This window comes from Pteronotus mesoamericanus, unplaced genomic scaffold (genome assembly GCF_021234165.1).
Source record: "Pteronotus mesoamericanus isolate MK-2021 breed Mesoamerican mustached bat unplaced genomic scaffold, CSHL_Meso_final contig_182, whole genome shotgun sequence".
Lineage (NCBI taxonomy): Eukaryota > Metazoa > Chordata > Mammalia > Chiroptera > Mormoopidae > Pteronotus > Pteronotus mesoamericanus.
Window position 1 is genome coordinate 30,434,282 of NW_026555078.1, and position 144,179 is coordinate 30,578,460.

At 36.6% G+C, this 144,179-nt stretch overlaps 2 protein-coding genes across 2 annotated transcripts; one reads left to right on the top strand and one right to left on the bottom strand.

The window, feature by feature from the left end:
* Positions 1–17,361: 17,361 nt before the first annotated feature.
* Positions 17,362–38,520, bottom strand: AP5M1 (adaptor related protein complex 5 subunit mu 1). The gene is made up of 8 exons (XM_054567511.1): positions 38,104–38,520; positions 32,985–33,630; positions 29,370–29,597; positions 27,906–28,045; positions 26,882–26,967; positions 26,670–26,788; positions 23,425–23,521; positions 17,362–21,181 (listed from the first exon to the last, which is right to left on the bottom strand). Exons 1-8 carry the CDS (start codon positions 38,175–38,177, stop codon positions 21,099–21,101), a joined length of 1,473 nt encoding a protein of 490 aa, XP_054423486.1. The 5' UTR covers positions 38,178–38,520; the 3' UTR covers positions 17,362–21,098.
* A 70-nt stretch (positions 38,521–38,590) lies between these two features.
* On the top strand, positions 38,591–81,821 carry EXOC5 (exocyst complex component 5). Its single transcript, XM_054567512.1, has 18 exons — positions 38,591–38,856; positions 50,356–50,450; positions 51,065–51,212; positions 53,092–53,286; positions 54,104–54,168; positions 55,119–55,147; positions 56,207–56,316; positions 58,123–58,167; positions 58,277–58,417; positions 59,419–59,501; positions 60,631–60,840; positions 62,113–62,260; positions 65,227–65,335; positions 68,422–68,542; positions 70,030–70,116; positions 73,370–73,478; positions 73,672–73,887; positions 74,522–81,821. The coding sequence occupies exons 1-18, from the start codon at positions 38,830–38,832 to the stop codon at positions 74,708–74,710; spliced, it is 2,127 nt and encodes a 708-aa protein (XP_054423487.1). The 5' UTR covers positions 38,591–38,829; the 3' UTR covers positions 74,711–81,821.
* Positions 81,822–144,179: the final 62,358 nt, after the last annotated feature.

Consider the following 144,179-nt stretch of genomic DNA (forward strand, 5'->3'; position numbering starts at 1 on the left):
AATGGATCTCCTCATTTGTATTTCCCAGGTTCCCAGGGTGACCCACTGTCCCTGGGAAGGGTCCTGCTGGCTCCAAACTGGACTCAGTACAGCCTAGTGGCCCTACCAGAATGGTAGATGCTGGGTTTTGATGTTTGTCTCCTAACTCATTCTACTCCAAGGACTCAAAATGGCCAAACACAGCTCCTCATCACTTTGAAGAAGGTGTGTGGTGGCCTTTGAGGGCCTCCCTAACAGATTCATGAAGCTCAGTTCCTGTATCTCAAGAAAGGGAAAGATTAAGGCTCCACTAATTTTAGTGACAAAAACCAACACCCATGATAGCTGAAGGGGTCAGCCTTTGCAGTAATGAGTTTTGTATTTGGTTGGTATGATGGGCCATCCCTAGTATGTGTTCTTTGTGGTTAATAATAGTCTTTGCTTAGTAGTCACTTCCCTAAGAGGGAGTGCTAATGTAATACTCACTGAGTTTTCTGCTGCTCGCTGGGAATTATCAATAGGTCATAAACTACCACCACATAGGAAAGACAATAAAATTATATATACTCCTACTACCTCCAATTACAATAAGAGCAACAATTAGAAGGTTGTACTCCTACAGCTACCCTAGGGAGAAAATGAGAGGAAAGTGTACCATTAGCTTGATGGAGAGAGCACAGCAGAGCTCCAGTGGAATTTCCTGACTGTTAGTACCGACGGTGCACCCCAGCACAGGGGGGAAGCTTGAGACGCAGGCTAACGATTAAACTTCCTGACAATTAGCCCTGAGCATGTACATTCCCTGAACCTGAAGGAGACATTTCAAAGAAGCACATTTATATTTTCTTCACTTCTTGCCTATGAAATTTGAGTGAGTCCTTTGCTTGTGGTAACGAAATGAGTCAGGACCAAAAGGTTATTTTACACGTAACTCTAAAGGACTGGCGGCAGCCTTGCTGGAGAGCACACATCCACTGATTGGCACCGTGAGCAAAAGGGAGGGCCAAAAAGATGAGAGCGGAGAAATGTTCACACCAACCTAATTAGGGAAAAGATTAATTGGGTTACTGTGAGTGATCTAGGTTTAGCGTACCTGTGCTAGGAAGGAGACCACAAGAGGGGGAAAAAATACCTGTGAAGGCTCTTGTTCCAATTGCCAAAGAATGAGGTTTGCCTCCTGGAAAGCATTGTGTTAGAGGGAGAAGAGATTTCCTCAGACTGGGGGCCCTGTGCTCAGATTCCGGCTCCACCACTTAATCTTGTCAAGCTCCAATGCTTCTCTTCTGCAAAATAGAGATACCAAACTTCCATGGGTTATAGGGAGGCTTAAAGAGAAAATGGCTAGGGATTAATCAATGAAAGGAAAGTGCTTAACAAATGTTAGTTATTATTATCTGCATTCAGAATCACCCTAGAACATTATGAATTTGTATGGTGTAAGAAAATATTGATGTGAAAATGAATACTCTCATAATTTTCATCTGGAGACTTGGATTTAAACTTCACTTAGGTGGTAGACAGTGAAAAGTCACTTGCTTTCATCTTTCTTTGTTTAACAGGTAAAAGATATTTGTGCAATTTGAAGATGTCTGAATTGCTCTACAAATTATCCATAATTATATGGATAAATGTGGGCAAATAATGGGTTCTCCCTCCCCCCTATATTCAGAGCACAAGGGGCTTTTTACCCAATGAAGCAAAATACTACTGATTTTGATCATGCCAGTCCGCTCCTGTGAACCAGTTGGCCCAGCACCACTGGTTTAGGACTGGTTCAGCCAAGAACCCTCTCTGCCCTTCCCTGAAATTCACACCTCCAGGGATTGGGCAACTTCTCAGTTTAAACCCTCAAAACATCCTCAGAGGGTTTTCCTGTATTGCAAATATCCAACCTCTGACTCCTAATACATTACTGATAGCTGAAAAAGAAAAATGACAAGTACAATAGACTGTATCTTATTGAGAAAGAGTATTCCCTAAGATACAGTGTTTCAAATATTAGTATGCTCAGTGTCTGATCCTGCTGGTGTGTCAGAGGTTAGTTGGCAGCTGCAATTAGGCTTTAGATGTTTTGTAGAATTATTGCGGTTGTTTTTGTATCATTTAGTTTGTATCCAGATAAGGAGTTTGAGAAGTAGAAGTACTCAGTTACACCTTCACCAGCTCTTGTGACACTTGCTGTCCTTGTGACAAGCAAGGACCTCTTCTCTTAGCTGAATGGTGTGGATGCGACTCTTCACAGCACCTGGTGCTCTTTTCCTGATCACTAGAAGGTTCAGTCTGGCCCCCGCTATGCCCCCCATTCTGTGACAATTATACGTTCTGTTGTAAATATTGAACCCACTGCCACCCTCCCAAATGCCTCATCCTTATCTTCCTCTTCTTTTTTAAAAAAACTCCTAAGAATTTATCACTACCTGGAAGACTGCATCTTTTACTGTTATGACTTTGTTAAATTAGCATTTGTTAGGTAGAGCCCCAGGATGTCGGATGGTGAGCGGAAGGTCCAACAAAAGACCACAAGGGAAAGTGAAATAGAGAAGTTTATTACTCACAGGTCCTGGAGGAGGTACTCGGAATGACTTGAGGGGCCCCGGGGGTGGGGGACCAGGCAGGGTGCAGGTAGAGCGAGCAGCAGAACCTGGAGCTCATTTTTACTAGGGCCCACGGGTGGGGCACTTTGGGGTTCCTGGGCAAAGATCTGATAGATCGATTGAAATAAAAAAGAGTGGGATTTTGGTAAGCTCCGCAGGGTTGTTGAGGGAGTCATATAAAGAATTAAGATTTACTTGGGACTCTGGGCTGTTACCTAGGGCATGCACGTAAGGGAGGGGCTAGTGTCAGTCAAGTCCTCTGCAGGTTGCTTGGCCACACAAAATGGACGCCTCGGCAGCAATATCATGCAGCAGTTTAGCTAAACACTCAACACTTGTTTACATCTTTATTTTTTCTCTTCCTGTACATAGTGTAAGCTCCATAGGGACAGGGGATTTTGTTATATTCATTGCTGAATTCCCATTCTCCAGAATAATGCCAAACATAGCAGGTGCTTAATCAATGGGTGTTATAAAAGAATCTGTGTGTAGAAAATTTATCAAAATGTGTGTGTGTGTGTATGTGTGTGTGTGTGTGTGTGTGACCCAACCAGGAAAATTTTATAAGGGAAAAATTTTTATACTTCCACAACTTCCTAACCATGAACCCTGAAATCATTCTCACCGCCATCATTTTTTCCTGTTATTAATAGTTTGTCTCCTCTCTTTCCCCAAATTACATGGCAACACATGATAACATTTAGTTTATGTAACATTTGGGTTATAGATACATAATAGAAGCACAGAAGGTGAAAGGGACCTTAGAGATCATCCAAGCATCTTGCCTTGTTCCCACATTTTTCAGCTGAGGAAACTGACAATAAACAAAGTAGTTGTGATTGCATGGCTACCAACACTGCCTGAACTTGTGGAGGGGGGAGAGTGTTTTAGTTTTAGGATAGAAGTCTTGTGACTTTAGAAAAAGATTTGAAAACCTGTCTTCCTCAGGATAGAAGCTCTCATAAGCTCATGAACCCTAATTCCCCGTTTGTAATCATGAGGTGATCATTTGGGCTAAGCCACTTTATCAGGGTGGACCACATGAGTAAGGAGTCCTTGACGTGGTGTAATCTGAGAGGTAGTACAGAAGCCCTGTAACCCAAATACAGAATATTCCCAGTGTCAGAAATTGCATCATCGGCATTTGTGCTGAGCTTTACCCACTCCACAATCCTATTTGAAAAGCAAATCCTCTCAATGGTGAGACACACAGATTCCTAATACTTTGGTGGAGACACAGAAACTTCAAAGTGGCCCAGAAATCTAGGACCACAGGAGCACTGAGATTCTAGGTTTGGGGAGGGAACAGAGTGGAAACTAAGAATGTGCTCAAAGGTGAGGCAAAAAGGCTGAGGGTCAACTGCCCACTAACACTCATCATTTCCTCTCCAGTTAAATGATGTTTTAAAAAAGTCTTGATAGTGTAAATAGCGGGATATAGTGCAGAACTAATGTTGTATAACAGCACTGGGATGCAGTGAGAGGGTTATTTAACAATTGTTAAATTTACTAATAGCACTCTCGGATCTCCTAACTGAATATTGATGAATACATAACTTTGACGAACTTTGAGATTGGTGAGGGACAGCTCTGGATGTTTTCTGTAGTTGAAGCTGGCATAAAACAGAGTGGGTTTTGTGGGAAGAGATGAAATTAGAGTAGGCAGTGCTGTGTTGAGGGCAGGATAGGCAATAAGGGGATGCACTGTCTGTAGAGAAGCTAAACACAGGAATGAAACTGACCAAAAGTAGATCTGCTTTTCATTATTATCATGTACCAACAATTCTAAACAATGTTACTGATGAAAACAATCCTCTTCCAATCTAGCTCTTAGGAGTCTAAATTCTAAGCAATTACTGTGGCTATGGTTAAGTTGAAGTAAAATACATGAAAGTTTCAAATTAGCACATTTTGATAACTTACCCTTTTGTAAACCCTGCATCTTGCACGTCAGTTGCTTTGGGGAATTCCCAGTTGCATGGTTAGCCCCTATACTTGGACTCAGCTGCAACCATCTCTTTTCAGAGTAATTACGATGGCGGACTGTTGAGCTTGCTTGCTTTGAAACAATTTCTATTTCTAAACTTTGTGTACTTCATAATCCTATGTTTAAAGGGTGTATTTGAGGTTAACAGTTTAAGCACAGTGATTTGAAAGATGAAGAAATCAAGCTTGAGTTACTTTGATTTGGTCATTCTGTGCAGTTTTTATTACAATAGGGAAGCAGCATGCTAAGTTTGAGCTGTAATGTTTTTGTTTGAGAGGTGTAAATTTTATTGCAAACCTCAGATCTTTTACTAAACTTGATATTTTATTGTTAATTATTTGTTTTAAACTAAAGAGCCAATTCAGAAGAGGATGGTCAGTGGTATGATTTGTTGTCTAAATTGTACCTTTTGTAGATGTTTTAGTTTTATTAAAGTTTACTTCTCAGTTACTGTAATGTTATTGTAGGCCAATATGTAGGTATAAATTTGTCCCCTTTTAAAAAATACACTCTTGTGATTTGAAAGTATTGGCATATTATTCTTTATTTGTTCTTTAATAAATAATTTTATTTTGCATTTTATATATGTGATTAATATGATACATGAAAGACAATTTTCACTATCAGCACTCCTTTTCTGGATATCATTCTTATTCCTTTCATGCTTATTACTGAAAATAATTTTGTCATGCGGAGGCGATGGGTGTTAAAAATAACCCACTCTGGGTATCAAATAGTTCAGATATGCCACTAATGTCTACAGACACTGAGCTCTTCTCCTGGATCTGTAGTAACTAGTTGCAGCATTGAAAACATACTTGCACTTTGACTGATTTTTCTACTGATTGCAAAGCCAGCAATGAGCTATATAAGGACAATTTGAGTTCCATTTTTAACTCCATCAATAGATAAGAATTCTTATTATTGTAATTACTTTATCTTTGCTGGTTAAATTAACATTCAGCTATTAGGGTTGCTGTGCAATATGTGATATTATTTTACCTACTGTGTGTTCAAAGCAGTCTTGTCACAGTAACAGCATGCTAGCATGAAAAGCCTTATAACAAATAGGTAAATACATGCCTTTTGTGAATTTAAAGGGAGTAATTATATCAGCTTTACTGCATTTGTGGGTGAATAGCTAAAAATAATAAAAGTAAAAATGTCAGGAAATATTCAACATTAAATACAAATAATCACAAGATTGTCATAAGCACAAGAATAAACTATCGAACACAATTTTTGTTTCTTTTGATAGAGTACCCAAATTAAAATATAAAAACACAAGCACAAATACTCTTATTTTCCTTTCATTTTAAGGAGTTCCAAACCTATATACCACAGATACAATTGCTATAATTTTCTTGTCAAAGTAGACCTTTGTTATAAAGGAACCCCAAATTATTATTTTTATTAAAAAATTTATCTTTATGCTTTATATAAAAACACCCCAAGTAAATCCTGATATTGAAAATATTTTGGCTTCTTAGAAACATGTAGGATTATGCTGTAGGAGCTGTGCTTATTATTGAGTCATTTGAAAACAAACACACCGGACCTCACAACTGAGCTTCAAAGTATTCCCTTTGATTAACTACATATTTACTCCATGATTCAGTCATTGTTAATTTTTTCTGAGAATTCCTTTATCTTTGTGAATGAACTTAAAACCATGTGGCATATTCTTTAAAACATCTGATTTCTTAAAATTGAGATGGTTGATTAAGCTCAGTAAACTGATGTTTTTTTTTAAAAAGAAGAGGCGATCATAAGGTTCATTTTTCTCCTGTAGCTTTTAAGTTAGCTTTGAAGGTTTTTGCAAAGGGAAGTCCCCTAAATATTTGCTAGCTCTGATGTGTTCACAAGAATCATCTGTAGAGGGGACCAATTTGAAAGATTTTATCTATTTGAGTACATGAGTTGGTAGAATTGTTAATGATATTAGTACCATTTAAAAAAATAGTCAAATGGTTTCCAGTGGCATTTGATGTAAAGCAATGATAGGTAGCATAGGTAACTTAGCTACGTTTGAGCAAGAATGAAATGCTTAGAGTTAGAAGTCACCAGGGAACTGTCTGCCATAATCAGTTTTAGGATCATACTAAATTTTCTCCAATCTTTGCCTCTTAAATTTTGCTTAGAACATTATCAGTGGTGGACTGGTAACACTATTTTGTATATATAATTATTCTTAACCTTATTCCAAAAATGATTTGAGGAAACTAACAATAAAATATATAATAATATAACATTAATAAAGATCATTATAATAGAATAGTATATAGTACAGTAGAATACAACAGAACAAAAAATAAATAAGTGGAAGCAAAGGGAAAATATAGAATAGTAAAATGAATGCAATACAAATAACCAAAAAGGTATATAAAAATGCTCTGGAAAAGATCAAATAAATTTCAAAATTTCAGTCCTCAGCTTTTAGTTACCAAAGCAGAGAGGCAAATTGCCCATCACAAGTTCATTTTCTCTGTGCGTGTACGTGTGTGGGACTGGTTAGCACAACTAGATACAAATCTAAATCCAGCTTTGCCATTAACACAAACTCTTAATTTCTCTATGTTGCAGTAAATGTGGGAATTTAATATTTCTTTTCCCCATTTCACTAGCACATTACAAAAAAAAAAAAAAAAAAGGACTGTAAATAATTGGGACCTACTACCAGTTCCTGAGTCTTTAAGAAGATGGAGATGGCTGATATCTTATTCAAGGGGGAATCAAAGGAAATGAAGGCGTGTCACCTGTATCCCTCTTATTTTATATGGGCTGTGTCATTTCATTCATACATATCTTATGAAGTAAGATTCCTGTTTTACAAATGAGGATCCTGGACCCAAGGTTTACTTAATCAGATGTAGCATTTGAACTGCGGCTGCCCAACCCAATATCCAGAGTATATTTTCCATTGATGACACTGCTTATTACCTCCAAGAGCTTTACCGAAAAAATGTCTTAGGTAGCACGATGAAGTTATTCCTATTTCACATTCTCTAAGCATCAATCTTTGACTTTCAAAAAGCCCAGAATAACTTTTGTGTGCTTGAGTTTCAACATATCTGTTAGCCATGTGCACCTGAACTATTATTTACTCAATATTTTTATGTGTATTTATTTTTTAACTTAAGAAGGAAACTTTATCACTATTAAAAGTGTACAACCAGTGTGTTTGCTAGAAGTAAAATGAAGTGTAAAGAGAAATAACTATCAATATATGCGAACACCTGTAGCCCTTAGAAAGCCCTCAGGCACCACCAGTTGGGCAGGTGCAGAACTGGGAAGTTAGTAAACTCCTCCTCTCCTTGGGTTTAGGCACCAGGTCTTCAGCAGGAGTTTCCTGAGAGTCAGAGAGGCTTGGTGTTGTGGTAGAGACTCAGCCCTAGAGAAGGTGAAGGAATATGCCCACTGCTCTTAGAAAATTGCAACTGCAGCTTAGACTACTTTATTCAATAAAGATAATTTGGGCAAAAAGCGCTGATAGAATAAGTAAAAATAAGTCTCTATTCTATGAGAACAAATTATGTTCATATCTTTTTAGCATGACTAAGATTTAAGTGTCCTTGTTCTAAAACTTCTGATTTCTAGGAAGGTAAATTTGACAACTCAAATAATGTTTCTTTAAATCAATAAATCAAGCAACCTGACACTTAAAAAATATTGGGTTGGCAAAAAAGTTCCTTTAGTTTTTTCATAGAATAAAAGACACATTTTTCTTTAATTTTTTTAATTTTTAAAAATATATTTTATTGATCATGCTATTAAAATTGTCCCAATTTATGTCCCAATTTATACCCCTCTCCACCTAGTACCCTCATTCCCTCCAGCAATCCCTCCCCCGCACTGATAACCCTCCAAATGATCTCCATATCTATGATTCTGTTCCTGTTCTGCTTGTTTAGTTTGTTATTTAGATTCAGTTAATGATAGTTGTGGACTTACTGTCTTTTTATTGTTCATCATTTTGATCTTCTTTTTCTTATATAATTCCCTTTAGCATTTCATATATTAATAGCTTGGTGATGCTGAACTCCTTTAGCTTTACCTTGCCTGGGAAACACTTTATTTGCCCTTCCATTCTAAACGATAGCTTTACTGGATAGAGTAATCTAGGTTGTAGGTCCTTGCTTTTTATCACTTTGAATACTTCTTGCCAGTCCCTTCTAGCCTGCAAAGTTTCTTTTGAAAAATCAGCTGACAGTCTCATGGGAACTCCTTTGTAGGTAACTCTCTGCTTTTCTCTTGCTGCTTTTAAGATTCTCTCTTTATGTTTTACCTTTGGCATTTTAATTATGATGTGCCTTGATGTGGTCCTCTTTGGGTTCATCTTGTTTGGGAATCTGTGCTTCCTGGGCTTGTACGCCTATTTCCTTCACCAAATAAGGAAGTTTTCATTATTTTTTCAAATAAGTTTTCAATTTCTTGCTCTTCCTCTTCTCCTTCTGGCACCCCTATGATTCAGATGTTGGTACATTTGAAGTTGTCCCAGAGACTCCTTAGCCTATCCTCCTTTTTTGAAATTTTTTTCTTTCTATTGTTCTGATTAGATGCTTGTTTCCTTCCTTGTGTTCCAAATCATTTATTTGATTCTTGGCTTCATCCCCTCCACTGTTGGTTCCCTGTAGATTTTTTTCTTTCTTTTTTTTTTTTTTTAAGATTTTATTTATTTATTTTTAGAGAGGGGAAGGGAGGGAGAAAGAGAAGGAGAGAAAGAGAAGGGTGTGCAAGAGGTACATTGATTGGTTGCCTCTTGCACACCCCCAACTGGGGACCTGGCCTGTAACCAAGGCATATGTCCTGGCTGGGAACTGAACCGGCAACCTTTCAATTCAAAGGCCAGCACTCAATCTACTGTGCCACACCAACCAGGGTGGATTTTTCTTTATTTCATTAAGCTTCATTTCTGCCTGGCTCTTTTTTTATGCTGTTGGAGTACCCAGTGAGTTCCTGAACCATTCTGATAATCAATGTTTTGAACTCTGCATTTGATAGGTTGCTTATCTCCATTTCATTTAATTATTTTTCTGGGGTTTTGTCCTATGCTTTCACTTGGCCCATATGTCTTTGTCTCCTCATTTTGGCAGCCTCTCAATGTTTGTTTCTGTGTATTAGGTAGCGCTGCTTTAACTCCCTGTTAGTAGTGTGACCTATTGTAGAAAAGAGCACCTGTGAGTTGTATGGGGCGGAGGCTTAAGTAATCGCCAAGGCATGGCAACCGTGTCACCACCACTCTGTGGCTCTGTGTCAGGGAGGGCTCAGAGAGGGGACAATGTCATCACCTGGTCTCTGGAGTTTTCGGCACTTGCCTTGTTGCCAGTCACTTCATCTTCTCCCCGTATGCCATTTGGTGCCCTTCCAACTGTTGCCCCGGTGCTGAATCCCAGAGCGGGTGGGTCTGTGTGATCCCTAAGTTGGTTGTGAGCCCTTTAAGAGGAGTCTCTTGAGAACCCCTGTTTCTTCCACCGTCCCAACCCCCACTGGTTTTTACCAGTGGTTTTTAGCCGGGAGTTATGGGGACTTACCTTCTTGGCACTAGAAACGTGGGCTGGGTGGTCTGGTCTGGGCCTGGGATCCCTTGCTCCTGAGGTTTCCCTCCCAACTTTTATCTACTACACGTGGCTGTGGGGCCGCCTGTTTCACATCTCCGTGCCTCTCCACCTCTTCATGCCTCTGCCCCTCCTACTCGTCTGGATGAATGCGGCTCCTTTAAATCCTTAGCTGTAAGGCTTCCATATAGCTTGATATTCTGACAATTATGATTTTTTTTGTAGTCTAGATGTAATTTTTGCTGTAGTTGTGAGGTGATTCGAGGTGTTTTTACCTATGCCTCCATCTTGACTAGAAGTCCAAAAGACATGTTTTTCATTTCACTAATAACTTGATTGGATATTTTGAGTACGTCTGCTATCTCCTGCATGGTTTAACGTTGATTCTTCTAAATTAATATCTCCATTTGACTGCTATCAACTTCAACTGGTCTACTTGACTGTGAACATGGTCCAGTGAGAAATCTCCAGCACAAAACTTTGCAAACCACTTTTGTCACATTTGATCAGTCACAGCACCTTCTCCATACACTGCACAAATCTTTATGTGGTTTCAGTTGTGCTTTTACTGTTCTTGAAATAATAAAGCACAGTATGTCAAAAATGTTGTGCATTTTCTTCTATCTTCAATGACTAAAATGACTACACAAAAATTCACCAATTTTGATTTTTTAAAAATACATGCTGATATGACAGCTGTCATAATACAATCTAACAAAATTGTTTCAAATGAAGTTGAAGACAACTACTGTACTTTGCCATGTATACCATCAGGAAAAAATCTTTCATTTTAATTTTTTAATTCAATTTTTTATGTATGTTTAGAAACAAAACTGATGATCAAAACTCATTATTTTGCATATTGTTATCACTTTTCTAGAGTTACACTTTTAATGCATAAGCATAAATTAAAAACATTTATAAAGATATGGAATTAGCACTACCCATGTATAATGTGCATCCTAAAAAATTTAGGCAAAAAAGTGCACGCTATACACTGTAAAATATGGTAAGTGCTACTGAGCCAACTTACAGAAAAAACCAAAGCATCTTTTTGGCCAACCCAATGTGCTGTCAATTAAATCAATATTTTTGTATCATATTTTGGAAAAAAAATTTCAGGAAAATCCAAGCAGTAAACAGCTGGGACATAAAACATTTCTATTATCTTCCAGGTTGTAAATTCTGGGAAAACAAGCATTTAATCTTTACATTTTTTCCTAGAGCTTGACACAGTATATTACATAATAAATGTGTATGTCAGAATATTCTGAATGTATTCATTTCCTTACCAGACATCAAACTCAGTTTTAATCTGGTCTATTTTGTTGTTTGCTTGTAGCAATTACTTCTGAATGGTACAGGTCATATCTTGGACAATTTAAAGCCTTCCAGAAGTTGAGCTCTATTAACAGTTTGTGGGATATTTACTGCATTTGTTCTATGTTCTGATGAATTTCAGTTTTGTTCAATCCTACTTCTGGCAGAATATGACTATTTTTTCAAACCTCATGTGAATTTTGAACAAATGTCCTTCTGTGAATAATGATTATTAAACTTTAGCAAACTTTTGTAGAACACTCACGCCCACTTACTTCTATGGCTGTTTTAACTCCAAGGACCCATTCAAGCAACAGAACAGGCATTTTTGCAATATAATGTACAGCTGAACATTCAAAATTAAGGTCAAAGGATAATTCATATAATTTTGATACTTTTAGGGCATAACTAATAATAGGCATTAACAGTTGCATGAAAAGGCCATCTTTTTACTTTGATATTAGAAGGGAATGAATATTGATTGAATACCAATGCACTTATAACTTGCTCACATTCAGTGCTCACAATAACCCAATGAAGCTAGGAAGAAAGTGAAGACTACAGAGAATAAGTAGTTTATCCAGGACCACCCAGCTCGTAAATGGCAGAGCTAGGATTTGAAATCAGGTCTGTACAACTTCAAAGATTGCTATTTTCTCTGTACCACTCTGCCTTTATGGTTAATGGAAGCATTCAAAATAATCACAATTCTTGGATACTGGCAACTTTATTTCATCAGCATACAAAAATCACTGGAAAGCTGTGGCTTTATGGGGCGTGAGGAGTCTAACATATCAGGTCATATTATATTAAAATCAGGATTGACTCTGTGAACAGTGGGGAGTTCACAAAGCTGTTGTCCAGTGAGTTCCAGAAGGGAATTTCTAAGATGGGAGTGCAAATGCTTTAAGGTTCACCGAAGCATAACGGCAAAGAATGTGGCCTGTGATGGAGAGCAACTGCAGGCCTCGGCTGCTGCTAGTCTAACAGGTGGAGCCACAGCTCTGCACAGCGTGTCTGAGAGCAGTGTCACAGTTCCATGTTCTCTGAATAGTGCCAGAGGTGGCAGTCGCAGGGCAGAAACCACCTGTGCTTCGTGTGGACTGAACTACTGTTTGCAGAATTGACTTTTTATGCACATGTGCAAAAACAATTATTCAAACATTGATTTCTTTTGAGTGGGAAAACAACCCACTTTATTACATATTTAACATTTTGCTACTTTAAGCTTCTTTATTGAATCAAGATTAAGCTTCTTTAGTTTCTGGTGGCACTGAGAATACAACGATGCACAGGTGAATGTTGTCTTCAAGAAGTTCAAAATATTGGCGTGAAAGGTGGAGGAAAGATTTGTAAATACACACATATTTGCATTTTCCTTGTTTTATACATACACGTATCTGTATCTATATTCAACTGATTCGAGGTTAAGGATGTGTTCCAAGGGAGAAGTTCTAACATATGTGAACTATCCTAAACAAAAATTTAGCTTATTGACTAAGTATAATATATATTAACATATTAACAGATTATGTAATAGTTCACTTGTCATACATAGTTTTCCCATAATTCTATTTATGCATATTTTCTTCACTGGTAACAGAGGCAAATCTCATACTAGGATATGTGGACATGCATTCAAAATTAGGAGCAAAGTGGGAGACAGTGGTGGAGTGTACATTTAGTATATAGGAGTGCCTTCATATTTCTGTGTATATTAGGCTGGAAATTAAATATGGTAATTACTTTCCTTAGAAATTTATATATATTTAAATACCCAAATCTCAAACATTTGGAAGAAAAAAATATTGGATGCTTATTCTTACCATAAAAGATGTTCAGGTTTCTGGGATTCTGCTTGTCAGACCTACGGACATAGGATGTTAGGGTGTTGCCCCTAGGATACCCTTCTTTCCATTGTCTGCCTGGTGAACGTCAACCGTCACTTATTTGGACAATTTCTAATTAATAACGTCTACAATAAGTCTCCCATATTACAATGCTAATAATTTCAGGAGTCAAACCATTTAAAATCAGGTACTATTTTTTTTTTTTGTCTCTGTCTAGTTCTGGAGTGGCATATAATAGGAGCACAATAAAGGTTGAACATTATTTATGAGTTTTTATTAACCAAATTAAGGCTTCCATTTCAGCTAGATTATTCAAGCAGTTTTTAATCCCAAGCCATACCTTATGTTTGTGTTTAGGACTTTAAAATGAAATAAAATGGCATGTGCCATTTTACCATATATAAGGGAAATACATATTATGGGCAGGAAGCCACTGATATTCACAATAATTAAAACAGTTCTCTTGGTACTATTAGTCAATAAGCCATAAGCATCACTAATAACTTCTGGTTACTTAGCAAAAGGAGAGTTAGTGGCTTGCTATTTGCTTTTAGATGCAAAAAAATTTTTTTAGATTATGGACAAAGATTAAAGTTCCTTAAAAAACTGATACACAGAAACTCATAGCTTTTAAATAATTTTTATAAATTCCTTCTAGATTTTAATATGATACTCTGTAAATATATGATAGAAAGGGTAAATAATAAAGTATCTGGCTAAGTTTCTCCTCAAGAACCTATACATAGCATGGGCTAATAATCTTTGCTGTAACAGATCAGATTTTTAGGCTGAAACATGGAAGAGTGACAATTTTACTGTTGGTGAATCAAACAGTTCAAAGTTAGTACTTAAGAAATGAAAGAATATTGAATTGTATTCAATAAACACCTGCTAAGAGACCAAGTAAAATATGGTATTTTAATCCCTGTTAGATTGTCTCTTAATTCTAATATATATGTGAATTAAACTGTTCATCTTAGACAGGTGTAAGCTTAAATTTTTTCTGAATTTTTAATGAACTTCCCCCCTATTTTACTAGTGAATACTTATTTTTAAATGTCAGATTGGCATGCCTGTTTTCAATTGCTGTCTTTTCTATTCTCAATTTAGTTTTTATAAAGCTCAAGATAATTGCTCACAAAAGCTCTCTCAATTCTCAAGCTATTTCTCTAATGAACATATTATATATTCAGTTACATACTTCAGTAATTTCAAAATTGTTTTTATTTTTTGTTTGATTTTCAGCTTATTATTTCTTATGCATTGCCATTTCAGGGAGGAAAGTTACATAAAGCATTTGTTAATAATTGGAATCACTTCTTGGCCTTTTGGCTAAGATCAGGTGTGAAAATAATTGGAAGTTAGATTCAGGCAAATAAGGTGCTTTTTTTGTTTTGTTTTTTTAATGGGATACATTTCCTGGAGACAGAAATCTTGAAAAGAGAAAGTATAAAGTTTGGTACTTAAATATTTTGAAGATAGTTCATGAACACTTAAGTTAAATGTCATTTTTCTAAACATACAAATAACTTTTTATTATTACTCATGCACTATTATAGTAGGTAGAAAGGCAGGTTGAAGATGCAACAAATATTCTTTGAACACTTCAATAAACACAATGTAAACATTCACTTTAATAATGTTTCCTTTGTTAATGCAAAACTGAGTGCATTTTTTTTCTTGCCTCTGGCTGAGCTGGGACTAGCTGAGTAGCAACAGCAGAGTGCTGAAAGAATTTTTCAACAGCAATTTACTTGTTCTAATTTACTTTTCAAGGTTGATGATCAGGATCACTATGTTGCTTGCAAACAGATCTATTTCCATTAATCTGATCCAATCATTCCTCTTGTTCTCATCATATTTAGTTCCCCTGGCAGCTTTGAGTGAATCAGAAATGCCACCAGGGCTCAAGTTCTATAATTTTATATATATAATGAACTCCTCTATCCTTTAGGAATGGATCTGCTGTACCCATTGAGAAAGATGGGTACAGAAATGAGTGACTCCGATGTGAAATCTTCGCCCTTTGTTCTTCAAACAGAAATACTCTTTTGGTCAGTAGACCTATGCAATAATCATGCCAGAGCACTATCGGTTCAATCCTAATTTTTTTAAATAAAGAAATTCTAAGAGGCTTGTTTGTTTTTGGCCTGAACACAATTATCACTCACCAACAAAATCAAAAATAGAACATGCAATTTAAAAATTTTACATGACGCATATTGAAAAAGTAAGGCTTATTTTAAGTGTATTAATATCCTAAAAATATAATGTGGAATAATCAAGTTATTCTCCACAGCTTTAATAAATTTCAAAATAGGTACATTTTCCCAATCTTCTTTCTGTTAGGGACCTTGCATTAGTTCCATTGTATATAGTTTCAACATTCAAAGAGCCCTACCTAAGTGATTTGGAAAATTCAATGGTATTACATTCTTCACATGAAACACAACTCTAAAACAGGCCAGGAAAAGAAACTCTTCCTTCAGTCACTGGAAAATTGACAAAGGTAACAATTTAAATAAAATAGGTCACATTATACTGTTACGCTTCTAAAGGGAAAAATCACAGGGTTTCAAAGTAAATATAGCCATAAATTATCTCTTTATAACCTGCAGAGGGCACTCTAGTCCCTTGAAAGAAAAAGTAAAAATTTTAAGAGGAATAACTACTTTATTTTTATTAAAAGTGTTAAGCCATTTTTTAAACAAAACTATTTAAAATACATTTAAAGGAAACATACACATTGACTTTAAATGTTTAATAGATTATTAAAACACAAATTTTCGCACGTTCTATTGGACAACCAATTCAGCAGGTGGTTTCTATCCCAGAGCATGTCAATCTGCAAATGCTGTGCATCACCTGTTACCACCACATTGCCAACAATTATGCAGGTTAGCCAGGGCCTTAGAGAAATCAACATGGACCTAAGAGTAACCTGCTTGTAAGGCAGTAAACTAGTAATACAGGTAAGGCCTTGCACTGATCCAGGCTATATATGGACAATATTATCATAACCATAAAATGGCTGATGAAAAAAAATTAGAAGCTAGTGGAAAAGCCTTCAGTTTGCAAGAGTTTTAATCAATTTGTGAGAGTGATTTCATGAGTTCTTTGGCCATTTTTATTTTAAAACACTAACATATGTATTACATATATTACATATACATATATGTACTTTTTCATAGATTCTTTGATGGCATAAAAATATATTGCAACATTTTATTAACTAAATATTTACTGCACAGTGAAGTATTAAAAACACTAGTATCTTAGCAACATAGTCAGGGGATCCTGCCTTTCATCTTACTATTTTGATCCTCAATTTCTGTGATTAAGTAACTTACTATCAAAAGATATTTGGAAACAGTTTGGTTACTAAAATGAAACTGGAGGCTGGTACCAAAGTAAGTTAGAAACCTACTTCTTTGAGTAATTGTTTCAATTTAGAAATTGCATCATGAAGACCCTGAGCCAAAAAAATGTGTAAGAAAATTATTTAAATACATATCTTGTATTACAAACTGCTACTAGAATAACGGACAATTATGAAGATTCTAAAATACTTTGTAATAAAATTAATCACTAATAATAATCTAATACGTAAGAATAAATTTTGTTAAAAATCATTGCTTCTTTTTTAAGGGTCTTGAAATACGGAGGAATGGATTCCCAAATTTGGTATCTTGCAAGATATTGACATTGGTATTTTTAAACACGAGTATTTTGAGAAGCCCTAGCATGAGACACATATTAAAATTTTATTCTTAAAATATCGTGCTAAGTTCCATAGAGTATTTCAAAGTTTTAAAGTTATGGAAGAGGTACACAGTTAAAAGGAAGCAGAAAGGTAAACAGTACTGTGGGAAATTGTTATTTTGATAATTCTTAGAAGTATTTCTGTAATGACATCATTTATCTTTATGAACAAAAATTTTCATTCTGAAAATGAATGCAATTATTCTTAAGTTGGCAACATAAATTGTTTTCCTCAAAAAAGAACTAAGTTAACAAATAAAGCTTTGAAATCAGAAGTCTTAAGATAAGTAATCGAGTACTACATGTTTTCCCGAATTGGATTTACCACATAGCATGACATTTTTTAATGGGAGGAGAGTGGGAAGAAATCATGCAGTTTAGTAAAACAGAAGCATTTTTCTCAACCTAAATTGTAGCTGCTTCTTTTATTTTTGGCTTATCTTGGGGCCAATAAGTATACACTCCAGTACATGCAACAAAACCAGAAAATATACTTAAAATGTAGTCTTTGTTTCTTCTTTCTTCAAAGCCTATTTTTCCTAAAATCAGTTAGGCAAAGCAAAAAGAAATGTTTGTTCTATTACGTAAGAAATAAACTTCATTTGGTATTCAATTGACTTTCTAACTTAGCAGACAGGACTTTACATCTTCAAATACTGAAAATAAATTGCATTCTTGGCCCTTGCTTTAAAGGTTAGAGAGAATAAATGCACACCCTGGTAGTGTTCTAGTGATCTCCCTAATCTCAGTTGCACTTTGTCAGAACGAGGTAACTGGTAGTTAAGTGAAATACCCTAGATCAAAGGGGGATTAATCACCAACTGAATCCTTGCTGAATAAACCTGTCATTCAAGAAAATTATTTCCACTGAACTTAGCAGAGGATTGAAGGTATTTGCATAACAGGGACCAACGCACTTCAGCCAGGTTAAAAGGTTCAGAATTCATCCTATGTTTAGCTTTTTGCCTCCTTTTCCTTTCAGCAGCGTGGTACAATGGTTTCTAATCTGATAATACAGCTAACTATCTAAATGATGTCAGAACAGGAAAGTATTGCAAAGTTTGGATGAGGGATGGATCAATTTCACTTTCAGTAACTCCTAAATCTGATTTGTTGGAATTTAAGATGTAATCCTAAAAAAGTCCCTTAAACCTGAGGACTGTTTATTAACATCCCTTTTCTGACCTTTGTCTTAGAAACAACTGTTCGGCCGTGGCAGCGGTCCCTGCAGAGGCTCTGGGTGAAAGCTCAACCTACCTACCTCCCAGGGGTGGTGCAGGAGTCTGTCTACGCATGTCTATGAAGTGGTCTGAAATACTATAATAAAAATACGAGTCGTTGTTAATATGTATAAAATTGTGCTTTCATACAATATATAAGCTCACAATAATTTAACTCATATTTAGTTGGTGTTAAAAAACTTAAATTTTGTCAGACTAATGTTTAATCAAGAAAATATTTTTAAACAAAAAATTCTCTTAAGAACTCCTGACATGGCTATTTACTTCAAACCTGGTATTTTAATCAACTATTTAAAAAAGATGCCCACCATTGTAAAGGTATTGCTGGCTTTAAAGTTTTAAAAATAGTTTAGAAAAGAAGGGTTTTATCACAATCATGAACCATCTTTTCTGCGGCACTTTTTCAGAAATGTAACACATTTTTGTACATTTTGGTCCACTGAAGAATAATTACCTATATGATAGACATATTTCATAATCATATTTTGGCACTAAAAGGGAATTTAGCAATTTTCCATCTAGAGTAGGTGTGACATCATCCAAATCTGTGGAAGTAGGTGCTCATATTTACTGCAAATACAAAGCATCTTTCAAGTTAAAAAATGCAAAGAATAGTTATCAAAGAAAATGAATAAAATCCACAGTGAGATAATTTTTTAGAAAATGATTGAAGTTTCAACCCAAGAAAGGACTCTTAGAGTGTCTTATAGCTTAGAATAAGAGCATGTCAATCACGATTAAGCTTCTGGAATCGGAATCCCTTTGAAATGCAGCTGTTTCTTCTTTAATTGTGGCAGCGGACTCTCAAGAAAAGAAAGGTCCAGCCTTAAAGATGAGTAAGGAATACAAAATAGCTCAGGATTAGTTGTGGAGTTCAAAGGTCACTAATTACACTAAGGAGTTCCCAGACACAGGGAAAACATTAAACAGGTCACCTACCAAACGGGAAACAGACTTTGTCTTTAGAAAACTATCCTGAACTGACAGGTTTCTAGACAAAATCAAAAGCATCGCAATGTGCCCAGCTGATCTTAACAGGATGAAAACATGGGCTGGCTTTAGTTCTGCAATGTAATGTTATGGCGGAATGGCAACAGTTGGCATCGGGTTGCCCATGCCCATACTCCTTTCCATACTCCCTAGATTTTCCTCAGGTTTCTAGAAATGTCAAATCAAAGGTTTTGCTGATTGCTTATAAAGAAAGATTTCCCTAGGGAATTATTATACCAAATCTCTGCCTACTCACTAGATATATGCCTCCATTAATATTAACGTAAGCTAAATGTTAAGCTTTCATTGAGTTTAAGAGAGATCAAATAACTTAAGGGTAATAATTTTTTTATTCTTTCAAAAGAAAGGTTTTTACTACTGATTATCTATGATTAAGCTAGAATAATAAGTTAAAGTCCTGGTCAGGCAGTTATTCTATTTCTTTTGTTACTTGGGATAATTTTGAATGGAGAACATTATGTCATGATAATGCCTTGTAGAAAATAAAAGTTTATAATGAGTAGGATTGACTTTAATTTAAAAATCATATTTCAAATCTTCAATTTATATACAATATTCCTTCAAACTCTCTTTCAAGGTCTTTGGAGCTTTTTCTAAGTTTTTCCATTGGAGGTTCATTGAAAAATAGAAACCAAGATATAATTTAATTGAATACTAATCTGTAATGTATATTTTTTTATTAACATTTCTAATTCTGTTCTGTAAAAATAAACGAGTTTTGAGGATCTTCAGATTTCATCTTTTCTTGAATGGTCACTTAAAGTCCAACTTGACAATGAACTACTTTGGAAAAAGAATAAGACATAATTGTCAAGACAGGTAAAAAGAATAAAGAGTATGACTAGATCCTGAGGAATACAAGAGAATGCTAATAAGAGAGTAAGAATGACAAATTTAAAGAAAATATGCTACATGACTCTTTACCTAAATTCATTCATTAGTGAATTTAATAATAATAAAACATGAAAAAAGCACTATTACACTAAATTTATCTTGAAAAATTGGCCGCTCACATTAAGTGATCACAAAACACTATGTTCATCTTCTGAAGATATACCATCCCTCTTACTACTCTTACTGACACCCTAAGCAAATTGTTACTGTGGCAGATTGATAAGCTTACTTGAAAAGTAACTCTAGAACAGAGATAAATACCTTAAATAGAATTATGCCGATTCTTTATAAGTCAATTAGATAGTTCTGTTTAAGAACAGGTTACTATTTAGACAAATTTCCTTTGTTTTCATTGGCTGTTTTTTCAAGAGATTTACCGTTGTTTCTAATATGGTCTCTGGTATTTTGTACCAACACAATGTACTAGGAGATTAGTATTCAGGTCTGGAAGAGCAAATAATTTTTTTATCTTGCGTATCATCTATAATCCATCAGGAGTAGCTGCCTGCAGCTCTGCACTGAGGAGGAGCCTGAGCCTGAGCCTGTATCTAGAAATCTCAGTGGAGAGAGGGGGCTGTGATTGATTAGCCATGTCTGCCACAGGTGCAGGAAGGAACACGTGGCAGGCTGACCCAGGACCAGTCTAAAATAAGCCTGAGGTGAATCCCTGCTGGTTTATGCTCTGAATCATATTGAGTAAAATCAAAGGGAAACAAAATTGGAGACATTAATCTTTAAAATTTTTTTTCAAACTATGTCAGACTAAAAACATCAAATGAGCATTTTTAATAATTAAATCATTCAATGATTTCTCACAGGTTATATACATATACATTAAAATTAAAGACTATTATTTAATGTAGGCTATGTTACTATTGCATAAATCCCATTTAGGCATAAGATAATTATAGTAATAATGATCCATATGTTATTGGAGCAGGGGCTTTAGAATTCCATATGTAATAGTCAGAAGAAATTAGTTTCCGGTCTGAAAAAATAAAAGAAAGAAATGATAAGACATATTAACAAAAATTGAATAAGAGACTGATATTGTAAAATTGTGGAACACAATTATTTCAAGGAAGGCAATACTTTGAAATATTCATTTGATTTTATCAAGGCATACTTACAACTCATACCACTTTAAAAATATGAGTTCATTAAAATATTTAAATAATCCACTTTTAAGCTTATTTATGACAAATTTATTCCAATATGCCTCATTTGTGCCAAAACTGCCATTTTCCTCCCTCACATTTTCCCTAACTTCTGTTTCTTATGGACCATTACTTCAAGAACTAAAACATTAAAACATTTTTTCATTGGCTTCCTTTTTTTTGTAACCTTTTTACCAAGGTTCTGATTCTGATCTTGCAATTATTCTCTACTCATTCAAAGTTTCAGAGATATAAATAAATACCAACCTTCTAATAATGTTTTAAAAAGACTGCTTCAATGGCTTTTTATTGTTTTGATCTAATTCAAACTTCTTGCTTTAATAGTTTTGTAGCTTTGGACAAATGACAACCCTCTTTGCACTAAAGTTTTCTGATATACAAAATTAAGATAATGCAAATTTGAGCTAGACATATGTAAATTCTTATTATCATATGCATCACTAAATATCCAATTCTGCCTTTTTTTACTTCTCTTTTTCATGCCCTTCTTCATAATGAAAGAATACAGGTAGGATAGCTAGGACATATTACCTTATCTCTGCCACCATTCCCCCCAACCCCCCAAGTTTGGGAACTCAGTAACACTGAGAGTCAACATAGCATATTGGTTAAGCAGCAAGAGTCCAAGCCAGACTACCTGGGTTTGATTCCCAGTTCTGCCATTTACTAATTATGTGACCCTAATCTCTCTGTTCTGTCAGCATCCTCATCTGTAAAATGGAGATAACATTAATAGGATGTTGTAAAGATATACACATATAACACATATAAAATATTTAGAACTATTCCTGGCATACAGTAAACAATAAATGTTAGCCATGATTATTTAAATTAACATTTTGCATTGAGTACCTCAGATATAATCTAAAAAATTGGTGTTTGAATTTAGACAAAACCACTTGTTTATCCAAACTGACATAACTATATTATGTCTTCACACACACACAAAATGCATTATGAAGACTATTCCATATACATGCATGTCTTTAAAAGACAACCAAAAACAATACGGTATAGGAGAGAATAGGAAAAATCTTAGGGAGGTAAAGAATCTATGACGTAGAATTACATAAAATTTATTACTGCCCTTCACAAGTAATTGTTTAGAATATTGTAGGTCTGAGTTCCATAATTCTTTTGAAAATTTAAGAAGTCCTGCCCTATCTTTCCTATTTAAGGACTCTAATCCTTAGCTTAAAGAAACTTACTTAACACAATTGTTTTATTCTCTTTAATATATGAGGCAAACAATTTCTGCTTACATTTAGCTTACTCTACCTCATTCTACCTACTTTTCTGTTTGATGTCACATATGTGTATTTGATCTGAATTAAATAATTTTGAATTCATTTACAAATTACTTTTTGTCTCCCTAAATTTTCATATAGACTATATACATATTTTATTACAACCAAGAAATTCATCAAAGGTAGGAAACCTTCTTTCTATTGCTTTCCTATTTGTAAAATAAAGAAGGTACTAAATAATGTTCACAGACTACATTTGCTAGAAATAGTTAAAATTTTAAATAATCATATGTAGCATTTATTGAATCCATGCTATATGTCAGAAGCATCATGCTAAGTGCCTGGCCAATATAATTTTATTTAAATCTAATGACAATCCTAAATTAAACAATACTATTACTTCCATTTTACAGATGAGGCAACTAAAACTTTAAGTTCATTAACTTGCCTAAAATCACACAGATAACAAACTAAGCTAGACTTAAACCTCTTGTCTGTTCAACACCAAAGCCCCCGTGAGCAACCCCTAAATAAAAGTGTATATTACAAATGGAGCAAAATAAATCCAACTTTATACTAAAGCTCAACTCTATGTCGATCCTTGCTCATCCAGACAATTTTATAAACAGAAGGTGGCAGAGGGAAATGGAAAGTACACCAAGTGTTACATGGAATATAATCAAACCAAAATTTTTATAAATTGGGATTACTCTCTGATCTCTTTCTGTTACATTTTGATTTTACCTTAGGTAATAACTGCATAACACCATTTTAATCCTTCAAGGTAGTATGAATCTACAACTTACATGTACTTATTTTTGGTTTTCCTGATGCAAAAACTTGAACAGAATGCTGATCTGCATAACACCCAGTAAGTGTGTAATCTAAGATCCTAAAACGAAGCTAGAAAAAGAGAAATGTATTCAAAATTAAGGTGATTCTTTGGTAGACATAATGATCACATTTTTTTTTCCCTTCACACAATTTTAGTTTACTTCACACAGTTCACAAACTTAAAATCACAGAATATTAAACCTGATTATTGTGTGTGTGCATGTGTACAAATATACGCACACTGTTTCCCTTTTGTATGAGGGCCATTTCTTTGCAAGGCTGGCATTATGAAGTCCGTCACACATATCAGGCACTACTTCACTAATGTGAACTCTAATCCTGCAAGGTATCCCTATTGTACAGACGAGGGAACTGAAGCTCAGAGCTGGCATTTGAACTCAGACCTGACTGACTACAAAAGCTGGTGCTCCTTCCCCTATGGTGTCTGATGTTCCGTGTATTTTTTTTCTCTCTCTAAAGGCTATGTGGTATATTTGGATCATAATTCTTCTACAGGCAGAAACATATACATATTCTACCAAAACACAAGAACGCAATTACTAAAAGAGAAACACCAGTTTATTCTGGTGTTTAAATGAGATGCTCTACTTAATTTTCCAGAAAACTGAAATTTAACTTTTATATCACTAAGCTTAGAAATAGCTTTTTCTTTTACTTACAAAACCTTTCTAAAATGTAATCCATAGTTCCTAGATTTAATTGATAATGTGGCATCATCAGTATAAATGTCAATTATTATGTTGTTCTATAATAGAAAGGGCCTTAGTACCTTCTCTGAAAGCAGTGCTGGGTGCCTTAGTCACAATGATAGTCACATTAACTATGAAAGTTCTATAACTTACATGGCTCCTGTCTCCTTTTGCTGTGGTTCTCTTTATCTTTGCTGCTAAAAGCACCTGATTTTGCAATATCCTGGTATCTTTTTCTATAGTTTTTTTCTCCCATCTCCTTTCTCTGCAAATTTCTCCTTTTGATTACCAAACTATCACTTGCATAGAATGTAATTTTCAGAACTTTGACATTTTTTCTCAAATCATCTCAATAGTAAAGGGCTTTTTTCTTGCTTGTTTAGTATAATTCTAGATGCTGAAAGTTATGACAAGGTCGATTTCTACAAAATGAGATATTATATAAATCTATTCAGTGAACACAGATACATACATACTTTTATGAACACAGTACATACTTTTGACTAAACTGTAAGTGGTTAGGTGATGGAAATGAATAGAAAAGTCATAATCCCTACCTTTGAAAGACATACAGTTTAGTAACATCCCACATTTTTTTCTGAAAAATATCCGGAAACCAGAATTTTTTAAATAATGCTTGAAGCAAAGCTTGTAGACATAGTTGAAACCAAGACAGAAAAAATATCACAAGCGTACTTCTGACTTCACCATTTCCCCTAATGCTTTTATGTATAGATTTCAATCTCTCTTCTTTGATACCATTCTATTTAGGTTTTTCTGCTACCTTTTTGATCACCTCTTCAGGTTCCTCCTTATTTTATCTTTTTCTAATCTTATTTCTACTGAACCTGACTACAGTATTTCTTATCCACAGACAGCTCCTAAATCCTATATACAGCTGAGCTCTCTTTTGAGAATCAAGTTCCAAGTTTTTAGCTACCTACTAGACTCTTACACTGGGATATGTTGCTATCAACAGCAACATACATGATATGAAACCCATTCCCTCTCAACTTTCTCCGTATCAGTATTATCTTCTAAGTACGTTATTAATCCATTCATCAAGTATTTATGTGGCATGTACTGGACTAGATGTTGGCAGTAAAACAAATGAATGAGACCTGCATGGTCTCTGTTGTCTTGGAGCTTCAAGTCTGGTTTAAGCTACATACTTTTTGTTTGTTTATTTAAAAATGTAGCAAGCATTTTTCTTTTTTTTAAAAAAAGATTTTATTTATTTAATTTTAGAGAGAAGGGGGAGAGGGAGAGAAACAGCAATGTGCGATTGTCTCTCACGTGCCCCCTACTGGGGACCTGGACTGCAACCCAGGCACGTGCCCTAGACTGGGGATCTAACCTGCGGCCCTTTGGTTCACAGACAGGCTCTCAATCCACTCAGCCACACCAGCCAGGGTTAGTTTCATACTTTTTTAAATTTGCAGCCCCAAACCTTTTGGCACCAGGTACCAGTTTTTCCATGGACTGGTACCTGTTACCAGGTGGGAGGGTGGGGGTGCTACTGATTTGCAGCCCAGGGGTTGGGGACCCCTGTTTTAAATAATACCATCTTTGACTTAAAACTATTTATCTCTATACCTAATTAGTGACCAAGGCTTTACCTTTATTACAACTCTTATAGCAGTCTCTTCCTTTTATTCTCTTCCTTTCTCTTTCTGTGACACTATAGGAGCTCAGCATGATAAATTTATTACCTTTCATCAAGAGTACTAATTGAGCTAAAAAAGTTTCTTTGTTTAGTTATTTTTTTCTCTTGCCTTCCTCACACACATTTTGATTAATCTTCATAAAGTATTATGACGTATTAGTTTCTGAAAGAACATTCCCCTCTCAAAAAAATTGTAATATTTTCTAACAAAGGAATGGAAGTCAGATTCAAACCCTCTATAATCCAGATCTAAATCTTATCCAGCCTTATGTGTTACTATTGTTCCTGGCACTGGTTCCTAAGCATGCCTTGCTATACTTCATTCTTGTGATCAAGTTATCTCTTTATACAAATGCTAGTCAGTCTTCATGGTTTCATATTCATGCTTAGCTGGGACTCAGAGTTTTGTTTAAATTCCGTATTTACTGTAATGCTTTCCTTGACCACTTTAGTCAGAACTGCTCGCTCTTTTCTTGAAACACCAAAAGGCAGTTAGCATTGATCAATTATTGACATGGATCATTGAAAAAAAATCCTTACAGGAAAAGGACCACATCTTACATTTTTGGTATACAAATCTCAAAAGTGATAATTATAGCTGGGCAGAACTAGATTGAGTTGAGGTGTTTAGGTCATACCTGTTTCACCTTAAAAGTTTTAAAGTATTAAGTGAAATAGTAGAAATTGACTAATACTAAACAAAAAGAATCTCACAAAAATAAAAAAATACAAGCAGAATTTAAAAAGTGGTGGCTAGAAAACATTAAAAATCAATTAGATATAGGCAATTTAGAAACAAAGGAAAGGTTTCTAATATAGTGAGCCATAAAAATGTATTTACCTTTAAATATGCTGTACCTCCAATGCAAATATGGTCAAACGGCTGCTTCTCGTGGTTCTTGGATCCAAAAGTTACAGTTCCAGAAAGACTAATTTCCATTGATTTTGGGAATTTCTGTCCTAAAAACAAAAATACACTAATCAAATATCCTAAATCAAGTAGAATCTATAGCAAGTGAATGAAAAATAATCAATAAACAAAACTTGACTCACCAATAATCCAGATCAATAAGCTTTTCTCTCGAACTACTTCGAGCTGGCCGAAACTAACTTTGTATTCCACATGTGTGATTGGGCCTCTTTAAAAAAGGAAACAATATTAAAAAAAAGATCCCAGATACAACAATTTTAAGATCTCTAAGTCAAATCTTGCTACTGTTACTTAACACAAGAAAAGATAAAAGCATCTATATATTCAAGTTTGCAGAACAGAGTAGAACAAATATAATACTACATCTCAAAAAACCACCAGAAAGACAATGAACATTTTTGGTGATGATATATACTTCTTTTATTAATTCTAAAAACAACTAAAAAATCATACAGACAATATAAAGTCATATGGACTGACATAACATTAAAACTACGATTTTACTTTACACTAGATACCCTTTGAAAAGAACTATGCTGTAGAACAAGTTTAAGAGTAGAATTATGAGGAAGTACAGTTGATACTCAAACAACACAGGTTTCCTACACAGTTCAACCTGTGTTGTTCAGTCAACCTTTTAAATCCATGGTTGGGATCTGCAGGTATGGAGGGGAAACTGCAGTTAAATTTTTGAAGGTCAAAAGTTATATGTGGAGTTTTCCACTGCACAGGGGTCGGTGGCCCAACACTTGATTGTTCAAGGTTCAACTGTAATCTTATGATACAATTGACTTAATTCACCGGATATCTGATAGTTGGGCTTGACTTGTATGTAGAGTACAGAGAAATTGCTAGAAATAAAACCAGGAGTGAAATAATCTTTGAGAAAGCTAAACTGATGTTAAGTTTACATTTACTAGCAAGTTTAACCAAAAAATAAAGACACATTTAAAGGTAAAGTGATTGTTTTTATGACTTTTGGTCATAAAAATAATCTCTTTACCTTTGTTCAGAATCAGCATTCATTTGAAAGACATAAAGAATCTTAAAAATAAGGTAGAAAAACAAAGACAGGTAATTTATGGTAGGGCAGTGAAAATGTACTAAGGAAGGCAGAAATCATGGCATCATATTATTTATTCCTACCTATTGAAAAATGGTATATGAGCTTCACAGAATTCAAAATTGTTTTTCACACTTTCATGAAGTTTTAAATTAGCTGTTATTTTTAGTTGTATTCCTTCCTCTTTCATTTGATAAAAGCCCAAAATTGGTGGGACAGGAACCTGGCAACAAACACAAACAAACTTTTATATAATTCTAAGGTTAATAGATCTAAAATATCAATGGTGATTTGAGAAAAAAAGTCTTGCAGTAATATACTCATTATATACAGATATGTCTGTAATGACTAATGGGGAGTTGTTTGAATAGATGATGGAGTTACATTTATTGTAAGTGCACAGATGCTCCTATCTCTTTGTTTTCAGAGATGAGAAAGGTGCCTTACTAAGGTGTGCAGTACATTCTTACATTCTTTTTCCTATTCTTGTTCATCTAGGTTCCCTTCTTTCCCTCCTCTGGACTCTGTATGACCTGCAATATAGGACATACACTAACACCCTGCCCATAGTTCCTGCTGCCCCATTTGAATATTGTGATTATCCCCTACTCATCCGCTCAGCAATAGGTTACTAAATTGGTTATCAGTAATTGACTGAAAGGGAGACAATCTGTAGGATGAAATAAGCCAATCACTATTTCTGGTACATATGAAGTAAGAAATAGGTATACTATTTTACAGTATACATCCTAGAGCTGGAGAACATATGCAAGCAGAGAAAGCCAGTTGGAAGAGGAGACTGAGAAGCAGAGATGAGGCAGACAGCATAGACCTTGAGTACACAGTGATTTTAATTCTAATTTTCTGATTCTAGCCCCAGTATGGCCTGGGTCTTCTACTTCTTATCCTTGAATAACAATGAGATTGCCTCTTGTATTCTCAAAATAAATTTACCTCTGCTAGCTTGAGTAGGTTTTTCTAAACTACAGATTCACAATTACAAGAAACAAATGGTATAGAAGAAAAGATGTTGGGTTCAAATCTAAGCTCTGCTACTTATCAGTTATGTGACCTTGTACAAGCTATTTAACTTCTCTGAGACTCTCCTTGTCTGTAAAATGGGGCAAGTAATACCTATATCAGGGTCTATATAGTACTAGAGAAAATACATGTAAAGTTCCTAGGACAATGTCTGGCACAGCAGTTACTCAATACGTAATAAAGAGCTATGAATATTATACATTTGTACCCACAGTTGCCTAGGATTAGAGGTATTTTTAAATGTTCATCATTTAAACCATGACTAAATCATACCCAGTTCTTTCTTATGACCATGAATTCCTAATTAGGGAACATTAAAAAAAAAAAAAATCCCATAACTCTGAAAACCATTCGGTGCTGTTACAGACACCAGAGATAACAGGCATCCTCGTCAAAGAATTGAAACTTTATCTCCATCAATCACTGACTAGTAAATAACTCAGGAAAAGTTTTCCTTTGACCAAATGTATGATTTGCAAAGTCTCAAGTTTTCTAAGGGTGTTTACCTGGGAAGTGTAGTAGCATAAGTTGAATGACTCTAAAGGTGGAGTGAATGGAAATTTGTAAGGTCCACTAAATGCAGAATCATCCATTGCATCAATGCTGCTAGAAGTCAGAATGGCAGAGTCAAGAGAAGTCACACAAGGATGAACTAGAATATCCTGAAGTGGAGATCCATTGGTGGGGAGACTCAAGCTGATGGTAACATTCGGCATGATTCCTTCTAAATCACACTGTAATACAAAAGAAAACATATTACCAAGTTCTTAGAAGCATAAATCTTCTGGGTGAGGCTTTTCTGACTTTATCTGAGTCATTTTCCACAATTTAACTCACTTTTCTCTCAAGGTGTTGTGTTTTCTGCGTTCTAGCTAATAGTTCTACTGTGCTCTCAGACACCCAAGCCAGGGACCAGGAGAACTTCCTGGAGGCCACTGCCTATATTTGCAACCCTTAAAAAGTTATTTTGAACCCACAGACTTCTCTCCATTCCTGTTGCAAACACATTGGTACAGGCCCTTAAAATTTTCGACATAGTCTTCTAAATGTATCTAGATTTGTTTTCCTCTAATCAATCCACCCTTGACCAGTGTCAAGTTATCTTAATAAAAGATAATTCTAATTATATTGCAGCCACATTCAAAACCTTTCAGTAGTTTTCTCTCAATTTTGTATTACTTTTTAAAGTCTTTCATTTCTTTAATCATTTTTCTACCCTGCAACTAATGCTGTAGACATATTGGATTCTTGAATTTTCCTGAATAAATTATAAAGTCCTATACCTCCATGCTTATGCATACTCTATTCCCTCCAGGAACAATCTTCTTTTCTTTTTGTAACCTCAGTTCATTTGATGCTTGTGCGAGGCCTGACGTTCTGTGTTGTCACCTCCAGAGCCTACATCGGCAATACAAAGAAGCCCAGGATCTTTTCCCTATGAGGTCTGGGTTAGTTTGCCAATGAGAGGTACTCATAAGAGACTTGGAAGGTAGAAGGGAAAGGGAAGTCAGTATTCTAGGAAGATCATGGAAGCCAGATTTGACAGCTTCACAGTCCTCTATTTTTCTTGAACTCTCTAGTGTCTAGCACATTGCTATGCATAAGAGACACTCAAAATATGTTTGCTGAATGGATTATTGTTTTCTAATTTAGGAGCCTACCTTTGTTTGCCATTCTAATATGAAATGTTTCACCTTTTTATGTTTTATTTACTGCTTGATATATATATGAATTCAAGAATACATATGCTATAAAATGTAAGCACATAGAGAGCAGGCAGATATATAAGCAGTATCATGAATAATTAGTGTCTTATAAAGATCTTTTGGTGACAGTTACAATAAAAATAATCATGTTTGAAAATAAAAATGCCAAATAATCTTACTACAAAACAAAACACTTCAGTGTTTCTACTTCTGACCCGTCTGCTACTTCACTCTCTACATGTGAACTAGCAAGAACAAAGTTGTTTTTGGACAGATATTTATGAAGATACTAAAATAAGCAAATATTAATAGTAAATACTATTTTTTAAAATATTCAGTTTATACTTAATAAGTTAGCTTCTAACATTCTTACAGGGATCAGAAAATTACAGCCATTACGGAAACCACAAATTATCTACTTCCTAGGGATTTAAAATACCAGATCATCATATAGTCATTTACTATAGAATGAGAACATCTATTCTAGAAGAAATCTATATACTACCCTTTAAACCACTCTGGCATATGTAAATGTGGACTTTTAACTAGGAATTATGAAAAGAGAAGGGGACCTAGGAACTTATCTGATTTTAAAAATCAGAAAAGATTTTTAGAAGTTATGAATTTTCCCAAGGCACATAGAGAATGAGAGGTGGAGTAGGAACTAGAACTTCAGTCCATTGGCTTTTGGCTGATTACCAGGCCTAAGATAAAATGAAGATAATTCTATTTATAACAGGCTTCACAATAAAACTCCTTTAAATACTAAGTTCCTGAAGAACTTAAAAGATGTTTGGCAAACAGACACATTATCTACATATAAGTTTAAGGAAACATTTAGTGTGTGTGTGTGTGTGTTAAGGTACGCCCCTACTTTTTTTATTTTTAGAATAAAGTTTTTGAAAGGAGAAAGTCTTCTACCATGATAATTTGTATCAGACAAGGAATAGGAATCAATTCAAAATTCCCAGACACAATAAACTAGGGTCAGCTTATTAATGAACTAAGACATTTAAACATCATGACACTAATTCATAGTAAATGACATATAACATATTCCCTATTGTCACAGAATGAAAAAAAACAGAAATGATGAATTTTCATTCTTTTATCTCACGGAACTTATAAGCAAAAAGTATTAAAATGTTTTAGGGCTTACAGATCCATGGTCACTTCAATTTTGGAGTTCTCCACAATGCTTATTTCTAGTGAACATAGTAACTGCTATATATCTTTGATCATGATGGAACTGAGTTTAAAACACTAACTTTTAAATCACTTTAAGGTTAAAAGGGAAAAAGGAAGATCCAATTTGTCTGCCAGGACTGCTCTACTTCTTTGTTCCTGAAATCTACTTTTATCTATAGAAGTTGTACATAGCCACTCAATATTAAGCTTGATATATAAAAAGTTTATATTCATAATACAGAGAATAAAGAAAGGTATCAGAACAATAAAGACATCTGAGAATATTAACATGCACTTGTAAAAATTGTACTTGGAGGGTTTTTATCTTGGATCATTATTCAACATGGTACTGATCACTGCTAACCGTATTGCTATTTTTATTCTTTTCCTATTTTCTAACAGAGAACCCTATATTAACTAATTGACTTGTTTAAATAAAACAAGAGCCCTTCAAAATGGTTTTAGATATTAAGTCAAAGGTTTGTCAATTTCACCCCTGCTAGAGAAAATGGAAAATAGATATGGAGGTTTTAAAATACTTTCACAAGTTATTTGACTCTTTTTGAAAGGCGGAGCCTAATTCCAGCCCCATTGAATGTGGACCAGACTTAGTGACCTGCTTCTAACAAACAGAAAACAGTGGAAGTGATGCTCTCTGACATCTCAGTCTTGGTAATAAAAAATTGCTTCTATCTGTGCCCTATGTCTGTCTTTTGTCTAATCATTTGATCTATAGGAAACTAGTCACCAAGTTGTGAGGACTTTCTTAAGCAGCTTGTTGAGAAGTCCACATGTAAAGGAACTAGGGCCTCCCACCATTAACTAGTCATCTGAATGAGCCACCCTGCAAGTCTATCTTGGAGCCACAATCAAACCTTTAGGTGACATTGCTCCAGTTGAAATATTGACTGATCTCATGAGAGACTCTACACTAGAAGTTCCAGGTAAGCTGTTCCTGAAATCCTGACCCACAGAAATTATAAGGATAATAAATGGTCTTTGTTGGGACAATGGGGCAATTCATTACATAGCACTATGTAACTAATAGTTAATTAGAATGCAAAAGGTAACTTTATTAAATTTGACATGAATCTAACATCTAATGACTGCTATTTATGATAAAAGTCAACAATGTGATAATAACAATGCACACTAAAGTTAGCAAATTTTATTTTCTTCATAGATGTTAAATAATATGATAAACCAAGTATCAAAAAACAATCTCACCTTGCAGGTGACAGATCCAATTACTTGCCATGTATCTGCTATATCCTGTTTATCATATTGCATAGATTTCACCTTTTCAGTGATAGAAATAGAAACTTGTGGTTTTCCTTTGTATGTTCCAGGTTTCCAGGCAGGTTGTTTTTGTGGATGAGACACAGAAGCAAAATTAATACTATCCAATGAATTCTGTAAGTTGGCATCTAACACAGTTCCAAATGGGCAAGCCTGTAGAAGCAAGTCAGGCAATTGGCTCAGTTTTGTATTTAGATCAGTGTCATTTTTTTGACTTGAGTAAAGAAAATCCTGTACCCCAAAAAGAAGTTCAAAGCCTTGTGAAATTGCACTAATACTAATTAATGGTGGACGAGGGGACAAAGTTTGTTCAACTAGTGGAACACAAGCATATACTATGCCATTCTTCAGAAAAGCAACAACTGGCCAGAGTTCTTCACCTCCTACTTTAAGTCCATAAACGGATGTTTTATTGATGTGAGAACAGCTATCACGACTCTCCACGAAGTCCTTATCTTCATCTAATAGTCTAAGTTCGAAGAGAAGTGATTTAAGAAAGGGACCATCTTCAGGAACAGGCACATAACTGGCTCCATTGAAGACTCTGGCTCGTTTTTCAACAGTTGGATACCGTCTACAGTATGGAAACAAAAAAGCATTATAAATGATTCTTCTAAATAAAATAAAAAGGAAAGAATCTAAAATAAAGAACTCAAAACTGAGGGCAAACAGTAATAACAAAATACACAATAACAAACAAAAACCTACACATCCACACAATCCACAGCCAAAAAATACTACATGTTAACTTCTGACTATAGTAACTAACTGTTGTATACATGGTATACTATCTGAAATGATAAAGTATCATTATCTATTTCTAAAAATAATTCAATTTAGTTAATTTTTTAAAATAGGTAGAATAGATGGTTCTAATTTGAAATCCTAATCTCTTGGCAATTCAGATTCCCACTTGGCAGGCAAGGATTGTATACCTGGACACATTTTAGGCATCTATAAGAACTTTTCTCCCCCATTCCATATTAGCAGAGTAGGATCAAAAGAAGTGGTTCAATTTAACCCTCTACAATTTTGAATTCACTAGTTGAAATGATATAATTATAAAAGGAATGTTTTATCCTACTCAACCTATAGTGAACAACAGGTACCCTGAGTTTTCTTGCCAACCCCTACATAAATATGAGCATTTCAGTAATAATGGCTTACCTCTCTGGCCCTGGAAGATAGTATGAGGTAATAAAAAGACTACAGTCTGAATAATTTTTTATGATTTGCATGTTCTAGGGTAAATGCAAGTTACCATTTCACTGCTTTCTGTGGGGAATCAGAATAAAAGGTACTTTTGTTCATTTACACAAATGTTGGATCAGGTTTTCTTAGTCCAAAAAATATGTGCTTTCCCTATCTACTATCCTTACCTCTCTACTCCACAGTCCAGAACAAGGTCATCTACTGGCTATTAACTTCTCTGTAAGTCCTCTAACTTCCCCAAGTCTTTTTTCTTATTTGTAAAATAAAGGGATGGCTAAAGAACATACCAGAAATTCTCATCAAGGATCAAGAACACATCTGGCCAAAATAATTTTTTTCACTAATCCTACTAATAAAACATTGATGTTTACTAATATTCTTTAAAAGAAAATAAGAATGTATTCAAAGTTATCAATATATTAGTAAAACCTCATGCATATACATTCTGATGCATTTTTTTGATTGAGAAGGGGAAAGAATCTGTTAGCATTCCAATAACGGAGCAGCAGGTAAATGCCATTTCTTTTTCTGGGTCAAGTAAGAATTATTGAGAACTTTGGACTAAACTCTAGTACAGTGTCTTATCCTCTAGTTACCTAAAGAATAATTAAATTTTGTCTTAAATGCAAGAATGTCATGACTGAATGTAAACATAAGTAGTTAATCTGGGACCTTTTACAATGCTACAATATATAATCAATAAATATTTTTGTTGGATGACTCAACCTGTCATTTTAGATTTATTCAAGGCCTTTTCTAAAATAGGACTCACACCTTAAATGGCCCCACAACTATGAGATTACGAGGTACAGAAAACCTCAGTCAAACTTAACCTGATACTACGATCTATCTGGGCAGCAAACCTCTAAAATAGAATCTAGACCAAGCTTTTTTTTTTTTTTCTTTTGTGAGGCCGGGGGTGGTGGTGTAGAGGAAGTAGTTAGATAGGAAAGATCATTTGCTTTTTTAAAATCTTAAGTGATGGCCATTGTCCTTTGGCATATATATATATACATATATATATATATATGGATAACATGCCAGTGCATATCTGTTTAGCCCCATCACCAGCCCCAGGAGGTCAGAAAACTGAAAACAGTAAAACTTAACTAGTTCATTCAGCAATATCAAATTAGCCCTGGCTGGTGTGGCTCAGTAGATTGAGCGCCGGCCTGGGAATCAAGGGGTCCCCATTTTGATTCCCAGTCAGGGCACATGTCTGGGTTGCAGGCAAGGATCCTAGCAGGGGGTGCTCCAGAGGCAACCACACATTGATGTTTCTCTTTTCTCCCTCCCTTCCCCTCTCTAAAAATAAATATATCTTTTAAAAAATAAACAATACAGAATTAATAAGCAATAAGTGAATTATTTGAACCCAGCTTGCTGCCTCCATGGAGATGCTGAAGTGCTATCCAAACATACCTAACTTTTTCTTCTGAAATATTCTGAGCACAGGGAGAAAAAATTTTGAAAACAAGCATGACTTCTTTAAGGAGCTTATTTTTGTAAGCAGGAAAAATCAGACCACTATGGGATATTGCGATAAGTTACAAAGCCACAGATATGGTATTGGTACAATAACAGACAAAGTAATAGAACCAAGACAGACCAATGTTTATATGGGAAACATAATAAAATACTAATGGCTCCATAAATCTGTGAAAAAAATATGTATTGTTTGGAAGGTGATATGGGAAAACTGGCCCACTGTATAGAGTATAGAGAAAAACAAAATGGGGCTCCTATATTAACAATATATCCAAAGATGGACTACAAATAGATTAAAGGCCTAAATATAACAGATACAATAATACAGTTAAGAAAACTAGGAAGATATCCTTGGAAACAAAGGTAGGGAAAAACTTCAACAAATCTCCCAAAGCACTAACTACTTTGCTTGCAATAAACTTAGTGATTTCTGTTTAATCAAAGGCAACATCAAGTTAATTGGCAATGATAAAATATCTGTAATAGCTAAAAAAAAAACCCCATAGGACTAATATTAAGAATACACGATAAACTCCTGCACATTAACAGAACCCTCCCCGCCAAGCAAATCTGAAAGAAAAAATGAACAAAGAATATGTATAGGCAATTCACAGAAGAGGAAACCCAAAGGGCTAACAATCATTGCTACACAGAGAAAATTATATGAAAATAAAATACTATACTGGCAAAAACTGAGTATTAGGAAAGAAAGGAGATACAGGAACCCTCGCTCTCTGCTGATGAGAGTGTAGACTGGAGGAAGTATTATGAAGAGCCAATTATTGGCAATATTTAGTCAAAATCAGCATAGATATGGCCCATGGACTTTTTGAGGATATCTACTGCAACACTGTTTTGATGTCAGAGTTGGAGGCACCCTGAGGTATATCACTGGGGAAGAGGATAGGTAAAGTGTGGAGGCTGAAATCATTAAGTACTAGAGAGCAGGGAGAAGTAATGACCTAGATCAGCACTCTCCAGTATAGTAGCCACTAGCCATATGGAACTTTTTAAACTTAAACAAAATTGAGTTTCTCAGTTAAAATAGCCACATTGCAGAAACTGCATGTGGTTGGTGGCTACAATGATAAGACAGCATAGATTTAGAACATTTCCCATGTCTGCCACTACAGAAAATTCTTTGAACAGTGCTGCTCTAGATGAATACAAAATAACATGAAAGTTTTTAAAAATAATGCTGAGAAATCTGAAAAATGTAAGAAAAGGAATGAGGTTTCTAGAACAATTATGTAATTTGAAAAATGTATACACAGACGTGAATACAAGGGAGCAAAAAAAGATACAAGTTACCTATGAGGCAGGAGAATAGCAGAAATAAAGATACCCAAGGGAATATATAAGTAAAAGGAGGAGTACCTTAGATAGACCAATGAGGCTAATGAACCGTATCAAAGAATATTATTAACCCCCTTACTTGACGTACAATAACAAATGTTAAGTCAGGTACCCTGAGGGAAAATGTTAAATGCCAACTCTGATGCCCTTACTAACGCAAATTGTTTAGGTTACAAAGCGGGAATTTTTCATGTCCACATTACCAACCACTTTTCATTTAAAATTACACTCATCTTTATCTGCCTCTATCTCAGTTCAGAGCTACACTACTTCACTCTGGAGCTTTCCTCAGGGAAGAATTAATTTGTTGGCAAGACCTAACTGTTAAAGCCGCTGAGAATAAAAGGTGAAACAAATTACTCAATTGGACCCACATTTTAGGAAGAGTCATTGTATAATACTCTTCAGAGCTATTTTGATAAAATGTGGCAAATTCTAAAAATGAAACCAGATCAGCTTACACAATCTAAGAGAAAGTGAATACAATTTAATTTTTGTACTTTTTCAATTTTATTCAACAATCAGGAACGTTAAAATTCCTATCTAAATAAATATCTAAAAATTCCTAGGGATGAACAAGAATCATGGTAAAATGAAAATAAGAGTCTGATCTTGCTCAACAAGGATTTTACAGAAGAATGAATTAAAATGCCATTGACTGATTCTTATGAATGAAAGAAAAATTTTAAAACGTGTAGTGCTCAGTAAGTTTCCTTCATTATCTCCAAATCAATGCCAAGCAGCTGGAATAAATTTTAAGATATAACGTTACTAAATAACACTGTATTAGAAAACATAATACTGAATATGTGCCAGGCATTAACTCATTTAATTCTCACAACACTACCAGGCAGTATTACTAAAACACTCATTTAACAGATGAAACAGAGATTAAGTGACTCGCCTACCAGGGATACACTGCATCACAAAACTATGCTACAGGATCCATTCCTCCAATTGATCGCCCCTGAGGATTCAGACTTGCATTTACCTGGAGAATCTCACGGTGCCACAAAGTGGATTTCCCGGTTCGTGGCTTATGAGCCACACTGCTCGCTGGGCCATGATAAGCCGCTAAAGCATCAGTTCACTCCTAAGGCCGCCACGGAGGAAGAGAGCAGAAGGGCTTTCTCAGATGGACTCATTTAGCCGAACCACCTTCTGCCCCACCACAAACAGGTCGGGCTCAGCAGAGAAGCCAATTCTTTCAAATGAAGTAAAAAAAACACTCAGTCGGTTCTGGCCAACACAAACCACAAAATGCTCTGTGAAGCCTTACCTAGCATCTCGGGAACTTAAGATACCCCAGCAACCTAATAGTTGCTTCCTCTAAATTCCACTTCCGGGATGGTGGCCCGCAAGGGCCATGCTTCCTCACGCGCCCAAACAACGAGCCTCTGCAGCTTGCCCATTGTCGGCTTCCCCCATCTGCCCCTCCCGACTGCCGAGCCGGCGCGCGCAGCTCCACTTCCGGCGTATGAGGCGGTGACAATGGGAGCAGCGCGGGCGGCGCCGGGAGGCAGCTGACGGGCGTCTGAGGCTCCGCTTTATGGCCGCTCTCCAGCCCCGCCTGGGCTCGGTGGGAAGTCGGGGATCCCGCGGCGTCCTGGAGCCGGAGCTGGCGAGCTGAGCAGGGACCTGTGCGCCGCGCCGCTGAGGCGCAGCATGTGAAGAGGAGACGGCGTCCAGCGCGAGGCGAGCCTCTCAGCCGGCCGGGATGGCTACGACGGCCGAGCTCTTCGAGGTGGGTCCTGGCGGCCCTGCAGGGAGTGGCAGGCCCAGGGTGCAGGTAGCGAGGTGGGCGGGCTGAAGAGCGGTTGTTCACCCGCCGCCCGGGAGCAGCCCTAGGAAGAAAGGAGCGAAAACGGAGGGGTGGGGCGGTGGCTCTGGTGTCAGCGCGGGTGGAGCGTGAAATGGGGGAGGGGTGTCGCGGGGACCGGGGTTGGGAGGCTAGCGGGGGTGGGAGCCAGAGTCGTGAAGGAGGAGGGAAGGAGCGAGCCCAGGAGTTGGGGCGTTGGAAGATGTACTTGGGATGAGTGGTGGGAAGCGCTGACTGGGGCTCGGAAAGAAGAGGCAGGAGCCCCAGGTTGGGCGAGCCCCGTCTCGTCGCCTGGATCCTCGCGCAGTTTTCTCAGGGTGCCCCCTGAGACCTGGACGACTGGGGGCTTCCCGTTGTTTGTAATCATAACGTTAGTAAGTGGAAGTGGCACTGACCTCTTGTCAGTTTACCCTTACGTTGGAAGAGGCCGAAGTATTTTTTTTGGACGATAAAGGCCTAAGCCCTTCAGACTCAGTGGACGCAAAACTAAGATTAACGTTTGCGTGCGGGTCTGAGGGAGCTGCTGTGTGTTATAAAACCACCTAACTGGCAGCGAGGGGTCCGTAACGCGTGAGACAGTGAGCATTCTGGTGGGTGTCCTTGAGGGTTCTCGGTCTCTACAACTTAAAATTTAATTTAGTGAAATCCAGTGTGAAGAGCTGTGATGTTGGAGATAATAGAATAGGGAAATTCTCATTGGACCACAAAACAATGAAAGGGATAAAGAAACCATCTGCTTTTGTGAAAGAAATGGAAACGAGATATGAAGAAAAAGGAAGACCCTTTCTGTGTGTGCTTGTGTTTCATGTTGAGTAGCAAAGTAAGTAGTAATTGAGAAGGTCGCAGTTGACAGTAATTTCTCCGAAAGTGAAAATTGGATCCTTTTTCTGCTTTGGATTCAACAGCTATTTCTTTTCTTTTTCTTTTTTCTTTTTCTTAAAATGTAAATTGCGCAGTTTGTATGACAACTGGGAATTTTTCATGTTACTGTTACTGTATTTCGGGTTTCTGTCAGCTTTTGGATAGATACTGCTTTTGTTGAGAGGAATATCATGCCATTGTTATAACAGTTTGTAATAAAATAGTGATTTGTGAGTGAGAGGTTTATAGGTACAAGAAAGAACTTGGAAATACTAATTACATTTCCTCATATTTAAGTGTTGAGTACAGTGACTTCCCTGATTCCATCTGTTTATTGATTGACGCAGGAGCAGGGAGACATCGTTTTTGCTAAAAGCTTTTACTGTGTGTTGATGGGCAAGACTCGAAAGTAGTTCTGTAGTTCCTTCTCTTATTTATTTATTATTTTACATCTTAAAAAGGTAGAATACTGTTTTTGAAGCTGAGATCTTTAATTTACCTAATGAACTATTTGGCTAGCTAGCTTTTAATAGAAAGCTTACTTTATCATACAGTTCATAAGTCATTGATCTTTGAGTTAATTAATACTGTGTGTCATTCCCAATTGTGTTTCAGACAGTATCATGTCTTTTTTTCTTTAAATGTTTGATCACATGAGTCCACATAACTTTTTTGAACGTGTATTTGATTTCTGCTCCCCTCTGGGAGGAGGGATACATTTCGCTTTTTAAGGTCTCACCATTTAGTAAAGTAGTTAACCAAATTAGGCTTCAACTTAATCAGTGACTCCAGTTATGTGATAGCTGGTAATATTCGCTTACTGATACAGCAGCGATTTTCAACCGATGGGCTCTAAGAATTTTTAAAACCTGCAGTATCTGACTATTTAGTCAGGGGCACTTACCTCTTTTCTCTCAGATTGTCAAATAAAAACAAATGACAACGCCATCACAACAATAACCATCCACTGTGAATGAATCAAAATTATACCTATTTTTTGTCACATCAGCAAAAAATGGTTTTTTGGTGTGTTGCAGAGTTTTAGTAATTAGTTTCTGTGTGCCATGAGCTGAAAGTGGTTGAAAATTGCTGCTGATAGAGACAGCCTAGTTCTTTGGTCAGAGGGTTCATAGGGCAATTTTAAACATTCTTACGGATCTTAACTCATGTGACTTTCTTTTTCCTGACCATATATATGTAACTTGTTCCATCAATATGAAAAGCATTATTACATTAATAGTTACAGTTAAATAATTGTATGAGTAAGAAATGTATTTACCTTTTCAGCCCTACAATGGGCTCTTCTCTTGAAAAAGTTTTCATACCTAAGTGAAAGGTTTGTCTCTTTGCTCTAGGGGAAGGAGGGAGATTAAAAAAAAAACAAGAACAAATCTCAGTCAGTGCTGCTGTTTCCTGTTGCTGCTTGGATAGGATCTAGGTTGAAGGACAAGTCAGGGAGTGTCTTTTTTTTCCTTGCTTCCCTTTCTTAGTCACAGTTGGACAGCTGGAGAACTGTGGGAAGCAGAGGTCAGAACATAGTCAAGGATATTTTGTTTTTATGCATCCTGGTTTTAATGCACTGTTAAGTTGAATTGTGCTTTCATTTTTCCACATTGAAAGAGGTCAAATCAATATAAAATTATGCTTTGAATTCATGAAATCTCATTGGTTAACTCTACTTTTAAAATCTTGTTGGTCCTATGAGACTGCCCTTTTTTGTTTTTAAACATAAACACCTTAGTATAACAAAATCAACTATGGGATATTTTCTCAGTTTACAGAAATGATTAGTAAAATATTGTTCAGTTATTTTAATAATGAGTATCCTGGAAATTCACCAGAATATTTTCTTAGTGTCAGCCCTCATGGGCAAATCTTTCTGAAAGAATCTATGTGCAGTGTTTCTAAATGATCACCTTGGGATGGACAGTCTAAACAGGAATTCCTATGTGGTTTGGATTAATTAATCCTCCACATATAAAAAGTGGCTGGGGTATTAAATTCTTTTTCTGTTGTTGCAAATATTCTTTTTTCTTATTGCACTACTGAGGACATGGTACTCCCTTCTCACTTCCTTTTTTTTTTTTTCTCTTATTATTCTTTTGGAATCTTCACTTCTTTCTGGGCAAGTTACCTTAATGGGAGAGTTCTTTGTTAACTAGAGTCAATTACCCATTTATTCAACAAATATTTGCTGAGTACCTATAGAGTTCAAGATTAAGGTGCCAAGATTAGTGAGTCTGCATGCCATAGAAATACTAATTCTATGCTATGTGCTGCAAAAAAATTCAGTATGGTTCAGAGGCCAAGTAGGTTTTGGAAATAGGCATACTTTGTTTCTTTAGAGTTTTTCAATATGCCTTACTTAGTATGTTAAAAATTCTGAGAAGTTCATTTTCCCAACTTTTTTGACCATGATACTTTTATTTTGTAGTGCTTATTACTTTTGTGAATTCCATGGAACACACTTTGGAAAATGTTGAATTATATATAGAATCTTCCCTTATTGTTACATAGAGGAAGGAAAAACAGATATATAACTACATACTCTTGAAATAAAGTTATAAATGGTGTCAAAGAGGTCTAGATAAAGTCCTATAGGACTTGAGAGGATGGGTAGATTACCTTGGGGAAGTGTGAAAGGATTAGGAGATGGCACTTGAATGCTATACAAAGGATAAGTTAGATTTGATTTTTGTGGAACTGGGTGGAGGGATTTTCTAATGCAGCAGACAATGAAATCTAAGACAGAAAGGGAGGTAACTGTAGACCCTGGAGACTGGAAGAGTACATTCTGGCAGGAGGATAGCATGCATGAAGAAGGGGAAAGGCATATAAGGCAAATTGGGGTTTAATTGTAGAAGTCCTGAATGCCAGAATTAGGAACTAGGTTTCTTTTAATTTACTGTAAATGTAGGAGTCTTGATAATAATAGTATTTGAGTTCGTGTAATTTGACAATGGCATTTTGACTTCCAGGTTAGAATTTGAGTAATCAAGAACACATTTTTACATACAAAATTATGTCTCTTAAATTTTCAAACTAAGTTACAAAAGCTGTTTAAACAGATTTATCTCTTGTAGTGTTAATTAAGTAAATATATATTAATATGAGATACACAACTAAGGCCCACTCTTTTACCTTTAAGGTGCTGAAATGCTGCTTGTTTCATCCATATTAGCTGTTAAAGAAGTGTTTGTGGAACCTGGCTATCAATTAGAGTATCATGTATGTGAGAAAATGTATTCATTCAGCAGTTTATTGAGTTACCTTAACTACCCTAAGCCAGAAGTCATTCCAAGTACTGGAGTTAAAAGATGTTTTGATTTAAAAATCTAGTTGGGGGAGTAAAAGGGAAAGAATTCTTTTCTCCTCTCAACACTCTACCAGTGGTCTCATATCATGAACTCTGACACTAGCTGTGTGGGGATTTCCCCCACAATTCAGTTTTCCAGTAGACGCTGACTGGGTGTCCTACAATTCAACTTAATTTTGACATACTCTACCTTGAGTTAGCATCAGATCCCACAAGTTCAGGGCTCAAGTCCTACAAGATACCTCCACCTCAGATACCAGGTACAGTTCAGGTTGTTACCTGTACTTCTGACTGATTGGCTCTGTATTGGGGGTTCTCATGACCCCCTCTTCAGATTTGATAACTTGCTGGAAGGGCTCACAGAACTCAGGAAAACTACTAGGTTACTGGTTTATAATAAAAGGATATAACTCGGGGACAACCAGATGAAAGAGATGCATAGGGCAACATATGGGGGAAGGAGTACAGTGCTACCATGCCCTCTTTGGATGGGCCACCCTACCAGCATCTTGATGTGTTCAGCAACCTGGAAGCTCTCTGAACTCTACTTTAGGCATTTCTGTGGAGGCTTCATCACATAGGAGTGATCGATTATTAACTCAGTGTCTAGCTCGTCTCCCCTCCTTGGAGTATAGGGTGTGGGGCTGAAAGTTCAAGTCTTCCAGTCATACTTGATCTTTCTGATGATGAACCCCTATCCAGGAGCCCACGAAGAGTTTCTTCAGTAGAACAAAAGACACTCCTATCACCCAGAAAATTCCAAGGGATTTGGAAGCTCTATGTCAGGAAAGGGGGTCAAAGACTAAATATTAGAATAAAAGATGCTCCTAGCACTTTTATCACTCAGGTAAACTCCAAAGGTTTTAGGAACTCTGGCCAGGAACTGTGTACAAAGAGCAAAATACGTATTTCTTATGTCACAACATTACAGGGGACATTCGTTAACAGATAATGCAGTGCAGTGGGAGTACAGAATTTCTTTCCAGGGATAATTAGGAAAGGTTTCATATAGTAATGACATATAAATTGCATGTTGATAGATGATTCCAAGATTTAGATAGTTTAAGTAGATAGATGAAGACGACTCCAATTTGTAAGGTGAGGTGTATTCAGAAAATTTTGTGGAGAGGATGTGTATATGCATTAGGCTTAGGAGTGGTGACTCTTAATAAGGCATTGAGACCACAGGGGCAGTTGGGAGAAACTGAGAAGGCTTTATAAAGTCCGTGTCTAAGGGAGCTGACATGACTTTTTCTTGTGTGGGTGGAGGGAGGAGTGGAGAGACAGATATGGGTGGCTGTAACACATTGTATTGGATCTATTCTTGGGAAGATGCTTTAAGAAAATATAAAAGTTTAGTTGACTATCTAAAAGAAACAATGTTAAATTAGGGATTTATCTTCTTGTCCAAGAGTTTGATGTCTTAATTTTTAGTAGAAATAACACCAAACCTCAAGTTTTTCTTAACAATTGGTAGCATGTATAAGGAGTATAAATGAAATCTGTTTAATAGAGCAACACAGTAACCAATTATGTAAAGTCTAATTTAATATGATAGTATCTTAGTCTGTAGTGCATACTTCTTTAAGTATTGCTTTTAATTACTATAGTAAAATAGAAGGTGAAGATACACCTTTGTCAGGTTTACGACATTCTAAAAGATTTTTTTTGGGGGGGGATACTTGTTTACAACTATCCTTGAGAATCCTCTTGGCAGGACTTGGTCATTTGGAGGTCTTAGAGTTTGTTTGGCTTTTTCTCTTCGTAAATGCCTTTGTAGCAAGGTTGAGTATTAGAAAACAAGTTACAGAGATTTGGTTATATAAGCAGAAAGCAAGTTATGGAGATTTACTTGTTTTCTGCTTTTTTAGAACTTTGATTACATGAGGTTCAGTAGCTGATTTATCTTACACTTTTGTGGTAATTTGATTGCCTCTGAAGATAAAACCTGCACTTTGTTTCCACAACACTGTTCTTTCCTAATTTTCCCTCCTCCTTCACTGGTCTTCCTGCTTTGTTTCTTTTGTTGGATCTTTTTCTTCCCCCATCTCTAAAGGCTGGCACACTGTTCTTCTAGATGATCTCATCCAATTCAGAGGTTTTAAATAAAATCTTTAAAATTATACCTACTTTCATTTTCTTTCCTGTACTACAAACTTATTTTTCTGACTCTGTGCTTTCACTTGCATATCTAATAGGTATCTACAACATTACAAATGCTAAACAAAACTATTGTTCCCCTACCCTCTCTTCCATCTCTTTCCTCAGTCTCAGGAAATGACACATCCACCATTCACACAGTTTTTCAGGCATGAGTTTTACAGGCAAAACCTGTATGAATAATCATAATTCCATTTTTAAATTTCTCCCCACATTAATCCATAAGCAATTTATACAAGTACATCCTTTAAAATGCCTCATACCTGATCATTTTTCAGCACTCCTCCACTGCGACTTACATCTGAGCCATTATCATCTCTGATTAGATTACTGCGGTGTTGCAGGTTGAACTCTGAGAAGACTTTGAGACAGAGTTTAGTGTGCAGAATATTTATTAGGAAGTACCCTTGGGGTGAACAACTGTGAAGTAGCAGAGTAAGGAAGCAAGATTGGGCCCATGGAAAAGTAGGGCTACATTGCTGGTCCAGTGACAGTGTTGGTGGCCCCTATGGGGAGTTCTGGAACTAAAATGACCTATCAGAGTTGTCCTGCTTTGGACTATAGTGGTCAGACATTTTATGATCTCCATCTTAGTCAGTCATTGGATATAGACTGCATTTGGTAAAGGCATAACATTGAGTGAAGTGACTCTCTGCAGCTTAGGTTTTCTCTGAAAATACTGCAAGATGAAGCCTCTCTGAGGACAGCGCTGCTAAGAGCTAGAGCATGTCCCTTCTTGAAAGGCAGTCTGGGTCACTAGACTCCACTTCTTCATATACATTTGAGGAACAGCTCCTTTAGCTTTCCACTTGGGGTTCTTACCTTAGAAGAAAAATTATAAGTTTAGTGGGATGAACTGCAGGTGTTGCGTTGCAACTGATACTCATTGTTTCCCATCTCTACTCTTCATTCTAACCACCTTCCCCTGGCCCCTCTTCAGTTAGTACCTCTGCTATTCTTGGTGGTTCCAGTGGTTACTATACCCTTGTTAGACCAGAGCTACACTTGTCTATGTACTTTAGAATTGGTCGGTGGAGTATCAAGAGATTCCCTTGAGGAGGTCTGTGTGTCAAACATACTATTCCCTGTACTCATTCTGTAATAGCAGCCCTGCTTCCTTATGATGATTAGCACTGAATGCCCCTGACAAAGATGGCCATTTTTCACCTCCCCGCCTCCTTAATATAAGCAGCCAAAGTGTCCAGGCAGCACTTGTAGTTATAGTTTAAAGGGACTTACTACTTTTCCCAGGCGAAAGTGTTCCTCCTTGGGAGTGCAAGACTTTTAACCCTGTAGATGTCAGAAATACAGGAATAGCAAGCACGAAATTAGGAATCATTATAAATAGGGCCACTTTTGCTTTTACTCCTTGTTCCTAGACTCATGTGTTTTTCTCTCTGTGAGGACACAGCATGATATAAAGGTTTTTAGTTCAGAATGTATGCTACCTCTTGGAGGACAGTACTCCACCGTTATAGGCTATTGTCTCTGAACTGGTGCTTCAGCTCTGCCTTCAGCGGGCTGTTCAGTGCTCTGTCAGACTGGCAGCTTCTGGGTGGTATGGTTTGTAATATGACCAGTGGATCCCATGGTTACCTCCTTTGCTGTAAAATTGGTCTCTTGGTCTGATATGATATGTGGGATCTCATGTCAGGGGAACAAACACTCCCTCTGAGGAGAGACAAACCCCACTTGAAGTGTTTTTAATTTTAATCCGAATGAATTATTTTTCCCTACTGGAAAGGGCTCAATGTAGTCAGCTTGCCACCACATGGCTGGTTAGTCTACTGGAAGGATGAGGCTGTTAGGGCTCAGAGTTGGTCTCTGTCACTGTTAGCCTAGATAGTTGGCTTTCACAGTAGCTGGATCAGTCTAGGTAAGCAGGACCTCAATCTGTCGGGCCATGTTGTGTCTATACTGTGTTTGCTCTGTTCAGTGTACTAATGCTGGGCAGAGATTGGCTGATGTCAACTGGCATAGGCATTTTGTCGTCTTGGTTGTTTAATTCTTCTGTGGTGGAAGTCTGTCCTCTGGCGGTGTTAACGTGTGACACAAAGATCTTCACACTTCATGCCCACTCTCATGTATTCATTCACATGATTCTACCCCAGGCTTCCCTGTCTTCAGTCTTCCAATCTTTGTGCTCTGATAGCCAGACCTTTTGCCATTGTCTGTGAGTCTGTGTATATTTTGGCCTCAGGTCAGCCCTCTGTCCACTCAAGAGGATGACCAGGTGTATTTCCACAGTTTTGCCTGTTGGAAAGATACTTTTCTTGCCACTGAATTTCATGGCCACCCCTGAGTGAGGTTGTAACTGCAGCTGCTGTCCAGTTTTAGTAAGCACTCACATGCCTAGCCAACTCTCTATGAACCAAGCTCAGGCCTTTTCCTTGTCCATCAGTTGGTTGTAAATAAGGCCATAGGTGTACATTGAGAGAGGGAGGCTAGTGCAATAGTGGTGGGAGACATGAAAGTCTGGGCTACCTGCTTACGCAGTTTGCTTTTTGGTCCTGTTTGCATGTTTAATTCTGTGTTTACTACCTCCAATTTATGATGGATAGTTCCTAGGTTCACTTATCATTAGAACCCAGATAATGTTGCATCGTTCGAGATGCATGGTCATTTTGTGTCCTGTGGTCAGGTGTGCCATCTCTACCAGGGTCCAGTACCTACCAGGAGTTGTTTCTCTGAAGGTGTTTAATTCTCTGTGACTGCTGCTGGCATGATCTTGCTTCACAATCCAGGGGTCTGTGCTGTGATTATCCCATTGGACCTTGCCATAACTCCGTATGACATTGTTTTTTAACACTGATACCTTTAATATTTTAGTAAATACTGATTATTTTAACATTATAGGGTCTTCTAGGTTGTATGGCTCAGACAGCCAGGGTTGGTTTTATGGCCCCTACTTTTGCAGAACCCTCTTCTGATTTTGTGTTACCTGATATATGTGCCAGAGCAGGTGTGGAATATGCTGCCTCTACAATGTGAAAAGGTCTACCAGGTGTTGTGTGTCCTTCCTTGGTGGTGGGAGGTGCAAAAATTTGTTCTTTACTTTGGATGAGATGTTCAGCATGTCCCTGACCACCTTAAAATTTTACTGATTCACTTTGCCCTTGAATCTTTGTACAGTGGTATATCCTACTCTCTGGAGTATAAGTATTATATTAAGGCCCCTCCAATGTGCTAGCTGCTGCTTGCGTACCCAGCCCAACTATCATCATGTCAGTTAGTATGGTGGATTAATAAGATGTTCCGAGAATGTCATATGGTACAGATAACGTATAATACGGTGTTGAAGAGTTCACACTGCCTTGAAGCAAAATTAAATGTATACTATTGTTAGTTCTGTGTGACTGTGAATTGCCTGACCGTCTTTGCTGCTAGGGGTAGAAAAGTATGTATCTGCCCAATCATTAGCTATGTACCATGATGCTGGGAGATAACACATTGGTCAATTTTGAGGTAGTTCCCTCCAGGTTTGCCTGGTTTCTGAAAAACGTAGACTGATGAACTAAATGAGAAAATGATGGATAAAATCACTTCTGCATTTTTTAGATCTGGAGTCAGTAAACTTACAGCTCATGGGATCGATGCCTGTTTTTAAAGTTTAATTGATACTCAGCCATGCCCACTTGTTTATGTATTATCTATAGCTGCATTTGTATTGTAATGGAAGAATTGAGTAGTTGTATCAGAGACTGGCCTGCAAACCTAAAATACTGTCTGGCCCTTTAAGAAAAATTTTCTCGTCCTTGCTTCAGTGCTTTAAGAAAAGCACTAGTTTTTGCCATTCCACTTGATTTAGTACAGTGAGTTAGAGAGGGCCAATTTCAAAGACTTCTATTTAGATTTCCCCACTGTAATAGCCCTTATTGTATAGACCAAGTGCCCAATATGATAATAATGGTGATGATAAAAAGTACAAGGTTATCATCCATTGGTGTTAACTGTCACCTCTCTTTGGATCCCTTCCACACGTGGTTTCTGTGATCTAGTCCCTGCTTACTTCTTAGTCCTCTAATGGGTTAAGCTCTATCTTTCTTTCCTTAATGGTCTGGAAAACTATTTACTTCATTTTTGTTTGGCTGAATTTTCTTCTTTCCTCTGGTCTTTCCTTAATGGTCTGGAAAACTATTTATTTCATTTTTGTCTGGCTGAATTTTCTTCTTTCCTCTGGTCTCAGCTTAAGTACTATATTCACAGAAAGTTTACTTGTTGCTGCACTTCTTTCCATTCTTCTTCCATCCCTCACTATCTTCCTGTCCTTTTTGTTTCTGTTATACAGGGGTGGGCAAAGTAGGTTAGTAATAATAAATAATACAATAATATGTAATAATACAAGAATGAACTCTGTTTCATGTACTTGGCAACTGCCAAAGTCCACCCCTGTATACTCTTAAACTATCCAGGAGTTTTCTTTCCCTCACATTTATCACAATTGGTTTTTTTAAGTATATTTTATTGATTATGCTATTACAGTTGTCTTGATTTTTCCCCCTTTGCCCCCCTACGCCCAGTACCCCCCTTCCTTCCAGCAATTGCCCCCCTTAGTTCTTGTCCATGGGTTGTGCATATAAGTTCTTTGTCTTCTCCATTTCCTATACTGTTGTTAACCTTCCCCTGTCTATTTTGTAGCTACCCTGAACCTTTTCTTCCATTATGCTCCTTCCACCTAACCACTGATAATCCTGCAAATGATCTCCGTATCTATGATTCCCACCGAAGTACTACTTATTGCCCTCCAAAAATATTGTGCCTGTTAACATTTCTAACAGTAATGAGAATGTGAATTTCAGCTTACCCTTTCCTGCATTACATGTAATTAAAAAAGACTGTCACTTTGTGAGATTAAAATCATCATTTGACCTCATTTGATTATTTGTAAAATTGCATATTTTTCATGTTTCTTGACCATTTGTATTTCTTCTATTAATTGTGTCCTATGTTCACTTTTCTGTTGGGATGTACTGGTATTAGTAATTTAATTTTAAGTTCTCACATAGTAGAACCTGTTTAATTTTTGTAAGTGGTATTAAGTTATCTTCTATGAAAATTTTTAAAAGAACATGTATTTTGTAAACCAGGAGCCTTTTGTGGCAGATGAGTATATTGAACGTCTTGTATGGAGAACCCCAGGAGGAGGCTCTAGAGGGGGATCTGAAGCTTTTGATCCTAAAAGGTGAAGTAAATTTTTTTTCATAGACCCCATCTAGTACAAATTTGTGTTTGAAATAGATTTGGCTGTCGGAATTTCTTTTAACAATTAAGAATTTGTCATCAAAACACACAAACATTAGAAGTTGGGCACTGATTCCTCCCCGCCCCCCCCCCCCCCCGCCCTTTTACATTCCTTTTATTTTAGAGAAGGACTTTTAACTGGTATGAGGAAAGGGATTTTGTTACATTGTAAGAATTTAATGTTTTCTCAAATTAGTAATAAAAACATTTTGAATGTATCATTTTTTATGTAAATTGGGGGAACAGAAAGTCACAGTACAATATTTGAATATTGTACTTCACCTTGAATGCACAATATTATTTTTATGTAGTACTTTTACCTTTTGGTTGTTTCTTTGAAATTGGCTTCTATTTTGGGGGTTAATGGAGATTCTAGGTGAGGTTTTTATTCATGTCTGAGATGATCCCAACAAGACGGTATAGAGAAGGATAACATGGTCACCCTTAGTTCAAGAAATGCCTATTAGTACTTTATTTAAAATTATAAATGAACTGGTTAGTTACTAAAATTAATCATAGATGGATTGATACATATTCTTAATTTTCCTCTATTAGGTTATTAGAAGAATTTGTAAATCATATTCAAGAACTCCAGATAATGGATGAAAGGATTCAAAGAAAAGTAGAGAAACTAGAGCAACAGTGTCAGAAAGAAGCCAAGGAATTTGCCAAGAAGGTACAAGAGCTCCAGAAAAGCAATCAGGTAAATATTTAGCTAAACTATTAATAGTTTATGTAGCTATAATATCTTTATTTCCTTCCAACTTTAAGTTCTTAATAAACATCTTGTCAAATGATAGTAACTGTTGGAATTCTCTCTACTGCTTCCATGCCATGGAATAAAATTTTAGTGAATTGTTATCAGACACTCTTGGCAGTGGCTAACTACCGAGTGTTGGTTTGGGATCACAGTACTCCTTTCTTAAAATGGGGTGCTATACAGTGCAGAGTGGTCCTTGCAACCTCTAACAGTGCAGCCTTTTGGGAATGATGTTTCAGCAGACCTGTATCTTTAGGGGTTTGTTGTTAGGTTGGATATTTAGGTAGTCATTTGCATCCTCATTTAATCATAAAACAAAGTAGTACCAGGCTAACTGTTGCCTGGACGAGGTTTTTCCCTAGAGGAAACCTGGTTTGGGAAGTTTCACCAAAATCATGAGGTATGTGTCCTAATAAGAATTATAGTGTAGCTATGGGAAAAGTAGGTGCAGAATTCTTCCTTAGTCCAGTTTGGGGTAAAAATAACTTATCTGTTTAAACTGGCCCTACGGCTAAATAGGCCAAGCTTCTTAGGCCCTAGACTTAATCTGGAATCTCCAAATGCCTTTCACAACCCGGACCTGATCTAGAACTTGATTTCCCTTTATTAGTGTATAAGTTTGAGGAACATTGTTTAACTCTGCTGCCTCCTGGAGACCGTTCTTTGATGTTAGGGATTAGCAAACTGATCTCTGCTCAGTTTTCATTTATTTAGTCCTTCACTTAAGCATGTTTGGTTGTGAGAAAATATTTAATAAAAATGTCAGTAAATTACATGAAATAGAAAATGTATTTTTAAGTAGTTAAGATGATAGATTCCAAATACTTCTAAGGCAGTTTTCTTATGGTGGTAATAATAGTATTAACAGTTAATCTAACAAGTTTGGAAGCTAATGTGCTCTGCCAAATATTAGCTCTGTAAACTCAAGCAACTCAACCTTTCTTTGCCTCACTTTTTCATTTACATATAAAATAGGTTATAAGAATTAAATAAGTACAATAAATATAAGTAACATGCTTAGAACAGAGTCTAGCACAGAGGAAATCCTTAGTATATGTTTGCAGCTTTTCTTCCTCAATTTAAGGTTAGAACAAAAGTACTATACTGAATTATCAGCAATTTTGTTACTGGTAGTTCTAAAGCATTCATGCTACATAGTTTTTATCTTCCACAGGATAGTCAGTGTACCTTGGGAGAAGTGATATTCTAGGAAGTAATGTACCTTTGCCTAGGTAGAATAATTGTTAAATTTTCTGTTTTCAAAACTGGGCAAAAAACCCCCTTGTTTATGATACTAGCATTGTTCCTTAAATATTTAAAATAAATGTATGTTAAATATTCTTTTTAATCAGTGTCTCTTACTTCTAATGTGTTTTTGATTCATTTTAGTGTAGTAGCAAGTGAGTTGTTGAGTTGATCAGTCCCTTTGATACTTAGCTTATTGTTATCAGAATTATTTATGAGTTAGTACTGGGAACTTTGGTTTAGGATGATGAATAATAAATACCCTTGCTGTTTTGTTGATTAGCAAATGTATTCATGGTAAAATATGATGATTTTAATAGTTAAAAATATAAAAGTCTTCAACTGTGTTAAAAAGTTTTTAGTTTATGTACTGATCTAATGGGCATGAATTGTTTTTGTAGATCATCTCATAAATAACTTCTATGTTATGTTTAGTTACATAAGTTTGAGAGTAGTGATGAGTTGGTGGTTTACTTTTGATACAAATTGTAAGTTATTTCTGGGTGCTGTCAATGTATGATAAGTTAAAAACTGGGTTATGTTATTGTGTTTTATGCTTATGCACATTTTTTCCTAGGTTGCCTTCCAGCATTTCCAAGAACTAGATGAGCACATTAGCTATGTAGCAACCAAGGTCTGTCACCTTGGAGACCAGTTGGAAGGGGTAAACACACCCAGACAACGGGCAGTAGAGGCTCAGAAATTGATGAAATACTTTAATGAGTTTCTGGATGGGGAATTGAAATCTGATGTATTTACAAATTCTGAAAAGGTGAGCACTGTCAGAAGGATAAAAGCAAACTACAGCATTAATAACAATGTCCTAATTGTAAGTTACAATTAGTACTTTCCAGAAAAGAACTTCAAATCACTGAGTAGCTGACTTATTAAAAGTTGTTATTCTTCTGAAATGTAAATTAGTACACTTGCCTACAGATTGCTGATGAAGTATTTATATTTCAGTTTTTAGTTGGATTACTTGGCATTTTTCTTTATGAAATTATGTGTGGTTTAGAATGCTGAGGTAACTGTGTTGAGTATTTTTTCTGTAACTGATTTTTAGTATTAACAGAATTTCTATAGTTTTTGAATAGTTACATTTTGAGGTTAGTCTGACCTAAATCATTGATGAGTTGAAAAGTGGCATTGTTGTTTTATTCACTTAATTTAAAGTGGAATATATGCAGCAATATCATCTGAATAATTTTCTTAAATCTTGTTTACTCTTTCTGGGTTCATAAACTCAGAAGAAACTTACACTTTTGCTTTCAGTAAGGAGTGAGTTGAATTTTTCCAGAGTTAACAAACTTCAGGTTTCATTGGGAATTATATTATAAAATTTTGTGGTATTATAAAATTATAAGATTTTGGTGCTAAAAAGACAAACGTATGCTTTACTAACTCATTAGTGATAACCCAGATGTATTCCTGTTGCTCAAAATATTTTACCTGTTGTGGATTTTAAAAGAAAATTGTTTGGGTGAGGGTTTGTGGGCATATATAGGGGAATATTACTATTTTCAAAAGTAAACTTTTTTTTAATATGTAAGGGTTTTTTTTTTAAATTACTGCTTTTATTTTTTTAATAGATAAAGGAGGCAGCAGACATCATTCAGAAGTTGCATCTAATCGCCCAAGAGTTACCTTTTGATAGGCAAGTTTATTTCTCAAGAGCTAATTTGAATATATGGTATAATTAATAGAATAAACTTGTATTTTTTCCTGTATGATTTTGCTCATTAATTCAACAAGAATTTATTGAGTGCCTCCTTTGTACAAGGTACAGTATATCATAGTTGAATGAAAAAATATGGCCTCAGTTTCTAAGTTTAATAATATACCTTGAAATAATTTCAATCCTTTGTTTTCCTTCTGTGGAAAAAATGATGGAGAGTTTTGAAATGTACTAAAGTGAGAGTTTAAAATTTAATATTTTGGACTTTGATAACCAAGGTGGGAGGAGATAGAGAGAGGTTAAACATAGGACCATTCAGTTGCTTTTTCCAATTTCTAGACGAGTTCTTAAGTCATTTAAGATCTAAAGCACCTTTGAAAACTGATGAGCCCTGGTCAGGTGGCTCAGTTGGTTGGATATTGCTGTACACTTAAAGTTTGTAGGTTGATCCCTGGTCAGGGCACATATCTGGGTTCTGGGTTCGATCCCCTGTTGGGGCGCATACAAGAGAGGCATCTGAGTGATGTTTCTCCCTCACATTGATGTTTCTTTCTCTCTCTGCCCCTCCAGATGCAAGTGAATATGACTAAGGGCGATAGCTCAGTTTTGGGGCTGACTGAATTGTTAATGCCTCATATAGTTCTTCCTATGTAACACGGGAATTGGTTATTCAATGTGAATTTCCTAAATGAGAACCAGCCATCCCTCTGAATTGCTGAAATTTAGTTTTGTCACCTGGCTTGCTTCCTGGGAGTACTCTCTCTCTTCTGGTTTTGTCTTTTTCTTCCTTTTTTTTTTATAATGACCTTTATGATGACAGAGGATTCCCATATATTCCCAAACTCAGTTTCCCCTTTTATTACTATTTGATATTACTATGATACATTTGTCACAACTAATGGACTTCATCATTGGTTTTTATTTTTCAGATTTTCAGATGTAAAATCCAAAATTGCAAGTAAGTTGGGTTCTATTTATTTAACTGTTTTGAACAAGTAATAAATTTTTTGTGTAAAAGAAAAAGTAGTAAAAAGAGGGATAGTGGAAACAATGTCACCCTTCTACCCTATCCCTGAGTTTGATTGCTTTTCCTTGAAACAACCATTACAAGTTCCTTTAGTATTCTTCCAGAGTAGTTGGGTATACAAGCAGAGAACATGAATCATGTACATATGTGTAAAATTTAGTTCTACTATTCCCATTTATTTTAAAGTAATTAGTAGCATACTATACAAATAGCTTTTACCTTCTGTTTTTATTTTAACAGTGTGTCTTGGAGATTGTTTTGTATTTATACATGTATCTCTAGAGTAGGTTCTTTTTTTAAAAGCTAAGCTCATATGAGCATTTTAGTACCTATTCAATTCCTTACATGACTAGTTTGATTCTTGCCAGTGTTTGGATTATATTTTAGGTAGATCATTCTAGGTTTCTGGAATAGCAACCGTATTTGCAGGCTCTCATAGCAGCCTGAGTCAGTTTGAGAGGCCATTTTGCATAGAAGTTTTAAAGAACTATGTTTTCCCAAAAATTTTAGAATAAGGATGGCAGTTGGACTTTCTGGCAGTGTTTGTGATCGCTATAGATTAGTCCAAAATTCAGTTACTTGTTCAGAACTGTGACAATCTCAAGAATGTAGTGAATTGAGTATCGTATTTTGTCTTATGGTGAAATTTGGTGTTGAATCCACTGTTGTTCAAGGTAAAGGCATCTGAACTCAAGTAAAAATTTCTATAGTCCTCCATACCCTTTCTGTAGTTTTTAAGACTTTCCCTATCTCATGCTATCAGAGATTCCACTTAGGAGATTTTTCCTAGTCAGCTGCTTTTTAAAGTAATAGTGGTAAACAGCAGTGAAACTATGGGAACTCAGTTGCTTTATTGGTTTGGGAAGATTTTTTTGTCTTAAAATATAGATTTATATACCACAGTATATTGTGGGGTCTAGATTCACTGCAAGTAACTTAGATACTGTATCTATCTCATTGTAGCTGAATGACTTTCTTTTTTATTTTTAGGTAAATACCATGATTTAGAATGCCAGCTGATTCAGGAGTTTACTAGTGCTCAAAGAAGAGGTGAAATCTCCAGAATGAGAGAAGTAGCAGCGGTTTTACTTCATTTTAAGGTAAATAGTAAAAATTAAAAGTGAAGATTAGTCTTCAAGGCTGTGGAGATTAGATAAACTCTATATATTATATATATTATCTATATATTATAGTCTCTGATTTTCCCCTATTGGTTGTATGACTGTCATAATGATAACTTTTATTGTTTTGAATAGTGTGAATGTACATTTCATATCTCATAAGTGATGTTGAATTTTAGGTATTTAATATTATTTAAATAGGTATTCTATAACACTAATATTTTATCAGACACCAATGTATATATTTGATATCAGAATATATCAAGCTATATGACTTTTTATACAGTTTGACATAGAAAATCATATTGTTTGCCTTCTTGGTTTATAATGTATTTTTTTTTCAGTCAGGCATTATATGAAATAGGTCAAAAGCAAGAAGACTTGACTTTAAGTATCTGGTGGAATGTAGGAACCATGGAATATATGAAATGTGACTAGTTAAAGACTTAAATTAAATCCAGAGGATCTCAGGTGATAATACAAAGGAATATTCTATTATGGAATTGTATTCCTATAATTTGAATTAGGAAGAGAATCCCCTATATGGGAATGCAAACAAAGTGCTTAAAGAAATAGTGCCTTTTTGAGTCTGTTTCTTTGTATCAGATTTGGGAACTATAATCCATTTGTTGGGCTTTTCATTTAAGTGCCATATCTAAGTATTAAGAATGGCTCTTGAGGTGGCAGAACTGAGGGGAAAAAGATGAAGGGATTCAGAAAAAAAAAAAAGAAACCCAAAAAACTCATAGACACAGAAAACAGATAATGGTTACTAGAGGGAAAGAGGGTAGGGGGGAATAGAAGAGGGTATGGGGGTGTAAATGGTGATGGAAGGAGACTTGACTTAAGGTGACGATAGAATTGTACACCTGAAACCTATAGAATTTTATTAACCAACGTCACCCCAATAAATTCAGTTAAAAAAGAAAGAATGGCTCCTGAGACAGTGTACTTCCTATTGCTTACCTTACTTGTTTATATGCATGGTTTGTTAATAAGCAAAAATCTCATATTTGAGCTTAACATGACAAATTGTTTTATTTAAACACATTCTATTCATGCCTTGGCTGGTGTGGCCCAGATGGTGGACCATCGTCCTGTGGACAAAAAGGTCTCACATCTGGTCAGGGCGTTTCCAGTCAATGTTTCTCTCTTTCAATCTCTCTCTCTCTCTCTCTCTCTCTCTCTCTCTCTGCCCCGCTCTTCCTCCATTTCTCTCTCTCTCAAGAGCAATAAAAAAAAAAAAATGTCCTTGGGTGAGGAGAAAAAAATATATTAAACACATTTTATTAAAATGGATCCAATTTTTAAGGCAAATTTCCAGAATGGTCAGTTAAATACAACTCTGTCTGCTTTGAATCCAAGACAGGAAAAAAGGAAATGTAGATACATAAAACCTTTTCTCAAGACCTTGAATCTGCGTGTGTATGTGTGCGCTTGTGCGCACATTTTAGTTTCAGAGTTGAAAGGGATGACTTGGTGATGACTGGTAAATGACTATAAAGAACTCAGTTATACCTCAGTTTTCTTCTTTCAAGTCCCACAACTGTTGGTCATTCCTTGGGACATAGACATAGCTTTATTATATATAAGTTGGGGCAAAATTAGATTTACAGTTTGTATGGAAAATAATTCAATAATTAACAAATAATAATACAAAAATAAACTCTGGTGTACTCACAACATAAATCTACTTTTGCCCCACCCTGTATAATAACCCTTTTATTGAGATTATTATTATAATTTAACCAGAACAGTGATAATGTATTTCTTTCTTCTTCATAGGGTTATTCCCATTGTGTTGATGTTTATATAAAGCAGTGCCAGGAGGTAACGTAACAGTATACTTTATTTGATTTCATTTCATTTTATGTTTATTTGTGTTTAAAACTCATTTAAAAATTATGTATTCACTGTGTAAAATGCCTCTGCTATCTAGGGTGCTTATTTGAGAAATGATATATTTGAAGATGCAGCAATACTCTGTCAACGGGTGAACAAACAAGTTGGTGATATCTTTAGTAATCCAGAAACAGTACTGGCTAAACTTATTCAAAATGTATTTGAAATCAAACTACAGGTAATTTTAAATAATGACTAAGTAGTCCTTAATGCAATGTGTGATTTTTTTCTCTATATTTTAAAAGCCTTTTAAAAATGAGTTTACTATGTAATGCCCATAAGTAGTAATCTACTTATTCAGTGAAGAGGTTAGGAATGACAGTGTCATGCTTTTTAAAAAATGTTTTTTTGAAAAAAAAAACGGCTAATCACTAAGTGTCATCAGAGCACATGTTTTAATTTTGTTTACCAATAGTAGCACTAGCAACAGGTTATTGAAGGATACCCTTAGATTTTTATTTATATTGGGTCCTCACATTGACCAATATATGGCATTTGTGAAACTGAACAAGAATTACAAATGCAGTCTGTAAAATTTTATGTAATATGGTACTTACATGAAAGAAAGAAAGAAAACACAGGAATTTAATTTGCAACATTTACTCTCTTAGCACTATACTTTAAAGCAACATTTCCTAAACTGTGTTTATCACTCGATTAAGAAACATGTAAGTGTTTGTTTTTAAAACACAAATCACGTTTTTTAATAGCCTTTAAAGGTACTAATGTGTATGTGGTTCTCTGGAAGTGGTGGTATACTGTATAACATTTCCCGATTTTAGAGTAATGCCTATTAATGTCTGAAGGGACACTAATGCTACCAAGACAATAGTTTGGTAAATGCTGCTTTAAGGAATTGACTGCATTGGTATAATGAGTTTTGTCCTAGGGGTTTTGTTGTTTTTTTTAAAAAATGTACTTCATGAGTCAGGATAGGCCATTAAAAAAAGACAGGATGTTTTGAAATTCCTAATACTTATTCCCAAGACTGATATAGATGGACTAGTGAATATAATGGTAAAATTTAAAACCTGTTTTCTTACATTTTTATATTGGTCTATTTTCTGTGCATTACCTTTTCCATTGAATTGTAAGTCAGAATATTTTAAGAATGTGAAGTTAATTCTTGACTATGTAATTTAGTATTTACTTGACAAAATGTTGACTTTTTTTTTTTAGAGTTTTGTGAAAGACCAGTTAGAAGAATGTAGGAAGTCTGATGCAGAGCAGTATCTCAAAAATCTCTATGATTTATATACAAGGTATGTTTTTAATTATTAGAAAATAATAACAGATCTTAGATTATTTTTGGAAAATGAGGAAGTATTCAGATATTTTTGAATAACAGTTTGGCAGATAGCAATATGCCTTTTAGCATTAAATGCTTGGCTACATGGACTAGTATTGTATAAGAGCAGCATTCTTGGTATGTTAATTTAAGGGGTTGGATATTATGCTTTATATTAATGTACTTTAATGAAACAAAGCTTTGTTTACCTTGTTTAAACTAAGACTTGAGAGTTTTGTTTCTGATTTGAATTGTAAGCTAGTTCATTGTTCTTCAATTTTTTTCTTCAAGATCTAGTATAATTACATTTATCTACAGTTAAAACTTTAGAAATTGAGAAAGGAAGTGACAGATTCTTCAAAAATGAGGATTTCAGCCTTAAGTCCAATGTGAGAATTTGTCTTTTTTTCTTTTTGTGAATGGCAGTGTTAAACTTAGAAATATTATATCAGAAGCTTCATATAGAGTTTTTACCCAGACCTATTGCTTATTCTTCAGTGTCATCTTTTTGGGAGGAGAGTTTTAAAAAGTAACCATAATCTGAAAGTTTCTATCAGTAACAGTACTATTATGAGCCTGTCTTCAACAATGGGAAACAAAGTTAGAGAAAAGTTCACATGGATGAACATAAAAGAGAATGATCAGGGAGTAGACTTCTCAGTATTCTGGCTTGTGTGCATGTCATACATGAATGGCATTAAAGAATGCTTGAAGCCATTCAGCCACTGGTTGCCGTGTCTAGACTGGTTGGTTTCCTCAGTTTCCTGAGTCATCCCTAGGAGTTTACTGCAGCTTTCAAAGCCATAATGTTGCTTCGAAACCTATATAATCACATTAAACAGTGTAACTTCAATAATGTAATAAAAACTGCAAAAAGAGAAAACAAACCAAAAAATCCCATAATGTTGTTTGTGATATTCATTCTACTCTACATATAACTCTATACTGCTACTCTCTGCATCCTAGTAAGTACCTTACCACATTTTAAGAATGGTGGTTTAACGTAAGTAATTAAAGTCACATTGTAAAAATATATATTCATTAATATTGTTATTATACCTAAAATATATATTAATCTTTTTTTCCTTCTCTTCCATGAAAAGAACCACAAATCTTTCCAGCAAGTTGATGGAGTTTAACTTAGGTACTGATAAACAGACTTTCTTGTCTAAGCTTATCAAATCCATTTTCATTTCCTATTTGGAGAACTATATTGAGGTAGAGACTGGATATTTGAAAAGCAGAAGTGCTATGATCCTACAGCGCTATTATGATTCAAAAAACCATCAGAAGAGATCCATTGGCACAGGAGGGTGAGTGTTTCTGTTAAATATTCTATAATAAGACTAAATACATTTAAGAATTTCATTATATTTGGACAGACTTATCAAATATTGAGCCATTGGAATTTCCTGTGAAAAACTTTTCAACCCAGTTTGTTTATACTATTGATCAAATCCTGTCTCTTGAACCACCTGTTGAAAATGACCTAACATAACAATTAAAATGTAAAGCAGAATACCAGTACTATAAAGAGTTCTACAGGTTCTTTTTTATTTTCAATTTTGGTAAAGTGTTCCAGGTTATTAACTAGGAGGCACAATTATTTTTTTTGTTGACTGTTGTAGGTGTGAAAAAAAAAAAGCAAGGAAACACTGAACTTTTTAATGACTTGTACATAAAATTAATTAAAACCCTAAAACTTGTGATTGTTCACATACTTTAAGAAAGTGATTTGCTGTAAGAATTGGTGGCACCTTACTAATCTACACTGCAACTATCTAGAACCCCAGCTGATTCTAGGATGAAGCAGAATGTCTTCTGTGGAGCCCTATAATCAGGGTTCAGAATCCACTTACATACACACCCAAATCAGTTTCTTATTTCCCAGTTTGTCATATATTAAATAATGATCAGGGAGAGATTATAATTAGGAATAAAAATTGACATCTGAAGAAGCAGCAAGTAAAGGAAGAGAAAAAGAACAGTCATAAAAAAATTAGTTGCTAGTACTCTGGAAATATATATTTTAGGAGCAAAAAAAGAAAAAAACCAGTCTAAGCTTCTAATGATACCATCATGTAATGTTTAAAGTGATCCTTAGTCATTAAGAAAAGCTAAATCATGTTTAATATATCGTGTTTAATAATGAAGAAATGTGCAATATGTTTATTGAGATTATTAGGACCATTGTGTTTAAATGGTTAAATATATTTTTAAAAGATTAAAATTTTAAAGTTTATTTTAAGCAGGACCATTTAGTTATCTAGACTATTACCTTATTTGGAATAGCCCACTTCCTAGAAAACTGAACAAGGAGTTTTTGGGTACAGAGTCAGAAGTGTAGAGCTGACATAGAGATCATAACTCCAAATCTCCTAATTTTTCAGATGAAAGTCTTCTGTTTAGAGATTTAAGGCCTACCCCTCTTTTCAGAACTAATGATAGAAATTAGAACTTTCAGGCCTTCTGGGTATTGGTCAAATTTTTTTTTATTGTTGATATATACTAAGTTTGAGAGTATTTAAATTGAAATCTATGTATACTGAAGTGTTCTTTTTTAACTTATTGATATGATGCTCTAGTATTCAAGATTTGAAAGAGAGAATTAGACAACGTACCAACTTACCCTTGGGGCCAAGTATCGATACTCATGGGGAAACTTTTCTATCCCAGGAAGTGGTGGTTAATCTTTTACAAGAAACCAAACAAGCCTTTGAAAGATGTCATAGGGTAAGAGTAATTGTAAATTGATTTTATTTATATATAATTGTATATTTTAAGTTTTGCCTTGTTTATACTAAGATGTAAATCTTCTCTCTGGTTAGGAACAACCATTTTTTATATTAAAAATATGTAGGATTTTTGTTTTAGAGAACAGAATTACTTTTAAATTATTTAGAAGTAGATTTGTAAAACTGTTATGGTATCATACGCCTAGGTGGCATGATGGGCATATGTGATACAGTAATACTGTTAATTTTACGAATGCTGAAAATATATTAAAATATTTCTAAAGCCTTAGGTCATCTGACATATAGCTGTCAAGATTATACAGGGTGGGGCCTGGGTTTTCAAAGCTAAGTAGGATATCTTTAAGAAGATTCTGGCAGGCTGTTTTAGGCAGAGAGAATAGTACAGACATACAAAGATCAATCATGCAGCATAAAAATGCTTGAAATTAAAATGTACATGGGAAGAATAATAAGATAGGAGGTTGAAAAACTAGAGAAAAACTCTTTGTATATCAAGCTTAGAAATTTGGACTTGACCTTGTAGTTGATGATGGCTGCTTAAAGGATATTAAAAAGGGCAGTGTAATGAGTAAGCAGATTGATTTTTATTTCCTTTTTTAAAAGTAACTTTGAGATATAATAATTGACATTCAATAAACTATTAAAACTATTTGTTAATGTTGATAAATTATGTGTACATTTTTAAAACTGTAACTGCAGTCAAGATAATGAAAAGATTCATCATATCAAAAAGTTCACTGTTGCCATTTTATTGGTATAAATCCCCTGTTCCCTTTTCTCTACTTCTATCCTCAGGCAACCCTGGATCTGCTATATGTCCCTATAGATGAGTTTTTTAAAAGAAGGGGACATTTGAGGACTAAGTCTTGAAAGCTAAATAGGATGTCTTCAAGGAGTTGATTAATTTCTTAGAATTTTTTATAAGAGGAATCATAGTATATTATAGTGTGTACATGTGATTATGGCTTCTTTCACTCAGTATAATTATTTTGAGATTCATCTATGATGTGTGTATTGATTAGTGTGTTCCTTTTCACTGCTGAGTAGTATTTTATCACACGAATATACCACAGTTTATCCATTTACCCTATTGATGGTTTGGATTGGTTCCATTATTTTGACTATTATGAATGAATTTGCAATGAACATTCATTCATATGTCTCTGTGCAGATAATGCTTTAATTGCTCTTGGATATATACTTAATAACAATATGGTAGTAGTCATTAAGATACTACCTGTTTTCCAGAGGTGTTTCGTTTGACATTCCTATCAGCAGTGTGTGAATGTTCTGTTTGTTTCACAGAATCCCCAGCATTTAGTATGATGAATCTTTTTAATTTTAGACAATCTAATAGGGTGTGTAGTGATACCTCATTATGGTTTTATTTTGAATTTCTTAATAACTAGTGATGTTGAGCATCTTTCCATGTGTTTATTTGTCATCTATATAGATATTCTTTGGTATTTTTTTGTGTATTTTTGAAATTGGGTTGTCTGTTATTATTTTTTAATAGTTCTGTATTCTTTATGGCTTATCAAGGGTATCTGTTGTTGAGCATCTGTGAGCAAATAAAGGAGGTGAGAGTTGTGGTAGGGTTGTGGTATGGAGGGTAAAGGTTGGATGGTACTAAGAAGACCAAGAATGGAATTGAGTAATGCCACATCTGTGTCTATAATCAGTGGAGACTTAGGGCATTTTAGGTGGATTATGTAGTTCACTTCCAGCTGTATATACCAGATAATAACCATTACTCTGAGAGGGTGCATAAATGGAGACTACCAGTAGGCAACAATCAATTGATAAGTAATGAAGAAAGCATTTATAAGAAGTTGAGAGGTAATTTTCTCTTTAAAAGGGAATGAATTTTTTTCAGCTAACTACTAGTAATTCTTTTACTGAATAGTTAATCAGCATCAGCATCAAAATGAACATTTATTATTGTGGGCTTACTATGTGCTAAACACTGTTAAAAGTACTTTATGTGCATTTTCATATTTTCCCCTCAAGGCTAGGATGTGAGTACAATTCATATTATTCCCATGTTACAAATGAAGAAATTGAGGCTTTGTAGTGTTATTTAACCTCAAGGGTTCATTCAACCAGGAAGTGATGAAGCTGGGATTTGAGCCTTTCATAATTTATAGTGCTTCAGTTTATTGATTTCCCTATTCTACTCTCAGTAAAATAAAGAATATTGTTTTGTTCTCAGTATTGCTAGAATAGCCTTTGTTCAGTTGGTGGCTCTCAAGCTTCTATGACTGTATCGCACAATAAGAAATGCACTTTATATAGCAGCCCAGTGTACCTTTTTTTTTTTTAAAAGGATTTTGTTTATTTTTGAGAGAGAGAATGAGAGGGAGAGTGAGAGAGAGAGAAACATCCATGTGCTAGGGAAACACCAATCAGTTGCCTCTCACACGTCCCCAACCAGGGACCTGTTGCTCCTGCCAGACATGTGCCCTGATTGGGAATTGAACTGGCGACCTTTTACTTTGTGGGATGATGCCCATCCCACTGAGCCACACCAGTTAGGGTAGCCCAGTGTACATTTGTTATATGTATATGTATGCATGCGTATTTCATGAAACTGTATTTGGTTTTACTGTGTACGTTAAAAGGGATTTTATTGTACTTTATTTTCTATTGTTTCTCTCTCTCTTCTCTTCCCTCTTATTACAATCTTCTAAGGGATTGCAATTCAGGTCAGAAAAACATTGATCTAGTTCAAGCCAGGAGACTTGTAGGCAAATACGGAGCATTATATGTAGGTAAAAAAGGCACTGAAAGTGGGGAGGAAGAGGTCTAAGTTATTATTTTGATACCTGAATATTGACTACAACTTATGCAAAGTTGATTGCTTAAAAAAAAAGTGTTTCTTTTTTTTGTTTTTGTTTTTTTTTAAGGTAGACTTGAGTGATGTGTTTGATTTTTGTTTTCTAGCTCTCTGATCCTTCTGATCTACCACGGAATGCCTTTAGAATTTTTACCATTCTTGTGGAATTTTTATGTATTGAGCATATTGATTATGCTTTGGAAACAGGACTTGCTGGTAAGTATATTTGTCTGTGTTATAATTTGTATTAAATTTCTTTGATCCTGTTTGGTTAAATGAATGTATAATGTTTTATATATATTCAGCTCTATGTGTCGAATTTAATTCCGTGCAATGAATGCCTTCTGAGCTTTTGAAATACAAGGATTTGTCAGATGCTGAAAGCTGTGCATTAATAGGGTATTCATGACTTCTTCCCTAAATTCTAGTCTTATTAATCCAGTTGTCTCCTTGACCTCTCCACCTGTTCACTGTGCATCTCAAATTTAACCTCTCCAGTGAAACACATGATCTTCCACCTTAACCTGTTCCGGATCCCTTTAAAAGGCATCACTGTTTACCAGTGAAGTCCTAAAGTGAGGAGTTGCCATAATTCCTCCTTTTCTTCAATCCTGATACACACTTCCAAACATAACTCAAATTTGCCTACTTTTCTCCATCTCCACTGATACCACTCTAATTTAAACACCATCTCCGTCTGCTCCTAACTGGTCTCCCTGCATTCGATCTTGCCTCTCCAAATTACTGACTCCATGTAACAGTTTATCTTTTTTTGGTTTAAGACCCTTTAGTGGCTTCCTATTACTTTTAGGGGGGAAAATAACAACAAACTCTTTATAGAAGCCTGGTTTTTTCATCTGGTTTCCTCATATGTAGTCATCCTCATATCACATGCTATCATTACCCTAGCCGTTCTGGCCTTCATTCTTTTTCTTCACTTAGGCTCTTGGCACTTGGTGTTTCCCCATCCCCTAACCTTTTCCTTCAGCTCTTCTCACGTCTGGCTTTTCAGCTCTCTTTGCTCAACTAAGATGTTACCTTCTCAGAGAGGCCTTTGCTGATTACCCTAGCTAAAGTAGCCTTCCTCTCCTAGCCTACTCATCATTGCATCATTGAGTTAACTTTTTCCATAACACTTATTACAGTGAAATTTTCATTTGTTAATATATGCCTCCATTCACCAGAATTCATTCAGTACATACTTATTAAGTGCCTACTTCTGCACTCATGGAGCTTGAATTCTTGTGGAAAAGGTAGACAAATGACTAGAAAGAAAAATAAAATTGAGTAAGAGATAGATAGGAAGTAGTAATGGGGAGGTAGGAAGGGATATTCAGGGGCAGAGGGCTTTTTTTGAAAGGATGTCTCTCTGAGAAGGCATACACCAGAGAGCTAAATGAAGCCTAGGAGTGAATTGAGTATTTGGAGAGAGTTTTAAAGTTCAGAGAGCAGCATATAAGCTCTTGTGGATACGAATCTCATGTGTCTTACTTACCATTATCGGTTAGCACCTAGAAAGCACACCGCAGACACTCAAAAAATATTTGTTGACTGTGTATAACATTATTCCATAAAGTTTCTAACATTGAAGCAAAATTACCCATAGTTTAGTAACCTTGTGGTTTATTATTACCCATTTTTTGTATAGTTGCTTTCGTAATATAGATAAGCATTTGTGTCTTTTTTTTTTGGTTTCTTAATTACAGCTGACGGTTGACATCAGGTATTTAACATTTACCTTTTGCAAATGACTTTAAAATGTGGTAATTTGTATTGGGATAATAATACCTCAAAGGTGCCAAGATTTAAAAAGATAATGGAAAAATCAATGAAATAAAATCCATATAGTATGAACGATTTTTTTATTTAGCTAGTATGGAAAATCTAGTATCTTCATCTTAATAGCAGTATTCACAGTTTGGAAGGGGTTAGGAAATTTCCTGCTAGGATAAGAATGTCCCTTACATTCATAAATATTTTCCATGCATCTATTTCATTACTGCTTATTGTAATCATTTCTAATGATTGTCTAAAATTCTGTCACATGTATATTTGATAAAGTTAACCATCCCTATTATTAGACAGATTAGATCTCTTCAGCAATTTACTAATATAAATAATGCTACAGTGAAATTACAGAGCTTAAAGTGCTTTCCTTATTTTGAATGATTTTCTTTACATAAAATCCCAGAGTTGAAATAACCAGATCAAAGTGTGTTACCAATTTTTAAAATTTCTGTACATATAAACTGTTTTTCCTAAAGGGTTTTTCCCTACTCTTTGACACTGCTACTGGCATGTATGACTGTACCAGTGTTTCTGCACTTTATTGAATCTTCTTTTTAAAACTTTAATTTAGTGGTTAAAAATATGTATACTTACTGCCCTATACTTTCATTAATAACAAGGATTAGTATTTCCTACACGTGTATTGACTTACTTTTTTCTCTTGTAAGTTTGTGTTGGAGCCTTTAATTTTCTTACAAATTGGTAATTTTGTCTTTTGTGGGAAAATAAAATACCTTTGATTATCATTTTAAAAACTGAAAAAAGTCATTATTCTATAAAGAACTCTGTTTTAAATTTTTTTTCTCATTTGCTGTGAATATTTTTCTTAGTGCTTTATGCCTTTTAATTTTAGCTAGAAACCTAAGCATCTAGGGTTAGAAGGACCTTAGAGTTTATCTATTACTCAAAAAAGGGAATTGAAATTTGGAACAGTCACCTGTATTTTTTGGGCCAGAATGGCTTGAATTCTTTACTAAATGGATTGGCTTGAATACCATACTAAAAATTAAGAATTTATTCTGTAGACAGTGAGGAGAATGAATATTTTAAGGGTAGTAGTGGAGAGCATGTTGAGTGAAATGAGTAAGTTTAAGTATGTTGCTATGGCATAACAGATAAAGAGATTTGAACCAGGAAGTGAATAAGAAAATTATTTTAACTGTTCTCAGAGATAAAGAGGCCTGACTATAAGAAAAATGGCAGATGTATGTTCATGGCTCAAGTAAATCATTAGGCACAAGAGAGCGGGAAAAGGTATAATTTAAGATGATACACTTATTGATCTATTTTTCAGTTTATCTCAGCAAATAATGAAGACAGGAGATGGTGAAAATTTGAGCTTGAAAACTTTGTATGCATTTTCTTTCTTTTACTCTGTCTACAAAAATCACTGTTAATTTATTAAAACAGCAATTGTTTTTTATTCATGTTGTATATATAAAACCACACTCTTCTGTTGCCAAGGTGAGCTTCTGAAAGTATGACTCTAATACTTACGTGCCTTCCAACTTTAGGAATTCCCTCTTCAGATTCTCGGAATGCAAATCTCTATTTTCTGGATGTTGTGCAGCAGGCCAATACTATTTTCCATCTTTTTGACAAGCAGTTTAATGACCACCTTATGCCACTAATAAGGTTAGTCAAATTTTCATTCGTATTTTAATAACTATTATAATAGTCTACGTATCTTTTGTTAAATATTAAAAGTAGTACATATTAATAATAACATCAAACAGGACAGGAAAGTGTGAAATAAAAAGTAAAGATTCTTTTCCTTCTTCCTTGCCTCCTATTTTCCCTTGCTTCTGTGGTATTAATTTTGGTTTATTTGAAAAGACTGAATCTGTAATCAACCTGTGTCTGATGTGAAAGAAGACCCCTAGCTTATAACCACTTTTTGTCATATAAGGACATCAATACAAATTTTTATGAGATTAATAGGATAGATTTTGATGAGGCATTAAGTAAGGTTTGGTTTATATCTTCCTATCAATTTATGTGAACTTTTAAAGCACATGAGGATTAAGTTAAATAGTATATATGTTAACCTGCTCTATAAAACTTTATGTGTAGTGCTGTTACTATTAAAGAGGAATATATATGTAAGATAAAATTCCAGATATTTTGCTATTAACGTTGATATGTCAAGAAATTAATCCAGAAACAATCCCAAAGATAAAGGTTACTTGTGATCTCTGAATCATATTTTGAAAGAAAATTTACTTTTTTAAAGAGCTATAATGCCACAGCAAAGAATTCACATAACTCTTAGTGAGCATATTCCTTATTATTTTGCGTGTTTTTGACATTTAGATAGCATGCAGAGAGCAAATAAAGCTGTCGGGTATTTTGTTTGTTTTTAATGTAAGAAAGCTAAATATAACTGTTTGTCTCCAAATTTTAATTAGTGTAATTTACTGTGATCATAAGACTCTCGTGATAGTCTGTGACTTTTCTTACTAGTATACCAGATATTTAATGAATAAGGAAGCCAAATAGTTCCAAAATTTCAAAATCACATTTTTATATTCTTAAGGTATGTCATCTCAGAGATGAAAGTAGTAACAGGTGTAAATCTTCCTTTTCTCTATTAACTGGTTAAGTTTTACTACTGTGACATTTATAATGAATATTAAATACAGTTGACCCCTGAACAATGAGGGGGTTAGGAATGCCAACCCTGCCCTGCCCCACCCCTGCTGTTGAAAATCTGTGTGTAACTTCTGACTCCCTAAAAACTCAACTATACTAATAGCCTACTGTTGACCAGAAGCCTTACTGATAAACTCAATAGTAGATTGACACATATTTTATATGTTATATGTATTATATACTGTATTCTTACATTAAAGTAAGCTAAAGAAAATGTTATTAAGAAAATCATAAGGAAGAGAAAATACATATACAGTATTTACTGAAAGGTCCACTTATTAGTGGACCTGTACCGTTCAAACCTATGTTGTTAAAGGTCAAATATAATTAGTACTCATGTGTTTTGTTGTATTTGTGAGCATATTAAAATAATGTGTGTGTTTATATAAATGTATATAGCAAAACACATATGACTGTGAAAAACTTAGACTTGTAAGACTAATGTGATTTTTTCTTTAAACATTCAAAAGCTCTTCTCCTAAGTTATCTGAATGCCTTCAGAAGAAAAAAGAAATAATTGAACAAATGGAGATGAAATTGGATACTGGCATTGATAGGCAAGTTGTTGGTTTTACTTTTTTTTAAAAATTTTTTAGACTTTATTTTTAGAGAGAGGGGAAGGGAGGGAGAAAGAACAGGAGAGAAACATCATTGTGTGGTTACCTCTAGTGCACCCCTACTGGGGATGTGGCCCACAACTCTGGCATGTGCCCTGACTGCTACACCAAACCGGTGCTAGTCCACTGAGCCACACCAGCCAGGGCAGGTTTTACTTTTTTTCTCTTACATTTTTAAAAATTATAAAAACATCATTGTAGCACCATAAAAATGGTGTTCAGGAAAGAAAAAACGTCTGTCTTAATTTTACCAGTTGACTTTTATTTTTGCATGTTGATTTCATCCTTATTAGAATGTTATTTTTATTGGATTACTAAGCTTATTATTTCTGTAAGTCAGTGTGTTTAGATTTACTTTTAAACCAGATTCAGTTAAAAAAATATTTTTGTAACCACCCCCTCTTACACATGTTCCCTCTCTCTCTCTCTTTCTGTCTCTCTCCCTCCCTCCCTCCCCCCCCCCCCCCGCCAACTCCTTAAAATGGTATGTAACATAGAGTTTTATTTTCATTTAGAATTTTCAGGCTTATATTTGAAATGCTTAAAATACATACACTAATTTTCTGCCCCAGTTGATGTGGCTTGGTTGGTTGGGCACCCTCCCATGAACCAAAAGGTCACAGAATCCAGTCCCAGTCAGAGCTCATGCCTGAGTTGTGGATTTGGTCCCTGGTTGAGGCACGTGCAAGAGGCATCTGATTGATATTTCTCGTATTGGTGTTTCTCTCCCTCTCTCTCCCACTCTCTCTGGAATCAATAAAAATAAAATAGACAAATTTTCTAAAGATAATTTCTTTAAGTGAATGCAAACTCTACATTCAAAAATGCAATGTAGAATTTTTAATAAAATTATAGTGTGTATGTATATGTTATATACATTATAATCATCACTTCAAGAATGCAAAAAAAGATATTTTTGTAACATTTATTGTAGTTGATTACCTATCCATTACTGTAAAGCAGTGGTTCTCTTTTTTCTTTTGAGATGATGGAGGGCTTGTATTTGTTGATGATTATAATAGGTACCATGTTTCCAACATTTACTGTAGGCCAGGCATAGTGAAAGAATCTTTGCTTGTATTATTTCATTTATTAGGTAGGAAATATCTTTCCATTTTATAGATGAGGCTACAAATGGAGGCTTAAAGAAATTAAGTAATTTGCTCAAAATCACTCAGTTAATGTTGGTAGAGCTGGGATTCAATCCAATGCCCCTTGTACTAGATTTTGGCATATCTTTTTTATTTACTGTAATTCTACTCCTTTTTCTTCTGTTGAAGAAAGCATAATTGAATGCAAGTTAATTATGGTGCTGTTATAAAGAAAACCTGGAATCCACTCTATTTTATTAAAAAGTGAATAGCTCTAGCTGGTGTGGCTCAGTGGATCGAGTGTCGGCCTGCGAACCGAAAGGTTGGCCTTTGATTCTTGGTCTGGGCACATGCCTGGTTTGTGGGCCAGGTCCCCAGTTCAGGGCATGCAAAAAGCAACCAATCAGTGTTTCTCTCACACATTGATGTTTCTCTCCCTCCCTTCCCCTCTCTCTAAATAAAATTTTTAAAAAATTTTAAATAATCTTTCTTAGTAGTAGCAAACTTGCACCTCATCTCTCAGTTACTTTCTCACTAAGATCAAGAATTACCATAGAGTATGTTGTAATAAGGGAAAGGAAGATAAAATTGAAGAATAAAACTGGAAGGATGAGGATGTTATAGAATTAATTACTGAGACTAGTTTACGGAAGAATTAAATGCTTAGGAGAATCCTAAAAACTGATCTCTTCCTTTGTTTTTAGGACCACATAAGATTATAGATATACAAAACTTCTCAATAAAATTACAGTATGTATGTATACATTATATACATTATAATCCTCACTTTAAGAAAGTATGTATTTTTGTGACATAAATCCCTCATACTTATTTGTTTCTTCTTGCTTTGCGTTAGAATACCTGAAAATCATATTTGGGAGGTGGGGAAGTTGAATATGTTAAGTCTTCAAAAGTACAGGAAATAGAAATTTCCTAGTTGCCTTTTTAATATATGTATTAGGTAATTTCTTTTCCTCTTTCCATATTAGCCTTAGTCTCAAAGTCTTTGCATTAGTTGTCTGGTTGAAGGCCCAGGGTCTGTGGTGGTCTCTTGAATGTGAACTTCCAATTCTCCTTTAAACCCATGTACAGTGAGGCCAAGGGGTGAACTCAGCATTCACCTCCATTACTCCTGGTATTTTCAGATTGATATCCATGCACTGTTAGGCCAGATTTCCTTTGCCTTTGAAGTTTACGTCATCTTCTCTTTCTTTTTGCCATTGTGTCTCACTCATTTATGTCAGTTTCCTAAATTTATTGAGGATTTGGGCATCAGACTCACACAATTTTTCTTTAAACCTTAAGTCTTAGGTTATTTTTAGGTTATTTCGACCTCCATGTATGTGACACAGTCTTGTTATCATTGGTAACAAAAGTATAGCCTTGAACCTGAATAATCCCACGCAGGGCACACAACCTTCTATCTGTTTCCTGACCTTAGCAGGAACTCTTCATCTCTTGCTAATCTGTTTTTCTTTTCCTGGTTTGACTTTATTCATTATTGTGCTTAGATTGCTTGGTCCATCCTTGAATTACTCATAATTACCCTAAAACCCATTTTCTTTAACCATAACTGTCTTAAAGATCCTACACTGTGGATCAGTGCAGTCTTTTTTATTCCCATAACTGAGTGGCTGATTACTGTTGGAGAATATCATAAAACTCAAACATTGTTGGTCCTATTATAAATCCATTCTCTTATTTATCAGCTGGGTCTTCAGTATCACTTGTCCCCAGCCTCCTGCTTGTCTTTAGGCTATGAAACAAATGTTCCTCTCACCTGCTTCTCCAAACTTTAGCCATTCTTCTTATGCCCTCTCTTTTCCCTTTCCTAAATATTCTTTATATATAGTTGTTAAGGAAGTAAAATAGAGACAGGCTTCTAATATTTTAAAGATTGGGCAAATGGATTTTTAGCCCATTTTTAGAAGGAAGCTAATAAAACCAAGAGTTCTTTGACATCAAGACCTAGATTTTACTTTTTCTAAAATCTAAAGTCTACCAGTAGTAAAATAGGTTTATGGTGATATTAAATTAAATAGTTTTACTTTAGTATAAATAAAAATAAATGGATCAAATATATGCTGTTCTCAATTCTTTAGAACATTAAATTGTATGATTGGACAAATGAAGCATATCTTGGCTGCAGAACAAAAGAAAACAGACTTTAAGCCAGAAGATGAAAACAATGTTTTGATTCAGTATACTAATGTGAGTATAGTAATTTGATATATGCTAGTAAGAAATATCTGCTTTCTTGTTTATCATTTTCATTGGTTTATCTTACTGTAGTCTAAGTTTTTTTTCTTTCTGTACTTAGAGATTAATGAGAAACAATATATATTTTCTCCTTAGCTAACATGATACACATTTCTATGTAATAAGTGTAGAAAAAATTTTACAGGCCTGTGTTAAAGTCTGTGCTTATGTAAGAAAACAAGTGGAGAAGATTAAAAATTCCATGGATGGAAAGAATGTAGATACAGTTTTGATGGAATTTGGAGTACGTTTTCATCGACTTATTTATGAGCATCTTCAACAATATTCCTACAGTTGTATGGGTGGCATGTTAGCAATTTGTGATGTAGCTGAATATAGGAAGTGTGCCAAAGACTTCAAGGTATGTATTCACAAATATCAAACTTATAAGTAGGCTCAAGAACGTGTCAGATCATTAAAAATCTATACTGATTTATCATTTGTGAAAAGTTTATAACTTTTATTGATGCTGTAATGAGAATAACATTTCCTAACTGAAAAAGTATTGTAATCATATTTCCATATTGATACATTTTTGCCTTATGCTTTGTTTTAGACAAAGTCATATTTCCCACAGTCCACATGAACTTGTTGACTATCATCACTAATGCTGTGTATGTCACATGTCAGCAAAATATGTTCTTACTTCATGTTCATCTCTCTGAAATCACTTTTCCTTAAGGTTTAAATTATTTAAGATAAGTGCTAAATTGATGATAACTATTTCTAGTCCACAAAAGTATAAATGATTGTTATGATAGAAGAAAATTGACAAAATAGGTATCTTTTTGGAAAGATGATAGCCAAGTTTATGTAATGACTACAATATTTCTGTTTTAATACTTTAGGAGCTTTTAAAAATTCTAATATATTGAACCCTCCCACATGAGTAAATCCTGACTGATAGTATGTACATGAGAAGAATTTACTAATCATAGAACTAGAAATTACTTTGTTTTAATATTTTTTTTCCTTCTTCTCTTATCTCAATTTAGATTCCACTGGTATTACAGCTTTTTGATACTCTGCATGCACTTTGCAATCTTCTGGTAGTTGCCCCAGATAATTTAAAGCAAGTCTGCTCAGGAGAACAACTTGCTAATCTGGACAAGAACATTCTTCACTCCTTCGTACAACTTCGTGCTGACTATAGATCTGCCCGCCTTGCTCGACATTTCAGCTGAGGTTGAATTTATAAGGGGAATGTGTTGTACTTCAGCAGGCCTTGGTTGATAGAAAGCACAGGAGATTTCTTATGACATAGCCAACACTTTATGGAAAAAATGACTGTTTGAAAAAACAGCAGCCATATTTACCCTTGAAATATTTTTTAAAGATGTGGACACTACTAGCCATATTTTGTTTTTTTTTTTTTTTACTCTTAAGTTGATTTTTAATACCATTCCACTTCTGTGAAACTATATGTCATGGTTTTCATCCTGGAAAATCTTAGTGTCAGAAGGCAAATGAGATGTTACCAGTTTTCCAGTTCATGTTCTTTAATGTATTCCATGGGAAATTTTACCATCCTGTTTTATCAGTTTTAATGACCTTCAGCACTGGTAATTGTTAACCAAGTTATTTTAGGTATTCCTAGAGAACTTTTTCCTCTTTCGAAAGGTTAACAATTGAGCATAATTTCCGTAGTTGGTTGACTGGATTTTTTGTGAGGTACAACCATAGTACTATTTCAAGAAAAATGTTATACACTAAAATGATGAAATGTTTTATGTAGATATTAGGAATGGATTAGAATATATCTGCTTTTTGGAGGAAAAAACACGACTTAAAGTTTACTATTATTTGGTAAACAGATTTTAAGTCATTGCTAGCAAGAAATTAATAAAACTACCTTGTTTTATATTTCAGTTAAGATAAGGTGGAGGACCTTAACAGAAAGACAATATTTATTCATTGTTTTAATATTGTAAGGGAGGTAAAAAAGTGAGGTATTCTCTAAATAGTGCAAATGAGAAATATTGACAATGTTTAGCAACAAAGCAATCCTTTAATATTTCTATCTTAAGGTTAAACTGGAATAATTTGGGATGGCTAAACATGCAGATAGTCTTATATTTTAATAGGAATTGGGAATTGATAGTCTAAATCTGGAGATGAGCTTTGCAAAGTTAGTTCTTTTTAAATCTATAGTTTCTGTAATTACCTTTTTCAAGGCATTTCTGAAGCAGTGCCTACTGAATGTAATTAATTGAATTGGCTTGATATGGTGACATAATAAATCACTTATAAAATTTTAAATATCAAGTGGAAATTTAGAAAGGCTATTACTCTGTAAACTTGCTCTGTGAAAATGCATTCTTAAACTATATGTAGTGTTTCAGCTTCCATTATGCTGTTTATAATCTTATAGGAACAGATTAATGTTCAGCTCATTCTTGGCATTTTTTTCTCTTAATGTAGGCATTTTGGCCTAATTTTGGAAAACTACTTTTTTTTAAAGAATGTTTCTGAGTGGTCATCCATTTTACCAAAACTTTCAGGTCTAGAGCTAGCTACTATTTAAGTTACTGTTGACTGAATTCTCTTCATTTTCTGTTTAGCCCAGTGTTATCAAGGTGAGCAAGACAAATGAAGTATGCCAACATTTATTAAAGCATTTAAGGAAATTGTGACAGCTTTAGAAAGCTGTCTAGTTTTCTATTCCTTAGCCAAGGGAGAACCAGAATAGGTTTTGGATAGCAGAGAAAGTCATATGCTTGTATTATTGCCATTTTGGAAAGCTCTGATGTGAACTCACATTATACCTCTGTTACTTAAAAGCCAACAATTTTAAACCAGTAGTTTTACTGGCCATTTGAACTCTTTGTATACAGTGTCCATTTGTAAAAAGGGGTTGGGGGGTCGATCTCAAAACATGAGAGAACATTTTAAGACTTCCAAAACAAAGAAGCACTTCAAATTACTTTGTTTAGATTAATTTAAAAATGTACGACATATACTTGTTGCATAGATATTTTGTTAATTATTATTCCCATGCTTGAGTTCTGTGCAGTATTTTGCATTATGTCCATTGACAGGACAGTGACAAAGAAAACTCATAAGTGATTACTTAATTTAGAAGTGTTAATATTAATGCTCAATAAACAAATTCCCTGCAATTGTTTTTTTTTATTTTCACTTTATTTTTTGCATTTAAGGACTCCATACTGAATTTTATAAATTATTTTTTATTTAAATTTTAATTTTTAAGATGTTTCTTATTTTTTATAACATAGGTCTTCTCACTTCCTTTTTTAGCAGAAATATTCCAATTTTTACAATATTTTTGATAATTACAGCCACTACAAAATTTTACCCAAAATTTATGGCTCAAAAGAGATGATTAGTAAGGGAAATGTTTTTCATATGTACATGGTAATTTTAGGTAGCAATAATGGAACTTTGTATATTCGTAACTTTAGCCAACATTTGAATAAAGATAATCTTTGCAATTTTTCTGCAGTTCCACATGAGTTAACAGCAATATTTAGGTAATATGTTGAAGTTGGAAATGTGCTCTAAAACACTGCAAATTAATTATTTTTCCAAAACTTGAGTATATTATGTTTGCATAAAATGGTACAGAAAGTGAAATACAGAACACAGATTTAAGAAGGAAGTCGGGTGTTTATATGTTATGATATTGAAAAAAGATGTTCAACCAGAATAGATAAATAGTCCTTATGAAGAGCTATTAAATAACAGCTGGGTGGAACAGTGGACTGACTCTTCCAAGACACTTATTAGCCTCATTTTATGAGGATCCACTATGGTTGCAAGTCCCTAGCATTTTTCTTGTTTTAAAAAGAGCTGCTAAGTAGGTTAATTTATGATATACTTCAGGCCATTTTCTTTCATTTTAAGTATTTCACTATCTGAATATCAGCCTTCTGGCTCTTAGTTAAATAAGTGAATTATCAGCCACTACATTGATTCAAAGTGGAGAATGTACTGCTTCCTTAAAATTCTTTTTCTTGTCTGTGATGTTGAATATTTACAAGTAACCAAATAAAGAGATTTAGGTTCCTGGAATGCCACACAACCCCTTAAGGTAGTCCTGTGTTCATAAGGCAGAGCCTGAGGCATGCTTGTTGAGCTGTATGTGACAGTAAGGTTCCCTCAGTGCATAATTTGTTAGTGACTTAAAAAGCTCACATCCGGGAGTTTAACTGTTTTTGATGCAAAAATTTTCTGCATACTACCTGTATATTGCCCATTTTGGCTCAGATATGTGATATGTTTTGTAGTGGCATACTGAGTTCTCCTGATTTCTAATGGAGCATTCGATACACAAACATTCAGTGATTTCATCCACTTAGTTTAATTGTATTTAGTTCCTGTAGTATTCTTTTTGTTTGAGAAAGTCTGTCCTGAAATACGTGTGTACTTTGGAGGAAAAGACCAGTCCATATTGTTAGAGTAAATAATTCTACATAAAGTAAAAAGAGCAGATTTTTAATTTTGATGCACAATAAAGATAATTATAGCTACATTTATGGACTTAAGGTCCATGCACTGTGCTAAGCCCTTTGCATTTATTATCTCATTTGATTCTAAAACAGCCCTAGGGGTTGTGTACTTATTATACCCATTTGACAGATGAAATACGTAAGGCATATAAATGTTAAGTAGACCTGTTCAGGGTCTACAGCTAGTAAAAGGCTGAGCTTGAAACCTAACTCTGCACACACTGTTTAATACAAGATTCTTATGTAACATTGAATAGGTCCCTTTTTTTTTGATAGGCTCATCACTTGATTAATTTTATTTTCATCAAATGTTTAGTTCTCATTGTAGTGTTTAGGTTATGAAATTGATATACAGTGTCAGTATCTAATTTGCCATTGGATTTTTTTAATGTGTGATAATACTTTTAAACTTGGTTTTTAAAATTGTGTAAGTGGGCATGAAATTTTAATTGAAGTTTGTACCTAATAGAAATATTTCCATCAAAAAGTTCTCTTTAGTGAGTATTCTTTTACATAATACTGTTTCTACTTAATTTTATAATATAAAGAGTTCAAGTATTTTGTACCATATCTTGTAACATGGGAGTAAATGACAACTCTTTGGAAGATAAGAAGAAATCAGTATTTCTGCCTTCAAAAACAAATTATTTTAATGTCATAAGTTTGCCGATTCTATTAATTATTTAGGACATTGGTAGTTTTTAAATGGCTAATGTAGGAGTGCAAGTGTGAGGGGAAAATGTACTCAGTTTATTAATAATAGGTAATCATTTCTATGTATCAAAAATTACATGTCTAATCTTTTTAAAAGTTGCCTTAACTCTTAACTTTTATTTGTACCAGTGATCAGTTCTTTCTCTTTCCAAATTTAAGGAGGGGAAATCCCACAAGTGTATATGAGAGAGAAACATGATACATTAGAGAGTAAGAAATTTATTTGGTGATTTGAAGCAGCTAGGCTGATAACCCTGGGCTTAACAAGATTGGTATTTTTAAACTAGGTCCTGTACACTTTAACACTATTATTTGGGAAGTAGCCGTAAAGCAGTTCTTATGATTACTATCACTTTTGGGGGAAGAGACAGGTAATTAACCATAGTTGCTCATTTTCTAAGTGGTTTAGAAGGTTTCAGTCTGCCTCACCATACAAAGCCAATTTAAATATGAATATATCACATCATACTCCAAGCAGCAAACAGTCTAAGAGGAAATTCATTTATTCAGAAGGCATAGTTTTGTGCTAGATAGCAGTGATGCATTACAAATATATAATTATTTGCACTAATATTTGAGCAGGTGGAATGGATTAGAAAATGGTCAACATTATACTGCTGATAACATGTATTTTTCTATATTAATATGTACTGTGCAACATGTATTAATATTGTCAATAATTCATTTTAGCCATGATACTAATATTTATATTACTGTGTTGAAGAGACAGTATCCAACTGAGCCACTTTTAATTTAAAAGTCAAATTGGTTATTAAGTTTACTTTCAGAAACCACTTAAATTACTTTATAATCATTGGGAAGTCAGTAAAACAGAATCATCAGTGACTAGTGACTTAATAGGAAGAAATATGCAGGGTTAAGAATAGGGGGAGAAATATGGAGTAAGTTGTTTAATTTATAGCTCAGATGAATGACTTCCTCTTGTTTTCACCATTGGCAGTTTTAAGTGAAGGAAATGTCTTATTCCTTCCAGAGAATCTTCATATTAGTAAACTAAGCCTGAAGATTGGATGGACCCAACTCCAAGAAGTTAACCTCCTGTAGTGGACATTCAAATTTTTTAGATTAAACTTGGAGAGGTAGGAAGCTTTCATAATGTCCCTGTTATCCTAAATAGGCAGATGCTTTTGAATGAGGCCATCTCTTTTTACCTGCCTATCATTTTAATCTTTATACTGTGGGTAAATTTGGTTCCTTTGAACTCTGGTGTTTTGTTACGACAATTCTATCAAATCTGCAGCCTTTTGCTATAGAGAATATTATCCAAGTAGAATCTGGAAAATGCTGACCTAAAGAAAACTGAAACTACCTCTAAGTATATTGTTTGCAGATGCTGTGTGCTATTTAGAGGATTCACATGGAATTGTGTGAAAATACTTGATAAGGTATACTAAGTGCCTTTATATTAGGATTCTCCAGTGGGATGTATTTTTAATTTTTGCCACATGGGGGAGATGTTATTTTTATAGTAATACCTACATTTTTGTTTGATTTTAAAAATAGAACTCACATAGCTTCTCTCTACTGAACAGCACCTAGGAACATGTCACTATCCTAACAGGAAAAGAGAGTGCGTGTGCGTATGTCCATACACACATGTGCGTACATACTTAAATGAGATTCAGAAGGTTATTTGTGAGAAAAATTTTAGGGCAACTTGACACAAAATTAAAACAGTTTTGAAGAACATATGTATACACAGGAGTTGTCCAAAGTCCATAGTAATTAAAGTTATTTTTTTTAGAGTTACAGATCATGAATTCCTTTATCAACTCTAAGAATAATAATCTATGGACTGGTTTTCTCCATTCTCCTTAAAAAAAAACTTTTTGAAACAATCTGAAGCTTATAGAAATGTTGTAAATACTGTACAAATAAAAATTTTCCACTTTAACAGTAAGTTGCTGGTATAATAACACATCACCTGTCAATACCTTCGTATTTCCAAAAAGAAGGAATTCTTCTATATAACCATGATTACAGCCTTCAAAATCAGGAAGTTAACATTGATTTATTACTCCCATCCAATCCTTAGACACCAAGTTTCAAGTTTTACTAATGATCCCAGTAAGGATTAGTTCAAAATCTTATGTTAGCATAGGTCATAAGCTCTCTGGTTCCTTTCGCCTTGGAACAGTTCCTTAGTCTTTCCTTGACTTTAGTTATCCTTAGCATTTTTGTAGACTATAGGACAGTTATTTTGTAAAACATCTGTCCTTAAATTTGGATTTATCGGTTTACTCATGATTAGATTCCAGTTGTGCTTTTTATTGGCAGGGGTATTATAGAAGCAATTTTGTGTTCTCATTGCATCCTATCAGGTAGTGTACAATTTCAGTTTGCCTCATTTCTGATGATGTTCATTTTGATCAGTTGCTTAGAATACTACCTTTCAGGCTCCGTCACTGTAAATTAACTGTTTTTCTCTCAGTATTTTGTGGGGAGGTAATTTGAAGCTATTTATATATCTTGCTCTTAATCAGAATTTTAAATTATTAATATTAGTAATGATTTGTGGTTTTCTAGTCAATGGATTATTTCTTTTGACTCTTGAATTATCCCACAGTTGATCAGTGGGAGCTCCCTTCAGCCTGGCTCCTGTGTCCTTTTGACATGTTGTCATCATTTTTTAAAGCACTTCTTACTTTTGAGCACGCAAGATTTCCCAAACTCATTTTGTGCTTCCTTGTTGCCTCAGTTCTGGAATCAGCCATTTTTACGCCTTTTAGTGGAAATTGGTATTTAGAAGCCACAACTTGTGTGTGAGATGTCTTATTATGATTGGGATGCCATTGCCCCCACTCCTCCTCAGTGGACAGTGCTAGAGAGCTTTATGTATGTATGCAGCACACACATGTATATATTTTAAATGTACACACACATGCATACGGTTCTTTCTTTGTGTGACACCCTTCACACCCCACTTGAACTCCCAACACCTCATTTTGGGTTTTTTCCCTCCCCACTCAGGAGGAGGTCTTGTTCACCCCTTTTATAGCCACGAAGCTTTGGCTATAGGACAGAGTTGGGGGAATGAAAATGGTCATTACAGAAAACATGTAAAAAAAATTTAAAATCTAAATAAAAATTATCCATAATTTAATCATTCACAAACAACTCTTTTTTGGTGTGTTTTTCTTTTACTGTAGTGAACAAAATAGTAAAGCTGAATTGAGAAGGGTAAAGTGTTTATGCCCAAAACATGGAACTTACATTTTGAAGGAGTTAAATTTCAAATGAATATCATGTTCTATAATGTATCTCCTCGCTACTGTGAAGTTGCTAATATTGATAGAGAACATCAGAGAAACTTGATTGTGTGAATGGAAATCTGACCATTAAGTATTGAATAGCAATAGGATATTTTTACTAAAAAAGTTCTAACGAAAAAGGATAATACAGTTGTTTTGTAGGCCATAAAATAAAAATATAAAAATACATTGAAGTAGGATAGACTTTATGTGAGAAAGGAATATATATCTGGATTGTATTTAATACATGTTAAAATAAATGTTATGTGAACTAGAGGTCTATGTGCATGGGCAAATCACTCAACTCTGTTTCTTTGTTAGGTCTCTCATGATCATTGCTAGGGCTAAAATTCTAATTCTAAATGCAAGAAAAATTCAGGCTTTCTGTTAAGAGCTAATAGTGATGTCAGAAATAATTTAGCTGAAGAAGTTATATCTGATCCCAAGTGAGAATATCGGAGAGTCAAATCCTCCTGCATTGCTACCAGCATGCAGTGACCATACAAGGCCTGTCCAGATGTTATCCAGCCATGTAACATGAAAAATAGAGGCATTTATTGAAGAAGATGGGAGATACAAGAAACACTGTACATAGGAGAAGGACGCCTCAGTCCCCTTCAAAGTAGGCATCTTGGGTCCTCACACAGTTCTCCCAGTAGCCATCAGCTGCCCTGTCATATTTTCCTGAATCTCGTCAATGGTCTGAAATCTTCCCTTTCGAAGGTGATATTAGATTTGGGAAAAGCTGGAAGTTGTAGGGCACCAAACCTGGGCTGAAGGGGAGCTGAATCACCTGGGTAATTTGATGTTTTGCAAAAAAAACTTGCAGGGGATGTGATGCATGAGCAGGAGCATTGTTGTGATGAAGCTGCCAATTACTAGTTGAATATAACTGTGGCCTTTCAAATCATCTGAATGTTTTCCATGGAGGAATGCTCAAGCTTAATGCAAAATCTGATGCCGATTTGTTGGTCTACTCAATTATCTTGAATGCAACACCCACACAGTACAAGAGCCCATTCAATGGAGTCTACACCCTCACTGACTAGTGCAGTGAAGTCATTGTTTACACATGCACATTCCAGTCGATGTCGTGCAAATCATTCGTGCAATTAGTGGCTGGACTTTTTCCAGGCAGACCTCATATGCATACCATTGTGATTAAGAGCTAAGGCTCTTGAATCATACAAATGGCAGATGTTCATCTTGGCTTTGTTATTTACTAATTATATGACTTTGTACAACCATTGTAAATTAGGAAGAAAAGACATTTGTGATGATTTTTAATCCTGCCACTTTTGTGTTTTGGAGGTGTTTGCAGTCCTATGGGGCGGTCACTCATTCGGTCATTCTTCAACAAACATTGAAATTCTGTTTTTTGTCAGGTACTGCATTAGAAGTCAGTATTTTAGGTAAATACAAAGATCTTGCCCTCAAAACTGTGACTAGATAGTTAATATATGCAACAAATTATAGTCCTCTCTATAAGTGCCATAATAATAGCATGGAACCAGGTACTGCAAGAGCCCAAAGGGAACGGGCGTTATAATTTGTGGGCTAGTAGGGGGTGGGGTAAGTAATTAAAGCTGTTCAAGTTACTTTTTATTAAACACCTACTGTGCCAGGCATCTTGCTAAGAACATACTGCACTTAATCCTCACACTATGATATAAGTACTATTATCATCACCATTTTGCACGTGAGGGAACAGAAGTTAGATAACTTGGCCAAGGTTACATATGTAAAAAGTAATCAAGTCAGAATTCAAACTGTACTTGCATGCTTTCAGATCCAGTGCATTAACTATTTTCTCTTACCTCTAAGAAGTTTTCAAAAAAGGTTACATTTCAGCTGGACTTTACAAAGACAAGGAGTATTTCAGGAAATAAGGAAGGCAAATGGGCATTCCAGGTTGAACAGATTCACACTTCCAAAGGTGTGGTGCAGGAGTCACTGGTATAGTCACTGATGGCAGGACCCTTACACTTCTGTGAGTAGAGCTCAGGGTGTATAGTCTATCAAAACAGGTGAGTGAAGCTGGAATAATTGGGTGGCGTTAGCTTCTTAAGAATCTTAAGTACTATCATAAAGACAACAGAACCAACCATTAATGATTAAGGAGGTGAATGACCTGAACAACTTTAAAAAGATGACAGAGCAATGTATGCATTGGATGAGAGGGGAGAAGAAAGCAGAAGGCAGGCCATTGCATTGATCTGGATGTTGAAGCCCTGAAGTCGAGGAGTTGATGGATTTTAGGAATAGTTGGAATATTAAACCAATAGAACTTACTGTGTTGCTTATTGGACATGGAGGGCAAAGAAGAGAAAGAAAAAGAAATTTCTAAGATTCTTATGTATCTTGGTGAATACTAATTATTGACATATATTAGCAGAAGTAGATATAGGGGGAATGTCAGTGAATGCTGGAAGAACATCTATTCTCTTAGTAGGAGAATTTGGTTAATGTCATGTAAAAAAATTTAAGCTAAAGTCTGCATTTTTCTCAGTGATACTATAAAGGTGGCAGAAGAAAAATCCATTTTACTTTATGCCTTTGCAACATAGGAATGGTTTTGGAATTTGAATCATACACTATAGATAAATGGATAGCTGTTGTTTTCTTAAAAAAAATTCTATCATTTTAGTGTATCAATATAATAGGTAGGCTCAAATGGATTGACAACCACTCCACTCTGAAGTCGGTTTTTAAGAAAGTTTAAATTGGAAAGTATGTAGAGGACTCTGTAGTTGGACTGTTTATGAGCCTGGAATGCTTTACACCTTGATTCCCAATTCTGAGGTAGAATTTTCCACTTTAATTCTGAGGATGTTAGGTAGCTTCTTCTGGGGAGACACTGCTGAGCTTGAGATACTGCAGATCTATAACATAGTTCTTAAGTCATTATATTTAACTGTAATCCCAAAAGAAACATGATTATCTTAGTAAGGTTAACAAAAATGACTCCTTGGCAAAAGTATGTGGAGAGTGTAATTACATATTGTGGATATACCGCAAACTAATTTTCTTTGATGGATTTCAGATAGGTGTTTTGAAAGCATATTTTTGGGTCTTTTAGAACTTTGACATAGCTGAGTTGTCCAGAGCAGGGTACTATTTAACCAAAGGATTAGCAAAATCCTCTAGATGTAATTTATTTCTAAATCTAATAGAAAAGAACACCACACATTGTTATCCTTATATATCAGATGCTTTCTATTCTGCTTTAGCAATTTTACTGACAATGAAGTCAAGTTATTTTCATTGTGATTACTAATGGCTTTGATCAAAAGAACATTTACAGAATATTGAATATTAAGAAATTTGTGGATACAAATTTTTATTAAAATTCAGAAATATTTAGTAAATATTTTAATGTTAATGCATATTTAACTTTAATTAGTAAAAAGGTGTGTCTTTAAAATGTTTTAATATTTTGATTTTTCTCCTATAAAGGAGATTATAAAAGTAAATGATAGTGACACATAACTACAGGATGCATGTTTACTGCAAGTGCACATAGAAATTTACAAAATTGATTATGTGCTAGGCTGTAACGTCCTAACAGTTTTCAAAAATTTGAAAGTATTCCGGGTGTATTCAGTAACTGTAGTGGAATTAAGCTGGAATAAAAGTTTACTAAAATATTTTCTTACAATTAGAAACAATTTCTAAGTAACTCAGAAGTAAAAAAAACATAATAGAAATCAGAAAATATTTGAACTGAATAGTAAAAATACAGTTTATAAAACTGGTGGGATGCAGCTAAAGTAATGCATAGAGAAAAAATTAAAGCCTTAAATATTTTGGAAAAGAAGCAAAGGTGAAAACAATTATTTAAATATCCATTTTAAAAGTATCAAAATAAGTACATAGAAAGGAAAGAGGGAAAATAAAATACTAAAATATAACATACAGGAGAGAGGCTCAGTAAAAAAAGTTTTATATCCCTCATATGAGTGAAGTAATATGGTTCTTGACTTTTTCTCTCTGACTTGTTTTGCTTAGCATGCTATATTCTCAAGATCCATCCATATGACTGAGTAGTATATACAACTGAAAGCAACAACTGAACAAGACAGACAAATGAAATTCATAGACACAGACAACATTATGGTGATTACCAGTGGGAAGGGGATGGAGGTAGTAAAGGGGGTCAAATACATAGTGACGGGAGAAGATTTGACTTTGGGTGGTAAACACACAATGCAATATACACGTGTATACCATACATAGGTAGTATACTTGAAACCTATATAATTAACGTATGGCACCCCAATAAGTTTAATAATAATAAAGCTGGTTTTCTGGGAAGACTACTGAAACGCGTACTTCTGCAAGAACTGATCAGGGGGAAAAAAAGAAAGCATGCACAACCAATATCATAAAAGGAGAAACTTCTGTACTTGTTCTACAGACATTAAAAAGAAAACAAAAGGTTAATATGACCAATTTTGCCAACAAACTTTAAAAAGTGCTTCAAAAAATTTTTAAAACTGAATAACTGATATAAAATAGAAAACAATTGTATATTTATTAAAATAGTCCATAATTAAAGACTTCACTGTTAGAAAACTTTGGCTTAGATTGCTTCCTTGATTAATGCCCCCAAACATTAAAGAAAGAATACCAATTTTTCACAACTACAGAACAGAAAAGGAAGAATAAATTCCCAACACTTTTATAATGCCAATATAATCTTGATGCCAAAAACAAAGACATTATAGCAAAGGAAAATTATAACAATCTTTGATGAGCATGGATGCTAAAAATCCTAAACAAAGTAACTAAAAATCCAAACCCAATGATACATAAAAAGGAAAATATATCACAACCACATTAGTTTTATTTTAAGGATGCAAAGTTGATAAAATATTTGAAAATCAATGAAATGTACCATATTAACAAAAAAAATAAAAGCAGAAAAACATTAAATTCAATACCCGTTGATAATAATACCACTTTGCAAATCAGGCATCAAAAGAATTTCCTTAATCTGACAAAACATTACAGGACAAAGTAGGTTTACAGTTGTAAATAATACAATAATTAAAATAATACAAGAATAAACTTGTACTCAAATGTAAACCTAATTTTGCCCATCCCTATATATAGCAAATAATGGTGAAATACTGAAATCAATATTCCTGAGGTCAGTAATGAGACAGAGATGCTTGCTATCACCACTTCTGTTTAATATTGTAATGGAGCTTCTAACCAATGCAATAATATGAGAAAAAGAATTGTTAAGGCAGACAGGAAGAAATAAAGCATTATTTGCACATGATGTGATCGTGTACCTAGACAGTCCAAAGAGTTTACAAATGTTTTCATAGTGATTTTAGTGAGATTGTTGGTTTCAAACTCAATATACTACAAATTAACTATACAAATTATTCTTTATATGAATGAGCAATTTGAAAATAACTTCTAAATTATACACATTACAAAACATCAAATACCTAAGAATAAAGCTAGTGAAACATGCAAGACATCTATGCATAAGACTATAAAACACTGACAGAAAGGCAGTGAGATGCTATATTCATGGATCAGAAGACTCAGTATTATAAATCAATTTTCCACAAAGTAACCTACAAATTCAACAAAATCCTAGTCAAAATTTCAGCTTGCTTGTGGCAATTAACAGGCTGATTCTAAAATTTATATGGAAATGCCATGGTTCAATAATAGCTAAGATATTCTTTAGAGAAGAAAAATTGAGAACTTCACTATAATAAGTACCAATACGTATTCACTGTAATAAGTACCAATACTTATTACAAAGTTACCATTATTAAGACAGTACAATATTGACAAAAGATTGGAAAATAGACTTAATTGAACAGAAAAATGATATAGAAATAGACTGACACATGCATGGATACTTGATTTATGATAAAATTGGTGCTGAGGAGTATATGTATATATGAATCATGATTCCCCTACTTAATAACATACACTAAAATAAATTCCAAGTGGATTATGTGCCCAAATGTGAAAGATAAAATAAAGCTTCTAGAATATAATAGGCAAGTATCTTCCTGATTGGCTAAAATATCTTTGCAAGAGCCTTCTAAAGGGCCTACACAAAATTTTTATTTGCATCCACTTACCCTGGTCTCTGGCAAAGGTGGGGTCAGAATGGGATAGATACACCTGAGAAAATGACTGGCGAAGGAGGCTTTGGGGAGAGAACTGAGAGAGTAGCCAGCCGGATCTCGGTGCTGACTCATTCACCATGTGGCAGCAGCCATCTTGCCCAGGCAGAGACCACTCCCCCTGAGTGGCACCAATATCAGAGGACCCAAAGCCCCGCCCCCAGGTGGGATTCTACCCCACCCTGTGCTGTCTAAGCCACCTGCTGAGTACAGAGTGGCAGCCACAGACAGTAGATCCCTGGCTAAAAGGGGCACAGAGAGGTCTGGAGACACTTGAAGAGAGACTGGAGATGGAGGCTTTGGGGGAGAACAGTAGCTGGCGGGATCCCAGTGCTGACTCCTCCCTCATACGGCTGCAGCTACAGAGGACCCAATAACACTTCCCCCAGGAGGGACTCTACCCCGTCCTGAGCTGTCTAAGCTAGCCTGCTGAGTGCAGAGTGACTAGATTAATAGCTGAAGGACATGGCCACAGACAGTAGATTCCTGGAAGTCTTGAACAGACTGCCTAAAGTCAGACAGGGACGACATCTGACATCATTAGAAGCAGATCCAGAAAGAAAAAACAGTGGTCTCATACCATAGAAGTCTATACCACAAAGTCAGGAAATCAAGACAGATCAACTTAAGAAGCAGAAACAAAAAAGAAGTCTCACAAATAATGGGAAGACAAAGAAATAACCCCCAGTCAAAGGGAAAGGAGGAATCCCCAGAAAGAGAACTAAATGAAATAGAGACAAGTAAACTATCAGATATTGAGTTTCAAACAACAGTTCTAAGGAAGTTCAGTGAGCTCAGTGAGCTCAGAGAGAATTACCAAAAACTACAGGGAAACTACGAGGAACTTATTGCAAACTATATCAGCATGAAAAAGGACATAGGAACTATCAATAAGAGACAAGAGGAAATGAATACAATTTCTGAGTTGAAGAACACAGTAGAAGAAATCAAAAGCAGGCTAGCTGAAGCTGAGGACCAAATCAGCAAGCTGGATAAGATAGAAAAAAGCTCCCAGAAAGAGCAAGAAAACAAAAGAAGACTCAAAAAGAATGAAGAGGCATTTAGGGAAATGCAGAACAACCTGAAATGAAATAATATCCGTATAATAGGGATACCAGAAGGAGAAGAGGATGAGGAAGGGATAGAGAACCTGTTTGAAAAAGTAATGATGTAAAACTTCCCTAATTGGAGGAGAGAAAAAGCCACACAAGTCCAGGAAGCACAGAGGGTCCCATTCAAGAGGAACCCAATGAGGCCTACTACAAGACACATCATCATTGAAATGGCAAATATCAAAAACAAACAGAGAATCCTAAAGGAAGCAAGGGAGAAAGAGGCAGTAACATAAGGGAGCCCCAATATAGCTAGCAGCTGACTTCTCAACAGAAACACTGCAAGCCAGAAGGGAACAGTGAGAAATATTCCATGTAATGAAACGCAAAGGCCTGCAACCAAGACTGCTCTACCCAGCAGAGCTCTCAATTAAAATAGAAGGCAAAATAAGGAGTTTCCCAGACAAAAGAAGCCTAAAAGAATACACCTCCACCAAACCAGCATTGCAAAATGTGCTAAAGGGACTGCTTTAAGAAAATGAAGAAAAAGAGTCTATGAATACCCAGTTCCTTTCACAGTTGCCATACTTGATATTATCAATATTTTTAATATGTATTAATCTGTGACAATGATGTGTTATTATATTTATTCCTTTATTATTTGTTGAAACTAAACCTGTTTTTGTATATTTCTTGCCTATTTCTATTATTTTTAAAAAGCTTTAAATGACTTTTTGGTATTCTTTATCCATTTTTTTATTAAATGTTTGTAGAATTTTTTCCCTAAAAAAAACCAAACAAACCATTAACCCTTTTTAAATGTGTTGCAAATACTTTACTATTCTATTACTTGTCCTTTAACTTTTTATATGTATATTACTGTACAATCTTAAATGTTTAATATAGTCATATTGTCAATATTTTACTTTATAGCTTCTGGATTTAAATATTTTACTTCAGAGTAAGAAAAATATTAGTTTGTATTTTCTCCTAAAACTCCTTAGATTCTATATATTGATTTTTAACTCACATGAATATTTCTTGTATAATGTGTGAAATAGGGCTCTACATTTGTTTTATTTCAAGTAATAGTGGTCCATGCACCTTATTGTTGAATAAACCTTAATTTACCCATTGATTTGAAATATCAACTTAATCATATATTACATTGTTAGATATATATGGTTGTCTCTAGAATGCTCATTATAGTTCATTGATCTACTTGATTATTTCTGTGCTGGTGTCATGTTGGTTTAATTGCTGAGAATTTATAATGGCTTTAAATTTTTTATTGTTTTATAATTAAATTTTACATTTAAAAAAATAAATAAAATCAATCTGCATTTAAGAAAGAGAGAGAGAGATGGAACGCCTACCTTTTGCAACAACATGGATGGAATTGGACAATATTAAGCTAAGTGAAATAAGCCAGTTGATGAAAGACAAATACCATATGATCTCACCTATAAGTGGACTCTATTCAACAAAATAAACTAATGAACAAAATAAACCACTCGCATGGAAATATGGAGCAGACTGAAAGTGACCAGAGAGGATGGGGAAAGAGGATATGGTGGAAAGAAGGGGAAGGGACTAGACAAAGAACATGTATGAGTGACCCATGGACATGGACAACAGAGTGGGAATTGACTGGGAGTGGGGGATGAGGGTGGGATGGGTGTAGAGGGTAAAGGGGGAAAAATAGAGACAACCATAATAGAATAAACATGATTTATGAACTTAAAAAACTATAAAAAATAAAAATACAAGATAAAATATCTTTGCAAATGACAAAAAGAATTAACTTTTAAGTTGGATTACACTAAAGGTAAGAACTTCCAACTATGCTAATACTTGAAAATGAATGGATTTTGAAATTAAGAGTGAGGCGGGGTTAGGACAGAATGCCTCTGAATCTCTTGGGGCTAGAATTTGGAGAACAAGATTTAAAGGGATGAAGATTCTTGAAGAAATTTGTAGGTGGGAATTAAATTGAAAAGTCAAAGGAGTAGGAAAGGTAATTTGCACTCTGCATAATTTAAAAGAGTTTCATATTCAAAATATTTGAGAAACATCTACAAATAATTAATTAAAAAAGACATTCCAATAGAAAAATTGGCAAAAGATTTGAAACAATTTACAGAAGAGGTTATCTAATGCTTAATAGACATATGAAAATGTTCTCAACTGTATTGGTTATCAGGGAACTGCAAGTTATGACCACAATAGGATACCCTTACACATTCCCCAGAATTGCAAAAATTAAGAAGCCTTGACAATCCCATAAGTTGGCAAATGTGAAGCAGGTGGAATTCATATACATTTGTAGTGGGAACAGATATATTGCTCTTTGAATAATTGTTTGCTATTTTCTATTGCATATGCATATCAAGCAATTCTAATCTTCTTTAAGGAGAAGGAAAGGAGGGTAGTGTCTTAAAAGCAGTTTCTGGGGTGCTGTTTTCTTTCTTGGGTACAGTTACATAAATGTGTTCAGTTTGTAATAATTCATAAAGAAGTACACTTATAATTTGTGCACTTTTCTGAATTTAAGTTATATTTTAATAAAAATGTTATTTGAAAGAAAATAATTGAATGTAACAGAACTACTTTAGTTTTGTTTCATAGCCTTTAATGGTGCTGTTAAAATACTGTAGAATTCAGAAGCACATTTTCTAGAACTTCCTGGATATAATACAACTTCTGGCTTGTGCTGTTTATTGAATATTAATATCATCTGACCTTAAAGAATAAGACCCCACTATAGTAACTTCTGTGTAGATGGATTAAAATACATGTTAGTGTATATATATATTTTTTCTCTTTTGTCATTTCTAAAGTAATGTATACATGATATAAATACTTCAAATGTTACAGAAATATACAGTAGTATAGCCAGAAATCTATCATGTAGTGCTTTACTGGCTTGGTCTACAAAAGGCCAATTTTTAAAAAATATTAAAATCTTACATCTCTAATACCTTGAATTCCCCCAACTAAGGTCCTAGTGGTTAATAAAGCTTTACTGCCTGCTTGGGGGATAACCAAAGAACAGCTCCAAAAGTGATTTAGTCTGCCTTTTGCAGTGATTTTTCTCAGGTTCATGAGCCTGAAATTCAGTATCAGGGCTCATGTGGAGTTCCTATCAGCCTCCCAGATGCGGAGTACAATTTAATGCCCATCAACAAAACTCTCCAAGACCTTTCATGCTCCAAATCCAGACTCAAAGAGGCTCTTTATGCCACACCCCCACACTACTGATTCCAAGGCCCATTTAGTTTTCTGCTCTAAAATGATTGAGAGAGGGACTAGAAGGCCAGTCGCAGTAGAGTGGATTTCTCAAAGCCCAAATTAGTTTATTTTAAAAACACCACATAGGAGTCCTATCTAAATCTACATTCAGGGAAAGTAGATTTAGCCAACACCATATCTAGTTACTGAACAACTCCTAATGATTATAGCTAACACTCATGGAGTATTAACATTGTGCCAGATGTTATTTTAATTGGTGCATTCAATCTACACAAAAACGCTATGAGGTAGATAATATTGCCTTCACCTTTAATGGATGAAAGAGTCGAGACATGGAGAAACCCAATGTAAATCCACCCAGGTAGGAGCAGGTAAAGAGAGGATTGAATATGTCAGCTATCTCCCACATGTAATAACATTGACTGTTCTCAGTTAATGTCTCCATTTGGTATCTATCAACTTCAACTGGTCTATCTAACCTTGGAACATTGTCCAGTGAGAAATCTTCAGCACGAAACTTTGCAAACCACTTTTGACACATTCAGTCAGTCACACCACCTTCTCCATACACTACACAAATCTTTTCTGTGTGTTTCAGTTGTATTTTCACCTTTCTTGAAATAAAAAAGCATAATATACTAAAGATGTTGTATTATTTTCATCCATCTTCAGTATTGAAATGGCTACACAAAAATTCACCAATTTTGATGTTTTTATTTTAACACATGCTGATATGACAGCTGTCACAATGCAATCTAACAAAATTGTTTCAAGTGAAGTTGAAGACAACTAAACACTACTAAAACTTTCGGCCAACTCAAAAATTACTAAAATTCTGTGGCACACCAAAATATGTATTTTTTGCCAATCTAACAAAAAAAAAATAGGTATAATTTTTATTCATTCACACCAGATGGCCATTGTATTGACTGCAGTCATTTTTTTTTTATTTGACAATCTAAAGGAAAAGAGGTCAGTGCCCCTGACTAAGTAAGTATTGCATGTTTAAAAAATTCTTGTGGTACGCCAGTTAAAAATCACTGCTTTACCTCATTGAGTTTTCCTGGGCGAGGGTAAAGGCCTTATCAGCATTTGAGAGTTCATTTTACCATTCACTTAGTTCAATGAATATTCATGGAACACCTATAGTGTTCTAGGCATTGTTATAGGCACACGGGATACATCAGTGAACAAAGTCACATATGTTGTTCTGGCAGCAGAAGCCAATCAAAATAATAGATAAATTCTGTAGTACATCAGAAGATAAGTGCTTTAGGGGAAAAATATAATAGATCAGAACAGAGAGAAAAAGAAGAGATGGTGGGGGAAAGTTTCCTCTTTAAATATGGAGGTGAGGATGGCAGGGTCAGCTTTGTATGTGTGCGATCTCTGCACAAGGACCATGCTCAGAAGGTACCCTGCTTGGTTTAATACTCCGCTGACATCATCTTGAAAGTCTTATTGATTTTATCTTTGAACTTTTGTTTTTTAAGTGAAGTTTAATGGAACAATGGAATATGTGTATAAGAAGAGGAAATATGCAAAATTGTGTGTCTGCCATGAATGTGGAGAGTCTAATTGTCGTCCCCTATCCCCTCTTAGTTTTCTCCCAAACCCTTAATTTACCACCAATGGATTTCATGTAACCCACCCTCCTTATGTCTCTCTCCTCCTTTTATTCTAATGTTTAAGCTGCAGAAAAGCCATTCTCTGGAGCATTTTCTCCTCCATTGAGATTTTGCTTCTGGCAATTGTCATTTTGGCTCAAATAAACTCACAAAAATTCAAAAAAAAAAAAAAAAGAAAGAAAGAAATTGCATTGGTGTATTAATTTGGGAACAATTGGCATTTTTAGAATATTAAGTTCTTTGTATTCAAGAAGATGGTATGTGCTTTTTTTTAAAATGTGGTTTTATGTCCTTAGTGATGTTATATACAGGGTGGGGCAAAAGTAGGTTTTCAGTTGTTCATATGGAAAATAATACAATAATTAATAAATAAAAATACAAGAATAAACTTCCATGTACTCACAACTGTAAATGTACCTTTGCTCCACCCTGCAGACACTTTCTGTTTAGGGTCAGTACCTTTCTTCCTTATTTATTTGAATTTAAATTCTATTTGAATTTATTCTTAGGACTTTTCTGAAGTCAGTGGCTTCAATGCAAGGTACATTTTTTTCATATTTTTGTCCTTTGACTTATCATCTTAGAATAATTGAGAAAGTTTTGGAGGAACATACAACTACAAACAAAATAGTTTATTGTTTTCTGGCATATTGTATTTCTAGCTGTCTCTTGCTTGCAAGTTTATTCTTCTCACTCAAACCCATTGGAATAGGATAGATAATCCCTTTCAGGGGAAAACAGAGAGATCAGTGAGTCTCAAAGTCAGAGTGGCAGTGGACAAGACAAGGCCCACACTGGCCATGAGAACAGACAGCTCTGTGTGGTTACTTGTTGGGATAGCCATGGCTGTCAACAAGACCAAAGAGAAGTTGCCAGAGAGGTCAATGACCCCATGCCTCTTGGGTGGGGTCTACATATTTACCTTTGACACCGATGGTCAATAAGGACTGAATGCAAAGATCAGCACAAGTGGGGACCACAGGGACTGATGTGATGTGTGGTCCAGGCCTGATTTGTGCAAACCAGGGAAAATGAAGCTCATCCCACATCAATCAGGTTGTAAATCTTATTGTAAACCACAACAGGCACATTTAGTCAGCAGAAATATTTCCACCAGCCTTGTAGGATGTGTAAATGTACAGAGATGGGGCAGCTAGGTAAAAATTAAGGGCACGATCTGGAAAACAGCAACAGTATCATGAAAGAAAAAGGACATTCTAGATTAAAATTAAATGGACACAGAGGTATTTTTAACACTGCCATAGCCCAGCAGCATATTGCCGGAGACATCATGACTCACAGAAGGCAATTAGCTCAGCAAGGACAAGCATGTCTCTAAGAAGAGACAAGGCAGAGAGGAGGTACCACACGAGATCTGAGACTGCTTCTATCCTTTATGGATTATAGGAAAATAACTAGCCTCAGAAAAAAAATATGTGGAATATAGTGAATTAGTTGTGCCCACACAAACCAATTTAGTGGACCCACAAGCCATTTACTCACACAGATGTAGTTTCTTACCATTCCTTTGTATACAGTGGCCAAGGAGGTCTTCACTGAGGTCTTCATGATAGGAACAAAAGCATCTTCTGCACCCAGCTAAGTTTTAAGCCATGATATTGGTTCCTATGAGAGCATTTCATTGTCAGGCCCCAGTTGTTAAGACCCCTGCAATTTTGAGGTTACGGGAAGGTAGGAAGGCGGCTGCTGTTTGGCTCCTGAATGGCGACACTGCTATTCCTGAGCATTTTTCAGCTGAGCATTGTGTAAATCACAGGCAGGGGAATAGTTAAGTATGTCAAACTGCATGTATGAAATAAGGGAGAGAAAGAAATGTTACTAGCATATTTTAAAACAAAAGACATGAAAATGGCAGCTCTTCTGAGTAGGAAAAAATGTCCTTTTCATACATACTGACAGCCAGAGGGGGTTATTATTGAGAATATGAGTAAAGTTACTGCCAGCTTCTGCTGGTGCTCATGTTTAAAAAGAAACTATGGAAACCAGGAGGAGGAATATTAATTAAGTTCAAATTTGGAATGTCTTTGCCAGGAGTGGATGAATGAATTCAATGAAGCAACCTGTTGGGTTATATAATTCTGTGTTTTGTAAGCAATTTAATAGAATGCTGAACTTTTCATAAATTAACACTTTGTTTTAATAATCTTATTAAAAGGTTATTTCTTGATAAGATTAGTGCTAGAATGTGATTTTGTTTTAAATTTAAAGAAATAGTATATATATTATTTTTTTTACAATTTTAAATAAGTGCACACGGGGTCCTTACAAAAATTGTTGAATACATTTACATGTTAAAAAAAAAGCACAAAATAATATAGATAAATGCTTTTCTCATTCCAGACTCTCGGTCTTCCCTCACCCCTAAATGAAGAAGCCTGTTACTAGTTTCTTGTGTATTCTTTAGGGATATTATTTGGATATCACTTTCATAAAAATTCACAAAATTGTTCGTTAGAACTATTATAACTTTTTATAAGTTCACATGTACATATTTTTTAAAGGCCCTTGGATGATTACATCTTTGGGGTATTATTCACTAATAACACATGCCTTTTAAAAGAATATTTTCTAATAGTGAAAGTAATATGGATGTCTAGACAGGGTAATGCTAATGAGAAAATACAAAATGGGAAAATTATTCACCTGAACAAGCCTGGAGAGTTTACAAGTAAAGCTTCACTGGTCACTGCAGGGTTTAAAGGAAATTTCCACTTTACAATGTGAATATGTTGTGGTTGTCTCAGTTCTTAGGCTAATTTGCTTCTTTCTGGTGGGGAGGATAGCAACGTGGAGAAAACACTGACTAAACCAAAACTCAGCTCCATTTAAATGTGAAGCTGCATTCTAAACACAAGCATAGTCTGCTGAAGGGCTCTGAACATTAAGCTGCATGCCTTGCTGAGTTTCATTCCAAATAGACAACAGCAGATGGTAACAATGCACTTCTCATAAATGGTAGGAGGGAGGCAGTCTTGTTTCAAGTAATACTATTTCTGGGCGATAATCCAAAATGCACAGTAGTCAGAAGTTAAAAGGAAGCGCTTGCTTTTAGGTTTTTACAATATATCCCTTAATCCTGGGTAATGATTGATGATCATGATTTAGAGTATGAGGGGCCTCTCTTTAATCTGGCAAGTTTGATGTTATTTGCGTATCTAGTAGGGCTTTTATTCAACTAAAACTAAGTGGAAGTCTGTGCAATTGATGCTGCATTTCAGAATTGATTCCTGGCCTGGTACTCTATTTACAGATTAGTACGTACACAGGATCCATCTTCCTCATCATCTTTTTGAAATTTAAGGGCTGTAAAAGGCACATTTGCAATGAGAATATTTCTTGCTGTGTAAAACAATTACCAGGAGTTGATTTTTTTTTCCTATAATTTAATTTCTTTAGAAAAGAAGGAGTCTATACAATTATAATAATCCTAACTTGATTCTTAAAAAACAATGTTAGCTATTGGTATTTACAATGATTAATATGTTGTCATTACTGGCTTCATAAGTTCTTGGGAGAAATTTTAGTTAATCGCCTCCAAGCCTCCTCTTTCTGTTACAAGTTGTCTAGTGGAGCTTTGGTAAGAAATAGATTCGTAATTCAGCCGTTGTATTCCTGTTGTTTTATCAGTCGTAACAGTAAGTTGATTTAAAAGCACACATTGTTAAAATATAATTAATTAGATCATCAATGCTAAAACGAGATATAACTAAAAGGAGAAAAGGCACAGGAATGGACGTAACAGATGAATTTACAATAGTGACAATCATGTTTTTTATTAAGGCACTTAAGCCCTAGTGTTAATGTCTCTGTCACAGTTGCATTAAACACAGCAACATGGGCTTATGGGAAGTGAGGCAGTGAAGACCCAATAATGTAGTGTTTGACTTGTGTTCTCATTATTACGTATTTAATTATGTAACATTGGGAAACATTTTAAGACGTGAAACATTCATTAAAATTTTTTGGAAGATACAGAAAATTCCAGGTTTCGTAGACGATCACAGTTGTGTATAGTCGTTATTTCCCCTCTATGTTATTGTGTTGCAAAGGTCCAGATTTAAGGGCTCAAACATACTTCCTAAGAGATGCCCTGGCTGCTGCGAGCACACAGAGGCGCTCACAGGTGCTTGCAGCCTCTGGAGTGAGGGTGAGTGACAGAGAGTGCTACGGGTTTGGTCTGTGTTTTGTGGCTGCATCGGCAGAGCTTTCTGCTTACAGAAACCCTAGTAATGGAATCCTTTGTGTTTAGAATATATTTTAACCTAATAAGTGAATGTTGATAATACCTCCTTCTGTTAACATTTCAAAAGCCTATTTTTGCTGTAGAATCATATGTTTGATATTTAGAGGCTAATACAACAAATCCAAGAGATAGAAAAATAGTATGAAAATCATATTGGAATATCCATTGCAAACAATTATTAAACCCACAATTCCTTTTTGCCTTTGGACTTGTGGTTTCTTTGCCAGTGAATGATTGAATGGTTGCGACAATGGAAACACCACTTGACCGCCGCTTTGCTGAATTTATTCATAAGAATTGTATAGGTAATTCATCAAATCTTAATGAAGATTTTCTGAGAAGTATAGTAGGTAAACCTAAGTCTACCGGTTCAAAAATTAAATCCCAGCCCCTAAGATTGCCAAATCCGGGGAAAATTCAAGGGCCTTATTTTTCAGTCAGGGATGGCCATCACCCCAGAAACCTACCCTGGCACATGGTTTTCCCTCTGCCTGGCATGCCCTTCCCTCCCTCCCTCCCTCCCTCCCTCCCTCATGTCACTGGCTGCACGCTTCCTTTGAGATGTCTCCTGTGCCATGAAACCTTTGCCTGCTGCTCTCAGCTAGGTCCCCGGTCCCGCCCTCTGCACTGCCAGGGCGCCTCGAGCGCACACCTCCACTGCGGCTCTCAGCGCTAGTTACGTGCTGTCCGTCTCCCCCTTCCCCGTGAGCTCCCACAGCCTAGCACAGCGTTAAAAAAATGATTTGTTGACTGACTGAATTACTAAATAGATGAATAAACAAATGGACGAGTGAATTTGCTTGTGAGATAAAAGTGTCCAGCACTCAGTCTATCAGCACAGTTAGTACACATAGTAGCAGAAAGTCTCTGATGCCTACTGCCCTTACTGAATATCGGACATTGTGTTTAGTGCTTTAATGAGTTACTCCTTTGTGGTGATATTATTACCCTTATTTTACAGGGGAGGAAACTCTGAGACTTAAAAGGAATAAAACGCTGTTCAAAGGCATACAATTAGTTGCTTACAAGGTGGGAACTCAAATTCATATTATCATTCTAAAGCCTGTCAAATACTGTCTTTTTCTGCAGTGCGCAGTCAATACTTGCTGAGTGCATGAATGAATGAATGAATGAATGAATGAATATCTCCCTGTATGGGAGGAGTTTGGGTAAGAAGTGAAAAGTTATAAGAAGACTTAGTGCCAGAAATACAGTTAAATGCTCAATAAATGCAGTGCTATTGGCTTTGTTGTTTATCATATAGAACACATGGAAACAACCAACCCAAGAAGCACCAGTGAAATCTAATATGAAATGAGAGCAGGATTAACTTATGTGAGCACTGTGGATGTTGAAAATACTTGTTCAACATTTGTATAGTGAGTAGGGGTCAACACTGGCAAAATGCTTTTCTTTTCTCCCTTTTGATTTCTTCTGAAAGGTCATCTAGTTTAGTAGCAGTGGGACTGTATTACATTTTGCCCTTATATTAGGAGGTGTGTATAGAGTTCTGAGTTCACTGGCAATACATTCTGTGGTATTTTTTTTTTTACCACTTCTAATGTATTGATGCCACGGGCATTCTGTCTGGTTGGTTCCCCCCTAATGTGGCTCTGTATAAAGATTGATGTTATTATGACAAGTGCCAAAAGATGTCACATGTTCCAGGTGATCTACATGGCTCAGCAATTCTCAACCTTAGTGTTGAGTCAACTCATTCAGGGAGTTTTAAAGATCTTCAAATTCCCAGGATCCAATCTCAGATTTTCTGATTAAGGAGACCTTGGGAGGGCAGTGGTTGGCATACTTAAATTTAGGAAGCTCAGACCAGTGTTTTGGGATGTTCAGCTTATGTTCAGAACTAATGAGGCATGTAGTAAACACCTCTTCAGTGTCTGGCATATAAATAAATATAAATATAAATATAAATATAAATATATTTATTACCCTGATCCTTCCTAAACAGGAGAACAGACAGAAAAAGGGAGTAGGCATTTATTTCCAGGCTTATCTGACTATGGATATGTGAATTGGTTTCACAGATATACTGTATTTTGTCGTCTATAAAGTGCTCCCCTGCATAATGTGCACCCATGTTTTAGCACTACCCATGTATAATGCACATCCTTATTTTTCTCTCAAAAATTTGGGCAAAAGTGTGCATTGTACATGGCAAAACATGGTAGTTCGGTAGTTTGCAAACTTGGCTTTTCTTTGGAATTGCCTCAGGGGAGTTTAAAAAAATAACCTGAGTTCATTGGCAACACATTTCTGTAATATCATGAGAGCCCTTAATATATTATTGCCAGGGGCTCCCACACCTAGGCACACTGATCTGATTGTCCTAGAGTGTGGCCTAAGTATCCAGTTTTTTAAAGGTCCTCTCACATGATAAGATTTGAAAACCACTGGTCTGATTGAAGAGACTACAGCAGACGTCAGATAACTGACTCTCTTTGGCAACATCCCTTCAGCTAAGGTATCCTCTTGGACTGATTCTTCTGCCACTACCGTCTCTTAGAAAGAAGGTCTTTGTTTCAAAGGCAAGGAGAAAAGAGGTGGTGAGTATGGCTAAAATGTAGGAATCTCTGGTTTTCTAGAACTTCTAGGTAGGATCTCAGGAAGCATTTTGTAGAGGCAGTTTGCTTTATACTTTTGGTCTACCTTTATTTTCACTAAGCAAGCATTTGCCCTGAATTTAATTTCCTAAGATAAGGTGTCGGCTGGCCAAAAGGAGCAGCCCATTTGACAATCAAAGATTTCAATAAAAATGAGTACATTAGACTATGACTTGTGTGGTAGATTAGTTATACACCACCTCATACAGGCCTGATCACTCTCAAGTGCTATGAAGGAACTGGGGTTTAGAGCCCACAAAACTGAGAACCAGACCGTGCTTTCTTGAAGACCACACCAAACTGCCACCCCTGTGATGTGTCCAGAAAGAGGCAGCCAGCTTTAATCTCTCGCTGCACAGGGACACCCAGGCACTATCATCACAGGACTTACTTACCATGTCCAATAACTCAGGGCTCCTTCGTCCCTCAGCGGAATGATGGAAATCATGGGCAGACATTTGGATCAGGCCTATGAGGAAAATAATCTGACCGTATGGAGAAGAAAATAGAAGTAACTGAAGGATCTAAGGGTAGGCAACACGAACACCAGTCAAAGGGTGCTGTGTCTAAGAGCCAGACCATGAGATGGAATGATCCTAAGCCAAATGCACATCTGAAGGACCCTCCTGTCAACAGTCCCACAAAGCTCTCTCATGGAGATGAGCACCAAAGGCTCCTCACCCAGTAAGGGGTGATTTCCACCTAGGGGTCCTCTCTTCTCACTTCAGTTCTCCCCGTACCCTACACCAGCCTCATGGCCTGCTTGAAAAATCCCATCATTAAGGCTTTATTATGATATAAGTTACAAATATCTCCAGAAAGGGTAATACAGGGTCCAGCACAAGTAACACCCCTTTTTATTATAAAGTCTTTTATTATACAATCATAAGCATGTAATTCTGTAACATAACAATATCATACTCAAGCACATCATATGACATCATTTTAGGTGAAATGTTCAAATTAAAATGATAAATTATTACACCCATATTATTACCCTACCAACCACACTCAAGCAGGTGTTACTTCTGCCCGACCCTGTATAATAAGCCTTCCCATGAATATATATATGTAGTGTGTCTCAACCCTGGCTACATGTTAGAATTACCTGAAGAATTATTTTTTTAAACACTATAGCCAGGCCTTAGAGAGAGTGTGTGTGTATGTGTGTGTGTGTGTGTTTGTGTGTATATATTTTTTTAATTTAAAAGGTGATTTTAATATGCAGCCAAAGTTGGAAACCATTGATGGTCCAGAGTGTGAAAATTTTGATCATGTCCTTTCTGGAGGGCAGATTTTGATTGGGAAGGAAAAAAATATCTGAGTCCTTGGGCGAAGGGAGGTAGTGGAAAGTACCTGGGGTTTTTATAGACAGATGGGAAGAGTAGAGATTAGGGATGAGGAGGTGGCGCTGAAAATAAACTTCTATTTGTTAGTTTTGTCTGGGGCCGGCTCTGACCCAGGACATCAGAGAGAAGAAGAGGAAGAGAATGAGCTTATGGAGAAAAGTGCATCTTCATGAATACATATTTAAAACTGTCTCAACAAGCATTCTCATTCTCAACATCATTGGGTGTCACAAATTGACCACTTCTAATAAAGCAGTTTCAGTTCCTGTAGTACTGATTTTTCCTGGGAAATTCTAAAATAAAAGCTAATGCAAAACTGAGTATTGCAGTATGTCTATGGGAGTAGTGGTGAGTGAGGCATCTGCTTAAGGACCCTCAGGACAGTTTATGTGAGAAACTTGAAGGAGATCTTCAGAGAAAGGTGTTATTTTATTGTTGTGAAATCACTGTGTTAATGTCTTTTTTAACAAAAATTTCATCTTGTTTTTGTTTGCTTCTCCATTGTTTGCTGGCCAAACAGCATGCCCTTCATCCCATTCACTAGTCACTTTGTTTGGCATGAAGAATTTTAATGAGTTTTGTTGGTTGTCCTACTCATTTTATGTGGAACATTTCTCAGGCTGCTGCTGTATGTCCATTCCGTGGCCTCTGAGAGGCACTGTGGTATCATGTATTGACCTTGAGTGGTCTGGGTTTGAATCTCAAGTCTTTGATTTCTATTTCCTCATCTGTAAAATGGGAATGATGCTCTTACAATTGTAGAATTATAAGAACCAAATGACAATACCTGTGAAAATTAATTTGTAAACTATAACATGCTGTGCAAAGGATTTTCTCCCCACCCCCTCCTAGGCCCATTCCACAGGGAAGACATGCTAAATCTCTTCAGCATAGCATGAAAGGGCTGGGTTATTTGGGGATAGTTTTAAGCCATCTGCTCTTGGTCCATGGGTAATTTAAGAACACATGTGTGGCGGTCATCCTCTGGCCTGTCTGAGCCTTGGCTCAAGAATCATTGTCACCAGCCTCTGGGTACATCACTCACCAGGAATTCTGCCCCAGAGTCTGGCATCAGAGAGATTTGCACAGACTGCATTTGTGGATCTGACCCCGCGTGGCTCTAGATTAAGCTACTTCAATTTGTGATCATCAGAGTGAGTCATGTGGCTTGAGGATATTGGACTAGATTTTCCTCTCAAGATCACCATCTTAGCTCTGGATGCACCAGTCTCTCAGCTCTTAAAAGCCCCTGTCTTGATCCATAGTTTGTTGCAGTTGTAAGAGTCTTAAAACATCAATCCAAGACAATGTCTGAGTAGAACTTGTGGTTGTTCATCAGTACTGTATGATGGAATCTGCTATGCAAATACGGTTCCATAGGAAATATAGGGGTTTATTTATTCTTCCCTGTTCTAAGTGTCTCCTTGTCTTGATCTAGGACAGCGATTCTCAAAGTGTTTTCGCCAGACCAGCAGCTGAAGCATTGCCAAGAGAACTTGTTAAAAATGCAAACAAATCATCAGCTCAACCTCAGACCTTCTGCATTAGAAACTCTGGGGGTAGGCCCAGCAATCTATGTTTTAACAAGCTCTTCTGGTAATTCTGATGTATGCTAAAATTTAAAAAACCACTGATCTGGAAGTCAGTGATCTAGGAAGCTGTGACCACCCGTGTTCTCTCCTGGGTTCATCACAAGTGGAAGTGGCGGTCCTCAGGGGCTTCTCTCAGGTACCCTCATTGTTGCCACCCAGTGAAGGGGCTATTACCAATGGCCCTGTGCTCTGAGAGCAGCCCCACGGGCTGCTGCCGGATTCTCCATCCAGCGGGTTGCACTCTCAGAGCCCCGCTGCATCCACTTCCTGGGTTCAGGGGATTTTACTTTCAGGCCTCACAATTTTGGGAAGAGAAGCCTATAATTTCTCTTCCTGGATAAATGTGCATTTTGTTATCAGACCTCAAGAAATAGCATGAAATTAACTTATTTCCCCTATCCTTGGTTAAAAGAAATGTAATTTTGTTCTGTGGATCTTCACACGTTTGGTAATATCTGACCATAAATAGTTTTAGGAGTAGAGAGGGTCAAGCAAATAAAACAGCCTTGCCCATAGGCTGGGGGAAAAGTGCTGCCCAACACATTTAAATTGCCTTTCCTTTGATCATAATGCATATTGGTGGCCTGAAGGAGGATCGTGCCAGTGTGCTGAAGGCTAAAATTTCCATTTCCATTGCTTTTTCTTTATCCAGCGTTGTGGCTAGCTGAAGGACTGCTGGTCATACTCTCTAAGTAGGGTTCTGTGTCAGTTTCTGCTTTCAAAATGTGCTGGAGATCTGTGTAAAAATGGTACTTTCTACCGATAGCCAGTGATGTGTTTTTTTTCTTGTTTTGCATATTAATATATAAGTAGCCACATAAGGAAGACATGGGGAAAATATTTCCTTACCTTATTATTGGTCTTGAATCCTAAAAGATTGCTTCTAATTGGTAAGCCCAAGAGACATTCAGAACCTTCAAATTCAATGGTGGCTCCTGACTGTTATTCAACTCTGAGAGTCAGTGAGGATGGTTCCCTACTAAGCAAGATCCCGTCTTCATTTGGCCACAACGCAAGATTCTGCTGGTGGCAATGAACCTGTCACCAAAACTTTATCAGTAAAGCCAATATGCTAGATTTTTTTTCATTCCCTCACCACCAAATACTTCAGCTGAGTGCCAGTGACGTTTGGTCTTTCACCCTATTTAAAGCCAATCTTGATTAACATTACTCCTGTGACAAGTGGGGGCTGAAAAAATAAATTGGGTGAAATATGAGTAACAGAATTATAAGGAAATGGCCAGGGCGATCTTTCTCGACCAGCCGCTGGGTACTGGGTAAAAATGAACTATCCAGTCTATCCCTTTCCCAACTTTGGTTGGCACAACCTGTAGCAACTTTTCACCCTGGCTTATATATCAATGTAGATAATTCTGGATCTTGTGGCTGTCTGGGTCTGGCAAGAAAATGACAGTAATTCCTAAAATCTCCCAGATAATTACCTCTGCTTGCATTGGTCCAATGGTGGGGAGTTGGGCTGGGAGGATATGGGAATGTGAGGCCCCATCTTCAGCTTCCCTGCTACCCATTGTTTTCCCCTGAAGTACCCCCGCCCCAGGAAGGTCAGGGCCAGCACCACTGGAGAATGAGGGCTGGGGGAAGACAGGAGCCAATTGCCAATCTTGGTACCTTGAAACTAATTGGGGTTTTCTGTGTTGACATGGTCAATTTAGTTTGAGAAATTGAATTGAAAACACATACGCCTGGGGACAAAACTGCCAATTCTTATTAAAACTTTAACTTTTTAAAAATTAGTGTTTATCTTCTACTTTATTTTACTCCTGCATCTTGGCATTTGGTAGGTTGGGGCCTCTTTGATGATCTACATTTTTCAGGTGAGGAGCCTGAGGTGCAGAATAGGCCTAAGATCACACATCTAGACAGAAGTAGAGACGAGACCATGATCACTCCTTGCGATTTCCAGCCCAAATCCTTTTCTGCTTCTACCTTGAAACATTGAGTGTTAGACAGTGTGTTAGTTACATAACTGATATGCTGCAAACTATTCTTTCCCTAGACCAGATGAGTAATCCAAACAATAGTCTAGGATCAGTAAGACAGAAACACCTTTTTAAAAGAGGGTGAAATGAACAAAATGAGAATCAGACTCAACAGAGATCAGATTTTTATGCATGTGCTCAAGGTTTTTTGAGTTGTTTTCATTCACAATCGTGAGCTCAGCACACACTTTAATAACCGCCTCCCCCTCCAATCTGCTTCCTCAACACAGCACACTGGGGGCCTGAGGAGCCTCCATCTATCTCCCTTAACGTAACTTGTAAAAAAATGTTTCATTTTGTTCATTGTTCATGTTTTGGAATTATTTTCTGTGTCAAGAAGAGATTTTAGAAGGGCAGAAACCACTAACTTACAGACCTATCTCATTATTTCACACAATGGTATTTATATAAGTAATTATTTAAATTATTTGAAAGCAGTGCTTTTTTTTCCTCTAAGGAAAAAAATAAATATTTATCACTACTTCTTTCCTCAACTCTTTTCTCTTCACATCCAAGGAAATGGAGATTCTACATTAACCCCATGAGCTGCTTTTTTGTTTTTCCCAGTTATTCTTCATTATTTAAATCAACCAGGCAAATATGTACTCTTGCTAGTCTGAGACTGTGAATAAAGGATGATGATTTCATTTTATAACTTGAGTATCCCCTGGAGAAAGTAACTGGCAAAAATGTCTTGGTATTCTAGTTCAAGATTGAATTTTCAGTAACTGACCGTGAACTGCATGAATTTAAAAACCAGGTCTTTGGAGCAGTCTGTCCTGAATTCTAGACATCAGAGGTGGTGTTCTTGTTAGCCATCCAGTAGACTTACCAAGAGGCTCCTTTTTTGGTGGTAAAATCTACATTGTAAGCTAACATGTCCCATATTGTTCATCTAGCACATGGGGTCAGCAAACATTTTCTGGAAAGGGCCAGATAGTAGATATCTTAGGTTTTGTGGGTGTGATTTAAGAAATATACTTGACCTTTGTCCTCAGTGCCTGTATAGAGCTCCTAAAACCCTTATAATTTCCTGAGTGATAGAGGTGCTAGGAGCAGCTTTTGTGCTAATATTTGGTCTTTGACTCAGGTTCCTGACATAAGAGCATCCATGACCCTAGGAATCTGCGGGGTGGTAACAGTGTCTTTCATATGCCGATAAGATGACTGGAGGCCGGGTGCACCTAGATGGCTTTAGATGGGGCCTGGTTATCAGAAAGACTGAGCCACGATTAGAAGCTTGGAACTTGCAGCTCTGCCTCCTATCCTCTGGGGCTGGAGATGGAGTTAATCACCTACACGATGAAACCACCATAAATCTCAGCACGTCAGGGTTCGGGGAGCTATAGTAGTGAATGCATCCACATGGTGGAAGGTGGCGCACCCCATCTTCACTAGGACAGAAGCTCCTGTACTCAGGACCCTTCCAGGCCTTGCCCTTGGTACCTCTTCATTTGACTGTCCATTTGTATCTTTTATTAGGGTCTTTATAGTAAACCAAGTAACCTAAGGGTTTCCCTGAGTTCTGTGAGCTATTACAGCAAATTGTCAAACCTCAGGAGGGGGTTACAGGAACCTCAATTTATAAGCAGTTGATCAGAAGTACAGTTGAAAACCTGGGGCTTGCAATTGGTGCCTGGAGAGGGGGCAACCTTGTGGGACTAGGCCTTTAACCTGGGGGTCTTGTGCTAACCCTGGGTGATTAGTGTCAGAAATGACTCTCAGGACATCAAGTTGGTGTCTGCACAACTGGAGGATTGGTTGGTATGGGGAAAAACATCCACACATTTGGGGTCAGAAGTTATGAGTAGACAAAGGAAACAGGTCTTTCTTAAAGGGGCCATACAATCTGTCGCAACTACTCACTCAACTCCGGCATTGCAGTGTAAGAGTAGCTGCAGACCGTATGTAAACAAATGAGCCTTGCTCTGTTCCAATAACACTTTATTTACAGAAACAGGCAGTGAGCTAGATTTTGGCCCATGGGCTTTGGTTTGCTGAACTCTGTTCTAGGAACTTCTTGGAATAAATTTGTTATCCTGAACTGTAGAACATTGTATCTACAGTTTTAATGTAGAAGAACATTAAAAAAATAAAATGTAATTTAGTTATAGACAAGTTAGCTGTCATTTTATGATTCTGACTCCTATGATTCAGCCTCCAGAACTATACCTTTGAAGGGGGGATTTCTGTCCTCACACCAGGACTTAGGGTGAGGAATTAAAAGAACTTTATTTAAGTGCTTCATTTCAAAATCCAACTGTTAAATGAGCTATGTTTCTCTTGAAAATATATATTATTTATGTGCATGTTTGCATACATATGTTCATATATATTATATCTATGTATCTAATATATCTATACTTATATGTAGCGTACTGTGAAACCCTACAATGTTTTTAAACTTATTTTAGTAACTACTTTCACAAATAATAAGACTGGGTCCCTCCCTGTCCATCTTAGACTCCAAGTGGAACAAGTATCTCAGAGCCACCCTGTGCCTATAGTTGCAGGGGTGACCTCCTCCAGGGGAGAGCTGTCTTTGGGGCAGTGAGCGTGTGGGTACATGTGACACCAAGGCTAGCCCTTGCCAAAGTGATCTCTTGCCAGGTTGCTTGATCATGGTAAAGGGATGGTCATCAGAGGCCAGGTCATGAAGACCACAGCTGGAATAGGGTAAGGAGCATCAAACGGGCAGGTTAGGTACTGAGGTGGGTGGCAGAGAGAGATGGAACAAGGTAAAGAATAGGCAAGAGGGCAGTTTAGGGGTAAATTCTGGGAACCCCTGAGCATCTGTGGGGAAGTCCTTCCCAAGAGCAGCCTGGAACCTTTTGCTGGCTGGAGGTGGACTTTCACAGTGACTGAATTTTGTAGGTTACTTAATGGCTCATTCTAGGAATTTGTAGAGCCCTGAAGGATCAATTTGCCTTGGATCTCGTGGCATAAAGTTGATTGGCCAAAATGAAGGCCAGTAAAACTGTCATCAAACCAGCATTAAACACAGAATCTCTTTTAATTATTTGATGAAGTGGCATTTCATTTCAGCTGGATATCCTTGGAGGCAATTAGAAGAAAAGGGCCCTGAATTTCAACTATCGGGGTTCAAATGTCAGCTCCAGGCTTATTAGCTGTGTGATGGTTCTGTGTAAAATAACCTAATCTCTCTGAAATTGTTGACTCTGTAAGATAATCTATTCTTTCTAAAATGGTGTGTGCTCCTGCCTGCCCTCTGCTTCCCCCGCCCCAACCCCGCATATTTTTCGCTGGCTGCCACAAATTGCTGGATGGAATCATATGAATTCTAAATTGCTTTTTAAAATTGACATTACTTTGCTGCAAGCCAACTACTTCATAAGCTGTGTCAGCTAAAGGTCTCCCCACCAGTTAGTCTGAAGAAGTTTTTGCTGTCATATCTGTCCTGTTAATTTAAGCAGAAACTGTAATTAGATGTAAGTGGTCCTGTTCCCACACAAATGAATGGCAGCATCTGTAGAGAGACAACCGTTCCAAACCCTTTTGGCTACCAGCACTCTACAAGTTAGCAGTATGGAGCGAGGCCCAGATCCAGACTTCTGTCGGCCTAATTTTATATCTGTGGACGCACAACACTAAATCCAATATTTCTAATGCCTTGCTGTGATGGGTGCAAAGCCAAGCACATTCCAGACTTTTATGCTGGTGACTCCTCCTGAGAAGGACACACTACGTGTGTGTGTGTGTGTGTGTGTGTGTGTGTGTGTGTGTGTTTCCCCAATCGCTTAGGATAGATAGGAAAAATAAATAGAGGTTTGAAAAGTAGTTAGGTACAAAACCAGAAAATCAGAAAGAGTAGAAAACTGAGCAAAGGAATCACAAAGGTATTTTGCATAAAGGTGTTTTGTCTTTTTGTTTACTTCTCTAATAAAGGATTGAATAAATTGCATCCTGAGAGTGTGGCCAATGACAGCAACATGTGAGAGCCCTGTGTATATGTGGGAATGTACATAAGGAAGGAGTATCTAAGGTAGATAGGTTTGTATCCCGGAAGTTACAGAAGTCTACATTAAGACAATTCATACTCTACTAAAGCTTCAACAGTACAATGAACCCGGAAACTGTTGAATATTTACCCCTCCTCCAGATTACACTGTACACTAGGGTATACCAAAAGGATAGGAAACATAATTCCTCTGCCCAGTGAGCTTGCAATTTGGCTGGGGTTGGAATATACAAACTCAAAAATAACACTGTACAAAATTGACTGCAATAATAAGTAAAGCTCTGTTCATGATGAGAGAGGCATGGTCCCAAAAATTCACTTGCTTAAAGCCTGGCATCATATTGCAAGATTAATGAAATGACCAGAGTGAGGTTGCCCAACTAGCCATCTGGGAGTTCCAGGGTCTGTGCCATCTAAATCCACCGTGGTCCTGGCCACAGTTTGGTGCCACCTGGTGGCAATTGTCTACTCTGAAGTAAATAGGCTATACATGGAATGATTCTGGGTTCTACTGTCAAAGGGACTTCCAGGAAAGAGACAGTAATTCTAGGGATCTCCCAGATAGTGGGCAGCCATTTTGTGAGCCAGAAAAACGGGGGACATGGGGCCCACCCTTGGCTTCCCTGCTTCCTGATGGAGTTACCTGCATGGGCTCCCTTTTCTCGTCCATGCAGCCAGCCTTCCCACCCACCGACATCTGTGACAACATTGCTGGGCAGACAACCAATCATTACTTTTGTCACATCTAAATTTGCCTTTTAGTGGTTTTTTTTTTAACTCATTATTGTTTTTTCTTTTTTTCTTTAAAAATCTGGAGAGATGTTACTGCTCTGTCGTTTGTAGCAGAAAGGTTTCTTGAAGGAAGTGGGGCTTGGACCTTAATGGCAACGTGGAACGTAGTTGTCCCAAGGAGTGGTGAAGGCATTACAGGAAAGGCAGACTTTAAGTCAAGTAAAGAATATTCTCCTAGCTGATGATGCAGTTTTCTAGAAAACATGTCCCCAATTTAGCATGTATTTAACCCAATAAGTTACATTTGGGGAACTTTGGAATCTTTTGGGGTAGTAGTAAGGGACAAGAATCTATATTGTTACCTGACAATATTTTCTGCTTTCAAAATACTGTATGGCCCCTAAGCACTTCCTGCAGTGCTGAAGAGAAAAAGTTTCTTTTCACAGGTAGGTATTTAGCTGTGCTAATACATGACTTAAAACACCACCAGCTGTGACATGTTTGAATGTGAAGATCAATAAATGAGAGAGAGAGAGAGAGAAAGAGACAGAAACACAAAGATGAAAGGGAGGGAGGGAGAAAAAAATGCCTCAATGCTCACCGAAGAATTAAGTTATTTGGGTTTTTCTGATATAAAAAGTGGGCTTGCCCATTACAGAAACATAGCAGCTTTGCCTGGAAATTTGTTTTTAGTTAAGTCTCCATCAGGTAAACTACATATACTCCAGGAATCAAGACAGGAAATTTAAGTTCATATCAATTGTGTAGCTCATTCTTAGCAAAAGCTTACCTCCTGGCTGATTCACTTGTTATTAGCTTTTCCCTTGGTGATTTTCTTATTCCTCCCTATGGTTAATGCTTTGCTTTTATAATGTAGTGCATTTTAATCTTTAAAGTGTCATGCAGGCAAAAATTAATCTCCGGTGGAATTTTTTCATTTTGTCGATGGAAGAGATAGAGAGAAGATGTAGATAGATTGTCAGGGACCCCAAAGTGGAATGTTTTCAGAGCTATGATTTGGTAAGCAGTCCAAGCTCTAGAAATCCTGAGGCAGCATTAACGTATGTGTTTGTTCCTGGGTTGTAGATACTCTTGAGCCACATTTGTGATTGTACATGCTTGTATGTTGGTAGGGGTAGGGAATATGGGATGACCAATGGATAGAGTTAAATGATATGTTGTCAATTTGTCCAGTTATAAAAAATCTACACCCAAACAAGAAACCTGATGGCCTCAGATATGATAGGGCTCAAAGCAATTATTTTACCCCTTTTGCATACAGTGTTCTTATCCATAAAAGAGAAACAAAGACAAAAATGTTTACAGTATATTGTCAAATGCCTGAAACTGAGTTAGGTATATTCACAATAGTCACTGAATTTTCCCAAGTCCAGTGTCTTTGAAAAAGGAGCTTCAGAGTGAGGGAGGCCTGAACTTGTTCATGATTTGTCGTAGTTTATTTAACCATGAGTGGAAAAGCTTAGTCCTCGGACCTAGATCCGGTACTCTTTCTGTCACATCATAGCTGCCTCAAAAGAAAGGGCAAGACTAGCTGACTTTGCAGGTCCTAGAGGGTTATAATATGGTTCCTCGATGACTGAGAGGGTACAATTCAATGATACGAAATGACCAAAGAGCAGATTGTCATCATGACATTTCCCTGAATCTACAGCAATGCTTCTCCAACCTTGATTTCACATTAGCATCACCTCATGAACTTAAAAAACCCTTGTGTTCTCCCCAGACACACTGAACGATGGGAGAGAGGTCCGGATAGCAGTCCTTCCCAATCTCCACAAGTGATTCCAATGTGTGAGCAAGGTGGCATACAGCTGCTTTCGATTTAGGAATTCATACCAATGAACTTTCTTTTTTGAAGTTGTTTGATACACTCCTCTCACCTTGTCCCCTGCCTCATCTCCCTTTGCTCTTGCAAGCCAAGGAGAAGGACAACAACCCTCAGCTTCCTTGCTTGTTCTTATCTTTTACAACAGAGCATGTTTGCTATAGGGGAGGGAAATAAAGAAAATTAATAACAACAGGCATGAACAACAAACATTGGCAACAGGTCTGTTTCTGACAAAGACTTAGCAGTACATAATCATGACATGCCAAAACATTAGCAAGGAAACTACTCACGCATGACTTGCTTGGGTAGCTTTGCCAGCAGATATCAACGGGCTCTTGGGAGTAGCTTCCATCCATTGCAGCTCCTTAAATAGAAGGTGTTGTGGCTCTACTTTCAGGGGAGAAACAAAAGTGATGTGCAACGTCGAAGTGTTCCCATGTTCAAAATGACCCAACACCATATGGGATTCTTTGAGCTAGAAAATAGTTGATTAAAATTCCAACCCTCTTCACAGACCAAAAGGGATTTTGATCCCCAAATCTGGCATACTTAAACTGTAGCTGCTTCTAGAGTTGGATTATATCCTCATGAAAATGGGTCTTAACAATTTCCATGGGTTCTTGTTTGAGTTAGGCCCCCTGTTTTGGAACCTGATTGCAAGCTCTGACAGATGGAAATCCACACTTCTTGCAAAAATAAACATGGCATGGTTAAAAGTAAATATCCAGATCACATTATTAAATTGACTTTTTAAAGATTTTATTTATTTACATTTTTTTGAGAGAGAGGAGAAGGGAAGGAGGGAGAGAGAGAGAAAAACATCAATTTGAGAGAGAAACATCATTTGGTTGGCTCTTGCATGTACCCCTACTGGGGATTGAACCCCCAACCCAGGCACATGCCCTGCCTGGGAATCAAACCAGTGACCTCTTGCTTCATGGAATAATGTCCAACCACCTGAGCCACAGTGGTCAGGGCACATTATTAAGTTTAAAATACATGTGTATTTCAATAGTAAAACAAGAAAGATGGGGTTGGGTTGTATTTGGTAAAGTATTTCCAGGACTTTTCTAAATTCTACGTATGTAAAGAATAGTTTTTAAATGAGTCAATGTTTTCCTAAATGTTCAAATGAGTGAGAGAGGAAGAATGAATGTAAAAATATGTTTTCAAATTTTGAAGTTGTTCCCCCAACTCTCAGATTATGAAAAAGAATAAAAGGGCTCTTTTGTTTTCACCAGTATTTCAATTTCATTTCTAATTATTGGTGAACAGCAATGAAAAGGTTAAAATTACTAAAAACACTTCTCTCTGCTTTTAGTAATTTTAACCTTCTTATTGTGAAACACACAAACACATCAGAAAACTGCAGAAATAAAAAATGAGTAGACCAATAATCTGTCACAAAGAACATTTGTGAATCTACTACCAGGCCAAAGAACAGAACATAGCAAGCCCTCTGGTAGTAAATTTTTTATGCAGAAAGAGACCATCATTTTGAAATTCTAAATTTCTTCCTGGAAAAGTAAGAAAATAAACATTCAAAGTTGGCTCTGAAATATTTGTAACAGGGAAAAAGAAGGGAAGCATGTCAATGGGAAATACTGACTTCATCTGGGTTGGTGAGCCCCCATCTCTAGCTCAACTAGAATTTTCATTGCTTCTTGAACATATTTAGTGACTTTTCCCCTGTTCTTCCCTCTGTTTGGAGAGTTTTCACCTTGTGGAATGTTAAAAGTGTGTTGATAAGATCTTTTCAACCAGAGGCTGATGTAATTAGGTAGCTTAAGTATTAATTTGTACAATAGCCAAGACATGGAAATAACCTAAGTGTCTATTGATATGTGCTCTCTAGATATGTATATATAAAATAAATGAACATTCTATATATAAAATATAGTGAGAGAATATTATTCAGTCATAAAAAAGAAGGAAATACTGCCATTTACAACAACATGGATGGACTTTGAGGGCATTATGCTAAGTGAAATAAATCAAGTAGAGAAAAACAAATACTACATGATCTCATATGTTGAATTAAAAAAACAAACTCATAGAAAAAGAGATCAGATTTGTGGTTATCAGAGGTGGGGGTGGAAGGGATTAGATGAAGGTGGTCAAAAGTACAAACTTCCAGTTTTAAGTGCTGGAGGTGTAATGTACAATGTGACGACTACAGTTAACACCGCTGCACGGTGGATTAGAAAGGTGCAAAGAGAGTAGATCCTAACAGTTCTCATCACAGGGGAAAAAACCATTTTTTTCTTTCTTCTCTTGTAATTATGTGAGGTGATGGATGTTAACTAAAGTTATTGTGACAATCATTTTGCAATATATGTAAGTCAAGTTATTATGCTGTACACCTTAAATTTATACAGGGTTGTATGTCAATTATATTTCAATAAAACTGAAAGAAAAGAAAGTATTAACCAAGTCCCAAGTAGCCCATTCTCTGTGACATATTATATTCTGAGAAGCTCAGCAACCCACATAAGAAATGAAAGAAATTCTAATTCTTTTTTCTAAGTATATTTTATTGATTATGTTATTCCAATTGTCCCAATTTTTCCCTTTTTGTCCCCCTCTGCCTGATCCCTTCCCTCAGCATGCCCCCACCCCTCAGTTCATGGCCATTCTGTGCATACCAGTTCTCTGGCTTCTCCATTTTCTATACTATTCTTAACATCCCCCTGTTTGTTTTGTCCCTACCACTTAGGCTTCTTCATCCCTGCACCTTTTCCCCCATTCTCCTCCTTACCCCTCCCAGCTGATAACTCCCCAAATGATCTCCATACCTATGATTCTGTTTCTGTTCTGGTTGTTTGCTTAGTTTGTTTGTTTGTTTGTCTTTAGATTTAGTTGTTGATAGTTCTGGATCTGTTGCCTTTTTAATGTTCATAGTTTTGATCTCCTTTTTTTTAAATAAGTCCCCTTAACATTTCATGTAACAATGGCTTGGTAATGATGATTTCCTATGGCTCTACCTTGTCTGGGAAGCTCCCTAACTGCCCTTCAATTGTAAATGATATCTTTGCTGGGTAGAGCAATCTTGGCTGTAGGTCCCTGCTTTTCGTACTTTGAATATTTCTTGCCAATCCCTTCTAACCTTCAAATTTTCTTTTGAGAGATCAGCTGACAGTTTTAGGAGAACTCCCCTGTAAATAACTAACTGCTTTTCTCTTGCTGCTTTTTAGATTCTCTCTTTATCTTTAACCTTTGGCATTTTAATTATGATGTGTTTTGGAGTGGACTTCTTTGCATCCTTCTGTTTTGGGACTCTCTGTGTTTCCTGAACCTGCATGTCTATCTCTATTACCAGATTAGGGAAGTTTGCTTTCATTATTTTTTCAAATAGATTTCCAATTTCTTGCTCTTCCTCTTCTCCTTCTGGCTTTCCTATGTTGTGAATGTTGGACCGCTTGAAGTTGTCTCAGAGGCTGTTTATACTATCCTCCTTTTTTTTGTATTTTTTTTTCTTGTTATGATTGGTTGTATTTTGCTTATGTTCCAAATTATTGATTTGATTCTCATCTTTTTTCACTCTACTGTTGTTTCCCTATGAATTGTTCTTTATTTCAGTTAGTGTATCCTTCGTTTCTGCCTGGGTTTTTTTTTTTTTTTAATGTATTGAGGTCCTATGTACCTTGAGCATCTTTATACCACTATTTTGAACTCTGCATCTGACAGATTGCTTATCTCCATTTTGTTTAGTTCTTTTCCTGGAGTTTTGATCTTGTCTTTCATTTGGGCCATGTTTCCTTGTCTCCTCATTTTGGCAGCTTCCTTGTGATTGTTTGTATGTATTAGGTAGAGCTGCTATGACACTCTGTCTTGGTATCGTGGCCTAATATAGTAGGTGTCCTGTAGGGTCCAGTGGCACAGCCTCTCTTATCACCCAAGCTGGATACTTGAGGTGTGCCTTTCATGTGGGCTTTCATGTTAGCCAGGTTGATGGAGTCTCAGATATGGCACTAGCCTGTCAGCTCTGTGGCTCTGCCCGCCTTTCTGCCTGGGAGAAAGCTATCCTCCAGCTCTTGCCTTGAAGCCAGCCACTTCAGTCCCTCCCTGTATGCCATGAGTGCCTTTCAAGCTGCTACCCCGGTTCTGGACCTCAGAGAGAGTGAGTCCAAGTAAGTTTGTGTGTGAGTTCTGTAAGAGGAACTGCTTGGGACTCTAATAATTTCTTCCACTAAATCAGTCCCTGTTGATTTTTACAGCCAGAAGTTATGGGGACTTATCTTCCTGGCACTTGTACCCTGAGCTGGGGGGCCTGGTGTGGGATTGGGACTCCTCGCTCCTGAGATATCCCTCCTGGTTTTTTATCCACCACACACGTATGTGGAACCAGCCTGTTCCATGTCTCCACCCCTCCTACCAGACTGGGTGGATGTGGTTTCTTGAAATTCGTGGTTGTCAGACTTTCATTAAATCAATTTCTGCTGGTTCTGAGTGATGATTGTTCTATAATTTAGTTGTAATTTTGGTGTGCTTGTGTGAGGACGTGAGCCATGTATACCTATGCTGCCATCTTGATCAGAACTCTTTCATGCTTCTTTTTAAAAAAATTTTTATTTTACTTTTACCCATTGCCTAGATTTTTTACAACAAAGGAAGCAATCAAAGTGACCTAGTTAGTAAGATTCTTTACCATTTTCCTCTCTCTTTGGGTTTCTTTTTCTGTCTATTTATTTCTCAAATTCTTTTTCACAAAGACCCCAAACTAGTTTGTCAAAGACCAAAATATTTTTAGAGGATAAGAGAGTGGGGCAAAGTGACCACCATTCTTTTAACTATAAGGGAGTAAAATGTGTGTGTGGATGGGAGTTGGTGTAGAGTCTGGGAATACTCATGTTAATAATCTGCTTTATCCCAGAAATGGGTGACTTTGGACATGGGAATACTTTGATATTGTACCAGGTCTGCCTGGAAAAAGTCCAGCCATTGTTAATATAACGAGAATGGTTTGCGCAACATCAGTGTAACCTGGTAGCCAAGGAGAGTGGACTGGAATGCACATGCATGGGTAATGACAACTTCACTGTACTAGCCAGCAGGGGCTGCATGGGTACTGTGTGGCCTTCACATTCAAAATTACTGAAGCAGTAGAGTAACGAATCTGCATCAGGTTTTGCATTAAGCTTGAACATTTCTATGTGGAAACTATTTGGATGATTCAGAAGGCCATGTCTGTGGGCAACTGGTGATTAGCAGCTTCATCATGACAATGCTTCTGCTCATGCATCACTTCTGATGCACCGTTTTTTTGTGAAACATCAAATCATCCAGGTGACCCAGCCCTCCTACAGTCCGGATTTGGTGCCCTGTAAATTCTGGCTTTTCCCAAAACTAAAATCGCCTTTGAAAAGGAAGAGATTTCAGACCATCCATGAGATTCAGGAAAATATGTTGGGGTGGCTAATGGTGATTCAGAGAACTGTGTGACGTCCTAAGCTACCTACTTTGAAGGGGACTGAGGTGTCATGGTCCTATATACAATGTTTCTTATATTTTGTTTTTTTCCCAATAAATGTCTCTATTTGTCATAGTCCATGGATGGATACTTCCTGGACATACCTCACATATCACTTTTGTTCCCCGCCCCCTAAATTGTCTTGAACTGATTTATAAAATAACATCAATCCAGTGTGAGTAAAGGTTAGGGATACTGCCTTTCAACCTTGTCTAAAGAAAGAGACAGTCTGTTAAAAGATTAATAAGTATTGAAAGACTGCCCTGGGTGGGTCAGAGTTGCAGAAAGCATTGCTTTTACCCTGAAAGGTTCCTCAAGATTTGAGTTGGCTGTGGTTGGGACAGAAAGATCTGAAAGAAAGGGAAAGCCAAGTAATCTGTTTGGATGGGGGGAGTCTTTCTCACAGTTCTTTGCTGAGACCCTCTTCAATCTGTGGGGATCATATCCAGACACACCTTGTGTGAGACAAAGTCTAAGGAGATTTGGATCAGGGAGACGGGCAGAACTGAGTGCATGAAAATGGTCAGTGTGCCGCCCCCACGGCCATTGACTGTGACCGCCTGGGTGATGAATGTGGTGAAAAAGAAAAAGTAACCAGTCAAGCCATAGAGGCATCCATGGCCAAGTAGATAGCTGTTGGTCCCTTTCTCTAAAGTGTCAAGTAACCTAAGAGAAAAATGTAGCCTCAATAGAAAATATAAGGAACATGAGGTCATTTGAACCCACATAATGTAAGACAGTGCCCCCAATGCATAGGCTACTTACGAACAAAGGGAGAGATTTTCAGAGAACAATAGTTGAAAAGATTTGGAGACTTTCTGAGGAGAGACCCCCCAAAAACCAGAATTATCTTCTGTAGGATGGGCCTCTTTAGTCCTGCTAGGTGAGTGTTTGAGGAACCCACCTGTATCAGTGTGCCAGCTGGTGTTGTTGTGAGAGGCTGCGTTTGTCTTCAGTGAAATTCTTTTTAAGACTCTTTCATCACATTTGCCCATTTCACGATGGCTGATTTACGAGTACACCTGCCCACACTGTGTTGAGTGCTCAGCAGTTTTTGACCAAAAAGACATGACCCCAGTACCCCACTCTCCATATTCAACCCCATCTTGCCCTGAGTAACTTGTTTTTGTTCCCCCAGATGAAAAAATCCTCAAAGGGAAATGTTTGCTGATGTGGAAGAGGTGAAACAAAAAATGACAGAAGTACCAAAAGCCATCAGAAACTGTATTGAGCAGTGGGCAAAACACCTTGATAGGTGTTTTGCATCAAATGGAGAGTGCTTTGAGGGTGAAGTTTAAACATGTAAGAACAAATACACTATTTTTTATAAATAAATTCTGTCTTTTGGGGGTCCCTGCTCATATTTAGTAAAATTTGCTTCTAGCAATTCCATGGTGTGATACAGAAATTCTGAAGTAATGCTTGTTTTTGAAATCTCAGTTGAAGAACCACACTGGAATTGTCCATAGTAGAAATATATAAATATGGTTCCATTCAACAATGTTCACTTCAGTCATTGCTACGCAGCCCTGAAAGGAATGATGCTGAGGTCATCATCCTATTATTCCTGATCGATGGTACTGATTCTGAACTTGTAGTTCCTCTGTTTATGACTCCAGGTTTATGACTGATTGCAGCTACTCATACTCACCAGGCTTTATGAAATGACAGATGGTTTTAAGTTGCCCAATCCAACTTCCCTTTTCTTGTCAGTGGGGCCACAGCTTCACAATCTTTTTTTATCCTTAACATTTCTGTTTTCTTTGCTTCCCATATATTTCTTCCCCTATCTCTGGAATCCAGGAATCTAGGCCCTTACCACTTGAAGGACCTAGGTGGCAAGAGTAAAATAATAGTGGCCCACATATCCTGTGTCTAAATATTTAAAAGTTCTTAAAAAGTTGAACTGACAAACTATGGAGTAAATATATTCCCTTCTCCCTGGACAAATAATACCTTTATAATGACACAAGAGAATAACATGAGTAAAACTATGGATTATATGTGACAAAGTTGGCAAGTGTAAAGACAACTGAGTTTAATTACTATAATTGCACATGTCTGGGTATGTTAATGGGCTGACAATATTTAGATGAGTGATAAAATAAAGGCATACATATTTCTTAAATTATTATGTATTTAATAAAATTTGTCTTTTCAGCAAAGTCACCAATAATGTTATTATAATCAAAATTTTTACATAATTTGTATTCTATTAACAGGGATGATTTAAAGAATTATAAAACAAAATGTAACTGTACTCAAGTGTATAAAATTTAAATATATCTTCAGCAAAAATATAAATTAAAGTAAACATCAAAAAATTAAAATTAATTTGAAAAATTAATTATTTTTCAATGTTTTCAGAAAAGTTATATTCTTCTAACATATTAAATTTAGCCATTAATTTAAAAAGTAAAATACAAATAATGAATTTCAATTTTTAAAAAACAAATCATCTAGATAAAGCTAATCTTTTATTTTTTAAAAAATATATTCAGTTTTATTAGCTATTCCTGTCAAAATGAAACTATTAACAATAGAAAAATATCATTATTACATACATATATTTAGGTCCTCAAATTTAAGAGTAAATGAATTGTTTCATATTGCAAAGTATTCTTCAGTTTCCATGTGCAATTGTTTGAAAATATACACTAACTTATGAGGACTCTGAAACCACAAAATGGAGCACAAAGAAAAACAAGACAATGATGCTCGACATTACTAGGAAATATATTTTTAATGCAAGAATCTATTGCATTTATGCTAACAGAAAGGCTTTTATAAGTTATTGTTTGTCCCTTTTCTAGGTTTATTAATTATTAATATTTTACCACACTTGCTTATTAACCTATCTGTACTCTTTTTTAAAATCACATTTTTGGGGGTGACTTTGCTTACTAAATACAATACTAGAAACAAAATGCAGTGCCTGTATATCGCATTGTGCGCTCACTGCTCAAAGTTTAGTCTTTTACCATCACCGTGTTATTTGATCCCCTTATCCTCCTCAACCTCCTCCATCTCCCCCATTGTCTGTTCTTGGACTGAAACATTCCAGCTGCTCAAGACCCCCTGTGTGCCAAAGCAGGGCCTGTTTCCCTTGGGGACAGTCACACAACTGGCAGCCTTCATGGTGGTGGACACAGGCCTGAACACCACTGCATTTTGATTTAAGGGCTGAGGGCAAAAAAGGTGTACAAGCATTTCTCTGGGAGTTAAGAGGTGTTAGTCAGCACAGTGGATGTTTAGAGTTACAGGTTGTGTTTTGCTAGTGCAGAGCACTGGATTCAGAAAGACATGCCCATGGCTCTTTACTACATCTATTTAAAAAAAAATTGTGATATGTGGGGCCCTCTAAACCTTGGGATCCCAGTCCTCTTGCTTTCTAAGAGTGGCACCATCCTGATATGACTCTTCCTCTCCCATTCTTACTCCTGGCTCTGGTTATCTTATTCCTTGATATTGAAATAGCCTAACCTCCTTTGGGTTCTTCTCTTGCCAAGACATCTGAATCATCTATAAGATAAATTTGTCTAATATTCTGTGATCTACCATGGAATTTCCTTGTCTTAGGACTTACAGTAGCTACCTGCTTCTTACTGGATCAGCTCCCAGATGTAAACAGACTAGCTCACCTCATAAAATTGATGACCTTTGTTTCACCAAGCTGTTTTCTTTGTAACACCAAAACTTGTAGTTCTCATTTTTCTCTGAGTGAGTTTTCTCACATGCATCCCACTTTTTTAATCTGTATAATCTTGGCTAAGGTAACACCAGGCATCTATTGGCTTATACACATCAACTTCTGCTAGGTAGCCGGTGGATATTTTCCAGCTGGGTTGTATTTTGTCTTCCTAAGTATTAGTTGTATAAGAGTATGGTAATTTTATTCTTCTAAAACCATAATTATATTTTAATTACAAGAGTAATTATTTTAATTGCAAGAGTAAATGTTTGTTTTTAAATAAAAATCTAGAAGCATATAAAGTAAAATGTAAAACTATCTCCCATCACTTCTATTCACATTCTCCAGGAGAATTCATTTTGTTGTTTCAGTCCTTCTTGTGTATGTACAAATGCTTACAAATATTTTTGTATACATCTTTCTTTAAAAGCAAAAAGGTAATCATCTTAAATATTTTCTTTTATGATTTTCTTTATTGGCATAACAATACATCACGGCCATCTTTTCATGTCAGAATGACTACCTCATTCTTTAAAAGCTGGATATAATGTATAACATGGGAATAAAATATCTTACATAATGAGAATAATAATAGTATGTATTTCAAAGAGTTATGGTGGGGATTAAAAAGGTCAAGACATTTGAAATGATTAATTAGAACTGTGTTCAGCACATGGTAAGGGCCAATACATGTTACTTAATAATAAAAAAAATTATAATAAAAATGACAATTTTATTATTAATTTATTTGATCGTTTCTATCATTAAGACTTCGATGGTCCATACGCTGGACTTCTGTTCTGTGTCCAGGGTTTATCTAATAATGTCATTTCTTCCTCACAGTCTTCCTTTCAAATTGTTTACGGCAACACTTCATCTTTTTAGGTATCATGCCAGTGAACTGTAGCAGATTGGAATCTCAGTGAATCTAGAATTTATTTTCTGCGTGGGTAGGGACTAGCTGTGTGACATCGGGGAGTGATTGTTTCCCTGTGTCCCAGTGCTCTAATCAGTAAATAGGTGTCCGTGGAATGGGCCTTGGGGCGATACGGTATTTTTGCTATAAAGTCACTACAAAGTAGTCTGAAAGGTAGAAATTCACATAGAGGCATGCCTATAATGGTCATATGTATGGCTCATAATTTTGCTGCCCTGCCATTGAGATCTAACTCTTGATCGAGCTGATTTCAACGTTTCTTTGGGCTCTGAGGGAGACGCTAGCACGGCCTTTACCGTGTAATGCAACCTTGTAATGAGGTCGGCAGTGAGAGGGGCGGGACAGAGGAGAGGGGGCTGGCAGGTAATGACTGAAAGGGCTTGAAGCGCAGTCTACCTGCCAGGTGTGTTGATAGCTTTGGTCAAGAATTCACATACCAGGAAGTCAGGTACAAAATGACACGATTTCTCTAGCCACAGGCAGAGAGTTTATGGGTTTCTTTCTTCCTGCTTTCATCCATATGCAAGCAAGTGATAACATGTACTAAGTTAAATAATGCATGGTACTTCAACTATTCTTACTTTCTATCCTTTGGTTATTGTAATTACATGTAATTTTGTGATGGATTTTCTATTTTTTAAGAAATCACACTTTTGTACTTGATCCAGCTAACAGGATTTTCTTACATTACTTCATAAAGAGACCATCTTTTAAACTTCTAATGTTATTTCTTATTCATTAGTACATTTGCCTGTGGGGTATGTTCATAAATGGGTTAAAGTTACAAAGTTATGCTTATAAAAGCTCACGGTAATTTGGAGTATCAGGAGGATTTATTAATTTTGAAATCTTAAAAGAGCAAAAGCTAAAATGAGATTGGATTAAATATATTCTTGCATGCAGTTATCCTAAACACCCTTAAGGACCAAAGACTAACTTACAGAGGACATTATGCAAATGTGAATATATCTCTAAGTGCCTCGTAGGCTTGCTGATGTAATATTTTACATGGTTAGTTAAGTACATCAAGTAAAAGGTTTGACCTTGATTGAGTAGAAAGGTGCTTATTTCAAAACAACTCAGTTGTTTTCCAGCCCATTGCAGAACAATCAACATAAAGTGAGTGAATCCTAGAATCTTATCATCAGAGCCTAAGTCAGATCGGTATCTACTTCACAGGAAACCAAATATATTCTTTAAAATACACCCTATCTCCTGTATTTGTGTTTGCCATCTAAATATTACATGTGCTTGAATGCTTTTTCAGGAGTGCACTGTTGCAATGTGAAGAAATCATTCCTAGACATGACTGATCCCAAGACAGAAAGTTTTTTTGTTTTGTTTTGTTTTAAATTTAGATCCTCAGGTCTTGCCAAGATTCAATCAGATTTTTTATTTTTTTATTATTTTATTTTGAGGGTGAGCCCAAGAATCATGAGGTTTTTTTAAAAGAGCTTCTACATATAAAACCCCTCATCTGGTTTAGGAACCACCAGAGGCCTCATAACAGCATTGGCAGCCTGATATGGTATATTTTTGTATCTTTCCTGTTGGGCCACATTATCATCTCAATATAATAAGTAAATATGCTTTTCTAGGATTTATAGTTTCTATATTAATGTGAGAAGTAGAACATGTTGATGGAGGTAATACAACTTAGTCTCTAGAAACTTGGAGCAAAGCGGCCATGCTGGTACACGTCACTTCACCCATTATTAACTGGCATCGTCTGCTAGGGCTGGTTAATAGTAAGGAAAGCACTTAGGGGAGGGGAGAATGTCACAAAGAATCCTCAGCATTCATTACCTTACCTCTGCTTCAAGTGGAGTTTTTTCCCAAAAAGAACTTAAATAAATCAATTGATCATTAATCCATCACTACTTTATGTAAGTGTTCACTTTTTAAAATTTGTTCCATGAATATCTACTGTGCATTTATAAAGGTACAGTGCTTGCCAAAGGATCAGTAGTTTTAGAAACTTTTAAAATATTTTTTGTCCTGTTCATTAGCAATGGGCAAGGAGAGAGCAGAACATAAATGCGAGCAACCAATTTATTTTAGATAAAAATTATTCTGAATGTGTCTGTACGAGGAGGGATGCAAATTCCCCATTTTGAGCTATTTCCTTTCTTCCCCATCTCAACAGAAAGTGTTGGTATTTCTTCCTGACCATTTTAAGCATCACTAATGCCCCAGCAGACTAAGAAGGGGACAACTGGCAGGTGGAGAAATGGATGATGGTGGAAGCAAGATGTAATTTCTTCCACTATAATTCTCCACAAGCTGTGTAAACTCTCCTCAGTTAAACAAATATTGCTAAAGACAAAGATTGTACATTTCCATCCAAACACTGTTGGTAACAACTGCTCACTTTCACTCTTTTGGAGCCTTCCCAAACAGCCAGGAGATTTGCATTTCCTTTAATAGTCTCAGCAGTGCGCTTCCTTCCAAAAGAGAGACAGAGAATGAAATCCTTGTATTTCCCTGAATATTGAGTAGAATAACATAACTGTATTCCAGGTGGCCAAATGAATAAATATGCAATTATTATTATTACTATTATTATTTATCGACTTATACTGGAAATTCCCCAAGCATTTGAACTTCACACAGTGCTATTTTAAATGATGTCATAGCCTGCATACCTGTAGAAGAGACCATAAGATGACTCTTCACATTTGCTGATGGAATACTGAATGTGCCCTCAAGTTGGAGTCAATGGAACAAATCTTACCTAGAGCCAGTGAAAATTCAAAATAAGTACATATGCATAGAATGTGGACTTTCATTTCTGTGGAGGGCGATGGGTTTCTAAATTTGATACTTGTGTCAGGGGAAATAGGATATCTACAGAGAATAAATGTAGATGTTTAATTTCTCTTTAGGAATTATCAGTCATACTCCTAAAACAAAGGCCCAGTGTGAGCAAAAATGGATAGGAGGAGAATGGATTATCAATGATAGTGTGGCTAATTTTGTCCTTCCAACATGTCAGTGAGCATCGGCATGGTTTAATATGGGTTTCAAATCTCAGTTCTCCTCACCTGCGCCGTCCCTTCCTGAGCCTGACACTTGTTCTTCCCTTAGCTTTGCACATGACCGGCTCTTTATCATACTTCACGCCTCAACTCAAACGTCACCTCCTCAGAGAGGTCTTCCCTGAACAGACCGTATAAAGAGGCTTCCTTCCCTATCTCATCTCTATCATTATTCCCTTCATAGCATTGGACACAATCAAGAATTATTTCTTTGTTTATTTGTTTGTTCTCTCTCTTACTGCCTGCTTTCTCCTATAAGAACAGATGCAGAGACCATGTTGGTCTTGTTCAAGGTTTCATCTCGGCTCTGAGCCATTGGCGAACTCTCACATCTGTGGGGCGATTTCTTTAAGGGCCACCTGCAAAGTTACCTCCTCCTCCAGGAAGCCTGCCTCGGGTAGAATTGATTTCTCCCTCCATGGTGTCTTCACTGTACCCTGTGCACACCTTGGTTATAGCACTTGCTGTGCTAGGCTGCAGATGCTAGCACAGCAAGTGCTATACGCCCGTCTGCTCTACTAGCACAGAGCTCCTTAAGATCAGCGACTAAGGCTTACCTCTGTGAACCCAAAGCTGGGCAATGGTACCCATGACATAGCAGGGTCTCTGCTGCTTCATGAGGGGGGGAAAGAAACCCTGATTAATCTGCAATCCATGTCCGATGTTTCTGTACTCATCAGGGAAGCGGGGTGTGGAAAACCACAGAAAGCACCACTGTATCTATTTAGCTTTCTTCTCTGTATTGACAGGGTAGAGGTGAAAGAATAGCTTTAAAAACGGACGATGGGAAACAAGAAAACTTGCAAAGAAAGAGAACAGACATATTTCAAGTATTTCAGATTTAATTAGTAGTCTTTTGGTGGGTAAAAAAAAGAGAAAACTACTAGGGGAGAACCACAAGACAGGTACTTGACAGTATTCCTTTAAAGCTTTTCCTGTTCCTTGATGCATTGTCTTCTTGTGAAAGTATCAATACTGTGTGTAGATTGGGGGAAAGCATCATCTTCAGAAATGTAATGAATCTAAAATGAAAACAAGCCACACAGTTGGCCAACGTTGCTTTAAAATTGCACATCAAGAACACTCCCAGTGACAAACACTTTCAAGGCAAACAAACCAAACAGAAATTAAAAAATCTCTGTGGGGTATAAATATGTAATTACACTCACACAGGGAGCATTTTATCAGGTAAACCATCCCACTTTGTTAATTGAAATGCTCCAGCACCAGGCTTTTTTGACAAAGCGTCTGAATATGTATGTGTAGGGTGTAGACACGCTGCTTCATTGTGGCTCTTCCTAGCTGGGGTGAGCTGTCTCAAAGCCGTTTTCCCGTGCAGCTGGCAGGTCAGTTCTTAAGCCTTCCTTTTGTTTGTTTGCTTCTGTTTCCATCTAGCTGTATGTCGCCAGGATGCAAACTGGTTTGGAATTCTAAATATCTGTCCAAAACACAGCTATTTTAAAAATTAAGATTCAGACTTCATTTTTATATAGCTCACTTGAAATATGTAGATAAGCAAGGCTCTTTGGTAATTTAGAAATGTTAAGACGACCAAAAAGAGAGATGTTCCAGGAATGTACATTAGCGTGGTGCAGTAGAAGACTGTTCGGCTTGGAATTCCTGCTCCTGAATTCTACTGCAGGCTCTGCTCTGACTAGATACATGGCCACAGGCCACCAAGACCATTGCCACTTTAGTTTTCTCATCTAAAATAAAGGTTAGTCAATGATTCCTAAAAATTGTTTTCTATACCTACAAGGCCTATGAAGCCAAGCACTGCCTTTCTTGAGAGGGAATTTTTTTTTTTTAAGCAGTTGGGTTATTAAGTGTTGGGAAAGTCACTCAAAAGAGGCTCCATCTCCCTCCTCTGGGGTGTGTGCATGCTCTGGCCTTTCTTCAGGCCCTGAGTTGGCCAATGCTGTGCCCCAGATGCCAGAGCCACTGCTGCAGGTTTGCAGGGTGCTCTCAATGTCTTACCGATGAACACGTTGCCAAGGTCATCTTCACAGCAGGAGGAGGTGGGTGGTTGGTGTCTGGGCCTTGGTGTTGAAATCTAAGTCCCAACATACAGATCTTAGAGTGATAGTAGAGGTAGAATCCACTCTGTGGCTTTTCCCGCTCCCAGAACTAATGCGTTAGTTTCCCAGGGCCGCTGTAACAAATGACTACAACCTTGGTGGTGTAAAACAACAGAAATTTATTCTTTTCCAGCTGTGGACGTCAGAAGTCTGAAATCATGGGTGGTGCTTCCTCTAAAGGCTCTAAGGGAAATTCTGTCCCTTGCCTCTTCCAGCTTCTGGTGGCCCCAGGTAGTCCTTGGCTTGCAGCTGTACCACTCCAGTCTTTGCCCCCATGGCTAATTGCCCCCTCCTCTACTGTCTCTCTGTGTCTTTTCTTCTTTTGCCTCTTATAAGGATACTTGTTATTGAATGTAGGGTCTTTCAGTCCCGAAGGACGATGTGGTAATCCAGGATGATCTCATGTACAGATCTCTAACTTAATTACATCTGCGAAGATCCTTTCTCCAAATAAGGTCACACTCACAGGTTCTGGGGATTTGGATGTGGGCACATGCTTGTAGGGCCACCATTCAACTCATTATACCTAATCTCTTCTCCAAGACTTCTAAGCCGGAGGCATAGAAAGTCTGGGCCTAGTGATTGAAGGCAAGCGCCAATGTTTATCATATGATTCACTCCAAAATGACCTTAGCCTATACTTTCTTTGTAAGGAACCAATGGAAAGTGGCTGGAAAAAGACATGAATGCATTTGGGATTTAAGGAGGGCGAGAGAGGAGGGCAGGTATTATTAAGTCTGGCATTGAGCATTAGGATCTCTGGTAAGCACCATGGGTACAACAAAGAGGCATGAGAGACAGCTCTACCCTTGAGCAACTCCCAGTGCAACAGAATGAACAAGCATGAGAACCAGAAACATGGCAAAGGAGGAAAGCAAGGTATTTTTCTAATGAGGTAAGCTAGCCATTAGGCTTTTCCCCTGGCTCTCAAATTTTTCTTCTGGAATATACTTAAAAATGTACTTTTTCATGGGGGCAGGTGGATGGAGAGGTAACTAGAGCACATTTTTTTCTTCTCCAACAATGGTCTGATCAGAGCCCATCACAAGTGGAGTTCCCTGGGAAGCTGAATCTGAAATGGAGACTAGCATGCAGGGTGTTTATTAGGAGTGCTCTTGGGATCGACAACCGTGGAAAGAAGAAAAATAATTGGGCAGAGGAAGAAGCTAGGCTGTAGCATAGGCTCAGTCGAGGTCTCAGATGACCTCCGGGGATCCGTGGAGCAAGGATGGTCCTTCAGAGTTGCCCCTTGATGGGGCAGGGGCTATGTGTTGCTGGATGTGAAGAAGCTCTTCCTCCGGTATATTCCCAGAGAGGGTTGCCAGCCAAGGGCTGTGTGCCAACCACTCTCTCAGCAGCTCTAGGCTTCAGCCCTTCAATCCTGAAGGACGACGTGGGCTGGCACATCAGAGTGTCCACGACAGATCCTTGCTCAGGCTTCACCATCCTCAAACTCCACACCACCATTCCATAAACCTTACTGTTTATTGAAGATGAATCTCATTCAAAAGGTTAATACTATCCACATAGGTCATCCTGTCTGGTTACGTTCATGAGTTTTTTCTTGGAGAAGAGAATAAGGCCTTGTGCCATAGACAGAGCGATGACCAGCCAAAGAGATTCGAGGGAAAAGAAGCTTGTTCTTTTCTCATTGTGCACAGTCAGGGCTCTGCGAGGTGAGGAGATGGGACAGTGCCTCTGGATGGCTCCACAATCGTACGTTACCTTTTTTCTGTTACTTTCTCTGTCTAGACAGTGAGCATACAGTTAAGAAATTCCTTCAACCTCAAAAGAAGGAGGGGAATTCTAGTAATTAGTGCTGTCTCTGTGTCAGAATTTAGTGGAAGGAACATGGGGTGAAATGTCAGAGAGGTGTACCAGTAACAGCATTTTCCCCCCCTTTTAGCTCTGAGTAAAATGACATCTTAAAGCCAATGCCCACTTACATGGGGTGAACGGCACAATGCACCGGCGGAAGCCCTGGCGTCCCACCGCGACCCCGCTGACCATACGGGAAACCCCCGCAGTCCCCCACAGCCCCACCTACGCTGGGACGTGCCGGGGCCTCCTGCTTCCCACTCCACCGCCGCTGACCGAGGTTCCCTTCCGTCTGACCTCCTCAGCTCTGTGACACCCCACTGCAGGACACATGCAGACCCCTTTCCACACTGGCTCACAGGCTGGTCCCACGCACCCAAGGTCACACCCCGACCCCTACCTCCGCCCCCGCCCCCTGCAGTCTCTGCACTGGTCTGCAGCTCCAAGGATGCCAAGTTACTTATTTTTTAAAACTTTATAAGGTAAGGATTATTATTATCATGCACATTTTATAGGTGAGAAACTCAGGCACAAAACGATTACATCAGGTAATTAATCTAGAACACTTAGCATGGTGTCTAGCAATGGCTGCTATTATTATTCTTGAGGAAAAAAGAGGCGGAAACGGAGAGGTTCTAGAAGCCTGGAGATGACCAAATGTGGTTCCAAATTACCATAGTGGTATGATTCTACGAACTGGAACTTGACAAGCTGATATATGTACTGGGTAAGATTCTGTTACATTGGGCTAAAAGAATTATTCATAAATCGTTTCAAAGGTAGTATTGAGCATTTACTTTCACAAAGAGCAAGTCCTTCCATCTTTCTCTTCCTCACATCACCTTAGGTATGTTAGGGAGACAGGATGTACCAGCAACATATGAATGGGGGAGAATGTAGAGATCTCGACTGACAGGGTGGTCATAGTCTAGGTAGTTTAAATGATGGACATTTACTTCCATGCAGTTCTAGAAGCTAGAAGTCTTAAATCAAGGTGCTAGCAAGTTCAGTTTCTGGTGAGGCCTTTTTTTTCCCAGCTTGCACCTTCTCACTGTATCCTCTCATTGCCTTTTCTCTGTGGGGGTGAGGGGGTGGGGGACAGAGGCAGAGAGAGAGTGACTTTCTCTTCCCCTTCTCATAAGGACGCCAATGCCATTGCATTAAGGCCCCATCCCTGTAACCTCATTTAACCTGTTACCTCTTCAAATGCATTGCGGGTAAAAGCTTCAACATATTCAACACGACTCAGTTCGTAATAAACAACATTTTTCACCAGTGTGACATAGTTGCAGAAAACAGCGACCTGCAGTTAACGCGTCGATGTATTATATTAATAGAAAGATACTGCCCCCAGCTGTATTTCATCTTATTTGGTTATGGTTGTCTCATGTTAAGATGGGAAGGAAAATAAACATTTATTGATCGTATACTACAACTGATGCTTTAATCAGTATGACAACCCTGTAGTGTTGGTAACTAGAGCACATCAGGTTCCCACTTGAAAAAAATTAATGAGCTTTCTGCTACTTAAAATGACACTGGCTATCTTACAAGGTCAGTGAGCTAGGAAGTTGAGAAGCTAGGGTTTGAATCAGAGAAAGAGTGATGAAAATAGTGGGTCTTGAAAAGAGAAACTATGACAAAGTTTTGAAGATCTCATGGATCACTATCTTGGGAAAAGGGAATTTCAGTAGGCTCATTCAGTGTAATTTCATAAGGCAGTACATAGATGAACTGGTGGAAATTATAGAGAAGAAGGTTTGGATTTAAAATATGTAAAAAGTTGTTTAAAGCTACAGTGTTCCAAAATACAGTAGGTTGTTTTAGGAGGGTGTATCGTGCTGCTCACTGTCGGAGGTATTCTAAAGTTAGAAACTAGTTTCAGGAGGCAATAAAATAGCAACAAGCATCAGATCTATTGGAATGGTGAACAGGCTTAAACAGTTTCCATTATTCCAAGTTTGGTGAAATCTTTTGTTATCAAAGAAAGAATTCCACAAGAGCAAGTTTGGGTATGTGAAATTCTGAACGCTAACCTTTGGGCAGTAGAGCAGTTCAAGAAATTTATACAAAATAAAATTGAAAGAGAAATTTACCTAATGAAAAACAGTTGCTAATTGGTTTCTAAATATTTTTATAAATGAGAATTCAGTCAGTATGAATCTATTTGAATTAACATATTAGAATTTAAAAAAACCCATGGGAGACATTTCTTTTTATGGCAAGTGGGAACCATCTTCCAAGGATGCCCTTGTAATGACATTTAGAGTTGCTTATCTAGGGCGCATCAAAGAATTAGATGCATGTGGTCATTGCACTAATGAAATGCTTATCTTTCTCTGCCCATCATGCTGAAGAGCTTTTAGAAATGGCTGATATTTGGGCTCTTCTTCCACTGTTAATTAACTGAATGGGCATCTGGGCTCCCAAACTCTATTAAATGATGCAAGACCTAAATTAATTCTGTCTGTGTGCAGTAAGTATGTTTGAAATCTAATGATTTTCAACAATTGTAAAATAGATCCAGGTTGGGATGTATCAAAGAACAGCACTTTTTCCTTCAAAGATGTCTATTTTATAAGAAGTAAAAGCAAAATCACCTTGAGATTTTTTTCCTTGGGGAGGCTGAAATTAAACTTATATCATTGTCCTTATAATAAACATCGTCTGTAAATCTGAGACATGTTTACATTATCAAAATTCTCCAGGTGCACTTGCACTTCATGTTCTAATTCCGAATGGGTCTAGGTCTGACAGCTCTTGGTTAAATCTATTGTGAGGCAAAAATACTTTGGGCTACTTTGGCCCTCCCACCCACCTAAATGTTTCTGGCAAATAAACTCAATGAGTAAAAGCTAACATCCCCCAAGAGCTCCTGGCCTGGGGAAACTTTTGCCAAAACTTTATTTGTCCTTAGTACCAAAATAAATCCTGGCTTTGGTAAGAAAGACCATGACAAGCTTTCCCTATTGGAGAACACTGGCAAATAAAACAAATTTTCAATTGAAATGGAGATGGTTGGAACACTAAAATATACTCAGATGGAGTCAAATACTTAATTCACAGGAAATTTTTATTTCATAGGACCCTTCTGTGTGTCTGGGACCTTGAGCCCAACTTTTGCTTTTCTTAGCTCTGCTTTATAATATGTCAGAAAATTCCGGTTTCCTCTCTCAACCTGTATCTCAAGTTTTCTCTCCCTGCCCATCAGCCCATTTCTTTATGTAAAAGAAAGCTTCAAACATCTAGTCTAGGCAAACACTCTGCATGAATCGCTCTGCGTGGGAACTGATTATTTTAAGCCACATTTGTTTGTTGTGTTTTACCTGCTGGGGTGAACCTCACTCTCCAAGCAAGCTGCCACAGGCAAGCTTTTACTTAGAACTCAAACGTGTTGATTCCACCATGACCCAAAGACTTAGTGGGGGAGCACATTTGTAAGTTTAGTGTTACCACCACATTGCAAACCAAACATGATGTCAGGTTTTGACAGTTGCCTTTGAAGAAGTTAACCTCTGACTGAACTTCGAGGGGAGAAATTTATACTCAAGTGAGTAACTTGATGCTGACGAGAATGGTGAGCATATCACTGACATGTGAATAATTTGAGTGATGCTAGAGGGCTCTATGTTTTACTTTCAGAAACTCAGGTTGGGTCAAGTGTACAGGTTGATTACTGCCTGGTCAGGAGGCAGTGAAACCTGATATACAAATACACCTGCAATTTGATAGACTCCAGGCATAACCTTTACAAGCAAATTGCTTCTTCAGACCTGTTGTGTGAAATTGCTTTTATCTACTTTTCTTTGGGGATGATGGGCTGAGTGAGAAATCAATAATCACAGTGTTCTGTTTGGATAGCCTGTGGACCAAGTCTATGAAGTAAGCAGTTGTGCTGCGGCTTTTGAGGGGCTCTGAAGCTTCCTTTCCGCTCTCAGTTCTGCAAAGAGGCAGTAAAATCTGGCTGTCTTACCATGTCTCCTTACTGGCAAAAAAGGGGAGAACTCAAGTGGAAAATATCTTGAAGGTTTTAGAATGGGAGCAGAATATGAGGCTAAGTTCACAGACATGGGAATCTTTGCCCAAGACTCAGGACTCAGTCAAATTCTTGTGGAGCTAGTCTAAGAGTTTGCTGGGATAGTTCCTTAGCACCTGGATTTGAAGATGGCTTCTGAAATAAAGTAGACACTTTAGACTTCTGTGGCATAAAGAAAGGGTTAGAAGGCCTGAAGATGTGAGAATTTTAAAATAGATTTATGATGTATAAACTCATAGCCCATTTGCTGCCTTTGTTCCCTAGGGGAGTTGAAAGGACACCGTCTTCATTTTAATAATGAGAAATTCACTGGTGAGGGAGGCACTCACATCTTTGATAAATTTGGTAGTGGCTGTACTATAGAGCTATGCTGAGGTTCTGAGAGGAGGGTGCTGCCTCAGAACTGGGCCCCCTGCTATCCAATGGGGGTAATGGGATTGGGGAATAGCAAAGGTCAGATGGAAATTCTTAACTGAATATAATAGACACTGTGGTGCTCTGCCCACGTTTTTGGTTCAAGGCCAATACACACTGCTGCTGGGAATATTGGCAGCTAATGCCTCACCCAAGGTGTGCCCCTTTCCTGCTGGGGTGAACCTCACTCTCCAGGTGGGCTCTGACTGGTAACTGAAGGTGTGGAGGTTTAAAGGCCTGACCCCATTGCCTTAATTTAAACAACTCTGAAGAGTCATCGTGATTCTAGAGGTCTCTGTTGAGTCAACTGAAGCCTCAGAGACAATCACATTAAAGGTCAATTTTATTTTCTGCCCAACCCTTTTTTCTTTATTTCCTTCAGGTGTGTGTGTCTCCTGAAAGCACTTCCCAATGAACCTTCTGCATGCAAAGGTTTTCATCTCAGAGTGTGTTTCTAGGGAACCCAAGACAGTCGGTGCCACAAGTATCCTAGGAGCCACTCTAAAATTGAATTTAGGAGCTTGATTGACCACTGGCCTACTGGAAATAAGAATTCTATCACTGATAGTAGGTGGAATATGGTAGCCCTAGCATGCTGCCATAATACAACAGTTAAAACTTTCACAGGTGGTAAACCGAGATGGGAGACCAGTGGAAGGGATACCCTGTCTGATGCAATATCTCTGTTTTGTAAGAGGTATGAGAGAAATGACGCTATGAAAACAGTGGAATTGTGTGGCTATTGTTGAATGCCATTGATTAGTTGAAGAGAGAAAAATGTCAGGCTCTAATGATTAAAGACAATGAAAGGCAAAATGTGAAAGCTAGAAGGTCTGCTTGGTAGCAGAAAGAGAGGAGATGAGGCTCAGGACTTAATCATAAAAGTAGTGGAGCTCCGTGCCAAGGCCAGGGTGGGGTATTGTGATTTAGAATATGGCTCTCTGGGCAAATGTATCTGAAAAATGTTGAACTCTCAGACTCCCTGAAGACACTGGGTCTGAAGAAGGGGTTCCTTCCTTTTCCTTGTGAGAATACCATGGAATCCCTTGATTGAAGAATATGCAGATGACTCAAATTAGGCAAGTGCCTGAAAGACCATGCTTGTCTCTCTCTTTCCTCCCTCTTCATGCTCTATATTCCCTCCGAATAGCCACACCAATAACAAAGACAACATCTCAGCATGGCTCTATTGGGGATGTGCTCAGCTGAAAAAAGAGAAGAAACTAAATACAGAAGGGGCTGTGGCCAGGGGAGTCTGCATGGGACTTGTTCTTGGTGGTGCTGAATCAAGAGAATGGAACATAAAATTGAATAAGAAAAGATTTATTAAAGTAAGATTAATCTCTTGTGATATGGGATTTAATATTTGGTCAAGGACCCCAAAGCCTTGCTAATATAGTGCTAGGGGTGCTACTGGTAGCTTGGAAAGATTGATTGTCACACTAAGTGAGGAAGTACCAGAACTGCCATGGCAGGTGGTATAAGAAATGATCAAACAGCACAAAGAAGTGGGTGTGCTAAAATGGATATATTACCTATGCCTAAAAATTCCTGTACTAACTTAATATGTTCTACCCTCTGCAAAAAGGTAAGGGGCACCAGCATCGTTGAGAAGCTCAGTGGTGGCTGTCCTCTTCCCTAGCTTAGGTCAGGAATGGTGGCAGAGATGCTGTTACAGAACTGGGCCCTCAGAGAACAAAGGGGGTTATTGTTAGCAATCTGTAAACATCAGAAACAATATAGGTGCAATCACCTCAGTGGCGAGGTGAGAGTAGTGCCTGGAGAGGTCTGACTTCTAAGGAGCTATGAGATGGTTAATTACCAGAAGCAAGTGCTGCTGTCACCCCATGAGGGCAAGGAAGACTGTGATTGTTGCTCAGTATTAGTATGTCTTTTGCTGTTTCCATGCCCAATTTTAACAACAGTGGACAAATACAGCAGCCACGGCCTGATTAGAGTGTGGTAAGCAGGCACTCATGTCTCTTAGAGATGAAAGTCTGGAACCCCTCACCAGACAAGACACCTAGACCAGCAGAAATTGAAAACGGGAACTGAAGGAGGAGTATTACACACAAATTGACCACTCTTTTTGGAGGAAGAAATGGCATGACATATAAACGGCATGTGCCTGGGCTCCTGGGCAATGGAAACTAATTTGGTTGATTAGTGAGGGGTCTAGAAGGACTAGAACTGGAAGACTGGTGACAAGTAAACCTGGGGAAGGGGTATGTAGAAACCTTGTGGGAGTGGCAGAGAGTGTGTACCTTTGCATCTCATATGAATGACCTCTACAGAAAGGCTCCTAACAAACCAATAAAGAGTTTGACCCATTCTGTGAATGTCAGCCAGCCTATCTTCCTAGGCATCTTATGCTTATTTAATGACCCATAAACATAGTGGTCACAGTGGAGGGGATTGAATCCAGTATCATGGGTGCCTCTCATTAAGCCTGAGCTAGCTCCTGTCATGGCTGAGTCTAACATGCCAGCTGCAGAGAAGGACACTGAGCCCTACCCCTGCTACCATTCCTCAGGGAAGCCAGCCAGCCAGCCAGCCAGCCACATGGTGGTAGGTCAACTACATCTAACCCCTTACACCTGGGACAGGGGGGTGGTTCGTCTTTATTGAAGTCAACACATACTTTGCACATACATTTGCCTAGTCTGCTTTTACTGCCTCCACTGGCACCATCATCTCGTCCATTTACAATGTATCTCCCATTAATTGCCTCCAACCAAGGGACCCATTTTATGACAAAAATAAACAAACAAACAAACAAATAAATCTATCTGTGAAAATAAGCTAAATTCATGACCAAAGGATTACTATGTACTTCGTTGCTCGGAAGTAGCTTGCTGGATTAAATGGTAGCACAGCCTGTTGAAAGCTCAGCTAAGGTGTTGGTTGGCTGGAGTTGGGGAGCAACGCTGTCTCCTGGGAGGTGGTATATGCATTGCACCATTGGCTGATATACGGTATTTTATCGCCAATTGTTAGAATATATGGGTCCGTGAAACAAGGTTGAAAGTAAGGGTGTCTCTACTATCACACTCGAGGACCCACTTGTGAAATTTGTGCTTCCTGTTACCATAATATATGTATATTATGTAGAATATATATGTGTACACATGTATGTTTACACACACACCACAACACAAAATGAATATAGTGGCCATGCTGTAAAGCATACATTCAAGACCCTGGAGATGTCAAACATGCCTTCCACTTAAAGCAATATGTTACATTTATGTCGATTTAATTGTTAACATTAGTAGGGGCCAATTATACGGCTCAAGAGTAAGATATTTTACGAGAAAATGACAAAAAGATACATGAAATCATTGCAATACCAGTTTACCATCAGATAGGATGTGCGATAATCCCTTTAGCAAGCTCAAGCTTTTACATATTAATGGCAGTATTGGAGAGCAGGAAGATGCCTTTTAACCGCGTCACCAAGGTCCTTACAATAGAGAAATGCCTTTGCTGCCTGGCCCGATTACTGGTATGTGCTGGGAGTATGACGCCATTTCACGTGCTCTTCCTTTCTCCCCACTGGGGACTGGAGTGGTTTTTTTAAAAAGCAATGCTTTATAGTGATTAATAATGAGGAGGGAAAAATTCATTTAGACATTTGGCAACATCCTCGTGGCACTCTGTATGGGTCTCATATAGAGTAGATTTGCTCTGCAGAGAAATGCTGCCAATACATTATTCTTAAACATACGATTAACCAGCTGCCAGAGACAATAGAACATTTAAAACTCCTATTTCAGTGACCAAGTTACCATCTGCAGGTCTCAGAGCTACTAAAATGTATTTTAAAATGAGCTGCAGGACACAATGGATGTTTCCTTGTGTGTAAAACAAAGAGTTTGGGTTAGATTATGGCCTCAGGGGTCTCATTCTTGGCTACAATACTTCACAATAGGAAGGCAAATAGGGTAGCAAAGAAAAGCAACCTGTTGACTGAGGGAAGTGAATTTAAAAATTTTTTTAAAATAAATCAATAATAAGTCCAAAGGAAAATGTCTTTCTTGGTTAAATAAGTAAACTACAACATGAACTTGGTGTGTATTCTTCCTGTCCTTATTTTTATAATTTTTATAATTCTTTATAATTGCGTGTCCATGAATAACATTTTCTTGTGTATTTTTGAACTTTACATCAGTTCTCTGATACACATACCATTCTGCCAACTTGCTTTTTACACTCAACCTTGTGTGTGAGATCCTTCCATGTTGATACATATAAAAGGAGCTCTGCTTCTCCAAGCCTCAGCTTCCTCATCAGCATATAAATGATTGTAATGGTGTCCACTATACTGGGTTGTGATGAGGTTGAAATGAGTTAATACTTACAAAGCATCTGGCACATAGTAAGGGCGACGTGAGGTTAATAGTTTAACTAAATAATCTAGTTAATTTATTAGTCAACTAATTAATTAATTTTACCTGCTGCATAGAATGCTGTCATTTCGTCATCCATTTATTTTATATTTTTCATAATGGGCTCTCAGGGATTTCCAGTATTTAAAATTATAAATAAGGCAGTAATAACTGTATACTCCTGTCTTTTAAAAACATTTATTTAGTATCTCCCCTAGACCTGCAGGGCCAGCATGTTTTCTGGTTCTGACTTTGATAGAAGTAGGAACGAAGCAGCAGAAGAGAGCAAGGCCTCACATCTATGGAATTCAGAGTCCATCGTTAAAGCCTTGGGCTTGTAAGGATGAAACCCAAGAGGGGCTGGGAGAGAAGGGAATCACTAATATCAACTGGACACTCAGTGTTAAGTATTTTGTCTCCTTTACCTCATTGGTATAGATGGCAAGTAATATCTTCACTTTTCAGAGGAGGAAACTGAGGCTTGAATGGTTAAAGAACATGGTCAAGATCATACAAGCTGTCATTCAAAAGAACTAATTAAAAAGGGAAGGAATAAATGTCAGGAAAACATGGGTTAATAGTTTATCTCAGAGGGGGAATAAAGAAGGATCATTGCACCAGCCCCAGACGCCTGTACCTTGTAAAAATCCTATCTCGCTTTGGCCGAGGTCAGGGCAGGGCTCCTCTCTCCAGATGACATGCGCCTGGATCAGCATCTTGGCCGGGCTCTCCCCTTTGCAAAGGCTCAAATGGTGCCGGGGTTTTTAAGGCGGTAGAGAGGGGAAGAGAACTGGGGTGGGAGAATAGAAAGGGATATGCGACAGAGATGATTATTGAAAGTTGACAGCTGCCAAACACACTGTGTCCCTGGCAACACCTGTTGAGTGCGCCACAGTGGTGGAGAGTCAGATGAAGAAAGACAGCTGTATACATGCCAACAGCAGCGGGATGCTGTGCTGCGCTCGTGCTCTGCCAGCAGAAGATGCGCCAGACTCGCTGGCCCTGATTCAAATGGCTGGGTGTCGGCTTGGTTTGCCAGGGAAGAAGCCCAGGGAATACATTTGCATTAACACCGCTCAGCCACCTCCCCTTGCTCCTGCCTCCCCCACCGCCCCGTCCCTCCCCCGGCCACACGTGACATAGTTCCTCTTCCCAGAATGTCATCTTCAGGCTGCTTTTCAGAACCTGTGTTTCAGTGGAACAGGAGGTAAGCCAGATGCTGTCCTGAACTGCTTCGAAGGAAGCCAGCATCAATAGTCGAGAGCAAGACAAAAAACTCCATTTCAGGTTTTTGGCAGTTGGCTAGAAAAATATGTGAGGTAATTTTAACTTTTTGTGTGAGTGTGAAAAGAGAGACTAGATGAGGTTTTACATTTTATCTCACGCAAACATTATGCTCACCCAGACCCTTCCTTAATTTAAGCACCTTGAAATTTGGGGGATTCTCAGCTAAGCTGGGAGAGTTTCACAATTGCAGTGGATGTTATAGGAAAGTTTGGTTCTGCCTGCAAAATTGCTGCCTAAGATGAAGAAGGGTCAGATATGTCTACTTTCTTTTTGTCTTTTCTTAAGACTCCAGGGTACCCTTGAGGAATAAGAGGTCTCAGATCTAGATGATGGACTTTTTCTCTGCATAGAGATACATATTATATCATATATATAATATATATATATAATAGCATTTTTCATTTCAGCCACTTCATAGCAACATGTAGTAAAGATGACAAGAGAGATAAAGCGTTAGAATGAGAGAAACTTCTGGATTATTGTTTTACGTAGTCTTGTCCTGGAAGTGTTAATGATGACTAGACTTTGTGACTGAAATGACCCCATTCTTCTTTTTGACCTTCTAACATTGTGTGTGTGTGCACACTCACCCACTCACACATTACATTTCTTCATAAAGGCTTCTACCTCATTTCAGTGCAGTGTTTGTGAAGGAAGATCATCAACACTTACTTTTGATTCCTCTCTCTCTTAATGATGATCTTTCTTGAGTAGCTTTCAGTTAAAATAAGTCATGCCAGAAATTCCCACTTAAACAACATGTTGTGAGTCAAAAATTTATTTTAGGAATTTATCTCCCAGATATATATGTACAGAAAGGCACATGTACAAGGATATTCTATACAGCATTTTTTTTTTTCAAATAGTAGCAAAAGAATGGTAAAACTCTACAGGCCCAATCACAGGCCCAATCTCATTGATTGTATATCCATAAAAAGAGCACTAAGCAACTGTTAAGCATGAATTAGCTTCATATGTGTAGATATGGGCTAACCTTTGAGATGTAGCAAGGGATAGAATGTTATCATTTGTGTAAATATAGAAAATAAATATACACAGATGTATCTATATATGCTTATATATACTTGGACTATGTCTGTAACAACAAAGCATTTAACAGTGATTAACTCTGAAAATGGGAGCCAAGTGATCTGATACACAGGTTTTACTGTGTATTTTTTGTATTGTTTGAATTTTTCTATTATTGTATACATGTGCCACATTTTTGAAAATATAAAAATTTAATAAAATACATTTATTTCTCACTAAACTCTGAAGTTGAGTATTAGATATTTAACTTTTAGATACATTTTTCAATTTTTCAGCTACAGTTGACACACAATATTATATTAAGTTCAGGTATACACATAGTGATTAGACATTTATATAACTTATGAAGTGATCACCCAGGTAAGTCTAGTAACCATACTAACCATACTTTTATTGTTGTTGTTTTAAGACTTGGGTGTGATTTTGCACACAACTAGTTTGACAAATATTACAGATTAGTAACCTGATTAGTTGAATTTGACTGTCCAGTGACTCATTAGAAAATGTGAGTCCATGCAGTCAAGTGATCCATTATGTGTATAAATTGCGATTTTTTTTTCCGCCTCAGCTGCAAACGTCAGTTCAGATTAATTGTTGCTTACCATGAATGAAATAAGATTGCTTTTAAGGACTTAATTGCCATAATTCTGCAATAGCACTTGAGCCCCCCCTAGTCCCTTGTATTGCATTTGGAAAGCATTTTGATGCTTTCAGCTTGCATTTATTCTTGTATATGGATATTCACACAACTCCATTTGTAATAAATAATGAGAACTGATGAGAATTTTCATGGATCCAAGAATATACTTGAAATGTTCATCTACCTTCACATCAACATATTCTTTCCCTCTTCTACCTCTTCCCCATAGACAACATGTCTAAGAAATACATTGAGAGAGGAAATATTTGCCTGCTGCTCATAGTTTCAATACAAAATAAAATGAGTGCAGTAGGACTATGCAGAGGACAAAATGAGCTAATGGGTAATGAAGAAGCACTTTGAAACTATAATGCTCTATTAGTTATTTTTTGCTGGATATCACACTTACTTGGTGTAAAAGTAAGGTGGATTTTGTTTCAAAGTTCTTTGCTGAATAGGATTTCTGAACAATGGTTAGAATGAAAGATGTTGGTATCTTCAGGTTTGTGTTTCTGCCATTGACTAGGGCAGCATCCCTGAAGAGCACTGGTCCTGCGGCAGCAGCCAATCAGAGTGAGCCTAAACTGAAAAGGAGGCACACGTGTGAAGCAGATAATGCTTAGACAGATGGACTGAGCCCATTCTTGTAGGTTTATGCGTACACAAGAGCAGAATCCTGGAAAAAGCAAAAATGTTTTATGAGATGACAATTTTACACTTACATAACCTTAAATTCATCCCCCAAATTTTGATTTCAACACTTGGAGTACGATGTAAGTGGGGTTTCCTGATCATGTTTCTTGTTTCTCAGAAATAAGAGATCAAGAGTTTGGTCTACCCTTTAACTTGACTTGTTTCAAATGCATATTGTTTGATGAACTAATTCCTTCTCTGTATTTCTCTTCATTGATATACAGTATTTTCTATGGAAAATTCTAATTTAAGCATAGTGATTTCAAGTTAGAACACAGCTTTTAAGGAATTATACATCATCTTTCAGAGCATTGATTTTAAGTAGTAGAATGTTTTGCTCAAGGAAATAGCAAATATCCCGCATATTAAGGGGAGGGGCAAAAGTAGAGGTGGAAAGAGAAAGAGATAGAGAGAGAAAGAGAATGTGTGAAGGGTCTGGAGTTCAACTTCCTGAGCTGTCCCTTCTCAAATGCTCCATTGTGACAATTCCCAATAGCAGCTAGTGAAATCTAGTGAGTATTCTCATGGTGTGGGGTTCTTATGCTGAGGCTGAGCTGTAATAATGAGTTAGATTCGTGGTCAACTTCTGTATCTGCACAGATATTAAAAAAGAGCCGTGTGGAAATTCAGGGGACAGAAATGGTTCCCCTGGGACTTCTGTTACAGTTATCAGGTTATTATGAATCATCCCAGGATTACAGAGTTTGGGATTTGAAGATATTTCTAACAGCAAATAAGAGAACTTGTAATGGCTGGGTGGAAAGACATGTTTGCAGGAAGAAAAAACCAGGGTGTTTGGGGAAAAGAGTTGATTTCTGAACTTCTGTGTACAAAGGTAAAGTGAAAATTATTACGTATTGAAAAGCACCATGATATAGGTTCAGTTTCTTCTGTAGCTAAAAAAAAATCTGCTTTATATTGTATATTTTAATTTTTATCTGTGTGTGATTATATAGAGACACTTTGCTTACTGGCCATGAACCATCCAGCTCTTTGCCTTGGCATAATACAATAGAACTAATAGCTATTTATCCTGAAATGTATGTTAAATTAAGATTTTTATGGCCATGCTTCTCTGCTCAAATAAATTCAAACATGTATGGGATGAAAAGAAATTTATACATGGCATTGTTAGCCTTTTATATCTAGGAAAAGCATTGAAATGTTTGTTTTGCAAAGAGAAACCAAAAGAACTATTGAAAATCTTCCCTTTCTGTTTAAGGAAAAGCAGAGTTCACTTTGTAACTCCACTGATAGAGGACCATGTGTGTCTCCTGGTATATTTAACATAAAAAATATATCAAGCAGTAAATTTTAACTTAGGATAGGTGTTGAAAATTATCTTTTATAAGCCTTGCATCCTAGGAAGGCTTCATATAAAGCTCAGTTGAAAATCTTCACTAACTAGTCATATCTTCATTCTATTCATTAGATTCTTTGCATATCCTTAAAACTTAGTATTTAATTATATTTCACATTTTATCTTTTTTGTTTTTGTTAATGCATTGCATAAAAAATTCAAGGCATCTGATATGTGCCCTTTTTACCTCTACCAGTAGGCCATAAATTCCCTAAGGGCACGGACTTCTTCACTGTCCTCAAAGAACACTGAGCCCAGTCTTCTGTGCTAGATGATCTATGCAGGACGGGTGTGTTCATTGCCGCTTGGCACACTCTTACTTCTCCTTAACACATGAACACTCTCCAGCTTAGTTAATTTACACTCAGGAAAACAAACTGATTTACATGTCTGAATAAGCAACATTCGATAGAAAGGGAAATATATTGCTGAAAAATAATCTAAGTTGCACATCAAGCACAATATAAGTGGTTTTTGCATTTTACACTTTCTGTGGTTCTTAAACAGAAACCATTACCATCTGATTAAAATTTCCTTTATTATGAAAACATAATATTTCTAAATAGATTCCAAACTCCCGTGATTTTAGAAATGTTTGGTACACTTTCATGCATCTTTATAAAGTGCACCAATTATTCTTTTCTTTGTATTCTGGTAAATTCAGAGGGCTTTAAAGTAGCTAGGTATGGTTTTAGAATAGACATTATCTGTATTATTATTTTCAATATGTTTTTTATATTGTTACATTTGACCATAACATATAAAAGAAGTTGTCCTGGGGTTTAAAGCCAAGAAGAGGAATTCTGCCCTCCTGTGTCGAAG

What these genes read in the sequence shown, in the direction of transcription:
- AP5M1 (XM_054567511.1), bottom strand. Translation starts at nt 38,177, where the DNA reads ATGGCCCAGCGAGCAGTGTGGCTCATAAGCCACGAACCGGGAAATCCA. An exon ending in TTGGATCTGTCACCTGCAAG is followed by an intron (nt 29,598 to 32,984) that starts GTGAGATTGTTT and finishes TTTGTATTACAG; the next exon opens with TGTGATTTAGAAGGAATCAT. An exon ending in TATGCTACTACACTTCCCAG is followed by an intron (nt 28,046 to 29,369) that starts GTAAACACCCTT and finishes GTTTGTTGCCAG; the next exon opens with GTTCCTGTCCCACCAATTTT.
- EXOC5 (XM_054567512.1), top strand. Translation starts at nt 38,830, where the DNA reads ATGGCTACGACGGCCGAGCTCTTCGAG. An exon ending in AGCTCCAGAAAAGCAATCAG is followed by an intron (nt 51,213 to 53,091) that starts GTAAATATTTAG and finishes ATTTTTTCCTAG; the next exon opens with GTTGCCTTCCAGCATTTCCA. An exon ending in TATTTACAAATTCTGAAAAG is followed by an intron (nt 53,287 to 54,103) that starts GTGAGCACTGTC and finishes TTTTTTTAATAG; the next exon opens with ATAAAGGAGGCAGCAGACAT.